At 47.6% G+C, this 144,179-nt stretch overlaps 1 protein-coding gene across 5 annotated transcripts; it reads left to right on the top strand.

The window, feature by feature from the left end:
* The first annotated feature begins 40,163 nt into the window (after positions 1–40,163).
* On the top strand, positions 40,164–133,146 carry TNFRSF14 (TNF receptor superfamily member 14). 5 transcript variants are annotated; one of them, XR_012234072.1, is made up of 8 exons: positions 46,499–46,723; positions 60,291–60,372; positions 103,793–103,921; positions 104,212–104,358; positions 115,931–116,021; positions 118,892–119,064; positions 130,869–130,949; positions 131,120–133,146. XR_012234072.1 is itself a non-coding variant. In XM_073585380.1 (7 exons), the coding sequence occupies exons 1-7, from the start codon at positions 40,343–40,345 to the stop codon at positions 119,556–119,558; spliced, it is 756 nt and encodes a 251-aa protein (XP_073441481.1). In that variant the 5' UTR covers positions 40,164–40,342; the 3' UTR covers positions 119,559–123,715. The 5 variants fall into 5 exon arrangements, 3 of the variants coding, with proteins under 3 accessions (XP_073441481.1, XP_073441479.1, XP_073441480.1); XR_012234073.1 differs by having other exon boundaries at positions 46,500–46,723; positions 130,875–130,949; XM_073585380.1 differs by lacking the exons at positions 46,499–46,723; positions 130,869–130,949; positions 131,120–133,146 and adding exons at positions 40,164–40,369; positions 119,452–123,715.
* Positions 133,147–144,179: the final 11,033 nt, after the last annotated feature.

Here is a 144,179-nt window from a genome sequence, read left to right as displayed (position 1 = left end):
CTGTACTGATCATCTTTCCCCCATCTCACAGACCTTCCTTACCTGACCTTTCTATAACAATTGACAACATCACGATTTCCCCCGTACCGGAGGTCCGCTGCCTCAGAGTAACCCTTGAGTCTGCCCTGTCCTTCAAACCGCACATTGTTATGAGTTCATTTTCCCCTTCACCATTGAGGTCTGATGAACTCCCTCTTCTGGTGAAGGAAGGTAGTGATGCTGATTACCAAGCACCTGAGCTGGGAGAGGATGACTGGGCGACGGGGATCTCTGACTGGATATAAGGCAGCCGACGCCCTTCTGCCTCGCTGGTGATTTCTCTATGGAATTCTAGGAGACCAGTCTGATTCCTGCTCCTCAAAAGCTAAGTTTTCTGCTTTGCCTTTTTGCATTTGTGCTTTGGTTTTAGTTTGCCTTGCTTTTCTGGATTCTTCCATTCCCTGCAGGGGTGAGCTGAATTCCTTTTTGTCGGTTTGCTCTGTCTTCAGAAAATACCTGAGTACTGACATAGTCTTTTTGAAGCCTAGCGTCTTCAGAGCCTTTTTCCCTGTCAGTCTGCTGGCACTTATTTTGATAGGGTTTTTCGCGGATTGCAGATAGCAGCCTTCCTATCCTGTCCTATCTAGTTAGCTTGGGCCCCATCATTTGCTCAGTCTATCTTTCTATCTGTGTTAGTGTTTTTTCTTCTTGCTTCACCGTCATTATATGTTGGGGGCTGCCTATTGCTTTGGGGTCTGCTCTGGGGCAGTTTAGATTTCCCTTTCTGTCTTTAGGCTAGGCAGTTCTCCGGCTGTGATCGAGGGGTCTAGTATTATGATGAGTCACCGCAGGAGGAAAAAACAAAATACCAGCTAAGTCCAGAAAAACCAGAGAGGTTGGCAGCTATCGAATTGCAGACCCCTGAACCTATCCACAACAACTAGCAGTAGCTGTGGGGGGTTCCTACGGTGCCCAAGACCCCTCGATCACAGCCGGAGAACTATATAGCCTAAAGACAGAAAGGGGAAAAACTAAACTGCACCAGAGCAGACCCCAAAGCAATAGGCAGCCCCCAACATATAATGACGGTGAAGCAAGATGAAAACACTAACACAGATAGAAAGATAGGTTGAGCAAATGATGGGGCCCAAGCTAACTACATAGGACAGGATAGGAAAGCTGCTGTCTGCCATCCGCAAAAACCCTATCAAAATGAGCCAACCGACTGATAGGAAAAAGAGGCCCTGAAGTCGCTAGGCTTCAAAAAGACTATATCAGCACTCAGGTATATTCTGAAGACAGAGCAAAATATCAACAGATTAGAGACAAAAATGGAATTCAGCTCACCCCCGGCCGGGGATGGCAGAACTCCCAAAAAACAAGGCAAAATAAGAACAAAACTGAAGAGTACAAAGCAGAGCAGAAAAACTTAGCTTGAGATGCAGGAATCAGACTGGTCTCCAAGAATCCAGCAGGAAAATCACCAGCCAGGAAGACGGGCGTCGGCAGCCTTATATCCAGTCCTCAATTCCAGCCACCCAGTCATCATCTAGCTGCCCAGGTGTTTAGTAATCAGTCTCACTACCTTCCTTCACTAGAGGAGGGAGTTCATCAGACCTCAATGGTGAAGGGAAAAATGAACTCACAACAGTCTAGGGCATCGTAGGAACCCCCCACGGCTACTGCTAGTTGTTGTTGATAGGTTCAGGGGTCTGCAATCCGATAGCTGCCAACTTCTCTGGTTTTCTGGATTTAGCTAGCATTTCTGTTTTTGCCTCCTACGGTGACTCATTCATAACAGAATCACCAGCCTTACGCAGATCCTAGGGTACTCAATAGCAGGAAAGAATTTAAAAAAAAAAAAAAAAGCGTGTATATTTTTTCCTCTATATCTCTGAGGCCGTAGGGGGAATTTTTTTTTCTCTCAATGGAGATAAAGCAATTGTCTGATCGTGTGGAGCAGCTCACTGCAGAAGTGTGGGGAATTTCCGCCTACCTTGCTCATTCACACGCTGCTGAACCAAAGATCCCTACTCCTGATGTGTTTTTTGGGGATCGGTCTAAATTTTTGAATTTCAAAAATAATTGAAAATTATTTTTTGCCTTGAAGCCTAACTCGTCAGGGAGCTCCGCGCAGCAGGTTAAAATTGTCATCTCTTTGCTGCGTGGCGATCCCCAGGATTGGGCGTTTTCTTTGAAACCTGATGATCCTAGTCTGACTAATGTGAACGCATTTTTTCAAGCCTTGGGGTTGTATGACGAACCTAATGCTATTGATCAGGCTGAAAAGACCCTGTTGGCATTGAGCCAGTGTCGAGATTCTGCAGAATTGTACTGTCAAAAATTTCGAAAGTGGGCGGTCCTTGCTGCCTGGAATGATAATGCCTTGGCAGCAATCTTTTGGAAGGGTTTGTCAGAAGCCGTAAAAGATACTATGGTGGGATTTCCTGTTCCCTCTGGTCTGGACGATTCTATGTCATTAGCCATTCAGGTTGATCGGCGTTTACGTTAACGCAGGACTGCACGAGAGGTGTGGCCACCTGTTGAACAAGTGTCTGAACCTATGCAATGTGATAGAGTTTTGTCCAGGGAGCAACGTCAGGAGTTCAGAAAGCGTAATAAGCTATGTTTTTTTTGTGGAGATGCCTCGCATATTATATCTGTCTGTCCTAAACGAGAGAAACGTTTTGCACACACGTTTTCTGTGGGTGGTGTTCAACCTAAGTTTCTTCTGGCAATTACTCTGATCTGCTCCCTGTCCACATTTTCCGCCAAGGCTTTTGTGGATTCGGGAGCAGCCCTGAACCTAATGGACTTGGATTTTGCTAAACGTTGTGGATTTCCTATGACACCTCTGCGGACACCTATCCCTTTGAGGGGGATTGATGCTACTCCTTTGGCGAAAAATAAACCTCAGTTTTGGACCCAGGTGGTAATGCGGGTCGCCCCAAACCATCAAGAAAATTGCAGATTTTTGGTGTTGCATAATTTGCATGATACCATTGTTCTGGGGTTTCCCTGGTTGCAAATTCATAATCCAGTTTTGGACTGGAAATCTGTGTCTGTGGTGAGTTGGGGTTGTCGGTGTGCCCTTAGTGAGGCTCCGTTTTTTTTCCACCTCTCCTCAGTCGCATTATGTTCCTGACTATTTGGCGGACTTTTATGATGTATTTAGTGAGAATGAGTCTGCGTCTTTGCCTCCTCATAGGAGTTATGACTGTGCAATTGAACTGAGCCCGGGGTGTAAATTTCCCAAGGGTCGGCTCTTCAATTTATCTGTACCCGAGCACGAGGCTATGCGATCCTATATTAAGGAGGCGTTGGAGAAGGGTCATATTAGACCATCCTCTTCACCATTAGGTGCTGGGTTTTTTTTCGTGGCCAAAAAGGATGGTTCATTAAGGCCTTGTATTGATTATCGTGCCCTCAACAAAATTACTATTAAATATCAGTATCCGTTACCCCTGATTTCAGATCTATTCTCCAGAGTTAAAGGTGCTTGCTGGTTTACCAAGCTTGACCTCAGGGGGGCGTATAATCTTATCCGCATTAAGCATGGGGATGAATGGAAGACGGCGTTTAATACTCCAGAGGGACATTTTGAGTACCTGGTGATGCCTTTTGGGCTCACTAATGCCCCTTCTGTCTTCCAGTGCTTCATGAACGACATTTTCCGAGACTTTGTGGATAAATTTTTGATTATCTATCTGGATGATATTTTGATCTTCTCCAAGGATTGGGATTCTCACGTGGAACATGTTCTGACGTTGTTCCGGATCTTGAGGGAGAATTCCCTGTATGTCAAAGGATCGAAATGCCTTTTTGGGGTACAGAGGATTTCATTTTTGGGATTTATTTTGTCTCCGTCAACTATTGAAATGGATCCGGCCAAGGTACAGGCCATTTATGATTGGGTTCAGCCCACTTCTTTGAAGGCCCTTCTGAAGTTTTTGGGTTTTGCTAATTTTTATCGGAAATTTATAGCAAAATTTTCTAGTATTGCCAAGCCATTAACTGATCTGACTAAGAAGGGTGCTGATGTGTTGAATTGGTCTCCGGAGGCTGTTTCTTCCTTTCAGGAGCTGAAGCGAAGATTCACTTCTGCCCCGGTTTTGCGGCAACCTGATGTCTCACTCCCGTTCCAGGTAGAGGTGGACGCTTCTGAGATTGGTGCAGGAGCTGTTTTGTCCCAAAAGGATCCTGTAACATCTAAAATTAATCCTTTGGCTTTCTTTTCCCGAAAGTTCTCCCCATCTGAACGTAACTATGATGTGGGGAATCGGGAACTGTTGGCCATGAAATGGGCATTTGAGGAGTGGAGACATTGATTGGAGGGAGCTAAACATCAAGTCGTGGTCCTCACTGACCACAAGAATTTGATTTACCTGGAGTCGGCCAAACGCTTGAACCCTAGACAGGCTAGATGGGCCTTGTTTTTTACACGTTTTGATTTTGTGGTCTCTTTTCTTCCTGGCACTAAGAATGTCAAGGCTGACGCTCTTTCTAGGAGCTTCTTTGCTGATTCTCCTGTGGTGACCAAGCCTGCTACCATCTTAGGCGAAGGGGTAGTTCTTTTTTTCACCCGATTTGAGACGTGCTCTGGATGAGTTCCAGGAGAACAAACCTGAGCGTTGTCCCAGTGGAAAGTTGTATTTTCCTGACCAGTGGAAGAAGAGAGTGATGTCTGAAGTTCATTGCTCTGCATTGGCTGGTCATCCAGGTATTTTTGGTACTAGAGATCTGGTGAGTCGGTCTTTTTGGTGGCCCGCCTTGTCTCGTGATGTCAGGAATTTTGTGCAGTACTGTGGGACTTGCTCCCGGTCTAAACCTTGTTCTCACTCTAGTGGGTTGTTGATGCCTTTGCCGGTCCCCAGGAGGCCATGGACCCATATTTCAATGGATTTCATCTCTAATATGCCTGTCTCTCAGAGAATGACTGTTATTTGGGTGATTTGTGATAGGTTCTCTAAGATGGTTCATCTTGTACCACTCCCTAAGTTGCCATCTTCTGAGTTGGTGCCTCTGTTTTTGCAACAGGTGGTTCGCTTGCACGGGATTCCTGAGAACATTGTATCTGACAGAGGAGTTCAGTTTGTGTCTAGATTTTGGAGGACGTTCTGTTCCAAGCTGGGAATTCAGTAGTCCTTCTCCTCTGCGTTTCACCCTCAGACCAATGGGCAGACGGAGAGAACAAACCAGACCTTGGAGTCGTATTTGAGATTTTTTATTTCCGCTGATCAGGATGATTGGGTTTCATTTTTGCCCTTGGCCGAATTTGCTTTAAATAATAGAGCTAGTTCTGCTACTTTGATGTCACCTTTTTTTTGTAACTTTGGGTTTCATCCTCGATTTACTTCAGGGCAGGTGGGCCTTCTGCCTGCCCAGGTGTTGACACTGTGGTGGAGAGAATGCACCAGATCTGGGACCAAGTGGTGGATAAGTTATCTCTCTCCCAGGAAAATGCCCAGTGGTTTTCCAACCGACATAAAACCGTTGGTCCCCAGTTTAAGGTGGGTGATATGGTTTGGTTATCATCAAAAAATATCGCTATGAAGGTAGCTTCTCCTAAGTTTAAGCCTAGACTTATTGGGCCTTACAAGATTTTGGAGATCATTAATCCGGTCTCTTTTCGGTTGGCTCTTCCTGTCATATTTAAAATCCATAATGTGTTTCATAAGTCCTTGTTGAAGAGGTTTGTTGAACCAGTAGTTCCTTGGGTGGCACCTCCGGACCCTGTATTGGTTGAAGGTAACATGGAATATGAGGTAGAGAAGATACTGGATTAAGTTAAGTGGAAGGGTTATGGTCAGGAGGATATTTCCTGGGTCTCTGCCTCTGATATTCATGCCAAAAGATTGGTGCGTGCCTTTCATCGGGCTCACCCTGATCGCCCTGGTGGCGTGGATGAGGGTTCGGTGACCCCTCCTCAAGGGGGAGGTACTGTTATGAGTTAATTTTCCCCTTCACCATTGAGGTCTGATGAACTCCCTCTTCTGGTGAAGGAAGGTAGTGAGGCTGATTACCAAGCACCTGAGCTGGGAGAGGATGACTGGGCGACGGGGATCTCTGACTGGATATAAGGCAGCCGACGCCCTTCTGCCTCGCTGGTGATTTCTCTGTGGAAGTTTTCTGCTTTGCCTTTTTGCATTTGTGTTTTGGTTTTGGTTTGCCTTGCTTTTCTGGATTCTGCCATTCCCTGCTGGGGTGAGCTGAATTCCTTTTTGTCGGTTTGCTCTGTCTTCAGAAAATACCTCAGTATTGACATAGTCTTTTTGAAGCCTAGCGTCTTCAGGGCTTTTTTCCCTGTCAGTCTGTTGGCTCTTATTTTGATAGGGTTTTTCACGGATTGCAGACAGCAGCCTTCCTATCCTGTCCTATCTAGTTAGCTTGGGCCCCATCATTTGCTCAGTCTATCTTTCTATCTGTGTTAGTGTTTTTTCTTCTTGCTTCACCATCATTATATGTTGGGGGCTGCCTATTGCTTTAGGGTCTGCTCTGGGGCAGTTTAGATTTCCCTTTCTGTCTTTAGGCTAGGCAGTTCTACGGCTGTGATCGAGGGGTCTAGGGCATCTTAGGAACCCCCCACAGTTACTGCTAGTTGTTGTTGATAGGTTCTGGGGTCTGCAATCCGATAGCTGCCAACTTCTCTGGTTTTCTGGACTTAGCTAGCATTTCTGTTTTTGCCTCCTACGGTGACTCATTCATAACAGCACATCCAAGCTCTTCCACCTCCTGCCATCTCCAGCTCAAAAATATTTCCAGAATTCGTCCCTTCCTCAACCCTCACTCTACTAAAATGCTTGTGCATGCCCTCATCATCTCCCGTCTCGACTACTGCAACATCCTTTTCTGTGGCCTCCCTGCTAACACCCTCGCACCTCTCCAGTCTTCCTTAACTGTGCTGCCCGACTAATTCATCTCTCTCCTCGCTACTTTTCCGCTTCTCCCCTCTGCAAATCTCTTCACTGGCTCCCACTCCCTCAGCGTATCCAATTCAAATTACTAATACTGACCTACAAGGCCATCTCTAACCTGTCTCCTCCATATATCTCTGAAGTAATCTCCTGATATCTTCCATCACGTAATCTCCGATCCTCCCAAGACCTCCTTCTCTCCTCCACACTTATTCGCACCTCACCCAACCGCCTCCAAGACTTCTCCTGAATAGCTCCCATCCTCTGTAATTCTTTGCCCCAACACGTCCGGCTATCATCCACACTCAGATCCTTCAGACGGAACTTGAAAACCCATCTCTTCAGGAAAGCCTACAGCCTGCAATGATCCCCGCTGTCTCCTCAACACTATTGGAGCTACCGCCTCACCACCACTGGAGCTGCTGCAACCCCCCAACCTACTGTCTCCTTCCCCACCATAATGTAGAATGTAAGCAGGTAAGGGCAGGGTCCTCTCTCCCCTCTATATCAGTGACTCATTCCCTTAAAGAAAAATACATGAATATTTATTTTTAATAGTTTAGAGTAGAGTAGGGCCCGGCCGAAAGAGTCTACCATGTCATGGTATCAGCTTAAAAATTATTTTGGCCAGAACAAAAGCTGCTGGTTATGACTGTGATCTGGTGTTTGATGGGAACTGTTAATATCTGATCGGTGAGGATGTGGTGGTGAAGTTGACTTTTTCCAAGAGTGGGCGGTGGGACAGAGGAGGCGAAGCTGGTGTGGAACCTGGGCGGAGTGTCAAGGGAACCCGAAAATTTTGCCAGTATGGGGCCCCGAAATTCCTAGTGGAAGCCCTGATCTGTCTCATAAGCTGCAGACCGCACCTTCCTGAGACTTCAGTGTGCTCACGCAGGTGGCGTGATGACATTATTGTCTCATGCCGCTCTTTGGACTGGAATAGAAAATGGAGGCTGCAGTGTCGGGAATCAGGATGAGGTGAGCATAAACTTCATTATTTTTAATATGGAGAACTGGGGCCATCCTACTATATATATATAGGAGAACTGGGGCTATTATACTATATATATGGGGATAACTGGGGCCGTCATACTATATATATGGGGAAAACTGGGGCCATCATACTATATATATGGGGAGAACTGGGGCCATCATACTATACATATGGGGAGAACTGGGGATGTCATACTATATATACACTCACTGGCCACTTTATTAGGTACACCATGCTAGTAACGGGTTGGACCCCCTTTTGCCTTCAGAACTGCCTCAATTCTTCGTGGCAGAGATTCAACAAGGTGCTGGAAGCATTCCTCAGAGATTTTGGACCATATTGACATGATGGCATCACACAGTTGGCGCAGATTTGTCGGCTGCACATCCCTGATGCGAATCTCCCGTTCCACCACATCCCAAAGATGCTCTATTGGATTGAGATCTGGTGACTGAGGAGGCCATTTGAGTACAGTGAACTCATTGTCATGTTCAAGAAACCAATCTGAGATGATTCGAGCTTTATGACATGGCGCATTATCCTGCTGAAAGTAGCCATCAGATGTTGGGTACATTGTGGTCATAAAGGGATGGACATGGTCAGCAACAATACTCAGGTAGGCTGTGGCGTTGCAACGATGCTCAATTGGTACCAAGGGGCCCAAAGAGTGCCAAGAAAAAATTCCCCACACCATGACACCACCACCACCAGCCTGAACCGTTGATACAAGGCAGGATGGATCAATGCTTTCATGTTGCTTACGCCAAATTTTGACCCTACCATCCGAATGTCGCAGCAGAAATCGAGACTCATCAGACCAGGCAACGTTTTTCCAATCTTCTACTGTCCAATTTCGATGAGCTTGTGCAAATTGTAGCCTCAGTTTCCTGTTCTTAGCTGAGAGGAGTGGTACCCAGTGTGGTCTTCTGCTGCTGTAGCCCATCTGCCTCAAAGTTCGACGCACTGTGCGTTCAGAGATGCTCTTCTGCCTACCTTGGTTGTAACGGGTGGCAATTTGAGTCACTGTTGCCTTTCTATCAGCTCGAACCAGTATGCCCATTCTCCTCTGACCTCTGGCATCAACAAGGCATTTCTGGCCACAGAACTGCCGCTCACTGGATTTTTTTTCTTTTTCGGACCATTCTCTGTAAACCCTAGAGATGGTTGTGCGTGAAAATCCCAGTAGATCAGCAGTTTCTGAAATACTCAGACCAGCCCTTCTGGCACCAACAATCATGCCACGTTCAAAGGCACTCAAATCACCTTTCTTCCCCATACTGATGCTCGGTTTGAACTGCAGGAGATTGTCTTGACCATGTCTACATGCCTAAATGCACTGAGTTGCCGCCATGTGATTGGCTGATTAGAAATTAAGTCTTAACACACAGTTGGACAGGTGTACCTAATAATGTGGCCAGTGAGTGTATGTGAGAGCTGGGGCAATCATACTATATATGTTAGGAGAACTGGGGCCATCATAACAGATATGTGGGGAGAACTGTGGCCATCATACTATATATATGGGCAACTGGAGACATCGCACTGTATTTATGGTGGAAACTGGGGCCATCGCACTATATATACTATATAAACTGCTCAAAAATATAAAGGGAACACTTAAACAAGGATGTGATATTTTAGTGTTCCCTTTATCTTTTTAGGTATATATGTCCCATATCTCTATAGTAAGCTCGGCTCTGCTCCCATATCTCTGTGGTAAGCTCAGTTCTGCTCCAAATCTCTGTAGTAAGCTCGGTTCTGCTCCCTTTTCTCAGTAGTAAGCTCGGTTCTGCTCCCTTATCTTTGTAGTAAGCTCGGTACTGCTCCCATACCGCTGTAGATGTCACGCCGTCTCTGCATACTCACCCGGCCATCGCTCCCACGCCGCAGCCCCTCGCCGCCCGACAGCCACGGCGGTCACCTCTGACAGGCGCGCAGCCGACGGCATCTTTGCATGCAATGCGCATGCGCCATAGGCCGCGGCCGCGCCTCCCTTCTGCTTCTTGTGCTCCGGCTATGCCCTGAACCGGAAGCACCCCCTGACCAATGGCAGACCAGACAGGGGCATATCAGGCCGCTTCCCCCTGAGGGAGGTGCCTGATCATTGTGTTTCCTAGCACACTGGGCCTCGTTTCTTTGTGTGCTCTCTGCAGTCTCACAGTCCCGTTCTTGTGTGCTCCCTGCAGCAGCCTCGCAGTCCGGCTATCCGTGTCCCATGCTGTACTCCAGTCCTGCCTCCGGTGTTCCTGTTCCATCCTGCTCCAGTCCTTCCGTCCTACTCCAGTCCTGCCTCCGGTGTTCCTGTTCCATCCTGCTCCAGTCCTGCCATCCTTCTCCAGTCCTGCCTCCGGTGTTCCTGTTCCATCCTGCTCCAGTCCTGCCGTCCTACTCCAGTCCTGCCTCCGGTGTTCCTGTTCCATCCTGCTCCAGTCCTGCCGTCCTACTCCAGTCCTGCCTCCGGAGTTCCTGTTCCATCCTGCTCCAGTCCTGCCGTCCTACTCCAGTCCTGCCTCCGGTGTTCCTGTTCCATCCTGCTCCAGTCCTGCCGTCCTACTCCAGTCCTGCCTCCGGTGTTCCTGTTCCATCCTGCTACAGTCCTGCCATCCTCCTCTAATCCTGTATCCTGTGTGCCTGCTCCAGCCATCCCTCCACGTTCCAGTCTACTGTCTTACTCCATTCCTGTCTCCTGTGTTCCAGCTCTGTCCTGTCATCTACACTTCAGTCCCTCCACGTTCCAGTCTACAGTCTTACTCCACTCCTGTCTCCTGTGTTCCAGCTGTTTTGTCATCTACACTTCAGTCCAACAGTCCTACTCCAGTCCATCCTGAGCCGCCCCTCTCGGTACCGGCTACCGTGGTACTCGAACCCCTGGGCCTGCTCCTAACGGTCCCTGTATAGGGGTTGGTTCCACCTGGCAGCTCGCCCGGGGCCCCTCGGTGCCACGGCCCAGAGAGTCCACTCCTGGAGATTCCGGCTCCAGACCAGCCATGCTAACAGTAGTAAGCTCGGTTCTGCTCCCATATCTCTGTAGTAAGCTCGGATCTGCACTCTTATCTCTGTAGTAAGCTCGGTTCTGTGCCCTTATCTCTGTAGTAAGCTTGGTTCTGCTCCCATATCTTTGAAGTAAGCTTGGTTCTGCTCCCATATCTCTGTAGTAAGCTTGGTTCTGCTCCCTTATCTTGGTAGTAAGCTTGGTCCTGCTCTCTTTTCTCTGTAATAAGCTCCGTTCTGCTCCCAAATCTCTTGAGTAAGTCTGTTCTGCTCCCACATCTCTGGAGTAAGCTCCGTTCTGCTCCCAAATCTTTGGAGTAAGCTCTGTACACACATACAGCAGCCCTGGCCTGCCCCAGGCTCTGTTTGATTGTGCACCTGTGTCTGGGCCTGTTTAACCCTTCATCTGTGGTTGCTGGTTCGGCAGTGTAGAGGTTGGACCTGAAATGTCTATGTCCGGACCTGGTCATCCTTTATCTGCACTCACCCTTTCTGGCACCATGGGAGTGATTCATAAACGCTTCAGGTACAGGTTGCATTTAATGTGTTCTTGCTTTTAATACATTTAGGAGGCCGTAATGGCACAGCGAATATAAAAAAGTAGAGTAGGACTGCCCCATACGAGAATGCCTTGGCATGGCGGGGTGGCTCAAAGAATTTATCATTTGTTTGCTAAATGTCTCATTTTGAAATACAGTTAGAAATCAATATGTGCATATGCACTTTATGTATTGCGTTCTGACCATAGGCAGCGCTGGCTTCTCTCTCTTTTTTATTTGAAGCTCTGTTCTGCTCCCATATCTATGGAGTAAGTTCTGTTCTGCTCCCATATTTCTGTAGTAAGCTCTGTTCTGCTCCCATATCTCTGGAGTAAGCTCGATTCTGCTCCCATCTCTGGAGTAAGCTCCGTTCTGCTCCCATATCTCGAGTAAGCTCGGCTCTGCTCCCATATCACTGGAGTAAGCTCCATTCTGCTCACAAATCTCTGAAGTAAGCTCCGTTCTGCTCCCAAATCTCTGGAGTAAGCTCCGTTCTGCTACCAAATCTCTGGAGTAAGCTCCGTTCTGCTCCCAAATCTTTGGAGTAAGTTCTGTTCTGCTCCCATATTGCTGGAGTAAGCTCTGTTCTTTCCCATATGTCTATAGTAAGCTCTGTTCTGCTCCCATATCTCTGGAGTAAGCTCTGTTCTGCTCCCATATCTCTGGAATAAGCTCTGTTCTGCTCCCATATTTCTGTAGTAAGCTCTGTTCTGCTCCCATTTCTCTGGAGTAAGCTCGGTTCTGTTCCCATATCTCTGGAGTAAGTTCAATTCTGCTCCCATCTCTGGAGTAAGCTCGGTTCTGCTCCCATATCTCTGGAGTAAGCTCGGTTCTGCTCCCGTATCTCTGGAGCAAGCTCCGTTCTCCTCCCAAATCTCTGGAGTAAGCTCTGTTGTGCTCCCAAATCTCTGGAGTAAGCTCCGTTGTACTCCCAAATCTCTGGAGTAAGCTCTGTTCTGCTCCCAAATCTCTGGAGTAACCTCCGTTGTGCTCCCAAATCTCTGGAGTAAGCTCGGTTCTGCTCCCAAATCTCTGGAGTAAGCTCTGTTCTGCTCCCAAATCTCTGGAGTAAGCTCCGTTCTGCTCCCATATCTCTGGAATAAGCTCTGTTCTGCTCCCATATTTCTGTAGTAAGCTCGGTTCTGCTCCCATACCTCTGGAGTAAGCTCGGTTCTGCTCCCATATCGTTGGAGTAAGCCTGATTCTGCTCCCATATCTATGCAGCAAGCTTACTGTTCCCATATCTATGTACCAGCCTATTTTTAAAGCCTGTTATCGCTGCTGCTTTAATGCAATGGCCAGAGATAAGCAGGGAAAAGGAGGGCCACCGCAACTCGAGGGCCACAGCCTTGTGATTGCCCCCCAGGCTGAAAAGTGCCAGCCAGCCACTGGCCCCTGTACTGGTAAAATTCATCCCTGTTTACTATCTATTCTGTCCCTAGTTGATTGGATGGCGTAGGGTTATCCCAACATAGTTGAAAGCCGGGATAGTGTAGTGCAATGTTTTATGAATAGCAACCAACATATCCACTGGCTTTACCATGGTTTCATTGATCCATGGTGTTATTGAGGGGTGAAGTCAAGTATCCCGTTCTGTTTCTCGCAGTGCTCCCTTCTGTGCACTTGGGTATACAGTCATACATACAAAAATCTAGGGGGCGGACATACCGCATGTGCGGCTGCATCAGGGTCCGGAGGTGGAGGGGGCCCCTGCAGGGTGGGTAATAATGAGGGCAATCTGGCCTGTTTATCCGGCTTCGGGGGGCCCCTGGCCAGATTGCCCTCCTGTGTGGCAGGCAGAGAGAGATCCCAGCAGCTCCGCTGCCTACAAGAGAAAATGTCAGCGGAGTGGAACTGCAGCTATCCATCCTGCTTCCTGCCCGTGCTTCATGTCTCATCGTCATTCAGTGCCACGGCTGAGCCAGTGAGAGGAAGCTGCCGGCCGACGGTGATGCTGCGGCTGCAGGAGAGCGTGCAGAGAGGTGAGAGAGTTGTGTGTACAGATGAGTGGTGGTGGTGTGGTGTGTGTGTAGGTGTAGGAGAGGGCAATGATGAGGTGATGGGGAGAAGGCAATGATGGGGTGACGGAGAGGGCAATGATGGGGGTGGGGAGAGGACAATAATGAGAGGCGGGGGGAGGAGGACAATGAGGGGTGTGGGGTTTGGGATGGGAGGAAGGGGGATTTATAATGGATTTAGGAACAGGGGGGTGGAGGAAGACGTTATTATCGCTTATTATGTCTAACACAGTCCCTTAGTATAAATGGTACTCACATATTATACATAGCACAGCCCCTTAGTATATAGTGTTCCCACTTATTATGTATAGCGCCATCCCTCAGTATATAGTGTATTCACTTTTTATGTATAGCACAGTCACTTAGTATATAGTGTACTCGCTTGTGTATAGCACAGTCCCTTTAGTATATAGTGTACTCACTTATTATGTGTTAGGGCTGGCAGAACGCACCAAATTATAAAATAGTAGTAGGTGCGTTCGCAGCCCGGGGTGCACCGTGCAGAGGTGGTACACTGCTGCTAGATAATGGCGGAAGAATTAAGTGGTGTGAAAACAGTCACACGTGGGTTACGTCACCCAATGTGAACAAGAGCGAACTCTGTTAATTTACAGAGCCACATGACCGCTGATCGCAGATGCCGGAGCCTGTTTAGCTCACAGAGCCCAGCCAAAAGAGCGCACAGTGTACGGCCACAGTACTCTACTCCAAGGACACGGGGTTAGAGTCCCTCTAGGCGGCTGGAGAGGAATGGGAGACCGACGGAAGCAAGGCTCGGGATTCCCGCTGTGCAGCGACAGGAACCCGATGCCTAACATTAACCCCCTCCTAGGGCCCCCTCCTCTCTGAGCCTCGCTCCACTCAAATTCCGCAATGAGAAGAGGAGCATGGATATTCTCCACCGGCTCCCAGGTCCGAGCCTCTGGACCATGACCCTTCCGATCCACAAAATAAAACTTTTTGCCCGGCATCATCTTGCATCCCATAATGGCATTGACCTCAAACTCGTCAGACGACAGGTCTGATGTCCCGGCAGATGGCTCAGAAAACTGGGACATGTGAACCGGCTTAAGGAGGGACACATGAAACGTGTCAGAAATGGCCAAGTGTGGTGGAAGGGCCAGGCTGTAGACCACAGGATTGATCTGCTCGAGGACCTTGAAAGGGCCAATATAGTGCGAACTTAGCGGATTCAACCCGCAGCCTGATGTTTCGGGCAGAAAGCCACACTAAGTCGCCAGGGGCAAAGGTCAGAGCAGGACACCTGTGTGCGTCAGCGGAGGCCCTCATTCTCTCCTTGGAGGCCCGGATAGCATCCTGTGTGTGATCCCAAATGTCACGTGCCTCCACCGCCCAGTCTGCCACCCTAGAGTCGGTGGATGACACGGGCATGGGCACGGGGACACGCGGATGCTGGCCGTAATTTAAGAGGAATGGGGTCTAACCGGTGGAGTCGGCCACAGCGTTGTTCAAAGCGAACTCCGCCCACGGCAGCAAGAATGCCCAGTCATCCTGCCTGGCCGAGACAAAATGTTGCAGATATGTCATCAGGGTCTGGTTGGCTCTCTCAACCAACCCGTTCGTCTCGGGATGATAGGCCGAGGAGAGAATTAGCGCGATGCTGAGCAGAGAACAGAGCTCTCTCCAGAACCGAGACGCAAACTGAGGACCCCGGTAGCTGACAATCTTTTCCGGCATGCCGTGCAGGCGGAAGACATGTTTATTAAACAACGCTGCCAGGCCCTGTGCAGAAGGTAGCCGCGAGAGTGGCACCAGATGCACCATCCTGGAGAAATGATCGGTGACCACCCAAATGACGGTGCTGCCACTGGACTTGGGCAGACCCACCACAAAGTCCATACCGACCATCTCCCAGGGCTTGTCCGCTACCGGCAGGGGATTGAGTAACCCAGCGGGCCGCTGCCGAGAGGACCGATTCTGGGCGCAAGAAACGCATGCCTGAATATAGTCCCTGACATCACGGGCCATATGCGGCCACCAGTACGTCCTTGCCAGGAGATCAGAGGTCCGCTTGGTCCCAAAATGTCCCCCCACCCTGGACGAATGAGCCCAAGAGAGGACCTCTGGTCGCAGATGGGCAGGGACAAAAGTCTTACCCGGAGGTACCGACTCGAGAGCAACCAGAGCCACGGTCCTCAGGCTCTCCGATGGGACTATCAGCCAATGCTCCTCCTCCGATGACACCACGGAGCGAGAAAGAGCGTCGGCCCGGACGTTCTTCTCCCCGGAGAGAAAATGCAGGGTGAAATGGAATCGGGAGAAGAACAAGGACCATCTGGCCTGGCGAGGATTCAGCCGCTGGGCTGTCTGTAGATAGACCAAATTTTTGTGGTCGTTGAACACCTGGAAAGGGTGGCGAGCCCTCTCCAGGAGGTGTCTCCACTCTGAGAAGGCCAGCTTCATTGCTAGCAACTCCCTGTCCCCGATGGAATAATTCCTCTCCGCCGGTGTGAAGAAGAAGCATGGGTGATTCCGACCTTGCGAGTCCTTCTGGAACAGGACCGCTCCAGCACCGACGGAAGAGGCATCCACCTCCAGAATGAAGGGCTTATCTACATCGGGGCAATGTAAAATGGGAGCGCTAGCGAAGTGGGATTTAATAGCGGCGAAGGCCTTGGAGACAGTTTCCGACCACAGTTTGGAGTTTGCACCCTTCTTGGTGAGGGCTACCAAGGGCGCTACCAAAGTTGAGAAATGGGGGATAAATTGGCGATAGTAATTTATGAACCCCATAAAGCGCTGCACCGCTTTGAGAGAATTGGGTTCCTGCCAATCCATCACCGCCTGTAGTTTGGCAGGATCCATGGCCAACCCCTGGGCCGAGATGATATAGCCCAGGAAAGGCAAGGACTCCTGCTCAAACACACATTTCTCCAACTTGGCGTAAAGGGAGTTTGCCCGCAGGAGATCGAAAACCTTGTGAACATCTCCCCGGTGGGAGTCAATATCTGGAGAGTAAATGAGAATATCGTCCAGATAGGCTACTACCGAGGTGGTAAGCATATGCCGGAAGATATCGTTCACAAAGTCTTGTGTGGCGCCCCTGAGGCTCAGTCGCCACTGCACCTCCTCCTGAGGTGTGGTGCCCCACCATCCAGGTAAGTTGGAGGCTCCTGACCACGCTCCAACACTCGCACCCCACACAACACAGTAGTTCAGCAAAGCCACATTGCGGCTCCCTGCTTGGAGTGTAGCAGAGCACCTTTGGTGGCTCCCTGCTTGGAACACGAAACGTGCTGGAAGGCGGGTGGAGTTGAGAATACATAAAAGAGCGGGAATGTTTAGGATTACAGGTCAGTCTGGGAGAGGAAGCCACTCAGAGAGGAGTGAGGAAAGAAGATCCCTGAGAGAGGGATGGAGGAAGGAGGTGCTGCAGCAGGCCTAAGTGACTTGGGTCTGCTGTCACGGGAAAGGAAAGGAGAAAGACATTGAACTGAAACCTGATCTTCCATAAGAGATTGAGATTAGTATGGAACGAAGGCGTAAAAGGGAACAGAGGACGTGGATTAGGAGAGAACCCTGCCTAGAAGTTCTAAACGCAAGGCTGGGGCCCGGTCCCCGAGGTTGTATGGATGCTAATGGTCCTGCAGCAGACACCGGTGGAGTAGTGGGCTGTAAATGCACTACTCCCATCTAAGACTTGGGGACACAACAGCAACTTGGATAGTGAGCCGGGACTCAGGAGTGAGGAGTCCCCGAAGCAGGCTACAGCTGTCTGCCGTACAAGTAGAGTTCTTGGGAACATCTGTCAGGAGGAACTCCAGTGTAACTCAGCACTAGGAGATCTTCACACTTAAAGGCGCTATAAGAGGAGACGTTCAGAAAGGTACATGTTGGCGGAGCGTTGGAAGGGAGCATTCCATCTGACCTGGAGGTTGATTGAGCCTCTGACCTGGAGGACACAGTACGGAGGCAGGCACCTGTGTGTGCTACAGACTGTGAGTAAAGCTTTGGAACTACAAGCCCTGGTGTCCTCCATTGATCCTTGTGTCAACACACCCAGCACTGCTACATCTGGGTACCAGCTTCTACACTGCTTGTGCCTCTCCTCTAACTCCACATCTACACTGCCCTGGGGCTACAGTTTCACCTGTGGGGAGCTTCACCATCTTGGCTGCAACACACCACCAGCCCCAGAGGATCTGCAAGCAGCGTCGGCTTAACATCTCACTTGCCGAACACCACAGGTGGTGTCACGAACTATTCCATTAACTACATTCCACCATTCAAACTCCCCCTATTAATTGGGCGCCCAGGGCCACGGACCGGGTCCCCGCTGCTGTGACACATCCTGCTGACACCGGCCCGGTACCGAGTACCCCACAGCCCTGGGAGGGCGACCCAAGCTTGGTGTCACGAACAGGATGATGAGACCCGATGCCATCGGGTTCTGTGTGCCTAAGATTTGTTGGACTTAAAACTTTTGAGAATGTGCAGAAGACCCAGTTTAATAGACTGTAAAATGAACATTAAAAATGGCCACTGGCGCGGAGAAGAAGGGCGTGACGATATGGGAGGTCCTAGGAAAAGACCGCGAACAGTCTTGGGCCTCCCCTGCCTGAATTACTATGTGACAGCAACATGGCCCACCCCCCGAGGGGTTCGTATACTGGCTTGGTATGGAGGCGCTGGAAGAAGACGCTGCCCCAAGAAGGAGTGGCAGAAGCCAGTGGTGGGAAAAGAGTCAAGACAGGAAGAACAACGCCAGAACACCATGATGGAAGAGGGAAGGAGGCCTGCGGAGCGCGGGGAGGTGGATCTCCCCGGCGCCATGGCTGAAGGCTCGGACCCTGCTTCTAGGCTGAATCGACGGCAGCTGGAGGAGGAGATTGCCCGGCTGACCCAATGTTTGCGACTGAGGCAGGAGGCCTTGTGGAGACTGAACTGGCAGCGTGCCCAGGAGGGGCCTACACCTGCGGTAACCGCCGCTGCTGCACCAGATCGTCTCCAGGCAGATTCCGTGGAGCCTGCCGCCGCCATTACACCACCGGCAGCATCCAGAACCCCTTCGCTGCCGTCACAGGAGGAATTTATGATGCCCCGGGAGCCGAAGTGGAGGAAGAGGAGCTCCCGCCCGGACCTGACGCGGCTGCGCAGGTCCCGCCAGAGACCCCTGCGGACCCGGAGCCGCCATTAGTTCCACCGCCGTCCCCGGTGTCCTACCGGGCAGTGCCCACCGCCACTACGCCTGAACCAGAGCAGAGACCACACCGCCAGGAGGCCCCAGGTACGTCTGATGCCCCTACACCTGGGAAGGCCCTGGGGTGTACCACGGTCGCAGCGGCTGGCCAGGTCGTGCTAGATCTGGTCTGGGACCGGGATACCTGTCCCCGGGGGGAAACACCAGAACCCCTGACGGTGGCGCCGCGGTACAAAACCAGCCTGGATCGGTCCTGGGAGGATGATGAGAACTGGGCTAGTTGTCAAGCTACCATCCGGCAACTGGCAGCTGAACATCAGGAGAGGGAGCGGCGCCGGCTAGAGGTACTAGGTCCAGATTTGGACCGGGAGGAACAGGTCAGAGCCGGTCACTACTGTCCCAGAGATGCGGCAGGTTGGGGCCACATCCTGAATGTGAATCATGAGAGGGGATTCGGCTTTATCCATGACCGTAGCCGAATCTCCGACCTGTTTTTCAATCGGAGAGACGTGGAACCTCATTTGAGAAAAGGGCACCCTGCCAGGAACCTGAGCCCGGGAGATCACGTAACCTTCACCAGACACGAAGGTCTGAGAGGCTGGTACGCTATGAACATTAGGCGAGTCCCGGAGGATCTCATCGAGACCTACAGGCAGAGACCGCCCACTGCCCCCATGTGCCAAGCTCGAGCCGTACCAGTCCCACAGCCAAAGGTACAGAACGCCGCACGTTTCACCCCACTGGGGGAAGAATACCTGAGGACTGCCAATGCATTTCTCACATCTGGTAGCGGTTCCAGTTCAGAAACACCAGGAGGAGACAACAATTAGTAAATCTCGTTACCCAGGAGGGTATTTGCACAGTTGTGTCATTGTTTTCCATTTTTTTGCACCAGTTTTCCTATTTTTGGTTTTCATGTCCTAGTTTATTTTCCCAGAGTTGCCCAGTTTTGTTGGCAGCCTTTATTATTATTATTATTATTATGCATTTATATAGCGCCATTTATTCCATGGCGCTTTACATGTGAAAAGGGGAAATATAGACAAGTATATAAGGAGAGGGGGCCCTGCCCGCGAGGGCTCACAGTCTACAGGGATGGGTGAGGATACAGTAGGAGAAGGTAGAGCAGGTCGTGCTGTGGTTCAGTAGACCCAGGATCATTGCAGGCTGTAGGCCTGTCGGAACAGGTGGGTCTTCAGGTTCTTCTTGAAGGTTTCCGTTGATGGTGAGAGTCTGATGTGTTGCGGCAGGGAGTTCCAGAGTATGGGGGAAGCACGGGAGAAGTCTTGCATGCGGTTGTGGGAAGAAGAGATAAGGGGGGAATAGAGAAGGAGATCTTGAGATGATCGAAGGTTGCGTGCGGGTAGGTACCTAGAGACCATGTCACAGATGTATGGATGGCTTTGTATGTCATGGTTAGGGTTTTGAATTGGAGCCTCTGGGCGATAGGAAGCCAGTGAAGGGCCTGGCAAAGGGGGGAGGCTGGGGAATAGCGGGGAGACAGGTGGATTAGTCGGGCAGCAGAGTGTAGGATGGACTGGAGTGGCGTCAGTGCTAGAGTGGAGACCAGAGAGTAATAGGTTGCAGTAGTCAAGGCGGGAGATGATAAGAGCATACACTAGTGTTTTTGTGGTTTCGTGGTTGAGGAATGAGCGGCTCCGGGAAATATTTTTGAGTTTGAGGCGGCAGGAGGAGGCGAGGGCTTGCATTTGTGGTTTGAAAGAGAGCGCAGAGTCGAGGATCACCCCAAGGCACCGAGCGTACGGGACTGGGGAAAGAGAGCAGCCGTTGACATTGATGGATAGGTCTTGTGAAGGGGTAGAGTGAGATGGGGGAAAGATGGTGAATTCTGTTTTGTCCATGTTCAGTTTGAGAAAGCGAGCAGAGAAGAAGGCTGAGATAGCAGACAGACATTGTGGGATTTCAGTCAGTAAGGAGGCGAGGTCGGGTCCAGATAGGTAGATCTGCGTGTCATCGGCATAGAGGTGATACTGCAAACCGTGGGATTCTATGAGCTGTCCCAAGCCGAAGGTATAGATGAGAATAGTAGGGGTCCTAGGACAGAGCCTTGAGGACCACCAACAGACAAGGGGCGAGGTGAGGAGGTGGTGTGTGAGAGGGAGACACTGAATGTTCGGTCTGTTAGGTATGATGAGATCCAGGATAGGGCCAGGTCTGTGATGCCAAGAGATGAGAGAGTCTGTAGCAGGAGGGAATGGTCTACGGTGTCGAAGGCAGAGGACAGGTCCAGGAGAAGGAGGACAGAGTAGTGTCGCTTGCTCTTGGCGGTTAGTAAGTCGTTAGTGACTTTAGTTACGGCAGTTTCAGTTGAGTAATGCGGTCGGAAGCCAGATTGTAACCGGTCAAAGAGAGAACAGGAGGAGAGGTGGGAGGACAGTTCAAGATATACATGCTGTTCCAGTAGTTTTGAGGCATAAGGGAGAAGAGATATTGGGCGATAGTTAGACACAGGATGGGTCAAGGGAAGGCTTTTTGAGGATGGGTGTGATTGAGGCTGTGAAAGAACGCACACAGACCCGTTCCTCCCACGTCACCACCGTGACGTAACTACACAGGCTCTCCGGCGCCCCCTTTGTCTCTCAGGTCAGTAAGGGAACTGCACCTAGAGCAAATGGTCGCCGGGGAGGAGGTCCTGTTACCCGCTGGGGGTTCTAAGATTCGTGATCAGAGTAAAAGCATCAGTCCAAGATTAAGTTTATAGTTTAATTGCCTTAAGGGCGCACTAGATAATTACAGAAATATACAGTAAATTTGCAGTCAGAGAAAAGATATAACAATAAGGGTACAAGACTTAAGATATTAAGCTGGAGGTCAATTTACCAGATTGTAGGGTCATGTGGGTGCTGGGGAGCTCTGCAGTCCACAGGTACAAGAATCTTAGTTGCCGGACAGACCCCCAAAGCATGGGCCGCTGCTCCCCTCGGCAGGTCTGTCCCCAGGTCCTTCTTAGATCGTCATCGTCTGGATCTTCTGTGTGAAGGAATGAATATCTGCCAGGGGCTGGTAGTCCTTAAACACGCTAGGTTCCTCCCACTGTGTCAGAGGGTGGGCTAATAATCCATGCTCCTAGGATGGAGCCAAAGTGTCTGGGACACAAAAAAGGACGTATATTCCTGCGTCTGTTAGCAGGTACATTCTAATTGAAGCCCTAGGCTTTTTTCCGGCCCCCTGCTGGCACGGCTCCATACCTGAGCTTTGAAGCTCTGTTTTGGGCCTATCCTCATTATCACACAAATGGCCCTGGCTATTTAGCATTGGAACACTAAATCCTGCTTGTATTTACTAAGTACACCGCACCTGGGGGTATAGAAGCCGTTAACTGCCTGTAATTCCTGAACTTAGACCAAAACGGATGCCAAGCTCAGACATGTGGCCCCATATTTAAGATGGCAGCTGCTCCTTCATCACACCTCCCTGCCTTAGAGGGCGCTAGGGGGTATCACACTCCTGTGATCCCCCATGCGCCCTTCCGCACCCTCTCCTTGCCGGGACAGCCCATCAGCGTTACCATGGTCCCTGCCTCTTTTGTGGCGAATGGTGAAGTGATACTGTTGGAGAGAGAGGCTCCAGCGTAGCAACCTCCCATTCGTCCCAGAGACCGTGTGTAACCAGCTGAGGGGGTTGTGGTCTGTTTCCACGGTGAATTGGCGTCCGTACAAGTATGGCTGCAGATGCTGCAGGGCCCACACAATTGCCAGACATTCCTTCTCCATCGTGGAATAGGCCACTTCCCTCGGCAGGAGCTTCCGGCTCAGGTACAGAACGGGGTGTTCATGGCCCGTAGTATCGACCTGGCTGAGCACAGCACCGAGGCCGAAGTCGCTGGCGTCGGTCTGCACTACGAACTGCAGCGTGAAGTCGGCTGCCTGTAGTACAGAACTAGAAAGGGCGGTTTTGAGCGCCTGGAAAGCTGTCTCGCAGGCGACTGTCCAGTCGACTGCGACGGGCAGCCTCTCCTTGGTGGGGTCCGTCAGGGGCTTGGTCAGGGCACTATAGTGTGGAGCAAACCTCCTATAATACCCGGCTGTCCCCAAGAAGGACATCACCTGCTTCTTGGTCCTGGGGGTGGGCCAGGATGCGATGGCATCCACCTTCCCGGGCTCTGGCTTCAGAGCTCCCCCACCTACCCGGTGCCCCAGGTAGTGGACCTCACTCATGCCTAGCTGGCACTTTTTGGGCTTAATGGTCAAGCCTGCTCGCTGGATCCGCTCGAGCACCTGCGCCAGGTGCTCTAGGTGATCTTCCCAGGTGGGACTGAAGATGGCGATGTCGTCTAGGTACGCGGTCGCATACCCTTCCAGTCCCTTGAGCAGCGTGTTGACCATCCTCTGAAAAGTGGCAGGGGCATTCTTCATGCCGAATGGCATCACCGTGGACTCGTACAGTCCGAATGGGGTGATAAAGGCAGAGCGTTCCCGTGCCCCAGGGGTCAGGGGAATCTGCCAATACCCCCTGCTCAGATCCATGATGGTCAGGTACTTGTCCCCGGCCAGCCGATCGACCAGGTCATCGATGCGCGGCATTGGGTACGCATCGGTGACCGTCACAGCGTTGAGCCCCCGGTAGTCCACGCAGAACTGCGTAGTTCGGTCCTTTTTAGGGACAAGGACTACAGGCGAAGCCCACGCACTATTGGACACTTGGATCACCCCCAGCTTCAGCATCTCGTCTATCTCTTGGCGCATGTGCTGCTGCACCTCAAGAGAGACCCGATATGCTGAACGCCGGATCGGGGGGTGATTGCCGGTGTCCACATCATGGATGGCTGTCTCAGTCCTTCCGGGCAGGCTGCTGAACAGCTCCCTAAAGGGGTGTAGGGTGACCCTCAGCTGGGAACGTTGTTCCTCCGAGAGCTGGTGGCCGACCCCCACATCCTCGATGGATCCACCCGCCTTGGCTTGGGTGAGCAGATCCAGGAGGGTTTCTACCTCTCCTTCCTTGGGAAGGTTGCACACTGGGTGGGCACAAGCCTCCCGCTCATGATGGGCCTTCATCATGTTCACGTGGAAGGCCTTCCTCCTTCCACGGGCGTGGTCCAGGGTGACCAGATAGGTGACAGTGTTGAGCCGCTGGTGCACGAGGTATGGACCCTCCCAGGCCGCCTGAAGCTTGTTTTGAGGTACGGGGACCAGGCCCCACACCTTTTGACCCACCTCGTAGGTCCGCTCACAAGCATTCTGGTCGTACCACCGCTTCTGGTCAGCCTGGGCCATATTGTCATGCACCAGCCGTGTTAAGGCCGTCATTCTGTCCTGGAAGCGCACGACATACTCAATGACCGACACTCCAGGGGTAGCCAAATCCCCTTCCCATGCTTCCTTCACCAGAGCAAGGGGCCCCCGTACACTTCGCCCGTACAGGAGCTCAAAGGGGGAGAACCCTGTTGAGGCCTGTGGGACCTCTCGGTAGGCAAACAGCAGGTGTGGGAGATACCGCTCCCAGTCTCTCCCGTGGGAGTCGACCAACATCTTCAACATCTGCTTTAAGGTGCCATTGAACCGCTCACACAGGCCATTGGTCTGTGGGTGGTACGGGCTGGCTACCAGATGTTACACCTGTACCTGCTTACAGAGAGACTCCATCAGCTGCGACATGAACTGGGTCCCTCGGTCGGTGAGCATTTCCTGGGGAAACCCCACTCTGGAGAAAATCTCCAGTAAGGCAGTGGCCACTTTGTCTGCCCGAATGGACGACAAAGCTACCGCCTCCGGGTACCGGGTGGCATAGTCCACTACCGTTAGTATGAAGCATTTCCCGGAGCGGCTGGGAGTGGACAGAGGTCCAATGAGATCCACAGCCACCCTTGAGAAAGGCTCTTCGATGATGGGCAGAGTTACCAGTGGGGCTTTGGGGCGCCGCCCCGCCTTCCCCACCCTCTGACAGGTGTCACACGAATGGCAGTAGGCAATCACCTCGGTCCACATTCCTGGCCAGTAGAAATGCTGAGCAAGCCTGGCCCTGGTTTTAGCGATCCCTTGGTGTCCGGCCATGGGAATCTCGTGTGCGATCCGCAACAATTCTGCCCTGAACGGATAGGGTACCACTGTCGGTCCCTGGGCCACGCCTCCGGTGAACCCTGCTGGACCGTTACCCGGTACAGCCGTCCCTGGTCCCAGACCACTCGCTCGCGGTCGGACTCCAGGGGAGGCTGTGCCGCCTGCTCCTTGAGAGCTTTCAGGCTAGCGTCAGCTTCCAACGCTGCCTGAAATCCCTAACTCGATGTGGCAAGAATTGACGAAACTGCCACCTCCTCTGTCAGCTCCCCGGGATCTGTCTCCTGGACTCTGTCTGACTCGGCAGCCACTTGGTCGGAGAGAGGGGAACCGTCGGACCTTCGCGAGGCTCCTTGGGCTCCGGCGCTCCTACTCCTGGTAACAGCGGCCACGACCGCTGAGACCACAGGTAGCGCCTGCTTCCCCTCGGCCCCCGACCAAGTCGCCGGGTCAGGCAGACTTCCCTGGCCTCCTGACATCCCAGATGTGGGGAACTCTTGCCCTGGGGTCTTACCTGGTGGCTCCTCTCCCGGGACGCCCCATCCCCCCATGGCCTGTTCCTCTTTCTGCAGAGGTCCTCGACTCAGCAGGCTGGATTCACTTAGGGGCCCTACACTGCCCATAGCAGCCCCTCCCTCCACCTCTGAGCTCTCCCCTGCAGGCTTCTCACCTGTCCTCACTGTGAGCCCTGTATGTGTATTGTCAGTGCATGGCTTACCATCAGGTTTCACTCCCTCCTCCACTGTTGGAGGCACATTCAAGACATTAACATTAGCATTCACAGTAGAGTCATGACATTCTTGGGGAGCCGGACTTGGGGGTTCAGTGGTCACCCACTGAGTCACTAGCCGCCCCAAATCGGTCCCAAGCAACACATTGGCAGGAAAATTTGGCATTACTCCCACCTCCATTGTTGGAGGCACATTCAATACATTAGCATTGGCAGTCACAGTAGGGTCATGATATTCTTGGGGAGCCGGACTTGGGGGTTCAGTGGCCACATACTGAGACACTAGCCGCCCCAAATCGGTCCCAAGCAACACATTGGCAGGAATATTTGGCGTTACTCCCACCTCCCGCATTCCCCTCCTGGCCCCCCAGTCCAAAAACACCATGGCGACGGGCAGCGCCGGTTCAACACCTCCAATTCCGGAGATGGAAAGGGTTTTCCCAGGCACCAAGTCTTGAGGGGACACCACCTCAGGACGTACCAAGGTTCGTTCAGCGCTTGTGTCCCTCAGTCCCATGACCGCTGAGCGGCCGGTGGTGACGGGTTGGTAATTGTCCAAGGACCTCCCACCACCCCCTCCCACAAACAAAACAGTGGACGGTTTCTGGGACAGGGATGGGGCCTTATGGCGCTGGGGACACGCAGCCTTAAAGTGTCCCAGCTGGTTGCAATGATGACAACGTCTGGATTCTGCTCCTGGCCTGGAGAGGGCAGCAGGGGGGTATACCCCTTGCACTCTGGGGGCTTGGGGGACAGGGGCAGGACTGGGCTTACCCCCTCTCCAGGTGCTTCTGGCAGGCTTCTTCGGCTCAGAGGCCCTGTTGTTGGCATACTCGTCTGCCAGGGCGGCTGTAGCAGAAGCCCCCTTTGGTTTCCGGTCACGGAGGAACTGCTGGAGGTCCTCTGGGCAGTTCCACAAGAACTGCTCCGTGACAAACAGTTCCTGGACCTCCTGGCGGGTGGTGAGCTCTAGACCGAGGTCCAGTGCTCCGCAGCTCTCAGCAGTGCCCGCATGTGTTCGGTCCAGGTGTCCTTTGAGCCCCGCTGCAGGCTCCGGAACTTCCTGCGGTACGACTCCGGGGTGAGGTTGTAGTGCTGGATTAGGGCCCACTTGATGCTGTTGTAGTCCTGCTCCTCCCCGGCAGGTAAGTCCCCCAAAACTTCCAGGGACTTACCCCTCAAACGGGGGGTCAGGTACCTTGCCCACTGATCCAGGGCCAGATGGTGTTGGAGGCAGGTTCTTTCAAAGGCCAGCAGAAAGGAATCCAGGTCTCCATCATTTTCAAGCAGGGGGAAGTCCTCCGCCCGGACCTTGGAAGCCTTGGTCCCTGGTGGGGCTGGAGCGTCCAGCGGGAACCCGTGCTGAGCCACCTCCAGTCGGTGCCGGCGCTCTGCAGCTTCACGGCGTTCAGTATGCTCACGCTCCGCTGCTCTCTCGGACACCGCTTGCTCACGCTCCGCTGCTTTCTCTGCTGCCGCTAGGAGTCTGTCATGGGCGGCATCGTTACCAGCCTCGAGCTGTGCCATAGCCGCTTGGAAAAGGGCCTCCGATCTGGACAGGCTGGGGTGGGCAGGTGGTGGGCAGTCCACTGCGGGACTGAGCACGGGGGTCTGGCTCCTTGGGGAGCCCTGTCTGAGCTCCCCCTCACCTTCATTGGTATTGTCCTCCACCACCTCCTCATAGACCATAGCATTGGCCTCCCCCTTTGTCCTACTCCTGGTGCCTTCCGCCATCTTGGGAACCTCTGGTTACTGACACAGCTGCAACCCTGGCCTCGCACACAACTTATTATATTTGCACTCTGACCGTCTAGTGCTTGGCTGTCCTTAAGACCCCAGCAGTGAAAGTTACCGCTGGTAGTCTCTAGTGTCTGGGAGTTGGGGTCCCACGCACACTATTACTCTGATCCCACCGCTTGCCACCAAGTGTGAAAGAACGCACACAGACCCGTTCCTCCCACGTCACCACCGTGACGTAACTACACAGGCACAGCTCTCCGGTGCCCCCTTTGTCTCTCAGGTCAGTAAGGGAACTGCACCTAGAGCAAATGGTCGCCGGGGAGGAGGTCCAGTTACCCGCTGGGGGTTCTAAGATTCGTGATCAGAGTAAAAGCATCAGCCCAAGATTAAGTTTATAGTTTAATTGCCTTAAGGGCGCACTAGATAATTACAGAAATATACAGTAAATTTGCAGTCAGAGGAAAGATATAACAATAAGGGTACAAGACTTAAGATATTAAGCTGGAGGTCAATTTACCAGATTGTAGGGTCATGTGGGTGCTGGGGAGCTCTGCAGTCCACAGGTACAAGAATCTTAGTTGCCGGACAGACCCCCAAAGCATGGGCCGCTGCTCCCCTCGGCAGGTCTGACCCCAGGTCCTTCTTAGATCGTCATCGTCTGGATCTTCTGTGTGAAGGAATGAATATCTGCCAGGGGCTGGTAGTCCTTAAACACGCTAGGTTCCTCCCCCTGTGTCAGAGGGTGGGCTAATAATCCATGCTCCTAGGATGAAGCCAAAGCGTCTGGGACTCACAAAGGACGTATATTCCTGCGTCTGCTAGTCTGGTACATTCTAATTGAAGCCCTAGGCTTTTTTCCGGCCCTCTGCTGGCACGGCTCCGTACCTGAGCTTTGAAGCTCTGTTTTTGGCCTATCCTCATTATCACACCAATGGCCCTGGCTATTTAGCATTGGAACACTAAATCCTGCTTGTATTTACTAAGTACACAGCACCTGGGGGTATAGAAGCCGTTAACTGCCTGTAATTCCTGAACTTAGACCAAAATGGATGCCAAGCTCAGACATGTGGCCCCATATCTAAGATGGCGGCTGCTCCTTCATCACAGAGGCATGTTTGAAGGATGAGGGAAAGACACCATTTGTAAGTGAAAGGTTGAAAAGGTGTGTTAGAGAAGGGATGATGACTGTGGCCAAGTTAGAGATGAGGTGAGACGGGAGTGGGTCGAGGGCACAAGTGGTGAGGTGTGATCTTGACAGAAGGGTGGAGAGCTGATCTTCTCTCATGGTGGAGAAGCTGGCTTTTGCAGAACAGGGTTGAGCAGCTAAGAGGGGCATTGGGGGCTGCGGGCCAAAGTTTTGTCTGATTGTGTCGATCTTCCGCTTCAAGAAGGAATACTTTATACTTGAACTATAGAGATCATGAACACTGAATGGTCCAGAACTGCCATTGTAAATAGTTGCACCTCTTTAGGTGCCCTCTCTTGGTTTTACATAGACACATTTCGAAGATAAGGTCTACCTCATCTGGAGTATGACTCCAATCAAAGGACACTGCACAAGAGATCCCGACTGGGAGCGGTGTCCAGCGTTTACAAGAATTGTTGAAAGTTTTAATGTGAAGTGTTTGATAATGATGTGTCTTATGAGAGTATTGGTAACTAGGAAATGGCTTTTATATAGAATTAGGAATGTTTTGACAGAGAGATGAGAGATTTGAATAAAGAATAAAAAATTGGAAATGTAGGTGATGAACCAGGCACCACGGTTGTCACTCAGAGTTAAAAGAAAGTAGAAAATGTGCACTAAAGATGGAAAGAAATGTGTTGACGAAGAATACTGAAGTGATAGTGAGTAACAGACAATAGCACTTTGAATTACGCATTGTATTAAAAAAAATTTGCACTTTTGACTTAAGATTTTAGATAGTTAACTAAGAATTGTTTGCAACGTTCAAGAATGAGTGCCTCCCATATTGGGAAGTTTAGTATAAGAAATGTTTGTTTAGCATTACAAAAAAATTTTGTATGTTCCTGTGCTGTCAACTTTGTTTGCCTTGCAGCCCGTGGACGTGCTGTGTTTAACGGGGGGGTATGTGGCGCCCCTGAGGCTCAGTCGCCACAGAGGTACTGCACCTCCTCCTGAGGTGTGGTGCCCCACCATCCAGGTAAGTTGGAGGCTCCTGACCACGCTCCAACACTCGCACCCCACACAACACAGTAGTTCAGCAAAGCCACATTGCGGCTCCCTGCTTGGAGTGTAGCAGAGCACCTTTGGTGGCTCCCTGCTTGGAACACGAAATGTGCTGGGAGGCGGGTGGAGTTGAGAATACATAAAAGAGCGGGAATGTTTAGGATTACAGGTCAGTCTGGGAGAGGAAGCCACTCAGAGAGGAGTGAGGAAAGAAGATCCCTGAGAGAGGGATGGAGGAAGGAGGTGCTGCAGCAGACCAGACCTCAGTGACCTGGGTCTGCTGGCACGGGAAAGGAAAGAAGGAAAAAAACATTGAACTGAAACCTGATCTTCCATAAGAGAGATTAGTACCGAACGAAGGAGTAAAAGGGAACAGAGGACATGGGTTAGGAGAGAACCCTGCCTAGAAGTTCTAAGCGCAAGGCCGAGGCCCGGTCCCCGAGGTTGTATGGATGCTAATGGTCCTGCAGCAGACACCGATGGAGTAATGGGCTGTAAATGCACTACTCCCATCTAAGACTTGGGGGGCACAACAGCAACTTGGATAGTGAGCCGGGACTCAGGAGTGAGGAGTCCCCGAAGCAGGCTACAGCTGTCTGCCTTACAAGTAGAGTTCTTGGGAACATCTGTCAGGAGGAACTCCAGTGTAACTCAGTTCTAGGAGATCTTCACACTTAAAGGCGCTATAAGAGGAGACGTTCAGAAAGGTACATGTTGGCGGAGTGTTGGAAGGGAGCATTCCATCTGACCTGGAGGTTGATTGAGCCTCTGACCTGGAGGACACTGTACGGAGGCAGGCACCTGTGTGTACTACAGACTGTGAGTAAAGCTTTGGAACTACAAGCCCTGGTGTCCTCCATTGATCCTTGCGTCAACACACCCAGCACTGCTACATCTGGGTACCAGCTTCTACACTGCTTGTGCCTCTCCTCTAACTCCACATCTACACTGCCCTGGGGCTATAGCTTCACCTGTGGGGAGCTTCACCATCTTGGCTGCAACACACCACCAGCCCCAGAGGATCTGCAAGCAGCGTCGGCTTAACATCTCACTTGCCGAACACCACAGGTGGCGTCACAAACTATTGCATTAACTACATTCCACCATTCAAACTCCCCCTATTAATTGGGCGCCCAGGGCCACGGACCGGGTCCCCGCTGCTGTGACACATCCTGCCGACACCGGCCCGGTACCAAGTACCCCACAGCCCTGGGAGGGCGACCCACTTGGAAGACGGCTGGAGCATTACATAGCCCGAAGGGCATCACCAGGTATTCATAGTGCCCATCTCTGGTGTTAAATGCCGTCTTCCATTCGTCCCCCTCACGGATACGAATCAGGTTATAGGCTCCTCGCAGATCAAGCTTAGTAAACACTCTTGCTCCCCATAACCTATCGAACAGTTCCCATATCAGGGGTAGAGGATACTTGTTCTTAACGGTTATGGGGTTAAGACCCCTGTAATCGATGCACGGACGTAATTCTCCATTCTTCTTTTGGACAAAGAAGAATCCCGCTCCCGCCGGAGACACCGACTTCCTAATGAATCCTCTTGCCAGATTCTGTCTGATATACTGAGACATGGCCTCTGTCTCTGGGAGAGATAGGGGGTAGACACGAACCCGAGGAGGCTCAGCACCGGGCAAGAGGTTAATAGGACAGTCGTAAGGGCGGTGCGGCGGAAGGGTCTCTGCTGCCTTCTTGGAGAAAACGTCTGCATACTGCTGATACGGCTTGGGAAGCGAGGAGAGATCTGCGGGAACCTCAGAGATAGCGACCTGTACGCAGTCCCTCAGACACCTACCCTCGCAGGACTTGCTCCAACCGAGGATTTTTCCCGAGGACCACTCTATGTGAGGAGAGTGAGCTCGTAACCACGGAACCCCTAGGAGGACCTGGTCGATACCTTCGGGCATGACAAGAAGAGACAGGATCTCCTGATGGGAAGGAGACAGTGAGAGTCTCAGTGGAGCCGTCTGGTGGGTGGTTTGGGACGGGAGTGTCGCACCATTCACCACTCTGATAATGGCGGGTTGAGATAGCAGGACCAGGGGGATTGCGTGTTGTTGGGCGAAAGCAGACGACATGAAATTGCCCTCCGCTCCAGAGTCCACACAAACCTCCACAACCAGAGTGGAAGAATCAAACTCTAATGCCCCTTTAAACAGGAGCTTGGAGGAGAAAGTCGCCGTGTCTAGTAGGCCCCCTCCGATAGCCACTAGACGAGAACGGGAACAGACTGAAGGTACCCACGCGGACCGGACCCTGGACCACATGCGGGACACCTCCATGGCCACTGGAGGCTCAGGCGGCTGACCGGGAGGTTCCAGCGGTCTAGCAAAATTAGGAGCCAATCTATATTGTTGGCGGGACTTGTTGTGCTCCAGCCCTCACTCAGTGAAGCGAGTGTTAATTCGGGTGGAGACCGTAATGAGCTCCCCCAAAGTGGTGGGCATCAGGGGATGGCCAGGGCGTCTTTAAAATGATCAGCCAGACCTCTCCAGAATATAGGTATGAGAACCTTATCTGGCCACTCAAGCTCTGAGGCCAGAGTTCTGAAGAAGATGGCATACTGACTGACCAGAGACGAACCCTGGGTTAGGGCCAGCAACTGAAGTGCGGTGTCGTGCGTGACCCAAGGCCCCAGGAACACCTGCTTCAGAGTGACCAGAAAATGGGTGGCACTCTGTACCAGGGGATCCCCACGCTCCCACAGCGGGGTGGCCCACTCCAAGGCCCTGCCCAACAGAAGGGAGATGATAAATCCAACCTTGGCCCGCTCAGAGGAAAATCATGTGGCCAGCAACTCCAGGTGAATGGAGCACTGACTCACGAAACCCCTGTATGAAGCACTATCACCCGAGAATTTCTCAGGCAGCGGGAGGCGAGACAAAGTTGGGGCAGGGCTGGCCGTGGAGACACGGGCGACAGCCTCTGTAGCTGCTTGAACAGCGACCGAGGTAACATCCGCAGCTGAGGTGGAACGCTCTAGCGCTGCCAACCTACCCTCCAGCTGCTGGATGTATCTATGCAGTCGTTGTTCGTACACCATTATTAGCCAGACCCTGGCGCTAGGATAATGTTAGGGCTGGCGGAACGCACCAAATTATAAAATAGTAGTAGGTGTGTTCGCAGCCCGGGGTCCACCGTGCAGAGGTGGTACACTGCTGCTAGATAATGGCGGAAGAATTAAGCAGTGTGAAAATAGTCACACATGATTTACGACACCCAATGTGAACAAGAGCGAACTCTGTTAATTCACAGAGCCGCACGACCGCTGAACGTAGATGCCGGAGCCTGTTTAGCTCACAGAGCCCGGCCAAAAGAGCACACAGTGTATGGCCACAGAACTCTACCCCAAGGACACGGGGTTAGAGTCCCTCTAGGCCCACTGAGCGCACAGCATCGCTGCCGCGAACGCCACTATAGACGCTGGCTAAGGAGTGTGGAGCACGTGCACTGAGGCGTGCCGAGTCACTGGTGAGGACTAATGCCTGACTCGAACTCTGACCTACCTAAGCCTGGGCGCTAGCAGGCTAGGCTGCACAACACATGCATACCAAGGGTAGGGGTTTCTTAATGAGTCATTCACCAGAGACATTCATACGTGCATACATCACTCACTCCTCATAGTCTGAAAATACAGTCTATCCTAGCGCATGGCCAAGTGGCCATGCGAGCCTTTTATAGCCGCGAGCGTAAGGGACCTTCCTGGCTTCTCGGATGGGCCAATCCGAACACAAGCAGGACCTGAGCACGTGACCTTCGATCTTCAATGGGAGATCACTCCACGGGCATGCTCAGTGGCCCGACATGGGGACTTAGTCCCTGGAGAATCTCGCTGCTGAGCAGCATGCATTGCCATAGCTGTGCCAGAGGTGGCAGCAGCAAGCAAAACCATGGAGCTGGTCTGGGCAGAGTGCTGGGACCAATGCGTTTGCTGAGCAACCTCCTCTGTGGCTGGAGAGGAATGAGAGACCGCCGGAAGCAAGGCTCGGGATTCCTGTGCAGTGACAGGAACCCGACGCCTAACATTATGTCTAATATAGTCCCTTAGTCTATAGTGTACTTACTTATTATGTATAACACCATCCTTAGTTACAGTTTCCTCTTTTGTTATGTATAACATCATCCCTTATTACGTACCATCCTCTCTAGTTATATATGATGCCGTCCCTTAATCCCTTCCCGACATTTGACGTACTATCCCATCCATGTGCCCTGGGCCTTAATGCCCATGTTCGGGATAATACGTCATAGCGATCAGCTGCGCTCACGGGGGAGCGCAGCTGATCGCGGCCGGATGTCAGCTGATTATCACAGGGGGCTCCCTGCGTGCTTCCCTGAGACCCTCGGAAAGCGATGTGCTCGCGTTGTTCCAAGGGCCTCCTTCCTGCAGACCCCCGAATCCAAGATGGTAGCGGGGGCCTTCTGGGTCCTGCAGGGAGGTGGCTTCTCAGTGCCTGCTGAGAGCAGGCGCTGAGAAGCCACCTGCACTGCCTATCAGATCGCTGATCTAACACAGTGCTGTGCAAAGTGTCAGATCAGTGATCTGACTTTACACTGTAATGTCCCACACTGGGACAATGTAAAAAAGTTTTAAAAAAAGCGTAAAAATATTTTTTTAAAAATACCTAAATAAATTTTTTTTAAAAATTCCCTAATAAATTATTTTTTTGTAAATAAAAACAGACAATAAAAGTACACATATTTAGTATTGCTGCGTCCGCAACGACCCACCCTATAAAACTGTCCCACTAGTTAACCCCTTTAGTGAACACCTTAAAAAAAAAAAAAACAAGGCAAAAAACAATGCTTTATCATCATATCGCCGAACAAAAAGTGCAATAACACGCGATCAAAAAGACAAATATAAATAAATATTGTACTGATGAAAACGTCATCTTGTCCCACAAAAAACGAGCCACCATACAGCATCATCAGCGAAAAAATAAAAAAGTTATAATTCGCAGAATAAAGCGATGCAAAAATAATTTTTCTTATATAAAATTGTTTTTATTGTATAAAAGTGCCAAAACATAAAAAAACTATATAAATGAGGTATCGCTGTCATCATACTATCCCGAAGAATAAAACTGCCTTATCAATTTTACCACACACAGAACGGTGTAAACGCCCCCCAAAAGAAATTCATGAATTGCTGGATTTTGTTCATTCTGCGTCCCAAAAATCAGAATAAAAAGCGATCAAAAAATGTCATGTGCCCGAAAATGGTACCAATAAAAACGGCAACTCGTTCCGCAAAAAACAAGACCTCAAATGACTCTATGGGTCAAAATATGCAAAAATTATAGCTCTCAAAATGTGGTGATGCAAAAACAATTTTTTGCAATAAAAGCGTCTTTTATTGTGTGACATCTGCCAAACATAAAAACCCACTATAAATAATAAATCAAACCCCCTTTATCACCCCCTTATTTAGGGAAAAATAATAAAATAAAAAAAATGCATTTATTTCCATTTTCCCATTAGGGTTAGGGCTAGGGTTAGGGTTGGGATTAGGGGTGTATTGGGGTTAGGGTTGGAGTTAGAATTGGGGAGTTTCCACTGTTCAGGCACATCAGGGGCTCTCCAAACATGGCGTCTGATCTCAATTCCAGCCAATTCTGCATTGAACAAGTCAAACGGTGCTCCTTCCCTTCCAAGCTCACCCAAGCGCCCCAACAATGGTTTACCCCCACATATGAGGTATCAGCCTACTCAGGACAAATTGCACAACAACTATTGGGGTTCAATTTCTCCTGTTACCCTTGGGAAAATAAAAAAATGGGGGCAAAGAGATCATTTTTGTGGAAAAAAATATGATTTTTTTTATTTGTATGGCTCTACGTTATAAACTTCTGTGAAGCGCTTGTGGGTTCAAAGTGCTCACCACACATCTAGATAAGTTCCTTGGGGGGTCTAGTTTCCAAACTGGGGTCATTTTTGGGGGTTTCCACTGTTCAGGCACATCAGAGGCTCTCTAAACGTGACATGGCGTCCGATCTCAATTCCAGCCAATTTTGTGTTGAAAAAGTCAAACAGCGCTCATTCCCTTGCGAGCTCTGCCATGCGCCCAAACAGTGGTTTACCCCCACATATGGAGTATCCGCGTACTCAGGACAAATTGCACAATAACTTTTGGGGTCCTGTTTCCCTTGGGAAAATAGTTCTCACAACACATCTAGATAAGTTCCTTGGGGATTTATTTTCCAAAATGTGGTCACTTGTCGGGGGTTTCCACTGTTTAGGCACATCAGGGGCTCTCCAAACGCGACATGGCGTCCAATCTCAATTCCAGCCAATTTTGCGTTGAAAAAGTCAAACGGCGCTCTGCCGAAGCAGTGGTTCCCCCCACATATCAGGTATCAGTGTACTCAGGACAAATTGCACAATAACTTTTACTGTCCAATTTCTCCTGTTACTCTTGGTGAAATAAAGAAAATTGTACCTGAAGTAATTTTTTTGTGAAAAAAAGTTAAATGTTCATTTTTTTTTAAACATTCAAAAAATTCCTGTGAAGCACCTGAAGGGTTAATAAGCTTCTTGAATGTAGTTTTGATCACCTTGAGGAGTGCAGTTTTTAGAATGGTGTCACTTTTGGGTATTTTCTATCATATAGACCCCTCAAAGTGACTTCAAATGTGATGTGGTCCCTAAAAAAAAATGGTGTTGTAAAAATGAGAAATCGCTTGCCAAATTTTAACCCTTATAACTTCCTAACAAAAAAAAATTTGGTCCCAAAGTTGAGCTGATGTAAAGTAGACATATGGGAAATGTTACTTATTAAGGATTTTTTGTGCCGTAACTCTGTGATTTAAGGGCATGAAAATTCAAAGTTGGAAAATTGTGAACTTTTCAAAATTTTTGCCAAATTTCCGTTTTTTTCACAAATAAACGCAAGTTATATCAAAGAAATTTTACCACTAAAATGAAGTACAATATGTCAGGATAAAAACAATGTCAGAATCACCAGGATCCATGACAAGGTCACAGGAGGCAAGGGTCACATGATCAGGGGCCTCAGTGTAAGCAGGAAGCTGCTGTGCTGGTGAGGGGAAGTTTATGTGTGGGGTCAGGAGGGGTTTATAGGGTCGATGTAGCAGAGCTGTGTGTGTGTACAAAGTGTATGGAGCAGAGATATGTGTGTGTACGAGGTGTACAGAGCAGAGCCACATGTGTACAAGGTGTTGGGTTCCTGTTGCTGCACAGCAGGAATCCTTAGCCTTGTATTTGGCAGTCTCCCATTCCTCTCTGGCCGCAAAGGAGGCTGCTCAACACAGTTGTCGATCCCAGTGCTCTCCTCAGACCAGCTCTGCAGGTTTGGTTGCTGCTGTCACCTCTGGTACAGCTATAGCAACGCATGCTGGTCAGCAGTGAGCTACTCCAGGGACTAAGAAATCCTTTCAGTCCACTGAACATGCCTGTGGGACGATCTCTCATTGGAGATTGGAGGTCACATGCTCACGTCCTTCTCCAGCTCGGATTGGACCATCAGGAAGGTCCCAGAAGGACGCTGCTATAAGAGTCGCATGGCCATGCGCTAATATAGATTCAAATCATTATGGAGTGTATGATGAAGGATGAATGTATCTGGTGACTGGCTCATTATGAAACCCCTACCCTTGGTTGTGTTTGCTGTTAGGGTTCAGCGGTTAGAGTCAGCGCCTGTTAGTGGCTACTGTATACGCCACAGTGCAGTGCAGCCTTCAGCACACTAGCGTCCGATGGTGTCACCCACTGCAGGGCACTATCATACCGCGGCAAGAGACAGCCACGCCTGTGCAATGCCTTGCGCAGCCTGCGCTTATCTGGCCCAATCCTGGGCGATTAGTGGCGTCCGCTTGAGCGGCACTGTGCACACTTGCACGTGTTATACTTAGCTGGCACCGCAGCTGTGTGGCCGAGCACTAGCGTGTCTAGAGGGACTCTAAAGGGGGCTTTACACATAGCGATATTTGCTAGCAATATCGCTAAAGCGTCACCGATTTTGTGACGCAGCTTCGATATTGCTAGCGATATCCCTATGTGTGATACTTACCTCTGACCGGCTCCCCCGCTGTCTGTCGCTGATTGCGCGAGATCGTGCAGCTCCATTTCTCGTCGGGCGCTTCCTGCTGGCGCCGATGAGCGAAGTGCAGCTATGTGAGGTAACAGAGTCCGCCTCTGTACACACTGGGTGAAGATAACCCCGTGTGTCCCTTTATTATACCGCCATATCACGTCCGCCATTATCGAGCAGCAGTTAGCACCTCTGCACGGTGGACCCCGGGCTGTGAACGCACCTAAATACCATCTTTATTATTTGGTGCGTTCCGCCAGCCTCTAACACAAGGCGTACAGAGCGGAGATGTGCACGGAGCGGAAATGTGTGTACGAGGTGTACGGAGCAGAACCGTGTGTGTACGAGGTGTACGGAGTGGAGCCATGTGTGTGTACGAAGAGATGTGTAAGGAGCGGAGCGTGTGTGTACGAGGTGTATGGAGTGGAGATGTGTACTAGGTGTATGGAGCGGAGCCGCGCGTGTATGAGGTGTACTGAGAAGAGCCGTGGGTGTACGAGGTGTACACACGGAGCTCTGAGTGTACGGAGCTGAGCCGTGTGTTTACGGAGCGGAGCAGAGCCGTGTGTGTATGGGGTGTACGGAGTGGAGTTGTATGGAGCAAAGCCGCATGTGTACAAGGTTTATGGAGCGGAGCCATGTGTGTACAAGGTGTACACAGCGTGGCTGCGTGTGTACAAGGTGTACGGCGCAGAGCCACATGTGTGCGAGGTCTACGGAGTGAGTGCAGCCATGTGTGTACTGAGTGGAGCCGTGTGTGTGCGAGGTGTACGGAGCGGAGGTGGGGAGCATTCATACCTCCCAGCCGTCCCCGATCCAGCAGGACTGTCCCGATTTTGAGAGTCTGCCCCACTGTCCCGGTCGGGAGCTTACTTTTCCCGCGGACACAGGAGTACACGGCGGAGCCCGAGGAGCACTTTAAAATTCGCACTTGACATTCCACCAGAAGTGACGTGCTGGAAGCTGACCGGAAATAAGGTAATTTCTGGAGATTATGACGAAACCATGGAGGCACTTCAAGGAATGCCTCAGATCCATCACTGTGCCCTCCAACAGCGCGGACAGCGGAATCGCCTTGGAATCGGGGATGCCGGCCATGTGAGCGGATCATGATATGTCCTGCACCCGGAGTCTCAGGTGGGCACTACAATGGGAGCCGAAGTGCTATAGTATCTTTATAGAATCTTTCTTTCTTTCTGTTTCTTTCTCTGTGTTCTTTCTTTCTCTCTCTGTTCGTTCTTTCTCTAATATTTCTTTTTTCTTTCTCTCTGTTCTTTCTTTCCTCTTTCTCTCTCTTCTTTCTTTCTCTGTTCTTTCTTTCTTTTTTTCCCCTCTTCCTTTCTCTCTCTCTGTTCTTTATTTTGCTGTTGTTTCTTTCCCCTCTTCCTTTTTCTCTGTTCTTTCTTTGTTTCTTTCTCTCTGCTCTTCCTCTCTCTGTTCTTTCTCTCTCTCTATGTACTTTCTTCCCCATCGTTCCTTCTGTGTTCTTTCTTTCTTTCCCTTTTTTTCTTTGTTTTTTATTTCTTTGCCCTCTTTTTCTCTCTCCCTCTCTGTTCTTTCTTTCCCCTCTTTCTTTTTTCTCTCTCTTCTTTTTTTTCTGTCCACTCTTTCTTTCTCTGTTCTTTCTTTCTCTCTGTTCTTTCTTTCCCCTCTTTTTTTTTTCTCTCTGTTCTTTTTTTCTGTCCACTCTTTCTTTCTGTTTTTTTTCTTTCTCTGTTTCTTTCTTTCCCCTCTTTCTTTCTCTCTGTTCTTTCTCTCTCTAATCTTTCTTTTTTTTTTTCTCTCTCTGTTCTTTCTTTCCTCTCTTTCGCTCCCTTCTTTCTTTCCCCTCCTCCTTTCTCTTTCTCTCTGTTCTTTTTCACTCTGTTCTTTCTTTCTCTCTGTTCTTTCCCCTCTCTTTCTCTGTTCTTTTTGTTTCTTTCTCTCTTTCTGTTTTCTTTGTTTCTTTCGCTCTTTTCTATCTCTCTCTGTTCTTTCTTTCTTTTTTTCTCTCTCTCTGTTCTTTATTTCTTTCCCCCTCTCTGTTCTTTCTTTCCCCTTTTTTTTCTCTCTGTTTTTTTTTCTGTCCACTCTTTTCCTCTCTCTGTTCTTTTTCTTCTTTCTTTCCCCTCTTTCTCTCTCTCTCTGTTCTTTCTCTGTTCTTTCTTTCTCGCTCTCTCTGGTCTTTCTTTACCCTCTTTCTTTCTCTGTTCTTTCTTTCTCTCTCTGTTTTCTTTTTTCTCTCTCTCTGTTCTTTCTTTTCCTCAGTACCAGTCAGTGTGCCCATAATGCCAGGCACTGTGCCCTCAGTACCAGTCAGTGTGATGAGCAGTGCTAAATGGGTGTGGTTGAGGCGTGGACATGGGTGTGACTAGTTGTGAAATGGGTGTAGTCGGGGCGTGGCCTAAAATTAGCCGCGGTGTGCTGCGCGCCCGCAACCTTTTGTCCCTCTTTCCCTTCTTCAGAAGTTGGGAAGTATGTAATAGTGCTCTATGGGGCAGGCTCAGTCTGTGACCTCGCCCCACACAGTGGCGGATTATAATGAGGTCAATTTGGGCAGTTGCCCCGGGCCCAGTGGGGTTAAGGGGCCCACAGCCCAGGCCAGTAAATTGCCCCATTATAATCCGCCACCGCGCAGGGCCGGATTATAGGCAGGCGGGGCTTCAGCCCCGAGGCCCCCACCACAAGAGCTTCTAAGGGGGCCCCCACCACATTCCTGCTGGCTGCTGCAATGGCACTCCATCTTCTCCCCACCTAAAAGTGAGTGACCGTGGGGGCGGCATTATGTGCTCTGCTACCAGCAGCATCTACAAGTAGCGTGAACGCTGGTGCTGCTGGTAGCGTGCAAAGGCTTGTGATGAGATCACAGGAGGGAAGGTGTCAGGGCCCCGATCATGTGACCCCTGTCTCCTCCCCTCCTGTGACCTCATCACAGGTCCTGTGCGCACAGCACAGAGCACTGAGAGCAGCCATGTATGTGGAGTGCGGCTCTGCGGGTGGAGGTCGGTGCTGGATGCCCCATTATCCTCTATGTGGAGTGCGGCTCTGCGGGTGGAGGTCAGTGCTGGAGGCTCCATTATTCTCTATGTGGAGTGCGGGTGGAGGTCGGTGCTGGAGGCTCCATTATTCTCTATGTGGAGTGCGGCTCTGCGGGTGGAGGTCGGTGCTGGAGGCTCCATTATTCTCTGTGTGGAGTGCGGCTCTGCGGGTGGAGGTCGGTGCTGGAGGCTCCATTATTCTCTATGTGGAGTGCGGCTCTGCGGGTGGAGTTCGGTGCTGGAGGCTCCATTCTCTATGTGGAGTGTGGCTCTGCGGGTGGAGGTCGGTGCTGGAGGCCCCATTCTCTATGTGGAGTGCGGCTCTGCGGGTGGAGGTCGATGCTGGAGGCCCCATTATTCTCTATGTGGAGTGCGGCTCTGCGGGTGGAGGTCGGTGCTGGAGGCTCCATTATTCTCTGTGTGGAGTGCGGCTCTGCGGGTGGAGGTCAGTGCTGGAGGCTCCATTATTCTCTATGTGGAGTGCGGCTCTGCGGGTGGAGGTCGGTGCTGGAGGCTCCATTATTCTCTATGTGGAGTGCGGCTCTGCGGGTGGAGGTCAGTGCTGGAGGCTCCATTCTCTATGTGGAGTGCGGCTCTGCGGGTGGAGGTCGGTGCTGGAGGCCCCATTATTCTCTATGTGGAGTGCGGCTCTGCGGGTGGAGGTCGGTGCTGGAGGCTCCATTATTCTCTATGTGGAGTGTGGCTCTGCGGGTGGAGGTCAGTGCTGGAGGCCCCATTATTCTCTATGTGGAGTGCGGCTCTGCGGGTGGAGGTCGGTGCTGGAGGCCCCATTATTCTCTATGTGGAGTGCGGGTGGAGGTCGGTGCTGGAGGCTCCATTATTCTCTATGTGGAGTGCGGCTCTGCGGGTGGAGGTCGGTGCTGGAGGCTCCAATATTCTCTATCTGGAGTGTGGCTCTGCGGGTGGAGGTCGGTGCTGGAGGCCACATTATTCTCTATGTGGAGTGCGGCTCTGCGGGTGGAGGTCGGTGCTGGAGGCCCCATTATTCTCTATGTGGAGTGCGGCTCTGCGGGTGGTCGGTGCTGGAGGCCCCATTATTCTCTATGTGGAGTGCGGCTCTGCGGGTGGAGGTAGGTGCTGGAGGCCCCATTATTCTCTATGTGGAGTGCGGCTCTGCGGGTGGAGGTCGGTGCTGGAGGCTCCATTATACTCTATGTGGAGTGCGGCTCTGCGGGTGGAGGTAGGTGCTGGAGGCTCCATTCTCTATGTGGAGTGCGGCTCTGCGGGTGGAGGTCGGTGCTGGAGGCTCCATTATTCTCTATGTGGAGTGGGGCTCTGCGGGTGGAGGTCGGTGCTGGAGGCTCCATTATTCTCTATGTGGAGTGCGGCTCTGCGGGTGGAGGTCAGTGCTGGAGGCCCCATTCTCTATGTGGAGTGCGGGTGGAGGTCGGTGCTGGAGGCTCCATTAGTCTCTGTGGAGTGGGGCTCTGCGGGTGGAGGTCGGTGCTGGAGGCTCCATTATTCTCTATGTGGAGTGGGGCTCTGCAGGTGGAGGTCGGTGCTGGAGGCTCCATTATTCTCTATGTGGAGTGCGGCTCTGCGGGTGGAGGTCGGTGCTGGAGGCTCCATTATTCTCTATGTGGAGTGCGGCTCTGCAGGTGGAGGTCGGTGCTGGAGGCTCCATTATTCTCTATGTGGAGTGCGGCTCTGCGGGTGGAGGTCGGTGCTGGAGGCCCCTTTATTCTCTATGTGGAGTGCTGCTCTGCGGGTGGAGGTCGGTGCAGGAGGCTCCATTATTCTCTATGTGGAGTGCGGCTCTGCTGGTGGAGGTCGGTGCAGGAGGCTCCATTATCCTCTATGTGGAGTGCGGCTCTGCAGGTGGAGGTCGGTGCTGGAGGCTCCATTATTCTCTATGTGGAGTGCGGCTCTGCGGGTGGAGGTCGGTGCTGGAGGCCCCATTATTCTCTATGTGGAGTGCGGCTCTGCGGGTGGAGGTCGGTGCTGGAGGCCCCATTATTCTCTATGTGGAGTGCGGGTGGAGGTCGGTGCTGGAGGCTCCATTATTCTCTATGTGGAGTGCGGCTCTGCGGGTGGAGGTCGGTGCTGGAGGCTCCATTATACTCTATGTGGAGTGCGGCTCTGCGGGTGGAGGTCGGTGCTGGAGGCTCCATTATTCTCTATGTGGAGTGTGGCTCTGCGGGTGGAGGTCGGTGCAGGAGGCTCCATTATTCTCTATGTGGAGTGCGGCTCTGCTGGTGGAGGTCGGTGCAGGAGGCTCCATTATCCTCTATGTGGAGTGCGGCTCTGCAGGTGGAGGTCGGTGCTGGAGGCTCCATTATTCTCTATGTGGAGTGCGGCTCTGCGGGTGGAGGTCGGTGCTGGAGGCCCCATTATTCTCTATGTGGAGTGCGGCTCTGCGGGTGGAGGTCGGTGCTGGAGGCCCCATTATTCTCTATGTGGAGTGCGGGTGGAGGTCGGTGCTGGAGGCTCCATTATTCTCTATGTGGAGTGCGGCTCTGCGGGTGGAGGTCGGTGCTGGAGGCTCCATTATACTCTATGTGGAGTGCGGCTCTGCGGGTGGAGGTCGGTGCTGGAGGCTCCATTATTCTCTTTGTAGAGTGTGGCTCTGCGGGTGGAGGTCGGTGCTGGAGGCCCCATTATTCTCTATGTAGAGTGTGGCTCTGCGGGTGGAGGTCAGTGCTGGAGGCTCCATTATTCTCTATGTGGAGTGCGGCTCTGCGGGTGGAGGTCGGTGCTGGAGGCTCCATTATTCTCTATGTAGAGTGCGGCTCTGCGGGTGGAGGTCGGTGCTGGAGGCTCCATTATTCTCTATGTGGAGTGCGGCTCTGCGGGTGGAGGTCGGTGCTGGAGGCCCCATTATTCTCTATGTGGAGTGCGGCTCTGCGGGTGGAGGTAGGTGCTGGAGGCTCCATTATTCTCTATGTGGAGTGCGGGTGGAGGTCGGTGCTGGAGGCTCCATTATTCTCTATGTAGAGTGTGGCTCTGCGGGTGGAGGTCGGTGCTGGAGGCCCCATTATTCTCTATGTAGAGTGTGGCTCTGCGGGTGGAGGTCAGTGCTGGAGGCTCCATTATTCTCTATGTGGAGTGCGGCTCTGCGGGTGGAGGTCGGTGCTGGAGGCTCCATTATTCTCTATGTAGAGTGCGGCTCTGCGGGTGGAGGTCGGTGCTGGAGGCTCCATTATTCTCTATGTGGAGTGCGGCTCTGCGGGTGGAGGTCGGTGCTGGAGGCCCCATTATTCTCTATGTGGAGTGCGGCTCTGCGGGTGGAGGTAGGTGCTGGAGGCTCCATTATTCTCTATGTGGAGTGCGGGTGGAGGTCGGTGCTGGAGGCTCCATTATTCTCTATGTGGAGTGCGGCTCTGCGGGTGGAGGTCGGTGCTGGAGGCTCCATTATAATCTATGTGGAGTGCGGCTCTGCGGGTGGAGGTCGGTGCTGGAGGCTCCATTATTCTCTATGTGGAGTGCGGCTCTGCGGGTGGAGGTCGGTGCTGGAGGCCCCATTATTCTCTATGTAGAGTGTGGCTCTGCGGGTGGAGGTCGGTGCTGGAGGCCCCATTATTCTCTATGTAGAGTGTGGCTCTGCGGGTGGAGGTCAGTGCTGGAGGCTCCATTATTCTCTATGTGGAGTGCGGCTCTGCGGGTGGAGGTCGGTGCTGGAGGCTCCATTATTCTCTATGTAGAGTGCGGCTCTGCGGGTGGAGGTCGGTGCTGGAGGCCCCATTATTCTCTATGTGGAGTGCGGCTCTGCGGGTGGAGGTCGGTGCTGGAGGCCCCATTATTCTCTATGTGGAGTGTGGCTCTGCGGGTGGAGGTCGGTGCTGGAGGCTCCATTATTCTCTATGTGGAGTGCGGCTCTGCGGGTGGAGGTCGGTGCTGGAGGCTCCATTATTCTCTATGTGGAGTGCGGCTCTGCGGGTGGAGGTCGGTGCTGGAGGCTCCATTATTCTCTATGTGGAGTGCGGCTCTGCGGGTGGAGGTCGGTGCTGGAGGCTCCATTATTCTCTATGTGGAGTGGGGCTCTGCGGGTGGAGGTCGGTGCTGGAGGCCCCATTATTCTCTATGTGGAGTGCGGCTCTGCAGGTGGAGGTCGGTGCTGGAGGCTCCATTATTCTCTATGTGGAGTGCGGCTCTGCGGGTGGAGGTCAGTGCTGGAGGCTCCATTATTCTCTATGTGGAGTGCGGCTCTGCGGGTGGAGGTAGGTGCTGGAGGCCCCATTATTCTCTATGTGGAGTGCGGCTCTGCAGGTGGAGGTCGGTGCTGGAGGCTCCATTATTCTCTATGTGGAGTGTGGCTCTGCGGGTGGAGGTAGGTGCTGGAGGCCCCATTATTCTCTATGTGGAGTGCGGCTCTGCGGGTGGAGGTCGGTGCTGGAGGCTCCATTATTCTCTATGTGGAGTGTGGCTCTGCGGGTGGAGGTAGGTGCTGGAGGCCCCATTATTCTCTATGTGGAGTGCGGCTCTGCAGGTGGAGGTCGGTGCTGGAGGCTCCATTATTCTCTATGTGGAGTGCGGCTCTGCGGGTGGAGGTCAGTGCTGGAGGCTCCATTATTCTCTATGTGGAGTGCGGGTGGAGGTAGGTGCTGGAGGCCCCATTATTCTCTATGTGGAGTGCGGCTCTGCGGGTGGAGGTCGGTGCTGGAGGCTCCATTATTCTCTATGTGGAGTGCGGCTCTGCGGGTGGAGGTCGGTGCTGGAGGCCCCATTATTCTCTATGTAGAGTGCGGCTCTGCGGGTGGAGGTCGGTGCTGGAGGCCCCATTATTCTCTATGTGGAGTGCGGCTCTGCGGGTGGAGGTCGGTGCTGGAGGCCCCATTATTCTCTATGTAGAGTGTGGCTCTGCGGGTGGAGGTCAGTGCTGGAGGCTCCATTATTCTCTATGTGGAGTGCGGCTCTGCGGGTGGAGGTAGGTGCTGGAGGCCCCATTATTCTCTATGTGGAGTGCGGCTCTGCAGGTGGAGGTCGGTGCTGGAGGCTCCATTATTCTCTATGTGGAGTGTGGCTCTGCGGGTGGAGGTAGGTGCTGGAGGCCCCATTATTCTCTATGTGGAGTGCGGCTCTGCGGGTGGAGGTCGGTGCTGGAGGCTCCATTATTCTCTATGTGGAGTGTGGCTCTGCGGGTGGAGGTAGGTGCTGGAGGCCCCATTATTCTCTATGTGGAGTGCGGCTCTGCAGGTGGAGGTCGGTGCTGGAGGCTCCATTATTCTCTATGTGGAGTGCGGCTCTGCGGGTGGAGGTCAGTGCTGGAGGCTCCATTATTCTCTATGTGGAGTGCGGGTGGAGGTAGGTGCTGGAGGCCCCATTATTCTCTATGTGGAGTGCGGCTCTGCGGGTGGAGGTCGGTGCTGGAGGCTCCATTATTCTCTATGTGGAGTGCGGCTCTGCGGGTGGAGGTCGGTGCTGGAGGCCCCATTATTCTCTATGTAGAGTGCGGCTCTGCGGGTGGAGGTCGGTGCTGGAGGCCCCATTATTCTCTATGTGGAGTGCGGCTCTGCGGGTGGAGGTCGGTGCTGGAGGCCCCATTATTCTCTATGTAGAGTGTGGCTCTGCGGGTGGAGGTCGGTGCTGGAGGCTCCATTATTCTCTATGTGGAGTGCGGCTCTGCGGGTGGAGGTCGGTGCTGGAGGCCCCATTATTCTCTATGTGGAGTGCGGCTCTGCGGGTGGAGGTCGGTGCTGGAGGCCCCATTATTCTCTATGTAGAGTGCGGGTGGAGGTCGGTGCTGGAGGCCCCATTATTCTCTATGTAGAGTGTGGCTCTACGATTCGTGACCCCCGTCACGTGACGAGGGGGGCCCACAGAGTCTGAACTGCCCCGGGCCCTGGCTACCCTTAATCCACCCCTGGCCCCACACACCCACTCCTGATCATCTGTACAGTGGACTATTTTTCAGACATTTGTCTGAACTTGGTCCTAGGGTAACGCCAGGTGGAGTGGACGAAAACTGTTTTTTTCTCTCAAAACCACACAGGGCGACTTCTGATTGCCGCTGCGGTTTCCACACTTGCTCTGTCTGGCCTCAGTAAAGGAGGAGATTGGTGTAGGTGTCTGAGGGAAGACATGATATAGCAGAGCTGAGTACATTACATGTGCAGACATGATGGGGTTACGGGTGGGCACTGGAAAGCAATCACGAGTGTAAACATGCACGTGCCTCACCCCTACAACCCCCTCCTCTTATGACGTACATGACAGTCCTCCTGTGACTCCTCCCTATTGAAACGTGGTGGCAGCCGCGAGCCTGGTCGGACCTTTGGACCTTTTTGTTTCTCCTGTAATGGATTGTCGGGGACGATGGAAGATTCCAAAACCGCAATGACCAACATCGTGACATCCCGAATACGGTCAGAGCACGGACGACATGGGCGGAGGCTTCCTGGTGCCACTGTGGCTGGTGAGCTGCGGGCAGCCGCTCCTGAATCCCGCACATTCCTGCTTCGGGTGGTGTAGGGCACACAGCACTTTTCATGCAATGTGTATCTGTCCCTCCCGAGTAATCGCCATTGCTGGCGTCGCAGCTGCTTTCACTTTCATTTTCATGACGGTTTTCTACACGCACTTTTTTTGTAGTATTTTCTGGAGGTTTTTTTTTTTTTTTGTTGCATTTTTAAGAACTGTTTCTATCATTGCCTGAATTGATTGTTTTTTTTTTTTTTCTTTTAAACTAGAATCGTCTTTTTTTTTTCTTTTTTTTTTTTTTTTTTTTTTTACAAATGACATATGATATTCTACGAGTCAGTACATAGGAATTAGACCAAATGAATATTTTTTAGCTACTAAAAAGAAAACTTAAAAAAAAAATTGGCAAAATGGCATAATAAGAAAGCTATATATATATAAATTATTTATTTTTAACATACCTGTAGAGAAAGACTTGGACTGGACATCCAAAACGTATACATTAATCCATTGCTGTTAAGCAAAAATGTGATAACTAGTGATTAGCGATGAGCGATACCGTTCGATACCCCAAAATATCGTATCGGATGTATCGCCCGATACGAAAAAAATATCGGGTATCGCCGATTCCGATACCGGAAGTCCCATTCAAGTCAATGGGACTTCCGGGATCGGAATTTAAAAAAGGCCTTTATTTCCTTGTTTTCTAATTCTACATAATGGAAAACAAATAAGAATCATGTAGAATGTATTGTGGGAGGTGGAGGAGACATTAAAGGCATAGTGGTTTATTCAAATCACATGGCATAGCATTAATTCCAATTTTTTTTTTTTTCAAGACGTTCGGAGTTAGAAAGATATTGACTATGTTAACTTTTTTATATTTTGTCAGATATGTGTGTTTCACAACTTCCATGCTCTTCACCTTCTTTTGTACTTCTCCCACACTTTCTCCTTCATGATCCGCAGCAGTAGCATTTTTTTCATCAACTTTTTCTTCACCTTATTCATCTTCTTCTTCTTCATCTTCTTCCCATTAATTTTTTTTTTCCATTCTTCATATTCTTCTTATTCAGCTATTATTAATTTTCATATGCTATTTCTTCATCTTCTTCCTATTCTTTTTCTTCATTTTCTTATGGTGACAGGCATTCCTGTAGTACTTATCTATAAAAGTTATAAGATTACACCTTACGTTCTGCCTGTCACTAAAGATTTACAACAGGATTTGTCAGTGTTCAGTTTGGCCTGCAGCAGCAGGCATTTTCCCGGGGCACCACGAGGAGGAACGGACTCACCCCCATTTACTGCTTAGTCTTCTTCTGCTTATAATTTTGATTTCTTCTATGCTGATTTTTAGTATTATGCTTAATGTTCTTCTGCTTTTGCTTATTCTGCTTCTTGTTCTTCTGTCTTTTCTTCTGTATCTTGGTGGTTGTCTTCATGTTCTTTGTCCTCTTGGTCATATTATTTAGGGTCATATTTCTGGTCTTCTTTGGTGTGGTCTTCAGGGTCGTCGTCATCAGGGTCGTCGTCATGGAGATTAATACGGATTACCAAAGACAATTTCAAAAAACTTGATCTTGGAAATGTAACAGAAGGTACAAGAAGGCTGAGAAACTGGCGAGAACCAGCTGACAGTACTGGAACCCGTAGTAGCAGCAGAAGGAACAAGAGCCAATGGCACTACTGAGGAAAAGCTGACGGTGCTGGAACCCAGATGGGTAGCAAAAGCTACAAGAGCCAATGGCACTACCGAGGACCAACTGACTGTGCTGGACCACGGTTACAAAGCAGAAGGTACCTGTGCTAAAAAGCACTACCAAGGACCAGCTGACGTTGCTGGACCTCGGATACCGAGATGGAGGCACCTAGGCCAAAGGCTCTGGCGAGAACCAGCAGACAGTGCTGGAACCCGGATGGGTAGCAGAAGGAACAAGAGCCAATGGCACTACCGAGGACCAACTGACTGTGCTGGACCACGGTTACTAAGCAGAAGGTACCTGTGCTAAAAAGCACTACCAAGGACAAGCTGACGATGCTGGACCTCAGATACCGAGATGGAGGCACCTAGGCCAAAGGCTCTGGCGAGAACCAGCAGACAGTGCTGGAACCGGGATGGGTAGCAGAAGGAACAAGAGCCAATGGCACTACCGAGGACCAACTGACGGTGCTGGACCATGGTTACAAAGCAGAAGGTACCTGTGCTAAAAAGCACTACCAAGGACCAGCTGACGGTGCTGGACTTCTGATACCAAGATGGAGGCACCTAGGCCAAAGGCTCTGGCGAGAACCAGCAGACAGTGCTGGAACCCGGATGGGTAGCAGAAGGAACAAGAGCCAATGGCACTACCGAGGACCAACTGACGGTGCTGGACCACGGTTACAAAGCAGAAGGTACCTGTGCTAAAAAGCACTACCAAGGACCAGCTGACGGTGCTGGACTTCGGATACCGAGATGGAGGCACCTAGGCCAAAGGCTCTGGCGAGAACCAACTGACAGTGCCGGAACCCGGGTGGGTAGCAGAAGGTACCCATCCAAAGCAAAGTAGCCAGGCCGCAAGCCGGCCGCAGTTACCGAAAACCACAATCCTACAGGGGGTCCATGTCCCATTGGCACTACGGATCCAGCCTTCAGTGCCAGTTCCCGCAGCCCACATAGGAGTCACCTAAACTGCAGGCACCGTAGAGTCGGCTAACCCGGCCGCAAGACGACAGGACAACGGATTGGTGGCATAGTGACCTTGACACTACCCGGAAACAGCAGGCGCGCTGAAAACAGGCTGGGCAACAGGGAGTACCCGTGCCAAAGACACTGCCGAGAACCAGCTGACAGTGCTGGAACCCAGATGGGTAGCAGAAGCTACAAGAGCCAATGGCACTACCAAGGAACAGCTGACGGTGCTGGACCACGGTTACTAAGCAGAAGGTACCTGTGCTAAAAAGCACTACCAAGGACCAGCTGACGGTGCTGGACTTCGGATACCGAGATGGAGGCACCTAGGCCAAAGGCTCTGGCGAGAACCAGCTGACAGTGCCGGAACCCGGGTGGGTAGCAGAAGGTACCCATCCAAAGCAAAGTAGCCAGGCCGCAAGCCGGCCGCAATTACCGAAACCCACAGTCCTACAGGGGGTCCATGTCCCATTGGCACTACGGATCCAGCCTTCAGTGCCAGTTCCCGCAGCCCACATAGGAGTCACCTAAACTGCAGGCACCGTAGAGTCGGCTAACCCGGCCGCAAGACAACAGGACAACGGATTGGTGGCATAGTGACCTTGACACTACCCGGAAACAGCTGGCGTGCTGGAACCAGGCTGGGCAACAGGGAGTACCCTTGCCAAAGACACTGCCGAGCACCAACTGGCGTTGTTGGAGCCCAGGGACAATCATGGTGCAGGCCGAGGCCTACTTGGTGGCAGTTTTAGATTGTTTGTAGGCTACAACAGACTGTCAACATGCTCCAATTAGGCATCTGTCTCCACTCTGTTTCCAGGATTTCACGTGACCACCAACACCGCCAGTTTATGCATACAGCAGCCGTCTGCCCAATCCACACTTGTTCCTGGGTTACTGGGGTTCTGTAATGTCAGCAGATCCCCTGATGTGTGTCTGCCAATGTCTCCTGCTCTGTCCACATTCCCACCACTTGTAGTGGGAAGGTGGACAGCGCTGGAGACAGTGCCGGACACACATTGGGGGATCTGCTCACGTAACAGAACACCAGGAACACGTGTGGAATGCGTGGACGGCAACTGTGAGCAGGAACTGGCGGTGTTGGAGGTCAGGGGAAATATTAGAGACAGAGTGGAGACAGAGGCCAAATCACAGAATGTTTAAATCTGAAGTAGTTACAATTTGGAGGCAGCAGCAGTTTGCCCTCCACACAGCCGGGGATCAGCTGACGTTACCGAACCCCACTTTCACATGAACAAGTGTGTTTTTCTGTGTGGACAGCACTTCCGAGCACCAACTAGCGTTGTTGGAGCCCAGGGACAATCAGGGTGCAGGCCGAGGCCTACTAGGAGCCAGGTGTAAAGCTGAGGTATTTTGACTTTGGAGAGAGCAGGACACTTTGCCCTCCACACAGCAGGGGATCAGCTGACGTTACTGACCCCCACTTTCACATGAACAAGTGTGTTTTTCTGTGTGGACAGCACTTCCGAGCACCAACTAGCGTTGTTGGAGCCCAGGGATAGTCATTTTGTAGGCTGAGGCCTACTTGGAGGCAGTTTAAGATAAGACGTTGTTTGAATTTTGAGGCAGCAGGAGAGTTTGCCGTACACACAGCAGGGGATCAGCTGACGTTACCGAACCCCACTTACACATGAGCGAGTGTTTTGTCTGTGCGGACAGCACTTTTGAGCACCAACTGGCGGTGTCGGAGCCCAGGGAAAATCAGGTAGTAGGCCGAGGCCTACTTGGAGCCAGGTGTAAATCTGAGGTTGTTTGACTGTGGAGGGAGCAGGACACTTTGCCATACACACAGCAGGGGATCAGCTGACGTTACCGAACCCCACTTACACATGAGCGAGTGTTTTGTCTGTGTGGACAGCACTTCTCAGCAACAACGGGCGTTGCTGTAGCCCAGGAAATAAAGTTCAGGTCATAGAAACATGAACATAACAGGAGACCTGGATCCTGTTGCCAGCCAATTATTTATTCTGGAAGAGGACTGGCAAATTGAGGTGAGATCCAGGCCTTGTTCATTTTCAGAAAAGTAAGCCGGTCAACATTATCGGCGGATAGTCGCGTGCGGCGATCTGTTACCACACCACCTGCAGCACTACAGACACGTTCCGGTAATACACTGGCAGCAGGGCAAGCCAGCACCTCCAATGCATACTGGCTAAGCTCTGGCCATGTATCCAGCTTAGAGACCCAATACTTGAACGGGGAAGAGTCTGTCACCATCTGACGGAAACGTTGCCTTCTGCTGACTGGAGCCATCTGTGATGGTGTAGCCGTTTGTGGCGGTCCCACAAAACTTTTCCACATTTGGGCCATACTGGCCTTGCCTTGTCCTGCGGCACTGCCTCTGCTACCTCTTTGTGCAGAGCTTCCTCCACTGCCTCTACCCACATGGCTGCTTTGAAAAGCACTACCAGCAACACTTGCGGGGGGAATGGAGAACATGATGGCCTGCACAAGTGTTTTTGGTACTCCCGCATTTTTCGCTCCCGGTTCAACTGTGGTATGAGGCTTTGTAAGTTGTCCCGGTAGCGAGGATCTAGGAGGGTGTACACCCAATAATCAGCCGTGTGGAGAATGTTGGCGATGCGGCGGTCATTTAACAAGCACTGCAGCATGAAATCAACCATGTGCTGCAGACTACCAACTGGACCGGAAATGCTGTCCCCAGCTTGAGGCAGCATCTCTGCCTGCTCAGCATCACCCCACCCTCGCTGTACACACTGACTACTAGAGCCTTGTGTACCTCCCTCCTCTGGAGAGATGTGTTCCTCCTCCTCCATTGACTCCTCGTCATCCTCCTCACTAAGTGTCCCCTGCCTGGGCCTTTGTGTGGAAGCACGTTGCGCAGACTTGCCAGAAGTAGATGGCATTTCTGACTGCTCATCCTCGACCTCTTCAAAAACCTCCTCACTTAGTGCTTGTAAGGTTTTTTGAAGCAGACAGATGAGGGGGACAGTCATGCTGATTAGTGCATCATCTGCACTGGCCATCCGCGTGGAGTCATCGAAGGCACGCAAAACTTGGCAGATGTCCCTCATAGTGGCCCACTCAGTGGTGGTGAAGTGTGTCCGGCGCACAGTGCGACTTGTTTGCGCCTGATGCAGCTGGAACTCCATTACTGCTGCCTGCTGCTCACACAACCACTACAACATATGTAACGTTGAATTCCACCTGGTGGGGAGGTCACATATGCGATGTTCTGGCAGGCGGAATCGGCGTTGCAGAGATGCAATGCGCGATCTTGCCATGCTGGAACGCCGCAAGTGAGCACACTCTAGGCGAACCTTGTGCAGCAGTGCATCAAGATCCGGATAGTCCCTCAGAAAGCTCTGCACGACCAAATTGAGCACGTGTGCCAGACATGGTATGTGAGTGAGTTTGCCTAGGCCCAGAGCTGCCACTAGATTTTGGCCATTGTCACTCACTACCAAACCTGGCTGGAGATTCGCTGGCACAAACCACACATCGCTCTCCTGCTTGATGGCATTCCAGAGCTCCTATGCTGTGTGGCTCCGATTCCCCAAAGAAATTAATTTAAGGACTGCCTGTTGACGTTTGGCCACACCTGTGGTCATATCTGGCCTAACAGGCTCATGCAGTGCTGATTCCGAGGAACTAGAGTAGGAGGAGGACTCAATATGTACAGACTGCATTCCTGCAATCCTTGGAGTTGGCAGAATACGTACAGAGCCACTCTCCAGATCTGTACCCGGCTCCACAACATTGACCCAATGGGCAGTGAGGGAAAGGTATCGTCCCTGTCCATGGCTACTGGTCCACGCATCGGTGGTCAGGTGACCTTGCTACTGACGGCGTTTAGTAGCGCATTTTTAATTTTTCCCTCCACATGCTTTTGCAGGGCAGGGACGGCTTGCCTGCTGAAATAAAAGCGGCTGGGCACGTTGTATTGTGGAACTGCCAATGACATCAAGTTCCGGAAGGTGTCAGTCTCCACCAGCCTGAATGACAGCATCTCAAGGGCCAGTAGTTTGGCAATGCCGGCATTCAGAGCCAGTGCTCGGGGATGGTTTGCCGAGTATGGCCGCTTTTTCTCACATGCCTGTGCTACCGATTGCTGGTGAGTGGCCTGGGAGTGTGCTGATGACTGCGAACGTGGTTCAGTGGGTGGAATTTCACTGGGTCTCTGGACAACAGTGGCAGTGGTTCTTCCATGGCGTTCCAGTGAGGAAGCCGAACCAGCTGTGTGTGAGCTGGAGGAAGAGGCCCGAGAGAGCACGAGCTGAAGAGGTGGTAGGTGCTGCTGAAGGTTGGCCTACATCTTCAGTGTGTCTGTGTAACTCCACTCCGTGCTTGGTACGCACATGTTTCCACATATTTGTGGTATTGAGGTTGCTCACATTTTTCCCTTGTTTCACTTTCTGATGACACAGCTTGCATTTGACAAAGCAAATGTCATCTGCAACTGTGTCAAAAAAAGACCACGCACTGCAAGTCCTGGGAGCGCCCGTTTTGTGTTTTGGAAGAGGATTGCTCCTCACGGGTGCCAAAGTGGAGGCTACAGGCAACCAAGTCTGCCCCCGCCCTCTCCCTCCTTTTGGCCGTTCGGGGAATCTCTTCCTCAGAGCTGCTCCCACCACCTTCCTGTGGCTGATGCCATGATGGATCAAGGACCTCATCATCTCCACTCCCCTCTTCAAGCATCGGCTGGTCCTGGGTTGTCTCGCCAGCACCGTACGTACCAGAAATTGGCAACTGAGTCTCATCATCATCAGATGAGCACTGAGGTGTGCTGACAATAGGCTCTGGCCCACCCACCTCTTCAGATTCAGAGGGACAAAGCAGTTGCGCATCACTGCATACTCCCTCTTCTTCACGCTCTAGAATGCTGCTTGGCTGGCCACCTCTTTCCAAGCCAACAGATTCTGAGAACAGAAGTAAAGATTGAGATGGCTCCTGTCCAGGGCTCTCAGACTGCCTGGGCAATTTGGCAGGTGGTGAAGAGACAGATGGTTGCTCTTCAGTGCTCTGGCCTTGGGAGGATGCGGAAGTCATTGAAGTGGATGCGTTAGCTGCCATCCATCCGACAACGGCTTCAATTTGTTCGTCACGCAGCAGTGGGGTACGGCGAGGTCCTACAAAGCTGCACATGAAGGACTGTTGCCTGGTAAAAGTGGGGGATGCCGGGTCACTGGTGGCCGCAGCAGACACCGAATCCCCACGTCCTCTCCCTGCTGAATCCCCCCGTCCTCTCCCTGCTGAAACTCCACGGCCACGACCATGTGCCTTACTCCCTCCCTTCTTCATCTTGGTAGACTGATAAAGATAGGCAGAAAAGTAAAAAAGGGGTGGCTTAGTGTTCTTATTCCTGAACACCTGCTAACCAGTATAAGAAACACTAATTTGGCTAAGAGTATGTGGACTACACTTTAATATGATCTAATGTGGCCTACACAACTGTAAAGTGGAGTGTTTGGTGAACTTTATTTCCTTTTTTTTTTTGGGGGGGGGAAAAAGAAAAGGATGTGACCAAAGTTTGAAAGCTATAGTATCACAAACTTTTTGGAGCGATTACAATGCAGGAAGCTAACCTACAATGCAATTAATGAGGCTCCAAAAAAATAGGGTGATACTAGTCTGGCTGGTCCTGAAGGGCACAAGCCAGCAAAAAGGCTCCTCTATCTAATCCTATATAGTGTTTGCAACCAACCAATGACAATGGATGCGGATGGAAACACACTAATATAGGAACAAAAATCTGGATAAATTAGCTGCAAAAAAAGGACTATGTATGAGGCAGTGACGCATGCTGAGCGGACTACAACCAGCGGTGGCTGTAGAACACACTGCAACATGAGCTGCACTCACACACAGAGAGACCTATCAGACAGCCAAAAACAGTGCAGAGAAATGGGCTATAGCACTGAAAGGCTGCTGAAAGGCTCCGCTGTCCACTCCTTTAGTGTTTGCAATCAACGTATATGGATACGTATGGAAGCACACTATAGAGGAGAAAAAAAGAAAAATGTGTATGAGGCAGAGACACACGCTGGGCGGCCTACAAGCAGACGTGCCTGCAGGACACACTACACAGCGTGGGTCTGCACTCACACAGCCCTTGCAGACAGCTATTAAAACAGCGCTGCTGGGCTACAAAAATGCTACAGTGGTGGATTATGTAGCCTGGGTAGAGCAATAGATATGTTTGATCGTTATTTCTAACTGTCCCTCACAGTCTTCAACAGCAGCCTGTCCCTAACTGAATTCACAGCAGAGTGACCAGAAATGGCGGCTGCAGCGGTTTTTATAGTGCATCATGACATCATTTCAGCAGCTAATCACAGCCATGCCAGTAGTTAACATGCCTACATGCCTAACAGGATGTGCCCACACTTCTGAGGATCCCCATTGGCTGAATCAAATCGAGCGGGCTCCTAACATTATGGGAACTTCCGATTCCGGTATTCGATATGAAAAAAGTATCGGAACTAAGTATCGGAATTCCGATACAGCGAATATCGGCCGATACTCGATACTTGCGGTATCGGAATGCTCAACACTACTAGTGATGAGCAAACCTGTTGGGATAAGGTGTTATCTGAGCATGCTCGGGTGCTAACTGATTGACTTTGGCGTGCTCGAATAATATGCTTGACTCCTCGCGCCTGCGTGTCTCACGGCTGTTCCGCAGCAGCAACACATGCAGGGATTGTTTGTTAGGCAATCCCTGTATGTGTTGCCTCCGTCAAGGAACGTTATATGTACATTATACCAGATAAAATTATAGCTTTGTTAAACCTATAAAGTACAAGACAATACCACACAGAAAACCAACCAACCGTGCTGCCTACCATGGCCCTGAGATGAGCCCTGATTGCAAACTACCTGACAGCAGAGGTTGGCACCCTAAACACAGACGAGATTGGCGCCCCCGCTCCACATTGGCTGAACCCTATAACTCCTATATATCCCTGGACTGGTGCAGCATGTGGTCACTCAATTAACCAGAAAAGAAGCAAATAGAGGTTGCCAATAAAAAGGTAGTTGGGCAGCCAACAAAGAAACAGTGCAAAAACGTGCTGATAACCCAGACAATAAATTGACATGTGCATAACAAATGAGTACCTGACTGTACTGTTTTCTGTGACTGTACGCGGAGGTTGGCACCCTACTGGTCAGCGGAATGGCGCCCCCGTTCCACGACGGCTGTCCCTTGGTATCCCTGATATATCTTGATAACCATCAGCAAGGGTAGCAGAACAAGACAATAAACATGGAAGACATGAATCATGCCAGCAAAGAATTGCTAATACATCATATTTATAACAGTAAGTAAAGGGTACTCAAGGCTGGTAGTTGATAAGGAAAACCTCAACGCGTTTCTCCAAATCGGATCATCTGGAGGTGGATAGTCAGATGAGCATTCATGTCTTCCATGTTTATTGTCTTGTTCTGCTACCCTTGCTGATGTTTACCTAGATTATATATCAGGGATACCAAGAGATAGCCGTTGTGGAGCGGGGGCCCAATTTCCGCTGACCAGTAGGGTGCCAACCTCCGCTGTCAGGTAGTTTGCAATCAGGGCTCATCGCAGGGCCATGGTAGGCAGCACAGTTGGTGGTTTTCTGTGTGGTATTGTCTTGTACTTTAATAGGTTTAATAAAGCAATATTTTTATCTGGTATAATGTACATATAAGGTTCCTTGATAGCACAATTGATTTTTTTACCTTATTTTTTAATATTGATAAAATATTTTTCAGTGTTGCCTCCGTCAAACAGCCGCGAGACATGCAGGCGCAGGGACTGGAATATATTATTCCAACACGCCGAGGTCACTCTGTTAGCACCTGAGCATGCTCAGATAACACCTTATCCCAGCACGTTCGCTCATCACTAGTACTAACCTGAATACAAGTTTATTGCTAAACATTCTGCTCAGACTGTATGGAGCCCGCTGTCACATCCCATCATGTGGAAGGTGAGGTTTTTTTTTGTTTTTTTTTTAATCCCTTCACTTGGTTATGTGACCTGGAGCCTAGGGGCTTTATCTTGCTGCATGGGTGCTGTTGGGTGTCCGGGTCGCTCACCTTGTGGATGTGCAGGTGCCACATCCGTCACGTGGCAGTGGGTGTCATACAGTCTGATCAGAATGTTAGTTAGGCCGGGATCACACATTGGAGAAACATGACCGAGTCTCGCATATTAATACCCGGCAATGCCGCCGAGACTCGGAACGGAGCGTGCAGCTGCATAGAAATACATGCAGCTGAACACTCTGCTCCTGAGTGCCAGGTATTAAGATGCGGGACTTGTCTGAGTTTCTCGCATGTGTGATCCCGGCCTCAGGCATTTTAGATTAGCCGCAACAGATTAATTTATGACTTTTGGATGTGTGGTCTGTGCCTTTTTTTTTTTTTTTTCTACAAATACAGTGTGTGTTAACTTTTTTTGTCAATACTGTTTGTAGGCTTCTGTTTTTGTGGGACTAAGGGTGTGTGCACACGCTGCGGATTCTGCTGCGTTTCCGCAGCGGTTTTGGCCGCTGCGGTGTACAGTACCATGATTCCCTATGGGAATCAAAAACCGCAGTGCTGACGGTGCGGATTTTTCCACGCGGTTTTTCTGCGGTTTTGAAACCGCAGAAAGAATTGCATGTCAATTCTTTCTGCGGATTCCGCTGCGGTTTTCTATCTCCACCATTGTGGAGATGGTGAAACCGCAGGGCAAAACTGCAGGTAAAACCGCAGATAAACCGCAGGTCTCTTGACCTGCGGATTATCTGCGGTTTTTGCAAAATCCGCGCGGATGAATCCGCAGCGGAATCCGCAGCGTGTGCACGTACCCTAAGTGTTTTGTTTAATTGCCAGTTTCTTGCGAAGTTTAGCAATTGCCGGGAAGCGGCAGCTAAGGTGAAGTTCCCATGATGAGTATTTGGTGCCTTTTTAATGCTGCATATTTTCAGCATTAAAGAAAAGCATCTTATTACATTTTGCATCATGGGACTTATCAAAATCTACCACCCACGTGTTTTTTATATTACACAGCAGACACTGAGCTGCGGTGCATAATGAATATCTGCCACATGTCAACTCTTCTTGCCGAAAATATACGTTTTATTATTTAACTTTCCCAATGGTCGTGAATGAAATGAAGAAATCAAATACTCATTGTGGGAACATAGCCTAAAATGATAACCTTTGTGATCGCAGCAGTTAATCTCCGGTGTTAGGCTGGTTTCACATTAGCGTTTTTTTTGCACAGCGCATCATGCGCGTCCATGCACATGCGTCATGCGCACCTATCTTTAACATGGCATGCGCATGGTCTAGCGTTTGCACGCGTTCATATGCGTTTTCGTGCGCATGCGTTTTTAAGGTGTGCACCTAGGCACGCCAGACGCAACCTGTTTCATTTTTGGGTCCGTTGGCGTCCAAAAACACATGCGCACGCTTTGCGCACGGAATGCGTCAAAATAACGCATTACAGTCTATGGGAACACTGGCTTGCGCATGGACATGCGTACGCCTGCGTTTGCAAACGCATGCATTTTAAGAGTTAACATAGCTAGAAACTGGTTAAAACGCATGCGCCTTAAAAAAGCAAACACATGCAAAACGCATGATGTGTTTTTTGCATGCGTTTCTATTGCGCACGAAGCACTGCGCTAAAAAACGCTAATGTGAAAGTAGCCTTAGGCTAGTTTCACGTTAGCGTTTACGGCCGCAGCGTCGGGCTGCGCACGGCCGCCGCTAAGCCCCGCCCCCTGCCGCGCCTCCACCTACGGATGCATGACGCTGCATGCGTCCTGCGTCCCCTATCTTTAGCACTGGGAACGCAGGCCGTGCGCAGTATGCGTTTGGCGGCGCATGCGTCCTTTTGACGCTGCGCCAACCAGCGCCAAACGCAACAGGTTGCAATTTAGTGCGCTCGACGCAGTGTCAAAAGGACGCATGCGCCGCCAAGCGCATACTGCGCACGGCCTGCGTCCCCAGTGCTAGAGATAGGGGACGCGTGCAGCGTCATGCATCCGTAGGCGGAGCTGCCGGTGGAGGCGCGGCAAGGGGCGGGGCTTAGCGGCAGCCGTGCGCAGCCAGACGCTGCGGCCGTAAACGCTAATGTGAAACTAGCCTTAGCCGTATGTTACCAAAAGGATTTATTGGCTTTGTTAAGGGGAATCTGTCACCTATTTTTTTGGACTATAAGCTGCCGCCACCGCAATCGGGCTTATCTACAGCATTCTGTAATGCTGTAGATAAGCACCCGATGTAAGAGAAGAAAAGCGAGTTATATTATACTCACCAAGGGGCGGTCCGGGTCTGGTTTTGGTCCGATGGGTGTCGCGGTCTGGTCCGGCGCCTCCCGTCTTGTAGCGATGACGTCCTCTTCTTTGCTTCCCGTCGCGGCTCCGACGAATACTCAACATTTCTTGAAGAATTCTGTTTGCTCATAGCCTAACACAGGAGAAGTTTCCTATGTTGGTATTAGTGGTCTGCATGAAGGGGGGCTGGCTGGACTCCTATCAACAGCTGTTAGCCAGATCCCTCATTCACAGCATTGATGAAGTTCCATCACAGGAAGCTTTTTGCTATGTCCATCACAGGGCTAAAGTGGAACTCCTGTCCAAGGCCGATCATAAGCGATTGTGACGGGAATATCCCTTTGTAACCTACACTATGTACAAACGGTGTCAGGATGAGGTTGGCAGCGATCAGAACCCTCCCTGCATGTTGACGGTGCGATTTTAGGAAGGAAAGAGAGCAGCGTAATATACCAGCGGATCGGACCACATGGTGGAACTCAGCTGTGATGTGTCCTGAACGAGATGCAGTCCCTTCCTGGAAATATAATCATAGTTTACCGTCTTCTAATTACATAATTTACCTTTTCTCTTTTGTTTTTATATCTTGACAGATATTCATGGTGAATATTATTTCTGCTTGCCTTCCGAGAGAATACAAGATCAATAATATCTGCTGCCCGATGTGTGATAAAGGTGGGTGGTTCTGCGATTTCCAGCAATTTTCTTCTATTCTGAATTTTTACGTGATGTTTAGTTTACAAAATGTCTGTAAATATTCTATGTTGTGTAGCCTTAAAGAGGTTGTCCACTACTTTTACATTGATGCCCTATTCTTAGGATAGGGCATCAATGTCTGATTGGCCGGAGTCCGGCATTCTGCACCCCTTCCAATCAGCTGTTATTGTTGGTGCCAGCGGCGGCGGCCGGAGGTAGTTAGTTGCGTAGCTCAGCTGTCTACTTGTAGTAACCGGGGATTGTTACTGCACATCCACATCCAATTGAATAGATGGCGGAAGTGTAGTACCCTGCAGAGGCTGCTACAGTTAGACAGACAAGTACCACAAGGAAATACTTTCTTGGAAGTACAGTCACCGACGGACAAGTACTGCAAGAACATAAGGCCCACAGCAAGGAGCCGGCAGAGGACAGAACTCACAGCGTGGCCCGGAGTGGTGAGTAAGATGGGAGATGCCATGCAGTGATGTCGGCAGAGTTGTTACACCAGCAGTATTATAAGGCAGCTCTGGACTATAAGGCTGTGTTCACGCACAGCGGGTTTTTTTCGCGTTTTTCCCGCGGATTTACCAAAAATCCGCACGAAAAATGCTTAAAAGAAGCTTCCCATTCATTTTAATGCATTTTACACTTTTTGTGCCTATTGATGCCTTTTTACTGTGAAAAAAACGCTTTGCGGTAAAAAACGCAGCATGCTCATTAATTTCGCGGTTATTTCCGCATTTCTGGCTATTTGCTATGTGTCTGGGGACGCGCGGAAAAAATTGCGGCAAAAACGCGCGTTTTCTGGGAAGGAGTCCTGTTTTATGCATAAATTTTCTGCATACGTGTGCACATAGCCTACGGGTACATTTCCATAATCAATATTTGTTGAGTTTTTGATGCCACAGAATTTTTGCAACCATTCCGCACCTTAGTTTACTTCAGTTTCTTCCTTGCATGTTTGTCGCATGCGCTTTTGTCTCAAAGTTCGTTGAAATACAGGCAATACACACATGGGGTTCTATCGTATAAAAAAGTATAAAACTTCCATGGCTGAGATAGGTCATTGTAATAGGTGGGCTATATGTGGTCATTAACTTTACATCACTATGCTTTGGAGCTTCACTTTAACTTTAATTCACCCCATGATTATATTGAAGAGGTTTATCTCTATTGTTACTTGGAGTTACAATTGAATTTTTATGGTGTCATCAACCCCCCCAGTGTCGCACTGGTTGTAGTCTTTTGCTCCTTTTTATATTTCCCCTTTTTTCCCTTCCCCATGACAGCACTGTACATGAGAGATGGCATCCACCCCCAGGAACAGGAAACCTGTAGCAGAGATAAAAGAAGGGGGCGGCGCCTCTCTCCTCAGTTTGGTTTCCTGTTTCTGCAGGTGGATGCCTGTGGCAGGTCGCAACACCTGCAGGGGGATCCCCCTCTGACAAAGTCCGGTCTGGTGGCCGAGGTCTGGTGTGGGGGGAGGCAGCTGGGCGCGATGACGCGCGCCTGTAATCCCGGCCGGGGGGGCTGTCATGTGCCGCGCTCATCCCCCCCCCCCCTGCTGGACACCCCGCAGCCGCTCCTGTCGGGAGGCTGGGCCGGGAGGAGGCGTGCCCATTGTGCAGGAAAACGCTCCCTAGAACATATGACAAGCGATTCTGTCGCTCATGTATTAATAAAACAGTGGCCACGGAGTCACCGTCCCTGCTCCAGAGCATAAAAACCATTATCCGAGATGAAGTAAAGATGATAGTAAAGGAGCAGTTAAAGCAGCATATGGCATCCAGCTCCAGAAAAGCCACCCCTCCCCCTCCGCCTTCACAAAGTACTGATGTAGATTCAGAGGAAGAGCTGGGAGAATTAGCCCCCTCTAATGACTCAGACCTGGACTCCTCAGACGAGTTATATGGCCACCCTTATTTTTTATCCTAGGATATCGGAAAATTACTCAAGCTGGTCAGGTCTACAATGGGGGCCGAAACTCCCAGGGAGCAATGCACGGTTCAGGATTCTATGTTAAGTAACCTGGAGGGGAAAAAGCGCAGAGTTTTTCCTTTTCATGACAATCTGCTGAATTTAATTAAAAGGGAGTGGAAGAAGCCTAACAAAAAGATGTCCGTCCCACAGGCACTAAAACGTAAATATCCGTTTGATGAGGTTTGTGAGAAATGGGGAAAAAGCTCCAAAACTAGATGCTGCTATCGCCAGTATGTCTAGGGGGATAGCCCTACCATTTGAGGACATGGGTGCCTTAAACGATCCCATCGACAAAAAAGGCCGATGCCTTTCTAAAATCCGCTTGGGAGGCATCAGCATGGTCATTTAAACCTGGGGTAGCCGCCACTTGTACAGCTCGTGCTATGGTCAAATGGTTGGAGGAATTGAGTGAACAGATAAAAAACAAATGCCCAAGAGAGAGGCTACTGGAGGCAATACCTTCCTTACAAAAAGCGGCGGGATTCCTAGCGGATGCCGCAGTTGACTCCGTTCGATGTGCCTCCCGTGCATGCGCCCTATCCAATTCAGGTCGCAGAGCACTATGGCTAAAAAACTGGGCTGCAGACTTTAAATCACAAGTGAAGCTCTGTGCAGTTCCTTGTGAGGGACAGTACCTCTTTGGGAAGGCGTTAGATGAAATCTTAGAGAAAGCATCAGACAAGAAGAAACGGTTCCCACCATCCCCCTTCTCTAGGCGCCGTTGGGGTGACGCTCGCTTGTCCTTTCAAGGATCAGGGAATAGAGGGGGCCGAGGTCGCTCAGACGACAGGTCCATGCGGTGTAAACCCTGGAAAAGAGAGAAGGGATTCCTCTTCAATAAGCCTCCCCCTAAATCAGACCCCAAACATCAGTGACGCCAAAATTCCGGTGGGGGGGAAGACTTCGATTTTATTTTTTTTTTGTCCACCAATGGTCAGCATTACCCGCCTCACAGTGGATAACCAACTTGTTATCCGAAGGCCTGCGACTAAATTTCCTCAGCCCCCTGCCGCGGCAGATAATGATGACTCAGGTGGCCAAGAAAAATCAAGCCACACTAGAAAAAGAAGTTCAACTCCTCCTACAGAAGGAAGTGCTGATAAAAGTACCACATCACCAAATAGGGGAGGGATTCTACAGCACCCTTTTCCTCACGCCAAAACCAGACGACTCACTAAGGACAATATTTAATTTAAAAGCACTGAACCAATATATCCGAGTGGAGAGGTTCAAGATTGAAACTCTAAAGTCAGCAGTAAAGCTACTCGATCCAGGCTACTACATGGCAGTAATAGATCTGACAGATGCTTACTACCTTGTACCAATCTGCGAGGAACATCAGCAGTACCTCATCTACAATACCAGTGTCTTTCCTTTGGGGTGTCAGTCGCCCCTCATATATTCCCAAAGATAATCTCCGAAATAGCGTCCTTTGTGAGGAAAGAAAATATACTACTGGTACCCTATTTGGATGATTTTCTTGTTGTGGCAGACAACAAGGAAAACTGCACAAAGGCAGTCACAAGAGTACTAAAGGTGCTGACCAGACTGGGCTGGATAATACATTTAAAGAAATCAAGGTTAATTCCAGCTCGGGTACAAGAATTCCTCGGAATCCGATTGAATTCAGTCACACAAGAATGTGTCCTCCCAGAAAGAAAGACTCGGACCATTCAACAAAAGGTACAGCAGGTACAACCTGGTCAGCCCCATCTCCGTAAGAGGAGCAGTGTCACTCTTGGGTGTCCTAACAGCGACAATTCCAGCAGTCCAGTGGGCGCAAGCCCATACAAGGGAATTGCAATGGCAGATACTGTCCGAGCAGGCGATGGATCCGTACAACTTGAATCGAAAGATTCTCCTATCGCCACGGGTGCAGGGTTCATTAAAGTGGTGGCTGAGCACCGGAAACTTAAACAACGCTGTACCTTGGTCAGTTCAGAACCCGGTGGTACTAACCACAGATGCAAGTCCGTTAGGTTGGGGGGCACACCTGGCAGACCAGATTCTTCAGGGCCAATGGGAACCCTCAATGAGGGCAGCATCCTCCAACCTAAAAGAGTTGACAGCCGTAAGGCAGGCAATTCTTCATGCAGGAGAAGAAATCCAAGGAAAACATGTCACAATATTATCCAACAACAGCACGACTATAGCTTACATAAAACGGCAAGGGGGTACAAGTTCAGCATCCCTGATGGAGGAAGCCAGAGAGCTGTTCAGATGGTCAGAAAGCAACCTTTTGTCCCTGTCAGGTACGCTCTTGAAAGGGGCGGACAATCTTGTGGCAGATTTTTTAAGCCGTCACGTATTACACTAGGGAGAGTGGTCCCTGAATCAAGAAGTATTTGGGAAAATCTGTGCCATATGGGGCACGCCAGAAGTGAATGTTTGCCACAAGAGGGAACCGGAAGGTAAACAGGTTCTACTCCCTAAATCCAAGAGAACACCCGGAAGGAGTGGATGCAGTACTGCACCGCTGGAAGTTTCACCTAGCTTATGCGTTTCCCCCGATTCCATTGATCCTGACAGTCCTAAAGAAAATTCGGGAAGACAAGACACGGATAATCCTCCTCGCGCCCTTTTGGCCGAGAAGGGCATGGTTCACATGGCTCAGATACATGTCTATCTTGGACCCATGGATCCTCCCGGATATCCCGAATCTCCTGCATCAGGGCCCAGTACTACATCCTCAAGTGCACAGGCTCCATCTCACTGCCTGGAACTTGAGAGGGGACTTCTACTAGCAGAAGGATTCTCAAACCCTTTAGTAACCACCTTGCTAGTTAGCAGGAAGAAGGTCACATCAGACAAGTACCAAAAAATATGTGAAAAATTCCTGGACTTTTTGGGACGACAGTTGTCCGATACAAGTCAAGAAGTCCCTGTAAAGGAAATTCTAGAATTTATTCAAAAAGGGCTGCAAAGAGGGTTGTCTACTAGCATCCTAAAAGTGCAAGCATCTGCCTTGGGTGCGTTGTTTGACCAAAAACTTGCTGACCACCCTTGGGTCTATAGGTTCATCCGAGCCTCCTTTATGTCCAGACCCTCAAAATCATTACCTAAGGTAGCTCCCTTGGATATAAATTTAGTTTTGAATGCCCTAACTTCTACTCTTTTCGAGCCTCTTACTTCTGTTTCGGTAAAGGTCTTAAAGGGAATCTGTCACCCCATTTTAGCCCTATCAGCTGCCGGCACCGCTATCAGGGGCTTATCTACAGCATTCTGTAGGTAAAATATACAGCAAATGGTGAAATTTAAAACGTAACTTTTATTTTGATCAATAAAAGATTTGAAAAATGTGTGTCACCAAAAGTCATTTAAAATTGTCGATCTGATAGAGGTCCCTAATAATACAACAAAAATCAGGCCCTAAATCGACCCATTTAAGGATAATTGTCACATAAATACAATTAGACAACAGAATAAGTAATTGGATACGGCGACTTAGGTTCATTATATACACACGCCATAACTCAAATGCATATACATATTAATTACAAATATTGAAAGCCCATAATGCTGGCTATACATATGTATGAAAAAATGAGATCATGTCAATGACAAGAAAAATTGGAACAATCTCACCAAAGAGTTGAAAAGAAGGACGGGAGTCTTCAGGTATCATATAATAACGGAATTCCCTGGAACAGGAGGTTGGGAAGACAATACCCTGTCAATTCCTATGGGGCTAGCAATCATCTGTTCCAAAACTCCCGCCCTAACAAGGGCAGTTCACATCTAACCCTATATTGCATGCCCTGCACTTTCCCTAAATGGGTGTCCCAACGCGTTTCGTCCAAGCGAACTCCTCAGGGGACTAGCTTGTCATAAAGTGCCATAGTGCTAAAGCTGGAGAGACAATTATAACCTTCTACTCTCAATGCTGTCCGCAGAGACTGAAGGAAAAGAGGGCATATTTATAAGATACACTTATCAAGATGGTTAACAGATGTCACCAGAATCATCTCAAATGTAGTTCCTGATTGTGCTCAAAAAGCGCGCTCCCAAGATCCTACCTGTTTGCTGTCAGTTTCAAAGTTGTGCGCCATTAACATGACGGTCTTTGAGGCATATCATAGCGTGTATGCGCCGCTCACCACGGTGCACATAATTTCCGGTGGCGCGCGTAGTTCTTCCCGATAGATATTCATCGGATTATTCCCCAAGATCTCATAAGTTTGCCATCTGCCAAAATTGTGTCACATATGAGATGATGATGGTGACAGTGGTTGCCTATCTTTAATATCTCAAATTATGGGTATATTTCAAAGTATGTGCAGAGGTGACGCTAGCGGTGTCTGAGTACGGAACTTGTTCGGCTGTTGATTGTTTGCCATACCGGAAGTGGGACACTTTTACTGACGCGCACCACGGGCAAATATGTGGTTGCGCAGGAAATGACATATGCGTTCCAGGGAGCGGGACGCACCCGCTGGCGTGCACCTCACGGCCCAGAAGTGTGGGCGGCGGGGACGCGCGGTTCAGCGTCCCATGGCTTGAAGTTGGGTTGCTGTGGGCGCGCGCCACCGGAAATGATGTGCACCGTTATAATTGTCTCTCCAGCTTTAGCACTATGGCACTTTATGACAAGCTAGTCCCCTGAGGAGTTTGCTTGGACGAAACGCGTTGGGACACCAATTTAGGGAAAGTGCAGGGCATGTGCAATATAGGGTTAGATGTGGACTGCCCTTGTTAGGGTGGGAGTTTTGGGGAATAGATGATTGCTAGCCCCATAGGAATTGACTTCCAAATTGTCTTCCCAACCTCCTGTTCTAGGGAATTCCGTTATTATATGATACCTGAAGACTCCCGTCCTTCTTTCCAACTCTTTGGTGAGATTGTTCCAATTTTTCTTATCATTGACATGATCTCATTTCTTCATACATATGTATAGCCAGCATAATGGGCTTTCAATATTTGTATTTAATATGTATATGCATTTGAGTTATGGCGTGTATATATAATGAACCTAAGTCGCCGTATCCAATTACTTATTCTGTTGTCTAATTGTATTTATGTGACAATTATCCTTAAATGGGTCGATTTAGGGCCTGATTTTTGTTGTATTATTAGGTACCGCTATCAGATCGACAATTTTAAATGATTTTTGGTGACACACATTTTTCAAATCTTTTATTGAACAAAGTAAAAGTTACGTCTTAAATTTCACCATTTGCTGTATATTCTATTTTTCTTTGGTGAATCCTGCATATGTCAATTTTGACAAATTGTTTTTTGCTTTATAATTCTGTAGATAAGCCTCCCATGTAACCTGAAAGATAAAAAAGAGTTAGATTATACTCACCCGGTCGTTCGGTCCGGTCCGATGGGTGTCGCTGTCCATTCTAGCGCCTCCCATCTTCATACGATGGCGTCCTCCTCCTTCTCCCTCGGCTCCTGCGGAGGCGTACTTTATCTGCCCTGTTGAGGGCAGAGTAAAGTACTGCAGTGCACACGCGCCGGATCTCTGGCCTTTCCCGGCGCCTGCGCACTGCAGTACTTTACTCTGCCCTCAATAGGGCAGATAAAGTACGCCTGCGCAGGAGCCAAGGAAGAAGGAGGACATCATCGTATGAAGATGGGAGGCGGAGGACCGGACCGCAACCAAACAGCCCCCCCCCCCCAAACCCCCACCCCCCCGGTGAGTATAATCTAACTTGTTTTTTTAATCTTTGAGGTTACGTCGGGGGGGGGGGGGGCGCTTATCTACAGCTTTACAGAATGCTGTAGATAAGCCCCTGATGGCGGTGCCGGCAGCTGATAGGGCTAAAATGGGGTGACAGATTCCCTTTAACCCCTTAGGCTACTTTCACACATCAGGTTTTCGGTGTCAGGCGCGATCCGGCGTCGTGCCGGAGCGCCGGATCCGGCAAATATTTCGTAAAACCGGATGTGACGGATCCGTTTTTCTGCCGGATCCGTCTTGTTCTTCACAGACAAAACCGGATCCGTCTCATCCGGTTCATCCGGTTTTTGTTCCGTTTTTCGACGGATTACGCCGGATCCGGTTTTTAAAATCGCCCCTTGTGGCCTTCCGAACGGGATTGGCTACTGAAAAACTATATGTAGCATGTTCCTACAGCCCTTCTTTGACAGGTTGGAGAGGAGAAAGTGCAGGTTGGAGAGAAGAGCAAGTTACTGGCGAAGATGGATGTTGTGATTGGAAATATTTTGAAGAATTTGGCGGATTTTACAGCGGAGGCGAATCGTTTGAGGGTGATTGTTCTGGAGAAGGAGAGAGCGAGACAGCAGCGCATCAGGCATCGTAGACGACGTTTGTGGATCCACCCCATCACAGCCAAGAGAATGACGCGTGGGGTCTATTCTACACTCTGCATGGACCTTAGACGAAACCCGGAGAAATTTTTTGGATATGTTAGGATGAAAATGGAGAATTTTGATTACTTGGTGGAGCGCATTGCACACCTCATAAGAAAAGCGGACACCTATTGCCGCTTCTCCGTTTCACCCGCAGAGCGTCTGATGGTGACTTTAAGGTAAGCCACATTTATTGGATGTGCTCGCATCAGAGCACACTTTCACTGCAATCTTGTTGGTGGTAGTTTGTATCTCCAGGTGAGTTTTGGTATGTAATGCTGTGATTTTAAACTAATTGTTTTTTAATTCCCCACAGATTTCTTGCAACTGGAGAATCCCTTTCGACACTGCATTTCCAGTACAGACTCGGGATTTCCACCATATCTGGAATAGTGAAGTACACATGCTGTGCACTGTGGGACTCCTTAGCTGAAGAGTTTTTACCAGAGCCCACAACAGAGAGGTGGATTGAAATTTCAGAAAAGTTTCAACAGATATGTCAGTTTCCCAACTGCTTGGGTGCTGTGGACGGGAAACATATCCGCATTGTAAAGCCAGCCGGATCGGGATCGGAATATTTCAATTGTCCTCATGGCCATCGCTGACGCGGAATACAAATTTATTGCTGTTGATATTGGGGCCTATGGCCGCTCCAATGACTCTCAAGTTTTCAAACTGTCTGCCATGGGGCGTAAACTGTATGGAAACACCTTCCAGTTCCCACCACCTAGACCGCTGCCGCAAACATCTGGTCCACCTATGCCATTTGTCTGTGTAGGGGATGAAGCCTTCCAGCTGTCAGAACACCTTTTGAAACCGTACTCTAGCAGAGGATTGTCAAGACCAAAACGCATTTTTAATTACCGCCTCACAAGAGCAAGAAGAATGGTTGAATGTACCTTTGGTATTCTGACAGCCAAATGGCGGGTCCTATTGACTGCGATCAACCTCAAGACAGAAACTGTGGACGAGGTGATCAAAGCGTGCGTGGTACTCCACAATTTTGTTATCTGCAAGGAACCCATTTCCATTGAGGACACCTCTGAAGAAACCACCTTGCAAGATTACCATGACATTATCACTAGAAGTTCTGTGACTGTTTCAGTAATGAGGGACAATTTTGCACTATACTTTGTCACCTCAAGGCAGAGTACACTGGCAGGATGACAGAGTGTGAAAGATTTGTGCCCTTAACCAAACTTGTGTACCAACAGTATATACCTTTGCCAACCAAAGTTGGCTATCTTGTCATGGTCTTACTATTTTTACCTTTAGGCCACAGGTGTGTACCTGGTTGTGTTTTATGCAAAGTATTTCACCTTTTAACAAAAGTTGTGTACATTGTTAGGAAATCACCAACAATAAACACAACTTTTTAGGTGAAATACTTTGCTTCAAACACAACCAGGAACACAACTGTGGCAAAAAGCTAAAATTTACCCACAGTTATATACCTGGTTTTGAATACCTTTTGACCTTTGAAATTATTTAACCTTTTTTTGTAAACATATTTTGCCGCAGAAAGAAATGACAGACAACCAGTGTAAACAATAATTTAACTTTTATTTAATTTTTTTTTTTTTTTGTAAAATGTTTTTAAAGTTAAAAAAAACTTTTTGAATAAATGTTTGAAAACAAACAAATGGCCATTTTTATTAAAAAAAAACATTACAACTCTGTGTAGTGTGGGGTGGAAATACTGCTGGAGGGGCTGCGGGACACTTCGACACTGGGAGTGTGGAGAGAGGACTGGGATCGTGGTGGGGAAGGAACAGTTAGAGGTGAAGGTGTGGAAAAAGCTACAGAATGGGTGGACATGTGGGAGGCAGAAGAGGTGGTGGGCGGCGGAGTGGAGGGTTGGGCAGGGACTGTAGGAGCAGATGATGTTGATGGCAAGTTGTATGGGGAAGGAGTTTGGTACGGGGCAGGTTGCTGGAAGTGGGGAGTTTGCTGGTACTGTGGAGTTTGCTGGTACTGTGGAGTTTGCTGGTACTGTGGAGTTTGCTGGTACTGTGGAGTTTGCAGGTACTGGGGAGGTTGCTGGTACTGGGGAGGTTGCTGGTGCTGGGGAGATGGATGGTATGTAATAGGAGGGGGAGGATGGAAAGTGGCTGGAGGGGGTGCAGGTGGAGGAACCACTGTGGTGGGAGGAGGAGGTTGGGAGGTAACTTGCTGGAGAGCACCGTGGCATGAATGCATTACATGCATCTGCTGGGTAGGAGAGAGCGTTTCCATGCGCTCCACAACAGACCTGAAAAAGGTGTGGTTTGGCGAAGATCTTGCTTCTGAATGCATGGTTTGCAGAAGTGTCTTCACCTCCAGAATGCTGGAGTTGATCTGCTGAAAGCCTGCGGAGATTTGCTCTGACAAGACTTTGAGACAGTTCTGGAAAGATGCATTCAGATGCAAGAACTCTGGCGCATAAGTCTTTTCCTGACCCCTCTGCCACTGCCGCCCAGTACCCGCAGGTGTACTAGAGGTGGCAGGGGCAGAAGGGTGGGGTAAAGGGAAAGCGATCTCCTCACCAGCAGCTTCATGTAATGTAGGCGGCCACGATGCTCCTGGGCTGATGGATGGGACAGATGGGTCGAATGTGTGGGAAGGCTGGGAAGGAAGGTGCAGATGTACCGGGGCGGTCGAAGTGTCCCTCGGTGCCGGTCTCCTCAGGGATCGCCTCAGAAGGGTTCATTCGTGCAGGCTCCCGAGTGCTGCTCACCGTGCTGTGGAATAAAGAGAAAAAAAAACAATTAAAATAGTGACATGGTATGGCCCTGGCTGAAAAAAAAAAGTTACATCTAAACATTTTTTTGTCACATGTGGTGAGTAATATTTACCTTCTGGTGACCATTGCATCCCGGAGGAACGACAGGGCTCGTGCGTACTTGTACTTGCTCCTGCGTCCTCCAGATCCACTCGGGGCCCGCATCTCTTTATTGAACTCCTTGAAACGATCCCTCACAGACCGCCACCGCTCCACAATTCTCTCCCCTGAAACGAGAAAGGACAAAGTGGTTAGTATACAACATCAGTGTTTCCCAAACTCCAGTCCTCATGGTCCCCAGGGGTCATGTTTTCAGGATTTCCAAAGTAAATAGAAATCCTGAACACATGATCCGTGGGGACCACGAGGACTGGAGTTCGGGAAACACTGGTTTAAATCAAGCAACCGGTACTGTATATACTTACGCTCTTTAATCTGGGCCCGAGCATCGAGGTCCTCCCAGCGGTCCACAAGGAGCGAACAGATTTCCTCCCAGAGTCGTCGGGTAACGATAAGGTCAGCATGGCGGCGGTCAGCCATATTCCATAGCGGCTCCCTTTCTCTGACGAGATCGATGAGGTGGTCCACATCGATTCCTCCTTCCTCACCGTCAGAGTCGGGAGCACGCTGTGAAGGCTGTTAAAGAAAAAGACAAAAATAACATAATTAGCCTCCACAAATGAAATGAAATAGTGCAAAAAAAAACAAAGCAAAAATATTTATACTTACACGCTGGTGACCGCCGCGTTGCTGTCGCCGACGACCCTGGGAGGCACTGCGAGGACCTCTTGGCCGAGCACCAGATTGGGAAGACTAGAGAAGAAAACAAAAAATGTTATGTCTTTGGATGTAGGCATTTGTTTGCTGTGTGTGGTCTGCAGAACATTGTTTTCTATGTGTTGTGTGTAGTGTGATGTTGTGTTTCTGCGTTTGATGCAAAAATCTTACCAATTGTGAGCCCACTCCAGGTGTCTGTCCACCCCTTCCTTCTTCTTCTGGGAGCTCCTCTTCATCTTGTGATTCCTGTTTTGAAATAAAAGGCAATGAATAGACATATATTACAGAGATGATGGATTTTGGAAATAAAAACTTACCGTCAAATGCTGACGATGCGAGGGAGGGCTCCCAGAAGAAGATGTGCTGTCTTCCTGCTGGCCAGACTCCATGCCTGTGGGTGGTGTTGCTGCTGCCATTGCTGCTGCTGCTGCTGCATCTCTTGGGCGGCTGTTGAATAAAGAGAAACAAAAGGCCAATGAATATCTTGATATTCCATGGCCTTAGTTTGGAGGAATGGGGGATTTGATAATTACCGTCTCTCATCTGCTGCTGGACTCCCCTCCCGTTGTTCAGCATGCTGCTCCAATTGGGGTGGTGGTGGTGCTGATGGTGCTGCTGCAAATGTCTCCTGCCTTCTCCTGCTCCTGGTTCTTGGCTTGTGTGGCTGAGGGTCCCACTGTCTTGCTTTTATATATGTCTTGTGGGCAGAGCTACTGAGCATGCTGAGACCAAAAAAAACGGATCCGGCTGTCGCCGGATCAGGCGCGTTGCGGCGCTCATAGGCTTTCATTGTGTGAAAAAGCCGGACACGCCGGATCCGGCGTGTCCGGCTTTTTCGCCAGAGACAAAAAAACGTTACAGTAGCCGTTTTTTCCAGACGCCGGATTGCAACACATTGCCGGATCCGGCGAAAACCGGATGAAACGCATGGCCATCCGGCTCGATCCGGCTCTAATGCAAGTCAATGGGGGGGGAACCGGATCCGGCATTGCATTTCGCCGGATCCGGTTTTTGTCAAAAGCGCCGGATCGCGCCTGACGGCGAAAACCTGATGTGTGAAAGAGGCCTTAATGTCTATGGACGTGCAGAGTCCGTCATGGCAGGAGGTAACTTCCCGCACCATGACGGACTCTGCACGTCCTGACTTTGAACTGTCACTGCGTGTAAACGCAGTTTCAGTTCAGTGCCGACTAGAGATGAGCGACTTTGCCTTTTTTCGGGTCGAGTCGGGTTTGATGAAACCCGACTTTCCCAAAAGTCGGGTCGAACGCAATCGGCCGATTATCGTGAAAAGTCGAAGGCCGACTGAAACACGAAACCCAAAGCATGGCTAAAGTTGGGGGGGGTAGGGCTGGCTCCAGATTTTCGTGGGCCCAGGGCCAAAGAGTGTCACTGGGCTCCTTTAACACATGCCACAATTCATGATCCTCTGATACGGCAGAGAAATAGCGGTATAGTACAATGAAAAATACTTCACTTCTTACATCACATGACGGATATCCATTTTAAATTCTCCAATAGCTTAAAAAACGGACAGTATATTACTCCATACAGTATTATAGCCACCGCATAGTGCGCCATACAGAGTAATGAGTTCCATATATTTCTCCATACAGAATCATTGGTCCCATATGTTCGATACAGTATATGATGAGCTCCACATAATGCTACAGTATATGTTGGTCCCCATGGATGAAGCTCCACTGTCTTATGGGCCCAAATAATGCTCCATATACACTCACTGGCCACTTTATTAGGTACACCATGCTAGTAACGGGTTGGACCCCCTTTTGCCTTCAGAACTGCCTCAATTCTTCGTGGCAGAGATTCAACAAGGTGCTGGAAGCATTCCTCAGAGATTTTGGACCATATTGACATGATGGCATCACACAGTTGGCGCAGATTTGTCGGCTGCACATCCCTGATGCGAATCTCCCGTTCCACCACATCCCAAAGATGCTCTATTGGATTGAGATCTGGTGACTGAGGAGGCCATTTGAGTACAGTGAACTCATTGTCATGTTCAAGAAACCAATCTGAGATGATTCGAGCTTTATGACATGGCGCATTATCCTGCTGAAAGTAGCCATCAGATGTTGGGTACATTGTGGTCATAAAGGGATGGACATGGTCAGCAACAATACTCAGGTAGGCTGTGGCGTTGCAACGATGCTCAATTGGTACCAAGGGGCCCAAAGAGTGCCAAGAAAAAATTCCCCACACCATGACACCACCACCACCAGCCTGAACCGTTGATACAAGGCAGGATGGATCCATGCTTTCATGTTGTTTACGCCAAATTCTGACCCTACCATCCGAATGTCGCAGCAGAAATCGAGACTCATCAGACCAGGCAACGTTTTTCCAATCTTCTACTGTCCAATTTCGATGAGCTTGTGCAAATTGTAGCCTCAGTTTCCTGTTCTTAGCTGAGAGGAGTGGTACCCGGTGTGGTCTTCTGCTGCTGTAGCCCATCTGCCTCAAAGTTCGACGCACTGTGCGTTCAGAGATGCTCTTCTGCCTACCTTGGTTGTAACGGGTGGCAATTTGAGTCACTGTTGCCTTTCTATCAGCTCGAACCAGTCTGCCCATTCTCCTCTGACCTCTGGCATCAACAAGGCATTTCCGGTCACAGAACTGCCGCTCACTGGATTTTTTTTCTTTTTCGGACCATTCTCTGTAAACCCTAGAGATGGTTGTGCGTGAAAATCCCAGTAGATCAGCAGTTTCTGAAATACTCAGACCAGCCCTTCTGGCACCAACAATCATGCCACGTTCAAAGGCACTCAAATCACCTTTCTTCCCCATACTGATGCTCGGTTTGAACTGCAGGAGATTGTCTTGACCATGTCTACATGCTTAAATGCACTGAGTTGCCGCCATGTGATTGGCTGATTAGAAATTAAGTCTTAACACACAGTTGGACAGGTGTACCTAATAAAGTGGCCAGTGAGTGTATAATGGGCCCCATTTCTAATGCTCCAGTGTATAATGGGCCCTGTAAATGCTGCTCCAGTGTCTGATGTCCACCTTTGGAATTATCCAGTGTATGGTGGGCCCCATATATCGTTCTCCAGAGTATAGTGCTCCCCAAAAATTGCTCCCAACCTTTAAAACAATTAAATAAGTCTCCTCGCTAGGGAATCCCTGTACTCTGGACTCCTCGTCGTCCCCATCTTCCATCTCTCTGCGCTTGGACTGTTTAGGCAGAGGGCGTACAGACGTGATGTCATCGCGCTCTCTGACCAGAATGTCACTGTCGGGAAACGCGGAAGACGTCATGGCAGTGGAGCAGGGAGAGGTAAGTATTTCAAATTTGCAAGTGCTGTGATCCTGAGCAAGCAGGGGGGGCCCACTCATTGGCGACGGCACTGGCACAGGGCCCCTCATAGTACGGCGGTGTGTCTGACGGCGGGGGGCCCTCCCACCGGCAGAGACACTTTTGCGTACTATGAGGGGCCCTGTGCCAGTGCCGTCGCCCATGAGTATGCCCCCCCCCCACCTGCTCAAGGAACCTGCACTTTCATCTGCACCTTCCTCTTTGTCACCGTGTAAGGTGGTATAGTATGCGGGAAGGGGAACCCGAGTTTCATCAGGGTCAGATTCTGGCTGTGTAGAGTATGAGGGGAATGTAGTGGTCTGGGTCAGTGTACCAGCAGAATCATCTGGCAGTGGCTCGGCATCAGTGCACTTGTAGCGCTCCCAGGAGTACGGTCGCCACAGTGGCATTACCTTCCTCCTAGGGAGTGTGATGTCATACTTGGGAGCAACGAAGGATCTCTCTAGCTGTTAAACCAACACACAACACAGTTCCCACTCCAGGCCAGCAGGGAGACCTCTGAACCTGACTGCTGAGGAGCTGCTCTCTGTGGTCGGGAGGAGGGATGTTAGGGCAGTCTGTGAAGGGAAGGGGAAGTGTGTGGACGTGAGAAAGGGAGCTGGAGGATGAGCAGAGTTAAGGCTCACTCCTAGTTGGGTCGCATGGTCCGGATTCCGGTCTCCGAGTTTGTAGGGACACTGACGGTCTTGCAGCAGAAACCGGAGGAAGTAGCAGCTGTAAATGCTCTGTTCCCAACTAAGGCTCGGAGGCCCCAGCAGCAACGTGTGTGAGCCAGAAGGAAAAGGGTACGGCTACCTGCCAGACGAGAAAGTTCCAAAAGAGAGTCAACAGGGGAAACTTCAGTGAACTCAGTACTGTGAGTACCTCAGATAAGCGCTAGAACGGAGGCCACACTACCTATCTGCAGAGAGAGAATTCCTAATTTGCTTCCAGGCTGACCAACTCCTTCTCCATCTGTACTCTGGGTCCTGGAAGGCACTTACCAAGTACAGGTAAAGGAACTGCACGACTGTGTCTGTCATCTTTCTCCTGCGCCTGGCGCACGGCTCTGCTACATCCTGCACTGCACACCATCTACCAACTCTTTCATCTGCCCTGCGACTACGGCCCTACCTGTGTAGGGCTTCTACATCTTGGCTGCACTACAAAATCTGTCCCAGAGAAGCGACTGCAGCGCGGGTCAATCTGATCAGAAACCACAGGTGGCGTCACGTATCATTCACCTATAAACGTTATTCACCCCTTTGCATGGACGCCCAGGGCCACAGACCGGGTCTCCACCACCGTGACACATCCCTCTGAGACACCGGCCCGGTACAGATTAACCCCACTGCCCTGGCTGGCGACCCACACTCCATGTCAGATTCATCTTGGACTGGGGAATTCACGATTTGACTTGATAACCCAGGCATGGTATGTGAGAAAGAGTTACATGGACTAATGTGAAGTGTGGCCTGCTGCATCATTCACTTTTGGTGGGGGTGAAGGACACAAGGAAAGGGGTTCTTCCTGACCAGGAGCCAGCACATGACAACTCAGTGCTTGCATTTTTTGAAACTTCAGAAGAGGAGGGCATATTAGCTGGAGTCTGTTTCGGCAATGTAAGCCAAAACCAGTTCCTGATGCCCCGGCTTTAAAAGCGGTTAACCTACTCCCAGAAAAGGAAGCCTTCCCCTTCTTCCGGAGCCAGACCATGATGCATGCTCAAAACCTCCTGCCTTAGCTGCTATTGTGCTTTTGCCACTACCAGCAGATGCACCACCACCATCAGTACTAGCTAGCCCCCCCACGCCCATGTCCATGGCCTCTTCCACCATACTTCCAAATTTTGGAGAAAATGTACCCAAAATAACATCAGATATATGGTACTGAATCAGAAGCGTACAGCTGTATACAGTCAAAGGATAAATGTAAATCTCCGCATATATTTCATGAGTCACACAGACGCTCACAGGCTCAGTATGGATTAGACAAGAATATAAAAAGTAGAAAAAGGGTATAGTATCATCAGATAGCAGGTATATGTAGTATAGTTTAAACATTGTAAATCTCCGTATATATTTCAGGAGGCAGACACAGACTCTCTCAGGCTCAGTATGGATTACAACACAATATAAAAAGCCGTAAAACGGTAATGGATCTGAAGCGTACAGCTGTATACATTGTAGGAGTCATTGTCAATCTCAGTATTTATTTCCAGAGTCAGAAACAGACTCTCACTTGGTCAGTTTGGATTAGACCAGAATATAAAAAGCAGTAAATGGGTAATGTATCACAAGCGTAGAGCTGTATACAGTGTTGGGGTAATTTTTAAATCTACATAAAAATTGCAGGAGTAACCCACAGACTCTCACATGCTCAGGATGGATCACACCACAATATGAAAAGAAGATCCGCAAGAAATAATCACACATGTGGGCCAATGTTCCAGGTGTCAATGATGCACTTAGAGTGGTGGGTGGAGGAGGACTTTCTGGCAGAAAGGGTACAGTATCACCAGATGCCAGGTATATATAGCATAATTTAAACTTTAAAAATGTATGTCTATATATCAGGAGTAGTGTTGAGCTACCCCGCTAGTGTTGGAGTTCGGTTCGTTGAAGCCCATTGAAAACAATGGCAGGCAAACACATAGAAAACACTTTAAAAGGTGTCCCAAAGCAGACAAAATGCTCAGAAGACAAAATAACATATGGAAAAGGGCAACTACATATAGAAAAGAGGTGGACGAGTAAAAGGAGGAGGAGGAGACACAGATATAGGCATGTCATGCCCTTATAAAGTCAAGAAAGGCTGGAATAAAAATCTACAATACCAAAAAAATTCTAAAATCGAAGACGATCCTATACCGTCGGACTTCCTACCATAAGTTATGCCAACTGCCGATCGGGCGGCGTTATTCCTATGACCCTCCGAACAGTATCCATGAAGGCAAAGTGTTTGGTTTACGGGGGCAGTATGGTTGCAAAGCTAAACCTTAAAGGAATGTCCAGAAGGGCACCACCACAAGGAGTGGAGCCTGTGGCTTAATTGGACTCCACAAGGGCAACCTCAACCATGCCAGCTACGGAAAAGATGGACAGATTGCAAGCTTTCTCGATTCTGTGGGTGGTGGTGCATGGCCGTTTTTAGTTGTGCTAGCGATTTGTCAGCTTAATTCCGTTAACGAACGAGACTCCGGCATGCCCCCGTGGTCCGCGTCCAGCTTACTAGAGGGACACGCGAGGCTCTGGCACGCGAGTTCGAGCAATAACATGTCTGTCATGCCCTTACATGTCTAGGGCTGCACACGCACTACACTGAAAGGACCAGCATGTGTTGCTTACAGGTGCGGATAACCCGCTGAACCCGGAATTAGGCCTAACTAGCATTCCAGAAAATTTTTGCACATTCTAAGTGTCCAAACCACAGGTGCTGTAGCTTGCTTAACAGCTGGGCTCCTCTGCTGAGTAGCACACAGTTCTTCCATAAACAGGTGGCATAGCTTGGTTCACGGGTGGGCAACTCTGCTGAGTAGCAGACAGTGCTTACATAAACAGGCGGCATAGCTAGGTTCACGGGTGGGCTCCTCTGCTGAGCAGTAGACAGGTACTAGTCACAAAGTATTGAATGGGCTAAATGGAGTAAAAAAATGGTTCTTACATAAACAGGCGGCACAGCTTGGTTCACGGGTGGGCTCCTCTGCTGAGTAGCAGACAGTGCTACAAGGCCCAAAAGGATTTTCTGGACAAGATGCGGTAAAAAATTATTAGAAACACACACGGTGTAGCTTCTTGACAGGTGTTCTACACCGCTGGCTACCAGACACGGCTACTATGCCATGAAACTGTCTATTAACATTGAAAACCATTATTAATGTGAAAATAAAGTTACGCTTTTGGTGAACGAACTGTTCATGAACAGCCGAATTTTAAGCAAAGTGTTCGAGTTCGACGAACTGCTCGAACACCGCCCAAAATAGCTTGAATTTGAACTTGGCGAACAGTTACACTCGAACACCGTTCATCTCTAATCAGGAGGCAGACTCAGACGGTCTCAGGCCCAGTATGGATTTGACAAGATTGTAGAAAGTTGAGAAAGGGTACAATATCACCGGATAACAGGTGTGTATATATAGCATAGTTTAAACATTAAAAATCTCTGTGTATATTTCCGGAGTCCGACAAAGACACTCACAGCCTCAGTATGGATTAGACAAGAATCTAAAAAGTTGAAAAAGGGTAATGTATTCGAAGTGTACACCAGTATATACTATTTTTAAATCTTCATATATATTTCAGTCTTAGTAAGACAGTCCTGACTCTCCGCAAGAGGAAACGAGATGGATACAAGTACAGACGGAAAGTCGAGTGATTGCAGAAATTTTGGAATTACTAATCATGGGAAAAACTCCTGGGAGAATTCTCAAAGGCGATGCTGACCCTCAATTACTTTGTCTGTGGAGACAGCAAAAACAGTTCTTTGTGAAGAAAGGGTTGCTGTATCGCAGTACCGTGGATCCCATCACCGTTACTCATCTCCATCAAATTGTGGTCACAGGGAGAGATGTAGACGTGGTCCTCACTGCCTATCATGATCTGTCAGGTAACTTTGGAGTGCAAAAGACAGAAGCCACAGGCTGTAGGCGATTCTATTGGATTGGCATGAGAGGACACATTTAAAAATGTGGGCAGGAATGTCACACGTCTGTGAGTCGGAAAACCTTGCAAGCTGATGATAAACCACCACTGCATCTCATTGTGAGTCGACGTCCATAACAAATGGAAGCCATTGATCATCTGAAGATAGAGGCCAGCAGGACAGTGCATAGCTACATCTTAACCATCATCTATCAGTTCACCAAATTTGTAGTGGCAGTCCCAGTGAAGGATTTAACAGCCCAGACTACACAGCGGTGGAGCAGGGAGAGGTAAGTATTGCAAGTGCTGGGGCCCTGAGCAAGCAGGGTGGGCCCACTCGTGGGTGGCGGTACTGGCACAGGGAACCTCATAGTATGCCGTGTGTCTGACGGCGGGTGTGCACCCCCACCGTCAGAGAAGAAAAAAAAATTCCAGCGCCAGAAATGGAAAATTAAAAATCCATTTTATTGTGCCAATACATATTAAAATTCCAGCAGGTACAGCATATCAGTCGGATGACTGCAGAACAACGCGTTTCGACGCCTCAGGTCTTAATCATGTTCTGACATTACATGCAACCAACTTCCTTTTATTGAATTCTCCCACCTGCACAAATCAGAAACACATGTGTGGACTGCTCCAAAGCAGCTCCCGATATGGTAATGGTGGGAGAGGCAAACAAGGAAAGAAAACAGTCAATGTAGACAACATAACATAAATGACATATACAATTTAAAAGGGAGATATATATATACTCCTAATGTATGATGAAAAAGATGAATATATAAAGATATGAAAAAAAAATATATATATAATTGTAATAACATATTTCAAAGTGCATATCACATATTCATATCCCATACATAATATACTAAAAATTAGATCGATATATTACATTACAACCTCTGAATAAAAATATGGGACGAACATATTCAATAATGCAATATAAGATCTTGTCGGCTATTCATACCATCCGGATATCTAGTGCCCAGGGTGAAGATCCAGAAGGACTCTCTGTTCAATAATTTTCTTCTGTGATCTCCACCTCGAATCGGTCTGTGCACCTGTTGTATTCCCATGAAATGGAAGCCGCTAACATCCCCTTTGTGAACTGTGGCAAAATGCTTTGATACTGCAGAAACCGCAACAGCATTGTGATTGGACACATCTGAAAGATGCCTCCTAATTCTAACCTTCAAGGGTCCCGTGGTGCAACCCGTGTATTGAATATTACAAATATTGCATGTTATTAAATATACAATATAAGAATTACAATTTATTAAATTTTTAATGGTAAATGTTTTTTTGTTTACCATAGAAAAAAATGTTTTTCCTTTTTGTACAAAATTACAAGTTTTACATCTAGTTGCACCACATTTGTAAAAACCCTTTAATGTGATCCAGGAGGATCCCTCCGTCTGGCCACTATCACTTATAAACAGACTAGGGGAAAGAATAGTACTAAGTGTAGGTGCCCGTTTAGCAACACACCTAATGTTATTCTGAATCACCTGTTTTAAAATAGGATCCTCATTGAGAATTGGTAAGTATTTTTTCAAGATACCAGTAATAGTATTAAACTGATTAATTAGTTGAAAAGACAATATTGTTACTAGATTTATTTTTCATATAAGATGATTTATGTTTAAACAATAAGTCTTCCCTGTTGATTTCACTTACGATTGATTTAGCTCTATTGAGAATCCAGGGGCGATACCCCCTCTTGGAAAGCCTGTTGCAAACCTGACTTTCTTCCCTATTGTAATCACTAGATTGGGAACAGTTTTGTTTTGTTCGAATCACTTCTCCTACCGGAATATTATTCTTGGTCTGTGCTGCATGGCAGGAATCTGCCGTTAAAACAGAATTAGTGGCAGTAGGTTTGTGGTAAGGGGTAACTATGACAACATCCAAATCACTAATAGATAGGGTGACGTCCAGAAAATTCATTGTAGTCAAATGATGGTAAAAGGTAAATTTTAAATTAAATTCATTGATGTTCAAATATGATACAAACTCTTGTATACTATCTTCTGGACCATACCAAATCATCAGCAGATCATCCAAGTATCTGCCATACCATAGCAGACATTTGGAAAATGGATTCTCATCCGAATATAGGAAATCCTCCTCCCACCTCGCCATGACAATATTTGCAAGGGAGGGGGAGAAGCGAGCTCCCATACTAACTCCTCTGCACTGCAAATAAAAATTTTTATCAAAAGAAAAATAATTATGTTTTAGGAGAAAATCAATAGATGAGACTATAAAATCTTTTAAACAGGTGTCATACTCACTAAATCTGTCTAGATGTTGGGATAAACAGCGTAATGCAACGTTATGAGGTATAGATGAATATAAAGAAATTACATCGCAAGAGAGCCAAGAGTAATGAGATTTCCAACAAAAATTGACCAGAGCCTTAACAACCTCTTTAGTATCCCTGATATAACCTGGTATATCAAGAATCAAAGGTTGAAGAAAGTGATCTATCCAACCTCCCAAATTCTCCCCCAGTGAGCCAATGCCTGAAACTATTGGTCTCAGTGGGGGAGGAAATACATTTTTATGAACTTTTGGGAGACAATGGTATATCGGAACCACAGAGTTTTTATTAAATAAAAAATCCTTAGTTATCTCATTAATGGCACCCACAAAGACCCCCTCCTCCAGACATTTCAACAATAAATTATTATAGTGTCTAGTGGGGTCCTGATCTAACTCTATATAGGTGTCTAAATCCTGTAGGTCCCGGAGTATCAGTTTTTTATATAGACCTGAATTCAATAGTACAATGGCTCGCTTCTCCCCCTCCCTTGCAAATATTGTCATGGCGAGGTGGGAGGAGGATTTCCTATATTCGGATGAGAATCCATTTTCCAAATGTCTGCTATGGTATGGCAGATACTTGGATGATCTGCTGATGATTTGGTATGGTCCAGAAGATGGTATACAAGAGTTTGTATCATATTTGAACATCAATGAATTTAATTTAAAATTTACCTTTTACCATCATTTGACTACAATGAATTTTCTGGACGTCACCTTATCTATTAGTGATTTGGATGTTGTCATAGTTACCCCTTACCACAAACCTACTGCCACTAATTCTGTTTTAACGGCAGATTCCTGCCATGCAGCACAGACCAAGAATAATATTCCAGTAGGAGAATTGATTCGAACAAAACGAAACTGTTCCCAATCTAGTGATTACAATAGGGAAGAAAGTCAGGTTTGCAACAGGCTTTCCAAGAGGGGGTATCGCCCCTGGATTCTCAATAGAGCTAAGTCAATCGTAAGTGAAATCAACAGGGAAGACTTATTGTTTAAACATAAATCATCTTATATGAAAAATAAATCTAATAACAATATTGTCTTTTCAACTAATTATAGTAATCAGTTTAATACTATTACTGGTATCGTGAAAAAATACTTACCAATTCTCAATGAGGATCCTATTTTAAAACAGGTGATTCAGAATAACATTAGGTGTGTTGCTAAACGGGCACCTACACTTAGTACTATTCTTTCCCCTAGTCTGTTTATAAGTGATAGTGGCCAGACGGAGGGATCCTCCTGGATCACATTAAAGGGTTTTTACAAATGTGGTGCAACTAGATGTAAAACTTGTAATTTTGTACAAAAAGGAAAAACATTTTTTTCTATGGTAAACAAAAAAACATTTACCATTAAAAATTTAATAAATTGTAATTCTTCTTATATTGTATATTTAATAACATGCAATATTTGTAATATTCAATACACGGGTTGCACCACGGGACCCTTGAAGGTTAGAATTAGGAGGCATCTTTCAGATGTGTCCAATCACAATGCTGTTGCGGTTTCTGCAGTATCAAAGCATTTTGCCACAGTTCACAAAGGGGATGTTAGCGGCTTCCATTTCATGGGAATACAACAGGTGCACAGACCGATTCGAGGTGGAGATCACAGAAGAAAATTATTGAACAGAGAGTCCTTCTGGATCTTCACCCTGGGCACTAGATATCCGGATGGTATGAATAGCCGACAAGATCTTATATTGCATTATTGAATATGTTTGTCCCATATTTTTATTCAGAGGTTGTAATGTAATATATCGATCTAATTTTTAGTATATTATGTATGGGATATGAATATGTGATATGCACTTTGAAATATGTTATTACAATTATTATATATATATTTTTTTTCATATCTTTATATATTCATCTTTTTCATCATACATTAGGAGTATATATATATCTCCCTTTTAAATTGTATATGTCATTTATGTTATGTTGTCTACATTGACTGTTTTCTTTCCTTGTTTGCCTCTCCCACCATTACCATATCGGGAGCTGCTTTGGAGCAGTCCACACATGTGTTTCTGATTTGTGCAGGTGGGAGAATTCAATAAAAGGAAGTTGGTTGCATGTAATGCCAGAACATGATTAAGACCTGAGGCGTCGAAACGCGTTGTTCTGCAGTCATCCGACTGATATGCTGTACCTGCTGGAATTTTAATATGTATTGGCACAATAAAATGGATTTTTAATTTTCCATTTCTGGCGCTGGAATTTTTTCTTTTTTTTTTTTTTTCTTTTCTACTATTGATTGACTGCCTAGTCAAATCCGTGCGCAGGATCTGGATTTTTCCAGCAAGGCAGTACGGTGAGCTGGATTATTTTCTTCCTTTTTTTTTCTCACCCTCCATCAGAGACACTTGATTGTACTGTGAGGGACCCTGTGCCAGTGCCGTCGCCCAAGAGTGGGCCCACCCACCTGTCCAGGGCAACGGCACTCGCACGGGTGCGTGTGCCAGGTGGTGACCCCGGCCCTGGGGGAGGAGACAGCCCAGTTAGGAAGGTTGAAAAAATGGCATATGTTGATGTTGGACATTCAGCAGCTGCAAATGGAGGAATTGGAGAAGTCCGAGGAAGAGGACAAAAGCGAGCCATTTTTCTGGCAACCTATGTGTCAGCAGGGGAAGGTGGGACAAAATCCTTAGAAACCCATGCATGGTTCATTTTAATGAAGGTTAGATCATCAACATTTTAAGTCGACAGACGGGTCCTTTTTTCTGTCAGGATTGATCCAGCAGCACTGAAAACTCTTTCGGATAGCACACTAGCAGCAGGGCAAGCGAGCTCCTGTAAGGCATATTGTGCCAATTCAGGCCAGGTGTCCAGTTTACAGGCCCAATAGTCAAAGGGGACTGACCTGTGAGGGAGAACATCGATATGGGAGAAGTAGTTTGTAACCATACCCTGTCACTTTCAATCGATGCAGTATTACCAGTCGTGTGAGTGGTACTTGAAAAATCAGTTCACAACATGGTCATGAAACCCCTGTCTCCAACGCCACTTCGGATGTGTGCACCATGAACACCTCTTCCATGTTGCCCCCTACGGCTTGTGTGAGAACCATCACCGCTGCTGTGTGCTGGGAAAGCCTCAAACAAATGGTTTACCAGAGTTGCTTGTTAGTCAATATTAGCTCTAGGTTCTCCTGTGGCATGATGTTTTGGAATTTGCCTTTATAGCGTGGATCCAGGATGCTGGCCAACAGTAGTCGTCATCGTTCATCATTTTGGCAATGCGGGGGTCCCTTTTAGGATCTCCAAGGCATAATCACACATGTGGGCCAATGTTCCAGGTGTCAATGATGCACTGCGAGTGCTGGTGGAGGAGCACTTTCTGGCAAATCAACATCCCTCCAGTCACGCACAAACCCTGTACCTGACCTTGCCACGCCAACATTTTCTGTTGCCCCCTGAGAAGCATCCTCCCCCCTAAATAATCATCCCCATCATCCTCCTCCTCCTCTTCCTCTTCTTCCTCCACCTCGTCCAGGACATTTACCTGACCAGACAATGGCTGACTGTCATCAAGGCTTCCCTCCTCCTCGGCTGCAGACGCCTGCTCCTTAATGTGCGTCAAAGCATGAGCAGACGCATAAGTGGGATGCTTATGATGGCGTCGTCTGCGCTTACCAGTCGTGTGCATTCCTCAAAACACTGAAGGACTTTACAGAGGTCTTTCAGCTTCGGCCACTGCACACCAGACAACTCCATGTCTGCCCTCAAACTGCCTGCCCGTGTATTCTCCCACAAATGCATTACAGCCTGCCTCTGTTCGCACTGCCTCTCAACCATATGCAGGGTGGAGTTCAACCTTGTTGCAACATCGATAATTAGGCGGTGCTTGGGAAGGTGGAGCAATCGCTGCAGCTTCTGCATACGACTGGAGTGTACGGGCGACCGGCGGATGTGCGAGCACAGACTTCGCACCTTCTGGAGCAGGGCTGTTAACTCTGGATAATTATTGAGGAAGCACTGCACCACCAGGTTCAAGGTGTGTGCCAGTCAAGGTATGTGTCTGAGTTTTGAAATGGCTATGGCTGCCACAAAATTACGGCCGTTATCACTAACTACCTTGCCTGCCTCAAGATGTAGACTGCCCAGCCATGTTTCAGTTTGTCGCTGCAAGTAGTCGGCCAGTACCTCCGCGGTGTGTCTGTTGTCGCCCAAACACATCATCTTCAACACAGCGTGCTGATGCTTACCACCAGCTGTTCGATAGTGGGACACCTCGTGTGCAACACTGGCAGCTGCGGATGGAGTGCTCGTGCAACTGCGCTCTGTGGACGAGCTTTCGCTTCTGGAGGAGGAGGAGGGCTCCAACGCCTACAGCCAACTGTTTCCTATTCCGTGGGCTAGGCAGCACTGTCCCACCGCCGCTGTCCCCTGTGGACCTTGCATCCACCACATTAACCCAGTGCGCAGAGATGGACACGTAACGGCTCTGGCCATGCCTACTGGACCATGCATCTGTTGTGAGGTGCACCTTTCCACTCACTGATTGCTTGAGTGCATGGACAATGCGGTCTTTCACTTGAAGGTGGAGGGCTGGGATGGCATTGCGAGAAAAGAAGTGCCGACTGGGTAGGTCATAGCGTGGTACTGCGTAGGCCATGAGCTCGCGGAAAGCTTCGCTTTCAACCAACCAGTAGGGCATCATCTCTAACGAGATTAGTTTGGCAATGTGGGTGTTCAAACACAGTGTACGCGGATGAGAGGATGAGTACTTTCTTGTCCTACTCGGAGTCTCTGGTAGGGTGAGCTGGACTTGAGAGCTGCATATGGTGGAACTAGCCGTGGACATGGCGGACTGAGAGAGGGTTGGTGATGGTGTTGGTGGTCTTGCTGATGGCCTAAATTCTGTCTTTCGTATCAATAACATTGTGATTCCCTGACTGCTTTGGCCTTGCGACGACACCTCAACATTTGCTGCTGGTGGTGTGCTAACCGGTGGGCTTACAGTGGGGGAAGCGATGTAGTGTTGCTGACTACCTTCATTCGGAGCAGGTTTACATGTGGTACGTGAGGTTTGGTAGTCCGTCCACGCTTGCAAGTGCATGGTGGTTAAATGTCTGAGCATGCAACTGGTATTCAAATTTCTCAGATTTTTCCTTCGGCTAAAGTTCTTTGCGCACTTCTTACAGATAACCTTTGCCTGATCATTAGGATTTTGTTCAAAAAAGTGCCACACTGCACTCTTCCTACTATGGAAGACATTTTGAGGCCTTGCACGCTGTGCTAATTTGACCGTCGGGCCAAGCTGTCCTGCAAGTGTTTTGGTTTTTGTAACCCGTTTTTGGACTGCTACGGGCTTGCCAGCTAACAGCTGTTGCGATGTCGATGCCTGCTGCGGATCCTCCTCCTCCTCTTCTGAGCTATTGGCAGCGGCACCCTCTTCCCCCAATGGATGCCAATCTGGGTCAACAACTGGGTCATCCATCACCTCCTCTTCAATTTCATGTGCACCTTCCTCTGTCACCGTGTAAGGTGGTATAGTATGCGGGAAGGGGCACCTGAGTTTCATCAGGGTCAGATTCTGGCTCAGTACACTGCGAGGACAATGTAGTGCTATGAGTGAAGGTACCAGCAGAAAAATCTAGCAGTGGCTGTGCATCAATGCACTCCATGTCAGATTCATCTTGGACTGGGGAATTCACGATTTGACTTGATAACCCAGGCATGGTATGTGAAAAGAGCTCCATGGAGTAATCTGTAGTGTGGCCTGCCGCATCCTTCACTTTTGTTAGGGGTGAAGGACACAAGGAAAGGTGTTGTTCCTGACCAGGAGCCTCCACTGACGACTCAGTGCTTTTTATTTTTTGAAACTTCAGAAGAGGAGGAGATAGAGCTGGAGGCTGTGTCAGCAATGTAAGCCAAAACTTGTTCCTGAAGCTCCGGCTTTAAAAGCAGTTTACCTACTCCCAGAAAAGGGAGCCTTCGAGGCCTTGTGGAGCCAGACGATGACGCAGGCTCAACACCTCCTGCCCTACATGCTATTGTGCTTTTTCCACTACCAGCAGATGCACCACCATCATCAGTACCAGCTGGCAACCCCCGCCCACATTCACGGCCTCTTCCACCATACTTCCTCATTTTTGGGAAAATGTACCCAAAATACCACCAGCTATATGGTACTGTAAAACAAGGTACAAGGTGTATATAGTATTGGGGAGAATTTGAATCTCCCTACAGATTTTAGGAGGCTGAATTATCTCAGGACCACTATAGATTACACCTCAATTTAACAGGCTGAAATAGGCAGGTGTATGACCAGGCACAAGGTGTGTATATAGTATTGGGGAGAATTGGAAGCTCCCTAGAGATTTTAGGAGGCTGAACTATTATCTTAGGCCCACTATAGATTACACCTCAATTTAACAGGCTGAAATAGGCAGGTGTATGACCAGGCACAAGGTGTGTATATAGTATTGGGGAGAATTGGAAGCTCCCTAGAGATTTTAGGAGGCTGAACTATTATCTCAGGGCCACTATAGATTACACCTCAATTTAACAGGCTGAAATAAGCAGGTGTATGACTAGGCACAAGGTGTGTGTATATAGTATTGGGGAGAATTGGAAGCTCCCTAGAGATTTTAGGAGGTTGACAATGATGCTCTCAGTCCAAGTATGGCAGCAGGCAGCCTAATAAGCAGGACTGCTGCACACAAAAGGGTGGAAAAATGAACACTTGGTAACTGTGCAGAAAAGAGGAAGAAAAGTATTTTTGCTTTTAAACAAGCAGTTTGCACAGCAGTGTGCAAACAGCAATGCAGCTATCAGGGAGCCTTATAAGGCAGCCTAATAACCAACAGAGCTGATGCACAAAAATATATCCTCCCCTGTCACTACACACAAACTGTTGTGTTGTACAGTAGAAATCGCTACCAGCAGAAGCAGTTTTTTTGTTCTTCTTCCCTGCCTAACGCTCTCCCTTATTCAGAATCAGCAGCTGCAATCTCTCCCTAATGGTAAGATCAGCAGAAGTAAGATGGCGGTTGGCGTGCACGCGCTTTTAAAGCCCCTGTGACGCCACACAAAGCAAGCCAATCACTTGCATGCCCTTCTCAAAGATGGTGGTGACCGATGCCCATGTCATCGCGTTGCCCACAGTGTGCGTCCTCCATCATTGGCTGAAAAAGGGCGCTGGAAGCATCATTTGAAACGCGACTTTGGCGCTCTGGTCGGGTTTCATTTCATGAAACCCGACTTCAGCGAAAGTCGTCGACTTATGAATTTTACCGACCCGTTTCGCTCAACTCTAGTGCCGACAGCTGTCTATGACAGCTGAGAGGCACAGCAAGGGGGGCAGGGACCCTTGCATTCGGTCCCTGCACCCACAGCGCTGTGATTGGTCAGTCAATCTGACAGACCAAACACAGCAATGATGAGCAGGAGAGGCTGAAATTTGAGCCTCTCCTGCCCTATATCAGTGTAGGAGCTCAGCGCTGCAGTGGCTGAGCATCCTGCACTGACAGCTAGGAGTGAAGCCCCCACCGCCCCTGGCTGTTAACCCCCTCACTGCTGCGATCGAGCGTGTAATGTAATCGCGGGGCCCGACCTGTGCCATGATGACCCGGAGGTGATTTTTTAATTTTCACAGCTCTGCATTATAAACTTCTGTGAAGCACTTGGGGGTTCAAAGTGCTCACCACACATCTAGATAAGCTCCATGGGGGGTCTAGTTTCCAAAATGGGGTCACTTGTGGGGGCTTTCTACTGTTTTGGCACATCAGGGGCTCTGCAAACGCAACATGACGCCCGTAGAACATTCCATCAAAGTCTGCATTCCAAAACGGCGCTCCTTCCCTTCTGAGCTCAGCCATGCGCCCAAACAGTGGATCCACCCCACATATGGGGTATCAGCGTACTCAGGACAAATTGCACCACAACTGTTGGGGTTCTATTTCTCCTGTTACCCTTGGCAAAATAAAAATTTGGGGGCAAAAAGATTATTTTTGTGGTGGAAAAAAAAGATTTTTATTTTCACGGCTCTACATTATAAACTTCTGTGACGCACTTGGGGGTTCAAAGTGCTCAACACACATCTAGATAAGCTCCTTGGGGGGTCTAGTTTCCAAAATGGGGTAACTTGTGGGGGGTTTCCACTGTTGAGGCACATCAGGGGCTCTCCAAATGTGACATGGCGTCCAATCTCCATTCCAGCCAAAAAAGTCAAATGGCACTCGTTCCCTTCCGAGCTCTGCCATGTACCCAAATAGTAATTTACCCCCACATATGGGGTATCGGCGTACTCGGGACAAATTGCACAATAACTTTTGGGGTCCTGTTACCCTTGAGAAAATAAAAATTGGGGGTGAAAAGATCATTTTTGTAGAAAAAATGATTTTTTATTTTCACGGCTCTATGTTATAACCTTCTGTGAAGCCCTTGGGGGTTCAAAGTGCTCAACACACATTTAGATAAGTTCCTTGGGGGGGTCTAGTTTCCAAAATGGGGTCACTTATGGGGGTTTCCATTGTTTAGGTACATCAGGGGCTCTCCAAACGCGACATGGCGTCCGCTCTCGATTCCAGCCAATTTGACATTCAAAATCTCAAGTGATGCTCATTCCCTTCTGAGCACTGCTGTGCGCCTAAAGATTGGTCTTCCTCCACACATGGGGTATCGGTGTACAAATATTGTGATTCATTTTCTCCTGATACCCTTGACAAAATAAAAAAAATTGTGTCCAAATAAACATTTTTGGGAAAAAAAGTTAAATGTTTATTTTTTAACTTCCACATTGCTTCAATTCTTGTGAATTACCTAAACGGTTAATAAACTTCAATGTGGTTTTGTACACCTTGAGGGGTGCAGTTTTTATAATGCTGTAACTTTTGGGTATTTTCTGTTATATTGACCACCCAAACTCCCTTCAAATGTGAGGTGGTCCCTAAACAAAATGGTTTTGTAAATTTTGTTGGAAAAATGAGAAATTGCTGGTCAACTACTAACCCTTATAACTTCCTAAGAAAAAAAAATTTTGGTTCCAAAATTGTGCTGATGTAAAGTAGACATGTGGGAAATGTTATTTATTAACTATTTTTTGTGGGGGGCGTGGCCTAGCAGCATGTGAGGAGGACGTGGGTCTGCTGAGCTCCCACACACAGCTACTGATTACTGCCATTATATCCCCACAGCACAGTCAGTAACTAATCTGTGTGCATTCCTGAGACCTGCGGGTGCCGCTGGACAGAGACATTCAGCCTCTAGCCCTAAATAATGCCAAGAAAAGGACAGAGAAGAGTGACTAATGAGCTGGGGCTTGGGTCCCAAGATGGCACTGCTACCACAGTGTGTGCTCTGGAGGAAGCAGCTGCAGACAGTGAGGCCAGGAACAGGGAGGTGGCAGCCCGGCTGAGACGCTTTGCCAGAGTGGAGGAGGCAGAGCGCGAGTCCCTCCAGGAGACAGATGAAGAGCTAGAGTCTGCAGATGGAGGTATGGATCCGGAGGTGGGAGAGAAGGAGGCCACAGGCTCTGGAGGTCGGGAGAAGCAGGACGCTGCAGCCAGCTGGGGAGAACTAGTGGAGCAAAACAAAAGCCAGCTCCAAGCACTGCAGCTGCAAATGCCAACTGAACCTACTATCAAAGATGTGCTGATGGCAGTTATGCAGTGTGGGTCTGCTATTTCTTCTGTGCTCACTCAGCTGGGTTATTTACAAGAATCATAGAATCGTAGAGTTGGAAGGGACCTCCTGGGCCATCTGGTCCAACCCCCTGCTCAAAGCAGGATTCGCCAAATCATCCCAGTCAGATGTCTGTCCAGCCTCTGTTTGAAGACTTCCATTGAAGGAGAACTCACCACTTCTCGTGGCAGCCTGTTCCACTCACTGATCACTCTAACTGTCAAAAAGTTTTTTCTAATATCTAATCTGTGTCTCCTCCCATTCAGTTTCATCCCATTGCTTCTAGTCTTTCCTTGTGCAAATGAGAATAAAGTTGATCCTTCTACAATGTGACAGCCCTTTAGATATTTGTAGACAGCTATTAAGTCTCCTCTCAGTCTTCTCTTTTGCAAACTAAACATTCCCAAATCCTGCAACCTTTCCTCATAAGACAGGGTTTGCAGACCGGCCACCATTCTGGTCGCTCTTTTCTGAACTTGCTCCAGTTTGTTGATGTCTTTTTTAAAATGTGGTGCCCAAAACTGGACACAATATTCCAGATGAGGTCTGACCAAAGAGGAGTAGAGGGAAATAATGACTTCACGTGATCTAGACTGTATGCTTCTGTTAATACATCCTAGAATTGCATTTGCCTTTTTTGCTGCTGCATCACACTGTTGACTCATATTCAGTCTGTGATCTATTAGTATACCCAAGTCTTTTTCACATGTGCTGTCACTTAGCCCTATTCCTCCCATTCTATATATGCTTTTTTCATTTTTATTGCCCAGATGTAGTACTTTGCATTTCTCCCTGTTAAAAACCATTCTGTTAGTTGCTGCCCACTTCTCCAGTTTATTTATCTTTTTGAATCCTCTCTCTCTCTTCTCTAGTATTAGCTATTCCTCCTAGCTTTGTGTCATCAGCAAATTTAATCAGTTTACCCTCAATTCCTTCATCTAAATCGTTGATAAAGATGTTGAACAATACAGGGCCCAGGACAGGGCCCATGCAAAATGTGAGGCATGAACTCCACACCGTTAAAGACAGAGCCGGGCAACTTGAGAAACGAGTCGGAGATGTGGAGGGTACTGTGTCTAAGACAGCGCAGCATCATAAAGAACTTAAAAGAGATATGGTTGCTGTGTGGGCCAAAACTGATGACCTAGAGAACAGGTCTAGACGGAACAACGTCCGCATTGTTGGCATGCCTGAACATTATGAAGGCAAAAATCCTACTGTTTTTTATCAAAGCCTGGATTAAGGAGAAAATAGGAACTGATAATCTAACTCATCTATATGCTGTGGAACGTGCTCACAGGGTTCCTACCCGCCCTCCTCCTCCTGGTTACCAACCGAGGCCTATTTTGGCTAAAATTCTCCACTACAGGGACAGGGATAATATCCTTAGATACTCAAGGGAACATCCTGACCTTTCTATTGATGGCTCCAGAGTTTCTTTTTACCCTGACTTCTCGCCAGAAGTTCAAAGAATGAGAGCTAAATTTATGGACATCAAAAAACGTCTAAGGGCCATAGGTATCCGATATTCTATGATATTCCCGGCCAAGCTGCGGGTAGAGGCCCGGACCAAAATTCACTTTTTTCTGGATGCTAAAGATGCTATGGACTGGCTGGATCTGAATGAACAGCAGCTGAGGAAGACCGGGAATGCGGCTGATGATGTATTTGCTACTTTGGACACTTCTGCGCTGTCTGGTGTCTTGACTTTCGGTTCTGTTGCAGGAAACTGCTCGACATGTTGTCGTTTTGCTATAGATGGCTGCCATGTGCTGTGGGGGCTCATCCTGTTATGTGTGGGCAGCAGTTAGGAAGTGAAACGACCGTTGACTGATGTGGAAGGGAATAACATCGCCCTTGTTTGAAATACCCTTGGCACTGCCAGGGGACATGTTGGGGAGAGTTCTGGGGAGGGAAGGGGGGTTTCTAGGGGTTTGTCTGGTCCTATGTAACTTTTGTGCACAACAATGTAAGCTCTACTATGACACGGTGGATATTGGCACCGACTGCATATCGACTTGAGAATGGGTGACGTTAAAATACTTAGCTGGAATATTAGAGGACTAAAGTCCCCAGTAAAAAGACAGGCCATATTTTCCTTTATAATGGATCAGAAGCCAACTGTTGTATGCTTACAAGAGACGCATCTTACTCCTGAGACACTTGGTATATTAAATAAGAGGTGGATACAACATGGGTATCATTCTACGTACTCTCAATACTCCCGGGGAGTTAGCATACTGGTCTGTACAGGTGCCCAGTTTACATGCAATCAGGTGGTGGTGGACACGGAGGGGCAATTCGTCTTTCTATTCTGCAAACTTTGCTGAGATAATGATACTCATTTCTATATACATCCCCCCGCCATATAGTAGCAAAGTTATATATAAAATTCATACCATGTTGAGGGACTTTCCGGGGGTCCCTTATATGGTGGTGGGGGACTTTAATAATGTTTTGGACTCCCACTGGGATAGAGGTAATCATGCACCCCTGAAACCGGGAGGTAATCGTACGCCTTTCGGAGTTTTGTTGCATGAGCTAGCCCTGACTGACTTATGGAGAAGTCGTAATCCTGATGTCTACCAATATTCATGCTTCTCCTCTACCTTTGTCTCAATGTCACGCATTGATTTGGCTATGGGTGATGATTTGATGCTGAGAAAAATTTTGGACGTTAATTATTTGCCGAGAACAGTGTCGGATCACTCGCCCATGTCCATTACAATCAAGGGGGTGGTTAATAGATTGAAAACTAAACCGTTATGGCGACTTAATCCGTTTTGGCTGCAGCTAGTGGATAAGAATGATAGCTTTAGCTTTGAGATACAGGAACATCTCAGGTTTAATTTGGGTTCAGCATCTAGTTTGACTGTTTGGGAGACTCTGAAGGCATACCTGCGCGGCATGTATATACGTGAGATTTCAAAGCTTAAATCCAATTCCAGAGCAGAATCTCAGATTATACTTCATGAGCTGGAGGATGCGGAAAAGGCTCTCGCCATGCGATTCACTCTCGCCACTCAGAAAAGGCTAAAAGAGGTACAGTTGAAGGTGACTAAAATGACGCTAGAAACTGCAAAACGAAAACGTATGTTTCAGTCAGTTCAATATTTTGAAAATGCAGAGAGTGTTGGTCATTTGCTCTCGGTTATAACTTCAGCACAGCGGGGGTCCTCGTTTATAGCCGGCCTTCGGGATGTGGGTGGGCAACTTTTCAATGACACACCGGGTATTTTGAGAATTTTGGAGACTTTTTATACCGAGTTATACTCCTCACACACCAGGGCCTCGACTGAAGACCTTGACAACTTTTTGGGGCCCGCTAAACTCCCATGTCTAACTGACGAGGCGAGACGTATGCTTGATGAGCCGCTGGACTTGGGGGAGCTTGAAGAGGCTTTGGGATCTATGTCCAATGGTAAGGCGCCGGGGGTGGATGGCTTACCGGTTGAGGTGTACAAAAAGTATAAATCTGTACTACTCCCTACCTTGCTGGCTGTATTCAATGATAGTCTCAGTTCTGGAGCTCTCCCATCTTCTATGCGGGAAGCTATTATTACTGTGCTGCCAAAAAAGGACAAAGACCTGACTCTCCCGGCGTCATATAGACCCATTTCCCTCCTGACGGTGGACATTAAGCTCCTGGCGAAGGTTTTGGCCACTCGACTTTCAAGCTGGTGGAATCGTTAGTACATTCGGATCAGACGGGTTTCATGCCTCGTAAGTCTACGGCCATAAATATTAGGCGACTGTACTTGAACATGCAGGTGAGGGCGGATAATGCGGGGGGGAGGGTGGTCCTGTCTCTGGATGCCGCCAAGGCATTTGACAGTGTAGAGTGGACCTACCTCTGGGCTACACTTCGCTGTATGGGGTTTGGTCCGGGTTTTATTAGCTGGATCAGGCTCCTATATTCCGATCCGAAAGCACGAATACGAGCAAATGGATCACTGTCTGACCCTTTTCCTCTTTATAGAGGTACGAGGCAGGGCTGCCCTCTGTCCCCGCTACTCTTTGCTTTAGCGATAGAGCCTCTGGCCTCCAGAATAAGATATGATAAGGGCATCGAGGGGTTCAGATATGGAGGACAGGAGGAGAAGGTAGCACTGTATGCTGATGACTTGCTTATGTTCTTGGCTGACCCTGATAGATCATTACATAATGTGATGCTGCTCCTTAATTCTTTTGGCGCTGTCTCGGGACTAGTTATTAACTGGGAAAAATCTGCGGTTCTCCCTTTAGATCCGATCCCAATCAACGTCACACAGGTGCCGGTTGTAACGACTTTCAAATATCTGGGTATTATGATATCTAATAAACTAATGGATTTTGAATATTTGAATCTCTCGCCACTGATGGCCAGGATTAAGGGGAAGGTTAAGGCCTGGGCTAAGTTGCATCTTTCTGTGGTGGGGAGAGTGAACTTACTGAAAATGGTGATCATGCCGCAGCTTCTGTATGTTCTTCACAACTCCCCAGTCTGGCTCCCTCAAAATTGGTTTTACAAAATTAATGCGATATTTAGAGAACTTATTTGGTTAAAAAAGGGTGCAAGGATCAAATTGGAACATTTACAAAAATCTAAAGAGGAGGGGGGGCTGGCGCTGCCACATCCGTGGCTCTACTTTCTCTCCTCTCAATGTCAGCACATGGCGGGGGGAATGGAGGGCTTCCCAGCGGAGACAGTGGGGGGCCAGTTGATTTTCCGGTCTCTTGTGGGTCAGGGGTCGCTGTTATCCAATTTAGAAGCGGGCAGATTTAGACCTTGGGCGTCTAGATATCCTACGGTCCTTCTCATGATTAAAGTGTGGGATAAAATTAAACAGTTAAGAGGAATCACGGGTTTCACAAAATACTCCCCTATTTGGGATAACCTGTATTTACCGCAAATGAGGTCGCTTAAAGGTTTTGCGCAATGGAGGCGAATAGGTATCTGGTGGCTGTCGCAATTAGTGGAGGATGGGGTTTTTAAGTCCTTTGACACACTGAGACGGGATTTTCCGCTCCAACACTCTATGTTCTTCCAGTATCTGCTGTTGCGGCATGCCTACACAGTGCAGGACCAAATGAATAGTATATCTATACACCAGGATGCTATTGTCAGCAGGCTCGGGCTGCAGGCATCCACTAGGGCAGGGGTCCTCAAACTTTTTAAACAGGGGGCCAGATTACGGTCCCTCGGACCGTTGGAGGGCCGGAATATAGTTTAAAAAAAATTATGAATAAATTCCTGTGCACACTGCACATATCTTGTTTAGAAGTAATAAAACAAAAATAGGAACAAATACAATATTAAAAATGAAGTTAAATCATCAAACTTACCGATTTTTTGGGTTCTTCGAATATCCTACACTTCGAGTCAATTTTTTCTCTTTCTTGATATCATTGTTTCCTAGGGATTCAAAATTGCTATTAGTAAAATACGAACATATACACTCACTGGCCACTTTATTAGGTACACCTGTCCAACTGTGTGTTAAGACTTAATTTCTAATCAGCCAATCACATGGCGGCAACTCAGTGCATTTAAGCATGTAGACATGGTCAAGACAATCTCCTGCAGTTCAAACCGAGCATCAGTATGGGGAAGAAAGGTGATTTGAGTGCCTTTGAACGTGGCATGATTGTTGGTGCCAGAAGGGCTGGTCTGAGTATTTCAGAAACTGCTGATCTACTGGGATTTTCACGCACAACCATCTCTAGGGTTTACAGAGAATGGTCCGAAAAAGAAAAAAAATCCAGTGAGCGGCAGTTCTGTGGCCGGAAATGCCTTGTTGATGCCAGAGGTCAGAGGAGAATGGGCAGACTGGTTCGAGCTGATAGAAAGGCAACAGTGACTCAAATTGCCACCCGTTACAACCAAGGTAGGCAGAAGAGCATCTCTGAACGCACAGTGCGTCGAACTTTGAGGCAGATGGGCTACAGCAGCAGAAGACCACACCGGGTACCACTCCTCTCAGCTAAGAACAGGAAACTGAGGCTACAATTTGCACAAGCTCATCGAAATTGGACAGTAGAAGATTGGAAAAACGTTGCCTGGTCTGATGAGTCTCGATTTCTGCTGCGACATTCGGATGGTAGGGTCAGAATTTGGCGTAAACAACATGAAAGCATGGATCCATCCTGCCTTGTATCAACGGTTCAGGCTGGTGGTGGTGGTGTCATGGTGTGGGGAATTTTTTCTTGGCACTCTTTGGGCCCCTTGGTACCAATTGAGCATCGTTGCAACGCCACAGCCTACCTGAGTATTGTTGCTGACCATGTCCATCCCTTTATGACCACAATGTACCCAACATCTGATGGCTACTTTCAGCAGGATAATGCGCCATGTCATAAAGCTCGAATCATCTCAGATTGGTTTCTTGAACATGACAATGAGTTCACTGTACTCAAATGGCCTACTCAGTCACCAGATCTCAATCCAATAGAGCATCTTTGGGATGTGGTGGAACGGGAGATTCGCATCAGGGATGTGCAGCCGACAAATCTGCGCCAACTGTGTGATGCCATCATGTCAATATGGTCCAAAATCTCTGAGGAATGCTTCCAGCACCTTGTTGAATCTCTGCCACGAAGAATTGAGGCAGTTCTGAAGGCAAAAGGGGGTCCAACCCGTTACTAGCATGGTGTACCTAATAAAGTGGCCAGTGAGTGTATACAGCGCTACAAAAACAATATATACCAGCAATAAAACTGCCCACACAGAGACATACAGACTGCACTGCCCATCAATGCAGCCTGATCAGTGCCCATCAATGCAACCTGATCAGTGCCCATCAGCGCAGCCTGATCAGTGCCCATCAGCGCAGCCTGATCAGTGCCCATCAATGCAGCCTGATCAGTACCCAACAATGCAGCCTGATTAGTGCCCATCAATGCAGCCTGATCAGTGCCCATCAGCGCAACCTGATCAGTGCCCATCAATGCAGCCTCACCAGTGCCCATATTGGTGGAACTCCACTTTTACCTCAGGCTCAGACTGGTGTGGTGCAAGAATCCCCAATAGGCAGCATAGGTCCCTAAAAGGCAGGTAAATGTCCCCAATAGGCAGCATAGGTCCCCAATAGGCAGGTAAATGTCCCCAATAGGCAGCACAGGTCCCCAAAAGGCAGGTAAATATCCCCAATAGGCAGCACAGTTCCCCAAAAGGCAGGTAAATGTCCCCAAAAGGCAGGTAAATGTCCCCAATAGGCAGCACAGGTCCCCAAAAGGCAGCACAGGTCCCCAATAGGCAGCACAGGTCCCCAATAGGCAGGTAAATGTCCCCAATAGGTAGCACAGGTCCCCAATAGGCAGGTAAATGTCCCCAATAGGTAGCACAGGTCCCCATTAGGAAGGTAAATGTCTTCAATAGGCAGGTAAATGTCCCCAATAGGTAGCACAGGTCCCCACTAGGCAGAAAAATGTCCCCAATAGGTAGCACAGGTCCCCACTAGGCAGAACAATGTCCCCACTAGGAAGAAAAATGTCCCCAATAGGTAGCACAGGTCCCCACTAGGCAGAAAAATGTCCCCAATAGGTAGCACAGGTCCCCATTAGGCAGGAAAATGTCCCCAATAGGTAGCACAGGTCCCCATTAGGCAGGAAAATGTCCCCATTAGGCAGGAAAATGTCCCCAATAGGTAGCACAGGTCCCCATTAGGCAGAACAATGTCCCCACTAGGCATGAAAATATCCCCAATAGGACCCGGCATTATAAAAAAAAAAAAAAAGTACTCGCCTATGTCCCCGCGCTGCTCTGAAGAGGCGCCCGCTCGTCTCCGTCTTCTTCCGGCACAGGCCCAGGCGGCGTGACATCATCAGACCGCGCAGGCGGCGTGATGACAATCACGTCGTCTCTGTGCACTGTGCTCTGCTGCATGGGGAGGGCTGCGCAACGCCTTTCCTCGGCGCCTCGTCCCGCCCGCAATTACACGGCCCGCCGGCACTGAACTGCAGTGCAGTTCATGAGCTCAAAGTCGGCCTGGCGGGGGGCCGGATAAAAGTCTTTGGAGGGCCGCATGCGGCCCGCGGGCCGTAGTTTGAGGACCCCTGCACTAGGGGTTTAATCTCGTTTGTGTACGGTGGACTTCTTTCAGTGGTTTTGGTGAAGCATCCGATAGGAGCGCTGGCGAAGTGGGAGCAACAGTTGGGCGCCATTTCAACGGATCGATGGGAATCTATTCTGCAGATGGTCCCCAGGCTGTCTCTTAGCGAACCCAATCGTTTGTCCCAATTGTATATTCTTTATAGAGTTTATAGAACCCCTAAATGGTTATTTGATATGGGGATGAGGAGGGATTCGCAGTGCCCTAAATGTACGCTCGAGAATGCTGATATCTTGCATATGTTGTGGACGTGCCCCTGCCTGCAGGTATTTTGGATTCTGGTCCTTAATTTGATCCATGTGACTACAGGACAGGATATCCCGCGAGATCCCGTTGTCTGTGTCTTGGGTTATGTGGAGGATGTGGGGGGAGATGAATACCTTCAAACCGCTGTTGCCAGAATGCTTTATGCTGCTAGGAAGCTGATAGCATACCATTGGATTTCAGATAAGGTGCCATCTCGGACAGAATATATCAATAAATTAAACTATATACTCTATAGAGAAAAAGCCATATACCTTAAGAGGGGACGACCGAATACTTTTGAGCAAATTTGGGCTGGTTGGCTGGACACCCCGGGTCTGCCGGCAGCAAACCTATTCGTCTAATAGCTGATGTTGGTCGACATTGTTATCCACTGTGTCTATGTGCATGTATTTTATATTTTCATAAGATTTGTGCTTTTTGTGTATAATTTTCTTATTTCTTTTGTGGACCGGGCTGGGGGTGTGGGGTGTTGGGGGGGAGGGTGGGATGGATGGAGATACAGTTGTTTTTCACTTGTTAGTTTTTATTCACATTTTCGTTATAACAATCTGATTAAAAAAAAAAACTATTTTTTGTGACATATCGCTCTGATTTAAGGGCATAAAAATTAAAAGTTTGAAAATTGCAAAACTTTAAAAATTTTCGCCATACTTCCATTTTTTTCATAAATAAACGCAAGTCATATCGAAGAAATTTTACCTCTAACATGAAGTACAGTATGTCACGAAAAAGCAGTGTCAGAATCAGCAGGATCCGTTGAAGCGTTCCAGAGTTATAACCACATAAAGTGACAGTGGTCCGATTTCAAAATTAAGGCCTGGTCTTTAACCTACAAAATGGCTTGGTCGTTAAGGGGTTAACATTGAAAACAGTACTCCTGGTTGCACTGACATCAGCTCGGCGTGTCTGCGAGCTGCAAGCTATCTCTGTAAATCCCCCATATACTACCTTTCTGGATGACAGAGTAATTATAAAGACTGACCCGGCCTTCCTTATGAAGGTCAATTCAAAACTTCACAGGGACCATTTTGCCCTCGTTTTGTGCCAACACAAAATCCCAGGGAGAGCAATCCTTCCATTGTCTAGCTGTCAGACGTTGCCTGCTCCAATATATAGAAGTTTCAAAATCATAGCAACAGTCATCAGCCCTTTTTGTCTCCTTCCAGGGGACAAACAGGGGAAAAAAGGCTTCAAAATCAACTATCGCACGATGGCTTCGTATGGCTATTTCACTATCTTCTTCTTCCTCGGGTCAGACTCCCCCACTGGGTATAATGGCTCACTCTACAAGGGCCATAGCCACATCCTGGGCTGAAAGGGCGAATGCATCTGTGGAACAGATTTGCAGAGCAGCAGTATGGTCTTCACCCTCCACCTTCTTCTGTCACTATACGCTAGATCTAGGGCTCTCAAATCTTGCCTTTGGGAGAAAGGTGTTATCTGCTGTTGTCCCACCCTAGGAGTCTCTTCTATTTCTTCCTCTCATTTGCTGTCATGGGGAAGGGAAAAAATGATAATTACTTAATGGTAATTTGATTTTCCAGAGCCATGACAGCACCGCATTGATTCCCGCCCTATCTTGATGATGGTTGTGTGATGCACAAAATATAAAAAGAAGGTGGATAAGAGTGACTTTATCAAAGTAAATATACATGTGAACTAATAAGGCGGTTACCTTGCATACCTCTGAAACAAACTGAGGAGAGAGGTGCCGCCTCCATCTCTCATGTGCAGTGCTGTCACGGCTCTGGAAAATCAAATTACCAGTAAGTAATTAATATATATATATGCATATATATCTATTTGGCTATTTTTAGACAATTCAATTTTCTAATAAAGGTATTTTTGAATTATTTATCAGCTCTTGGCAACTGGTGTTTTTTATACTCCGATAGAATCCCATGTGTGTATTGTGTTTTGGAGTATTACACATTTCTATATGAATTTTTCTACATACTCTAGAGGGGAGAAAGGCTTTTGCCTCGTTTGACGCTGGCTGTGTGATTATCTTTCTGTGTTTGGGATAGTGTGTTTTGAAATACAGGCAGCAGAGAAAGCAGGAAGTTGGCCAAAGCAAAGATTTCAACACTTAAACACATACATAGACATGAAAAAAAGATATAGCTAAATAGATAATAGAAATATATTAGATAAAATATCTTGCAGATATCTAATTTCCCAAACCCCTACATATTATAAACTTGAACCCTTTAGTGCTTTTCATGTGACACTAAAGGGTGTTTAGCTTTGTTTAACCTAATAAAAAATTTAAAAAAACGTGTGGTCCCCCCCCCCCCTTATTTTTGACATCTGCGGGCTGGTATTATCAGGTTGGAAAAGTTCCTCGTTATTGGGCCCCTTCCAGCCTAAAAATACCATCACGCAGTCACTCCAGAAGTGGCGCACCACATTAGGTGCACCAATTCTGGCGCTTTGCCTCTTCCTGATTGCCACCGCACCAGGACAATCGGGTTAATGGTTTTTGGGGTTGATGTCAGCTGTGTAATGTCTCCGCTGGCATCAAGCCCTGGTGTTAGTAATGGAGAGGCGTCTATCAGACACCCCTGTTACTAACCCAGTAAGTATAAAGATTAAAAAAAAAATTATTTAAAAAAGAAAAACACCAACTTTTTCCCTGGTTCACCAATTTATTATTTTTTAAATCCATGCAGATCCTTTGTAATCTAAGGATTCTGATGTAGTCCACAAATGGAAAACTGAAAGACATAAAAAGAGATAAATAATGAAATACAAACAAGAGACAGTCCCTTGTGCACTAGTTTTAAGAAAGCAAAATTCCCAGCTGTGGCGTAGTCCACCGGTCCCTCAGTGTTCCTCGATTACTTAGATCAAAGGCCATAGATACTCAGAACGAGGCTCCATAGACTCTCAGCATCCTCTCCCAGCTCACGCGAGACCCGGTGACTGATGAGCGGTGACGTCAGGAATCTGCACAGAAGACTTCAGCGTACCTGCAAGAGACATTAATATGCTGCGTCTTGGAAACACGCACTATAAAAAAGCACAATGGGCATGAGATGTCTATTAATCCCATCCACTTTGCTTTTACTGTAAAATGCAACAATTTGGATGCAGCAAGAATACGATGCTTCCAAAAAGCTAGTAATCATGGGAACGTACCCTTAAACAAGCTGGATTTGAGCTACATTCTAACGCATTACATTCACAGTTACTCATCACTTTCTCCAGATTGCTTTGTATATAAATTGTCCTGTGGTGTTTGCAGGTTGTTACTTTCTGATTCTTTTTTTCTTGCAGGATCCTTTGTGAAAGCTCATTGTACTAAAGAGTTGAGCAGCAGCGTCTGCGTAATTTGTGCGGATACCACGTATATGGATCATCCGAACGGTCTCACGGAGTGTTTCCGATGTAAAGAATGTGACAGTGGTGAGTGCAATAAAAGTATCTGCAATTATAGAAAAGTTTCTTACCTCTGCGATGGTGCCCCGTAGTTTAGCCATAGCGGGCCAGACATAAAACCTTGAAGTGACGCTGCCATTGCTCTTTTTAAAAGGGGTCACTTCAGAGCTCCATACTTGGGATAAGTGGGGGTCTAAGTGGTGGGACCCCCATGCGATCAGCCAGTTTATCACCTACCCTGGTATTGTGAGCTCTATTTGTGAGTTATATACGTCTTCCTCCCACTGCCGTCCTGATCGTCCTGTTTTATTTTTCAGGGGTCAATCTCATAGAAACGCAGAAGTGTACAGAATCTTCTAACACAGTTTGCGAATGCTCAGCCGGTCACTTTTGTGTGAGCCCAGAATGCGACATATGTCAAGAGCATACACAGTGTCAGCCCGGTCAATATGTAAAGAAGCCTGGTAAGGACATTACTATGTGTGACTGTCTGGTTACAGGGCAGGGAAACCGCACACATGGCTATATGGACATCAGTGATGGAGAAGTCCTAGTCGCATACACTGCAAAAAACTATACGACATGCTTTGCTTTTTTGTTTGATAAACAGTATAATGAAAACTAAATCGGCCCCATTGAAGTTAATGTGGTCCATCAGACGTCCATGATGAGATGGATCCAGCAGTCACCATGTTCTGTTGTTGGGACTCTCACAACAAGAGGAGCACGGAAACGAAAAATGCAGATGTGGGCAGAGCCCAGGATAGCACGAGGATCCACCAGCGATCATTGTGCTCCACATCTTATGGCTGCACAGCATGGGTTATAAGCGTGAGGCCTATGTGTTACGCTAGTCACTACTCATGGACAAGCTGTCAGGCTGGGTAGTCAAGAGGTTTAAGGTCAAAAGGCAGGAGAGTACACCATAGACAAATCGGGTAAAGCAAAGGTGTAGTCAGGAAACAGTCCAAAGTCTAAATTCTAAGACTAATGGATCACAATAAAAGAGCTAGTCAAGTGAACGGTAAAGGCAAATACAAGGTCAAGCAGCAAAGATCAGAATGCCAGACTAGGAACACAGAGCAAACACACAACTCAAGATCAAAGCTACAATTTATCAATGACTTAACATTGCAAGCCAGTTAAATAGTCTGACAACTTTCCAGAAAGGAAACCACCTGGAGGAAACCCAATCGCTACACTAACAGCCCGACACACCCCTGCTATCCACAGGGCGGCTGAGCTGTCGCTCACCGTCACTAGGACACAGTGAGTGATGGTATTGTGACGGTTTGTAATGTAAATTGGTACCAGTTCAGGAAATATCCAATTTCTCTGCTCGGAAAGTCCCAGGCCGGATTCATTTTCATCTAATTCTTATGTTCTTTTGCTTTCACTTTCAAACTTCCATGTTAAATGTTCCCTTTTCTTGAAAAGTGTAAAAGTACCTGCCAATCCACAATTTTCTTCCATACTAAACAACTAATTTGTGATACCTTTGATATATTACTTGGGATTATGAGGGGAGGCACAAACATTTTTCAACTTTCTGCTAATCATCCAGTTGAAGCCCATTACAATCAGCTTCTTTCTAATATAAAATGGCAGATAAATGAGAACAATAGATTGCACTCTGTTCTTATAGTAATGACTAGTGATGAGCGAGCATGCTCGCCACTACTCGGTACTTGCCCAAGCATCTCGCTGCTCGAGATGCTTGGAGTTCGCCGAGTATTTCCGAGGTTGCTCGGCGGAAGCTCTGATGCCCTCCCTGCATTTTTGGCGCTCTTTAGAGAGACAATGAACATGCAGGGATTGTGTGCCACACATTATAATGCCGCAACCTTGTTGGTTGTGGCATTACAGTGATTGGCTGGCCGCACAGCGTCATCAGGTCTTTATCAGACCTGGTACCACAGCCTACTCCTCAATCAGGCAGTGTAGGGAGAGTTGCTGCTGAGCTAGGGAGATATTTGCTTGTTTCTTAGTTAGTGTAGGTATACCACAATATATTCTACACATATTCATCTCAACAGTCCTTCTGAGGACTAATACAGCTGCATAGATATCAGTGCTAGACAGGCAGTGTATGTGGCAGACTGCAGTGCATATATCAAGAGATATATCAGTGCATATATCAAGAGATATATCAGAGTTCTGTCCCTGCTGCTTTTACAGATATTTCTAGACATAGCCCCAGGTATCAGGGACCAGGAATAATTTTTTTTGGATCTTAATCTTGATTATTTGCTTAAAAAGCAGTCCAGAGAACACCGTTTTTCTGCTCCATTTCCTTTTTGGCACTGCAGAATACAGCCAGATACTTTCCATATTACAGCGCTAAAAATCCATCTATTTAAAACTGTGGTTTGTCTGTGAAACGGATCACATATACAGTAAGTGCGCTCAAAATTCTGCCATTTCTGTCCTCCATTGAAATTTTGTTGTAGTGTGTTAGCGAAGTTATTGACACCAGTTTGCTGTTAAAAATAGTTACCTACAGGCCAGCTATTTAAAACTGTGGTTTGTCCGTCACATGGATCACGTATATGTTTGCTCCAAATTCATCCATTTGTAGTGAACGTGGAAAATATTGTCCTCCATTTAAAATGGGCAAGGCGCCTGGCAAGGGACGGAGAACTGTATGTGATGGTGCATACTGAGGTCGAAGCCGTGGGCAAGCTGAAATTGTACCACAACAAACACCCACATCTTCTCGCCCGACATTCCTGTCCCAATTACTAGGGGACCGCAGCACACCACTATTGAACCCAGAGCAGTGTCTAAAGGTTGGATAGTTGATAATGCTTCCAGTCACTTTGCCATCACCACCCTGTCTTCCACACGGTCAAGTCTCAGTAGCCATACATAATCATCAACCTGATTACTTTTCCATTTATAGATTCGGGCCTCTCGCCTGGTCCACTTAGAGCGGGGCAAGAGGAGATTGCATGTAGCGATGCCCGAGTATTTGAGCAGCCACGGTCACACGAAGGCGACAGTGGGAAAGTGTCACAAGAGGTGGTCAATGATGGCGGTGTGATGGCGCGGGCATGTATGGCTTCCAACAGAATCTGGTCACTGGGAAAATGACCCAAAACATAGAGGGAAAGTAACCCAGGAGTATTTTAAAACAAAGAGGTGAAATATTCTGCAATGGCTGAGTCATCAGCAGATCTCAGCCCCGTTGAGCTGAATTTCACATTCTTTAGACAAATCAAAAGGCAGAAAGACCCAGAAACAAGCAACAACTGAAGTCACTGCAGTAAAGGCAGCAAAGCATCACAAAGGAGGAAACCCAGCGATGGTGACATCCATGGCTTCCAGACTTCAGGCAGTCATTGCCTGTAAAGGATTCCCTGCAAAGTATGCAAAATTAACATTTTATTTATGGTAAAGTTAATTTTTCCAATTACTTTTGAGCCCCTGATAATGAGTAGTCTTTGTAGAAAAATGGTCATTTGCATCTCAGTTGATTTAGTAGTGGCCTCCAGAGCTGAAATCGCAAAGATTCAGTCACTATCCAAATATTTCTGGACCTAGTTGTAGATCTTATCAGAGTTATCTGCTTCATTCTCCTCCTGGATTGATCTTTCATTTTCAAAATTTATAATTTACGGGAAAATCTGTCTTCAGTGAATGCAGAGGAATCATTACTGAGATAGAAGACAGTTGGTGCTCATAATCATCCTACTGCAAGTTCTGCGTCTAGCCCCTCCTCTCTCTATAGAACTTTGTCTCTGCCTCTAACGCCTCCTCTCTCCATAGAACTTTTAAAGCACCAGCTGCCACTTCCCATCTCAGATCAAAGTTCCCCATCATACCTAAGAAAATTACGTCACTGACCTCACCCACACTGTCTGTTTAACTCTTGTTCCTGTACAGTAGAGAATAAGAACTGCGCAGGTTGTCGATGACATCAGCATCTCAATCAAGGCTGGAAAAACGGTGATTGCACAGAGACAAGGCACCAAGCTGTGTCCAGAGATGCCCATCAGACATACATACAGTGCAGGAGAAAAGGGCATTTTCCTAGTTATGCCGAGGAGTTGGGCTCTTGTGAAGGGGATGCAGGAACGCTGATAAAGAAAACGGAAAGTTGATAAATTATAGTTTATATAAAAAAAACCTGGTGACCGGTTCCCTCTAAGCAACATCCATGGAATTTGTCATAAATATCTGATAGGTGCTCAATATATTCGATTTGTATTTGACCAAGGAAGTGCACTTAGTAACATAGTAACATAGTTATTAAGGTTGAAGCAAGACTTTAAGTCCATCTAGTTCAACCCATATCCTATCCTAACCTGTCCTAGCATGTTGATCCAGAGAAAGGCAAAAAAACCCATGTGGCAAACAGTAAGCTTCACATTGGGGAAAAAAATTCCTTCCCGACTCCACATACGGCAATCAGACTAGTTCCCTGGATCAATGCAATATCAAGGACTAGTGTATATACCCTGTAATATTATACTTTTCAAGAAAGGCATCCAGACCCTTCTTAAATTTTAGTAGTGAATCACTCATTACAACATCATATGGCAGAGAGTTCCATAGTCTCACTGCTCTTACAGTAAAGAATCCGCGTCTGTGAGTATGCTTAAACCTTGTTTCCTCCAGACGTAGAGGATGCCCCCTTGTCCCCGTCACAGGTCTTAGTGTAAAAAGATCATTAGAAAGGTCTTTGTAGTGTCCTCACATATATTTATACATTGTAATAAGATCACCCCTAAGTCTTCGATTCTCCAAACTAAATAACCCCAAGTGTAATAACCAATCTTGGTATTGCAAACCCCCCAGTTCCCTAATAGCCTTGGTCGCTCTTCTCTGCACCCGCTCCAGTTCAGCTATGTCTTTCTTACACACCGGAGACCAGAACTGTACACAGTATTCTAAGTATGGTCGCACTAGTGACTTATATAGAGGTAAAATTATGTTCTCCTCATGAGCATCTATGCCTCTTTTAATGCATCCCATTATTTTATTTGCCTTTGCAGCAGCTGCCTGACACTGGTCACTAAATGTGAGTTTGTCATCCACCCATACACCCAGGTCTTTTTCAGTGAAAGTTTTTCCCAGTTTTCTACAATTAAGCACATAATTATACATCTTGTTTGTTCTACCCAAGTGCATGACCTTACATTTATCCCCATTAACCCCTTCCCGACATCCGACGGTATATCCCGTCCATGGGACCTGGGCCCCTATGCCCATGGACGGGATAGTACGTCGGGCGCGATCAGCGGCGCCCACGTGGTGAGCGCCGCTGATCGCGGCCGGGTGTCAGCTAATTATCATAGCTGACACCCGACACAATGTGTCAGGGGCGGTCACGGACCGCCCCCAACACGTTAACCCCTTGCACACCGCGATCAAACATGATCGCGGTGTACCGGGAGTTAAAGGGAAGCATCGGCAGGGAGGGGGCTCCCTCCGTGCTTCCCTGAGCCCCCCACGGCAGCGCAATGTGCAGCGCTGCTACCGGGGGCTCCTTTCCTCCAGGTCCCCGAATCCAAGATGGCGACGGAGGCCTTCGGGGGCCTGAGGAAGCTGGCTTCCTCAGTGCCTGCAAAGCGCAGGCATGAGGAAGCCTTCTGCAGTGCCTGTGTCAGATCGCTGATCTGTCACAGTGATCTGTGATGTGACAGATCAGCGATCTGTCACAGGACAGTGATGTCCCACCTGGTACTATGTAATAAAGTAAAAAAAAAATTAAAAAAAGTGTAAAAATAATTAGAAAAAAATCGCCAAATAAATTAGGAAAAAAAAAAAAATATTCCCCCAATAAATCCATATTTTGGAAATAATAAAAAAAAAAACAATAAAAGTACACATATTAGGTATCGCCGCGTCCGTAACGACCCGCCCTATAAAACTGTCCCATTAGTTAACCCCTTTAGCGAACCCCTTAAAAAATAAAAAACGAAGCAAAAAATAATGATTTATTATCATACTGCCAAACAAAAAGTGTAATAACGCGCGATCAAAAAGACGCATATAAATATCCATGGTACCGCTGAAAACGTCATCTTGTCCCGCAAAAAACGAGCCGCCATACAGCGTCATCCTCAAAAAAATAAAAAAGTTATAGCTCGCAGAATAAAGCGATGCAAAAATAATTATTTTTTATATAAAATAGTTTTCATTGCATAAAACCGACAAAAACATAAAAAAAGACCTAAATGAGGTATCGCTGTAACCGTACTGACCCGAAGAATAAAACGCTTTATCAATTTTACCGCACGCGGAACGGTGTAAACGCACCCCCCCAAAAGAAATTCATGAAACGCTGGTTTTTCTTCATTCTGCGTCCCAAAAATCGGAATAAAAAGCGATCAAAAAATTTCATGTGCTCGAAAATGGTACCAATAAAAACGTCAACTCGTCCCGCAAAAAATAAGACCTCACATGACCCGGTGGGTCAAAATACGGAAAAATTATAGCTCTCAATATGTGGTGATGCAAAAACTATTTTTACAATAAAAAGCGTCTTTTAGCGTGCGACAGCTGCCAAAAATAAAAACCGCCATAAATAGTAAATCAAACCCCCCGTTATCACCCCCTTAGTTAGGGAAAAATAATAAAATTAAAAAAATGTATTTATTTCCATTTTTCCATTAGGGTTAGGGCTAGGGTTAGGGCTAGGGGTGTGTTGGGGTGGGTTAGGGCTAGGGTTAGGGCTAGGGGCATGTTGGGGTTCGGGTTGGAGTTAGAATTGGGGGTTTCCACTGTTTGGGCACATCAGGGGCTCTCCAAATGCAACATGGCGTCTGATCTCAATTCCAGCCAATTCTGAGTTGAAAAAGTCAAATGGTGCTCCTTCCCTTCCAAGCTCTGCCATGCGCCCAAACAGTGTTTTACCCCCACATGTAGGGTATCAGCCTACTCAGGACAAATTGCAAAACAATTTTTGGGGTCCAATTTCTCCTGTTACCCTTAGGAAAATAAAAAATTGGGGGCAAAAATATCATTTTTGTGGAAAAAAATGATTTTTTTATTTTCACGTCCGAGTGTTATAAACTTCTGTGAAGCACTTGGGGGTTCAAAGTGCTCACCACACATCTAGATAAGTTCCGTGGGGGGTCTACTGTCCAAAATGGGGTCACTTGTGGGGAGTTTCAATAGTTTAGGTACATCAGGGGCTCTCCAAACGCACATGACACCCACAGACCATTCCATCAAAGTCTGCATTCCAAAACGTCTCTACTTCCCTTCCGAGCCCCGACGTGTGTCCATACAGTAGTTTTCTCCCACATATGGGGTATCAGCATACTCAGGACAAATTGGACAACAACTTTTAAGGTCCAATTTCTCCTGGTACCCTTGGGAAAATAAAAAAATGGTGACTAAAAGATCATGTTTGTGGAAAAAATACGAATTTTTTATTTTCACGCCCGGGCGTTATAAACTTCTGTGAAGCACTGGGGGGTTCAAAGTGCTCACCACACATCTAGATAAGTTCCTTGGGGGGTCTAGTTTACAAAATGGTGTCATTTGTGGGGGGTTTCCACTGTTTTGGTACATTAGGGGCTCTCCAAAGGCAACATGACACCCGCAGACCATTCCATCAAAGTCTGCATTCCAAAACGTCACTACTTCCCTTCCGAGCCCCGACGTGTGCCCATACAGTAGTTTTCTCCCACATATGGGGTATCAGCATACTCAGGACAAATTGGACAACAACTTTTAAGGTCCAATTTCTCCTGGTACCCTTGGGAAAATAAAAAAATGGTGACTAAAAGATCATGTTTGTGGAAAAAATACGAATTTTTTATTTTCACGCCCGGGCGTTATAGACTTCTGTGAAGCACTGGGGGGTTCAAAGTGCTCACCACACATCTAGATAAGTTCCTTGGGGGGTCTAGTTTACAAAATGGTGTCATTTGTGGGGGGTTTCCACTGTTTTGGTAGATCAGGAGTTTTCCAAACGCGACATGGTGTCCGATCTCAATTCCAGCCAAAAACGTCAAATGGCGCTGCTTCCCTTCCGAGCTCTGACATGCGCCCAAATAGTGGTTTACCCCCACATGTGGGGTATCAGCGTACTCAGGACAAATTGCACAATAATTTTTAGGGTCCTGTTACCCTTGGAAAAATAAGAATTGAGGGTGAAAAGATCATTTTTGTGGAAAAAATATGATTTTTTAATTGTATGGCTTTATGTTATAAACTTCTGTGAAGCCCATGGGGGTTCAAAGTTCTCACCACACATCTAGATAAGTTCCTTAGGGGGTCTAGTTTCCAAAATGGTGTCATTTGTGGGGGGTTTCCACTGTTTTGGTACATCAGGGGTTTTCCAAACGCGACATGGTGTCCGATCTCAATTCCAGCCAAAAACGTCAAATGGCGCTGCTTCCCTTCCGAGCTCTGCCATGCGCCCAAATAGTGGTTTACCCCCACATGTGGGGTATCAGCGTACTCAGGACAAATTGCACAATAACTTTTAGGGTCCTGTTACCCTTGGGAAAATAAAAATTGGGGTGAAAAGATCATTTTTGTGGAAAAAATATGATTTTTTAATTGTACCGCTGTACGTTATAAACTTTTGTAAAGCCCTTGTGGGTTCAAAGTTCTCACCACATATCTAGATAAGTTCCTTGGGGGGTCTAGTTTCCAAAATGGGGTCACTTGTAGGGGGTTTCCACTGTTTAGGTACATCAGGGACTCTCCAAACGTGACATGGCGTCCAATCTGAATTCCATCCAATTTTGCATTGAAAAAGTCAAACGGCGCTCTTCCATTCTGAGCTCTGCCATGCGCCGAAACAGTCGTTCCCCCCCCACATATCAGGTATCTGCATACTCAGGACAAATTGCACAATAACTTTTGCAGTCCAATTTCTCCTGTTACCCTTGGTAAAATAAAAAAAAAATTGAACCTGAATTATTTTTTTTATGAAAAAAAAGTTAGATGTTCATTTTTTTTTTAAATATTCAAAAAAATTCCTGTGACGCACCTAAAGGGTTAATAAACTTCTTGAATGTGGTTTTGAGCACCTTAAGGGGTGCAGTTTTTAGAATGGTGTCACTTTTGGGTATTTTCTATCATATAGACCCCTCAAAGTGGCTTCAAATGTGATGTGGTCCTAAAAATAAAATGGTGTTGTAAAAATGAGAAATCGCTGGTCAACTTTTAACCCTTATAACTTCCTAACAAAAAAAAATTTTGGTTCCAAAATTGTGCTGATGTAAAGTAAACATGTGGGAAATGTTAGTTATCAAGTTTTTTGTGTGCCGTATCTCTGTGATTTAAGGGCATAAAAATTCAAAGTTGGAAAATTGCGAAATTTTCAAAATTTTCGCCAAATTTCCGTTTTTCTCACAAATAAACGCAAGTTATTTGAATGAAATTTTACCACTAACATGAAGTACAATATGTCACGAGAAAACAATGTCAGAATCACCGGGATCCATGGAAGCGTTCCAGAGTTATGACCTCATAAAGGTACAGTGGTCAGAATTGTAAAAATTGGCCCGGTCATGAACGTGCAAACCACCCTTGGGGGTGAAGGGGTTAATGCTCATTTGCCATTTATCAGCCCAAGCTTCTAGTTTCCATAAATCCTCCTGTAATATAAAATTGTCTTCCTCTGTATTGATTACCCTGCAGAGTTTAGTGTCATCTGCAGATATTGAAATTCTACTCTCTATGCCCCCTACAAGGTCATTAATAAATGTTAAAATGAAGCGGGCCCAATACTGACCCCTGTGGTACCCCACTGCTGACGGTGACCCAGTCCAAGTGTTCTCCATTAATAACCACCCTTTGTTTCCTATCCCTGAGCCAGCTCTTAACCCATTTACACATAATTTCCCCTATCCCCATTGTTCTCATTTTATGTATCAAGTTTTTGTGTGGCCCTGTATCAAAAGCTTTTGAAAAGTTCATGTACACCACGTCCACTACATTTCCTTGGTCCAGTCCGGAACTTACCTCTTCATTAAAGCTTATTAGATTAGTCTGACAGGAACAGGGATTGTCCATTTTTGAAGTGGTGTGATGGGGATCACTTTCTTCAAATAGATGCTGGTGGATCCCTCTTCTCTTGTACATCCTTGGTATAAGCAATACATATTAAAGGGACTCTGTCAGGAGGTTTTTTGCTATGTAATCTGAGAGCAGCTGTCACACAATGTGAGGGAAAGGCTAAGTGCAACAAGAAGTGATAAGGGAAAGGGAACCAAACACTAGGGAAGGGGGGATTGGAGACCCCTAGACACATCTAACGTCGCCCTGTCTGCCCTATCATCCCTATATAGGTTCCGCACCCATCGCTGAGCAGGATACCTATTCTCTGCCTGACCCTGGCGATAAGCCCAGCATCAGGAAGGACAGGATGAGTGCTAGACCATCCCCACTAACTAAAGACAACTGGGATAGAAAAACGAAAAAGGGGAACACTTTGTTTGAGTAGTCTCAGAGAGAAACACCAACGTGCTTCAAACTCCAAAAATGACAATGACCGACTGCTACAGCTCCAAGCCTCAACAGGGAAATGCAAATTGAAACCTCACCCCCAACTCCCAATAGCAAGTTGGGAGTTATAAACACCCAGATCCAGGTGTGACCATTATAGCCGGGGGAAGTGGCCATTGCGTCCAAGCATCAGAAGGACAAGGCAGAAGTCTGCAAAGCAAACTACTTAGACCTTCTGCAGACGGATGCAGTGCAGCGGTCTTCAGCCTCTGACACATCCGTGACAGCAGCGTGATGTAAAGGCAGAGACCCTGATTCCAATGATGTGTCACTTACTGTTGCTTTGTTGTTGTAAAAAAATCAGTGTTTTATCAGCAAGAGGTTATCACTACAGGACTAGGTGTTTTGTGCCTCCTGGTCCAACCATGCCCCCACCACTGATTGGCCGCTTTCTGATTACACTATGCATAAGCAGAAAGCTGCCAATCAGTGCTGGGGGATGGGTTATACAGTGCTCAGCCCAGAAGTGAACACTACTTGGTTCGGCTGCCATGGAGGACCGACCTGGATTTTGGACCATAGTAGCTTAATTCTCTGACAAGGACGTAGGAATATTTGATGCAAGTCAGGTAGTGGAGAAATAAACCTGACGAAATTGCAAGCAGCGGTGAAACACGTGTCGAGGTGCGTTTCAGCAGTCCTCATACCCCTACATTATAGACACGGGTAATTAATTCCAATATTCTACTGTGTCTATTTTGATATGGGCGACTGCCCTATATGTATTTAGTATTGAACATCTACATATTGTTCATCTTTTTTGGATGATCCATTATTATTACTCTTTTCTGGGGCAGTTCAAGGCAAGACTCTATGGTGCTCAATAACTGATTACTTATGTCATATATTTATTGATTTAGTGTGCTACTTATGGCCCTTTATGCACTATAGCAACTTTATATTGTGTTGTGATACAGTCCACTGTAATGGGTGATTCCATAGACATATCTAATGTGACCTCATATATTTAATATCTATTTGATATGTTCTGTGGGGATTCTGCTGTATTTGGTCTTATGTGCGCTGTCCCTAGTACAATTTTTCAGTCCTATTTTATGTTTCGTTTATTTCTGTGGTAAATTGTTTAATAAAATCTTCTGAATTTTTTTTTTTTATATAATTTGTATTGGCTGATCCTTCAGGCGGTCTCTTTTGGTGTTAGTGGAGAAATAAAACCTGAAGTTTCATTCATATGTCAGACGTAATATGGCTGCACTTTACAGGAGAATATCTCCGATTACAAATGCAAAACCCCATAGATGTGATCATTTTAATAGAATAATGACAGCAAAGGTTTTTGCTTTTTTTTAATTTGAAAGCAAAACAAAAAGTTGTTTGAATTAATCTCTAGTAATACTTCCAAAAGTTGCAAGTTACATTTCCCCTTTAATGACAGAAGAAAAAAAGGGAAACTACTGTTTGACCATTTTATTTTTCGTTAATTGCGCAAATCTAAGATTATATTAGAGAATTGAAACTATGAGAATGTAACAACCTGCAGAGAATGGTATTCAGAAGGTAAAGTCCTTAACAACGCAATATTTTATTTTTCTTAAATAGGGGATCCGGTAAAAGACACAGAGTGTGACATATGTACGGAGGGTCATTACAGCGATACAAACAACGCACCTGAATGTTCTCTGTGGACAAAGTATGTTGTTGTGTATTGTTTTTTTTCTTAATAACATAATAATTGGCCACACAATAACTTGTGGCCAGGCGACTATAGGATTGTAAGCGTGACAATATCAGTTGTCTCTGCAGAGATCCAGCAGAGTTTTATCTCTGCAGATTCAGCCTGAGCATGCAGAGAGGTGACTAATTTGCATGGGCCGATGTCGGCCAAGTAGTGACCTCTGATTTGCCATGTTAAGGTCATTTGGAGCTCAGTTACCGGCAATATTGGGGGCAGAATAATTGGTTACTCTGTCCCCCGTATACAGTGCATGCTATCTCCAGATGATCCCTTGATCACTCCGGGCTAAGGCTGCTGGAAATGATGACTCACGCATGCTCAAAAAATCATATTGCTCAGTGAATGAGCATTGCACCGGTTTGTCTTGTGATTGTTACTGGTTTGTTGCTGGTTTGTCTTGTGACACCATTCTTTACAGTGGCAGATAATCAACTTGTGTAAAAGGACCTAAAACTGGGCCAAGATAAAATTAAGGCTGGGTTCACACGTAGCGGAACTCTCGCGGAAATTATCATGAGATTTCCGGAATTCCATTCCGAGGGAAAATAGCATTTTAAATTCCCGCGATTTTCCCGCGGAAAAACTAGCATTTTGCCAAGCGTAATTAGCTTGCAGAATTGCTAATAGTAAAAGATAGAAGGTAAAAAATAATAATAAAATAAAAAATATTGTTATTCTCACCTTCCGACGTCCCACGCAGCCTTCCCGCCTCTCTCCACACTCCCGGTCCCAGTAATCCTTTGCGACAATTACCGCGATGATGTCTGTCGCGGGATCACGACATCTCGCGAATGACCGCGAGACTTCGCGAGAACGGACGTCATCGCTCGCAAAGGCTTACTGGGCCCGGGAGCGTGGAGAGAGGCGGGAAGGCTGCGTGGGACGTCGGAAGGTGAGAATAACTATATTTTTTATTTTAAATTCTATTTTTTACAGGGATATGGTACCCAAAGCCCGGAGGACAGTCTCCTCTCCTCCGGACCGTGGGTACCATCCGCAAATGTTCTGCTTACTTTTCGCATGGTGTGCACAGCCACATGCAGAAAGTAAGCAGAACAATGCATTCCTATGGGTGCGGGATCACCGCGATTCCGCAAAACTAATGAGCATGCTGCGTTTTTTACCGCAAAGCGATTCCGCCACGGTAAAAACCGCAGCATTAGCACAGCATTGCGGAATCCCATAGGAATGCATGGGATGTTTATTTTTCGCGACAAAATCGCGCTATTAAAACCGGCCCGGAAACGCGAAAAAAAAACGCCACATGTGAACTCAGCCTAAAATGTCCAATTTTTTTTCCTCGATTTTCCCCCATACACATTAAATATAATTTGAATGTCCAAACTTAAAATGGTATTGTAATTTATCTTAAAAAAAAATGTAATAGGGACATGATTTTGTTGCACTTTCTAATGTATAATCCACTTTCCAAAAAATTGAGATGCTGTGTGAGACCGGTTTCAGATTTGCGTTCAGGAGGGCTGTGGATAGCAGCCTCCTTCCTCCTTTCTTCCTCCATGAAGCTCCGCCTACTTCTGTTTGCGTCCTGCGTTTTCCTTTGTACCTATCTTTAACATTGGGTACGCAGGGACATGCGTTGCATGTGGATGCGTCCACATGCGGCGATTTGACATGTGCAGCGAGCGCACGAAAATGCAAAATTGTGCACTTCCTTGCGGTTGCCGCACACGTCAAATCGCCACATATGGACGCATCCACATGCAACGCATGTCCCTGTGTACCCAATGTTAAAGATAGTTATGCAGGATGCAAACAGAAGTAGGCGGAGCTTCACGGAGGAAGAAAGGAGGAAGTAAGCTGACATCCGCAGCCCTCCTGAACGCAAATCTGAACCTAGCCTGAGGCCTCATTCACACGTCTGTATAAAACTGGTACTGGGAAAAAAATATATACTGGTGTCATCAGTGTTTTTCCGGTATGAATAAAGAAATAAATGAATTACAAAGCTTCTCCTATACTTTACAATGTTAAACAGACAGCATACAGATGCCATCCCTGTGCTGTACTTGTTTTTCATGGAGCCATAGACTTGTTTTGGTCCTTGTCATCCGTGCAGCCGGAAAACAAAATGGACATGTCTCCATGTGAAGACCGTCATAGCTTATAATGGGTACGTGTGGTATTCGTGAGAACTAAGGATGACATGTGTACCAGAAACATGTACATGTTAGGGGGACCTAAGATATAAAGAAAGCCAGAATGCAATGATTTTGAAACCACTTATCGCAATATTTTCTTCACAACAGAACGTAGAGCACAGATCAGCAGGTGAACGTTGGACATTTTGAAAAAAATTAACTCCTTTAGAAATTGTAGGCAGCACAACATCACAAATGTTGGGACAAGGTTAACAAAATGCTGAAAAAGTAAGTGGTACTAATGAAAAATAGACGGAGGGTCAGTTTTCTCCATTGTGTCACATGTCAGTAAAAAAAAAAAGTATGCCAGAGAGGCAGAGTCTCTCAGAAGCAAAGATGGTCAGAGGTCACCAATCATTGCATAACTATGTCTACAAATTGCAGAACGACTTCACAAAAATGTTCCTCAACGTAAAAATGTAAAGAACTTTTAATATCGCAAAATTTATGGGACATAATATCACAAGATTCACAAATTCTGGAGAAATCCATATGGACCCGTGCGTGGCGCTGCATTGAAAACAGGCAAAATTTGATGAGGCTGGAGGGCAGGTCTGGGTCTCATGCTTCTCTATCAGCAGTCGTTGCAGTCTGAGGAAGGATAATAACCTCTAATACATGTATTACTAAGTGCCAAGAATTGTGTACATTTTGTGTTTTCTACAGGTGCATGGAGTTGGGTCAGATTCTATATAAAGAAGGAAGTGCGACCGCTGATTCCATATGTAAAGAAAAAAGAAGTCACATTGTAGCTGTATCAGCATTTGTATTCGTTGTATTCGTTCCACTGCTTGCAGCGATAACATATGTAGTCAAATATTTTTGTATTAGTAAACAAGGTAAGTCAAGTCTCAATGTCAGCGGCGCATCAGGGCCAGTTTCACATGTTGGTGGATTTGTTATGGATTAACGATGCGGATTCTGCATCCAGAATCTGCAAGAACCTGCAATGCCTGAGATCAGGGGTTAGGAAGTGCGCACTTCTGAGCCTAGTGCTCTAGTATAGATTTCCCTTACATTTGTAGAAGAGTTGTCTGAATGTGACTATATGCAAATTAAATGAGAATTTTTCACTAGGGTTAACCCAGCCTCATCCTATATGTGCAGTGCTTGGCATAAATGAATACACCGCATTGAAAGTCTTTGGAGCAAAGATAAAGTTTAGACTACAAAATTTTAATTAAGAAAAATTCCACCTCACATATGTCTAATTATTCATTACTCAGGTGTCCAGCAGACAGTTAAGTGTTGCATAACAGCATTTTGTGCAGTCAGCAATTGCAACAAATGGACGAGAAATGTCACAATATCTAATATAAATGAAGAAAAATAATATCTTTACACAAGAAAGGTGAAGACTACAAGAAGATCAGCAGATCTTTACTTACATTTCAGAATACTGTAGCAAAAGTGATACATTTTTTTTCAAAGATGGAATGGCAGTCATCTCATAGAGACGTCCAGGTGACCACAGAAGTTGCCACCTAAACGGGAGTGACTTCTGATGAAAAAGGGTTGGGGAAAATTTGACATGCAAGTTCACGGCATACATTGCAGAGGAACATTATGCATGGGTGCCGTCCACGAAGGAAGCCTCTTCTAAAGCCCATGCAGAAAAAAGCCACCTACAATTTGTTAGAGAACATAAGGAGAAATATGAAGACTACTGCGACTCTGTACTCTGGAGTGATGAGACAAAGATAAATGTTTTTGGAACTAATGGCTTCAAAACAATGCTTTCACAAAGGTGAGGAGTAAAAAGAAAATTGCATGGTACCTACAGTGACTCATGGTGGTGGCAGTGTAATTATGTGGGGCTGCATGAGGGCTACTGGTTTCAGGGAACTACATTTCATTGATTTAATGAATTCACAGATGTACTGCTCTATGTTGAAAGAGAATATGCTACCATCACTGTGTGCCTTTCATAGTCTTGCACTTTTACAACATGACAATGATCCAAAACACGCATCTAAGACAACTGTTGCATTTCTAAAGAAGAACAGGGTGAAAGTGATTCAGTGGCCAAATGTCTCCTGACCCAACTGAACACTCATGGGGAATTCTGAAGAGACAAGTTGTCATCAATCTCCATCCAGCATCCAGGCTCTAGAAGTGCTCATTCTTGTAAAATGGAAAAAGATACATGTAGCAATATATCGCCAACTTGTTCATTCCACACCTAGTAGACTTGGTGCTGTACTTAAAAGTCTTGGAGATCATATAAAATACTAGGCGGAGTAGTTTTTGATGTGTGGTGCACTCATTTTTGTATCAAATAATTTGTGTACCGTAAATGTTAAGATTTTGTAATGAAAGTTATATTATTAGTCTGACTTTCATGTTATGGGTTAGAAAATGTTCTATGAAATGCAATCTTGCCAAAATGTTGGAAATTCTTCTTGCATTCAGGGAGGTATTGATTAAAATCTTACTTTTCAAACGAAGTGTACTCATTTATGCTGAGCACTGAATATACCTTACTTGATAATTTTCTATCCTTTTACACAACCTAGATCAAGAAAATTAAGCTAACAAAATCCCTAGTATTTTGTAATGGCAGAAAGGGCCACGACTAGGAAAAATCAAAATCCCAAGCATTTATTTTTTCTAAGCAGATTTCCATATGAAAGTGTACGAGTATTCAGCCCACCACAAGGGGGAAAACGTTTCATCATTGTGCATAGGTTGGAGACTTTGGACACCTTTTAGCAGTTACTTCTTGAAAGTATACCAGAAAAATGTTGTTTTCCCTGTAATTAAAATATTTTAGCCATTTTTCTTTTGCAGCTTGCATGTAGATCAAGATATTGCAAGCTGCCCAAAGAATTGAGTTTCAAATCCAAAAATCGGGCTGCCTCTTGGCGTAGTTTACAGCATCTCCTGCCCACCTGATTGAAAATGTAAACTCAATTCTGGTTTTGATTTGCTATAATGAATATTAAGATTACTAGGAATGCATTTAGTAGAAGGCAGCGGACACTGAAGACTAAGCCAATGGGGAGCCTGGCTTTGAGGATTGAGGCTGAACTGCATCATTCAGCTTGCAATGTATTGTTTTGTATGCAAGCTGCAGATGCAAAGCAGTTGTAAAACTTTTTAATGAGAGACAGTTACATAATACCGGCTTTAAAATAAAAAATACATAATGTCCATAGCCTTTCACTTATGACCTCTAATGACACTTGTCATCAGAACATCTTGTCCCTTTATCGGTTTTCCTATTGTTTGTAAAATTAATGTTTGCAAACAATGAAAGTTATCACTATTTTTGTTATATTCACATGCACTATGCCATGTAGAAAAAGGCCGTTGACCCATCAGTCATCCAAAGATTAATATTTTCTACTTTTCCCTAAGATATAAGGACAATGCCTAGTTCTTCACCCCCTTGGGGCATAGAGAAGTAATTTGAAGAAGGGTCATTTTTAGTACGGAAGATATCTAATGTGGTTGCCCTTTGACTTTAGACTTTACTCTTGTAGTGGAATCCCACTAGTGAGACATCCGGAAGTGGGAAAATCCGACCTCATTCTAATTGGGTGTTTTGGAGCACTATTTTCTGGATCGTGGGAGTCCCAGCATTTGATTCCCAGCAATTGGCAAGTTATCACCTATCCTTTAGGAAGTCAATAACTTGCCAAGTTGTTACAAATCCTTGACGCACCTTTGATGTGGCCGAATAGTTTGGTTCAGCTTCCTATTTGCTTGTTTTCCATCTTTTGTCACCCTCCTCTTCATTGATTACAATAAATGAGGAATATGGCGGTTCAGAGTCTGCGCTGCCCAAGGTTCAAAGATACGATAATGAAAGTGAAGCATGAATGCGTTTTATTGTCAACACGTTTCAAGGTTCACAAACCTCTTCATCAGGATCAAACCACAATGATCGCTGTTAGGTTGAGGGCTTGTATGATGCTGCTAAGGTTCTTTATAACAATGTGCCACATTATGCCTGGTTGGCATCCACTTTAGTGCATCTTGGGGAGTATCGGGCAGCTGTGGATAGTGCACAGAAGGCCAATCGCGCCCGCACATGGAAAGAAGTTTGTTTTACATGCGTGGATGGCCCAGAGTTTCTCCTTGCACAAATGTGTGGTCTGCATATTGTTGTTAGGACTGGCGGAACGCACCAAATTATAAAATAGTAGTAGGTGCGTTCGCAGCCCGGGGTCCACCGTGCAGAGGTAAACTGCTGCTAGGTAATGGCGGAAGAATAGAGTGGCGTAAAAACAGTCACATGTGGGTTAAGTCACCCAATGTGAACAGGAGCCGACTCTGTTAATTCACAGAGCCGCAAAGCCGCTGAACGTGGATGTTTAACTCACAGAGCCTGGCCAAAGAGCGCACAGCAAGCGGCCACAGAACTCTACCCCAAGGACACGGGGTTAGAGTCCTACTAGGCCCACTGAGCGTGCGGCGTCGCTGCCATGAGCGCCGCTATAGACGCTGACTGTGGAGTGTGGAGCACGGGGCACTGAGGCGTGCCGAGTCACTGATGATGGCTAATGCCTGACTCAAACTCTGACCGACCTAAGCTTGGGCGCTAGCAGGCTAGGCTGCACAACACATGCGTACCAAGGGTAGGGGTTTCATAATGAGTCAGTCACCAGAGACATTCATACGTGCATACACCACTCTTTATAGTCAGAAAATACAGGCTATCCTAGCGCATGGCCGAGCAGCCATGCGAACCTTTTATAGCCGCGAGCGTCCGGGACCTTCCTGGCTTCCCGGATGAGCCAATCCGAACACGAGCAGGACCTGAGCACATGACCCTTGATCTCCAATGGGAGATCACTCCACGAGCAAGCTCAGTGGCCCGACATGGGGACAGTCCATGGAGAATCTCGCTGCTGAGCAGCATGCATTGCCATAGCTGTGCCAGAGGTGGCAGCAGCAAGAAAACCCACGGAGCTGGTCTGGGCAGAGCGCCGGGACCTCCTCTGCGGCTGGAGAGGAATGGGAGAACGCCGGAAGTAAGGCTCGGGATTCCCGCTGTGCAGCGACAGGAACCCGACGCCTAACACCCCCCCCCCTCCTAGGGCCCCCTCCTCTCTGAACCTCGCTCCGCTCAAATTTCGCAGTGAGAAGAGGAGCGTGGATGTTTTCCACCGGCTCCCAGGTCCGCGCCTCTGGACCATGACCCTTCCAATCCACCAAGTAAAATTTTTTGCCCCGCATCATCTTGCATCCCACGATGGCATTGACCTCAAACTCGTCTGGCGACAGGTCTGATGTCCCGGCAGATGGCTCAGAAAACCGGGACATGTGCACCGGCTTAAGGAGAGACACATGAAACGTGTCCGAGATAGCCAAGTGTGGTGGAAGAGCCAGGCGGTAGACCACAGGGTTAATCTGCTCGAGGACCTTGAAAGGGCCAATATAGCGCGGTGCGAACTTAGCGGATTCCACCCGCAGCCTGTTGTTTCGAGCGGAGAGCCACACTAAGTCGCTAGGGGCGAAGGCCAGAGCCGGGCGCCGGCGAGTGTCAGCAGAGGACCTCATTCTCTCCTTGGAGGCCCGGATAGCATCCTGCGTGCGATCCCAAATGTCACGTGCTTCCACCACCCAGTCTGCCACCCTAGAGTCTGGGGACGACATGGGCATGGGGACGTGCGGATGCTGGCCGTAATTTAAGAGGAATGGGGTCTGACCGGTGGAGTCGGCCACAGCGTTGTTCAAGACGAACTCCGCCAACGGCAGCAAGGGTGCCCAATCATCCTGCCTGGCCGACCGAGACAAAATGTCGCAGATATGTCACCAGGGTCTGGTTGGCTCTCTCAACCAACCCGTGCATCTCGGGATGATAGGCCAAGGAGAGATTTAGCTCTATGCTGAGCAGAGAACAGCTCTCTCCAGAACCAAGAAGCAATCTGAGGACCCCGGTCGCTGACAATCTTATCCGGCATGCCGTGCAGGCGAAAAACATGTTTAATAAACATCGCTGCCAGGCCCCGTGCCGAAGGTAGCCGAGAGAGTGGTACCAGATGCACCATCCTGGAGAAATGATCGGTGACCACCCAAATGACGGTGCTGCCACTGGACTTGGGCAGACCCACCACAAAGTCCATACCGACCATCTCCCAGGGCCTGTCAGCAACCGGCAGAGGATAGAGTAACCCAGCAAGCCGCTGCTGAGAGGGCCGATTCTGGGCGCAAGAGACGCACGCCCGTATATAGTCCCTGATGTCACGGGCCATATGCGGCCACCAGTACCTCCTCGCCAGAAGCTCAGAGGTCCGTTTGGTCCCAAAATGTCCATCCAACCTGGACGAATGAGCCCAAGAGAGGACCTCCGGTCGCAGATGGGCAGGGACAAAAGTCTTGCCCGGAGGTACAGACTCGAGGGCGACCGGAGCCATGGTCCTCAGGCTCTCAGACGGGACTATCAGCCGGGGCTCCTCCTCCTCCGATGACACCACAGAGCGGGAGAGCCCATCGGCCCGGACATTCTTCTCCCCGGAGAGAAAATGCAGGGTGAAGTGGAATCGGGAGAAGAACAAGGACCGTCTGGCCTGGCGAGAATTCAGCCGCTGGGCTGTTTGTAAATAGACCAAACTTTTGTGGTCGGTGAACACCTGGAAAGGGGGGTGAGCCCCCTCCAGGAGGTGTCTCCACTCTGAAAAGGCCAACTTCATTCCTAGCAACTCCCTGTCTCCAATGGAATAATTCCTCTCCGCCGGTGTGAAGGTCTTGGAGAAGAAGAAGCATGGGTGCTTCCGACCTTGCGAGTCCTTCTGGAACGGGACCGCTCCAGCACCGACGGAAGAGGCATCCACCTCCAGAATGAAGGGTTTGTCCACATCAGGGCGATGTAGAATGGGAGCGCTAGTGAAATGGGATTTAATAGAGGAGAAGGCCTTGGAGACAGGTTCTGACCACAACTTGGGGTTTGCACCCTTCTTGGTGAGGGCTACCAAGGGCGCTACCAAAGTTGAGAAGTGAGGAATGAATTGGCGATAGTAATTTATGAACCCCATAAAGCGCTACACCGTTTTGAGAGAATGGGGTTCCTGCCAATCCATCACAGCCTGTAGCTTGGCAGGATCCATGGCCAAACCCTGGGCAGAGATGATATAGCCCAAGAAAGGCAAGGACTCCTGCTCAAACACACACTTCTCCAACTTGGCATAGAGGGAGTTTGCCCGCAGGAGGTCGAAAACTTTGCAAACATCTCTCCAGTGGGAGTCAATATCTGGAGAGTAGATGATAATATCATCCAGATAGACTACTACCAAGGTGATAAGCATATCCCTGAAGATATCGTTCACAAAGTCTTGGAAGACGGCTGGGGCATTACAGAGCCAGAAGGGCATCACCAGATATTCATAGTGCCCGTCTCTGGTGTTAAATGCTGTCTTCCATTCATCCCCATCACGGATGCGAATCAGGTTGTAAGCCCCCCGCAGATCAAGTTTGGTAAACACTCTCGCTCCCCGTAGCCTATCAGACAGCTCTGATATCAGGGGTAGAGGATACTTATTCTTAACAGTGATGGCGTTAAGACCCCTGTAATCGATGCAAGGACGTAGTTCCCCACTCTTCTGGATGAAGAAGAATCCCGCCCCCGCTGGTGACACCGACTTCCTAATGAATCCTCTTGCCAGATTCTCCCTGATGTATTGAGACATGGCCTCTGTCTCCGGGAGAGATAGGGGATAGACTCGACCCCGGGGAGGCTCAGCACCAGGCAAGAGGTCAATAGGACAGTCATAGGGGCGATGCGGTGGAAGTGTCTCCGCCACCTTTTTGGAGAACACGTCCGCATACTGTCGATAGTGTTTGAGAAGCGAGGAAAGATCTGCGGGGACCTCGGTGGAGGCAACCTGGACGCATTCCCTCTGACATCTACCCTCACATGACTTACTCCAACCAAGAATTCTCCCCGAGGACCACTCTATATGGGGAGAGTGATACCGCAACTAGGGGTCCCCTAGAAGCACCTGGTCGATACCCTCGGGCATGACCTCGCGCCATTCACTACTCTGACGTTGACTGGCTTGGACATCATAAGCAGTGGTATCGCGTGCCGTTGAGCGAAGGCAGATGACATAAAATTGCCCTCGGCTCCGGAATCAACGCAAACCTCCTCCGCCAGAGTGGAAGAACCAAACCCAAGTGTCCCCTTAAAGGACAACTTGGAGGAAACCGCCGCGGAGTCTAGTGAGCCACCTCCTACGGCCACTAGGCGCGAGCGTCCTCCCAGCCGCTGTGGGCACTGGTTGGCGGATTGCCGGCAACCATGACAGATCACAGGGGCTCGAGCGGGCCGGGGCCTGGATCCCTCGCGGGAAGCCCCCTGACGCTCGGACCCCCGATCGGGAGATTCCAGAGGTTTAGCAAAACTGGGTGCCAACCTGAACCTCTGCCTACACTGGGACCGCTCCAACCTTCGCTCGGCAAAGCGAAGGTCTATACGGGTGGAGACAGTGATAAGCTCCAGTGTAGCAGGAATCTCCCTGGTGGCCAGAGCGTCTTTCACATGGCCAGCCAAACCTCTCCAGAATGCCGGAATGAGGACCTTATCTGGCCACTCTAACTCCGAGGCCAGCGTCCGGAACTGGATGGCAAAGTGGCTGACCATGGACGAACCCTGTGACAATGCCTGCAGCCGGAGCGCGGTGTCATGGGTGACTCGCGGTCCCAGGAAGACATGCTTCAGAGTGTCTAAGAACTGAGAGGCACTCTGCACCACATGATCACCACGCTCCCACAGCGGTGTGGCCCACTCCAAAGCCCTGCTCGACAAGAGGGAAATAATAAATCCCACTTTGGCCCGCTCAGAGGGGAATCGTGCTGCCAGCAGCTCCAGCTGTATCGAGCACTGGCTCCCGAAACCCCTACAAGAGGCACTATCCTCCGAGAACTTCTCGGGCAGTGGGAGGCGGGACAAAGTCGGGGCAGGGATGGCAGTGGTCACACGGGAGACGGCCTCTGTGGCTGCCTGAACAGTGACCGCAGTAACCCGCAGCTGAGGCTGGACGCTCAAGAGCCGCCAACCTGCCCTGCAGCTGCCGGATGTACTGCAGCAGTCGCTGTTTGTCCGCCATTACTAGCCAGACCCTGGCGCTAGGATAATGTTAGGACTGGCGGAACGCACCAAATTATAAAATAGGTGCGTTCGCAGCCCGGGGTCCACCGTGCAGAGGTGGTACACTGCTGCTAGGTAATGGCGGAAGAATAGAGCGGCGTAAAAACAGTCACACGTGGGTTAAGTCACCCAATGTGAACAGGAGCCGACTGTTAATTCACAGAGCCGCACAGCCGCTGAACGAGGATGCCGGAGCCTGTTTAACTCACAGAGCCTGGCCAAAGAGCGCACAGTAAGCGGCCACAGAACTCTACCCCAAGGACACGGGGCTAGAGTCCTACTAGGCCCACTAAGCCCGCGGCGTCACTGCCACGAGCGCCGCTATGGAGTGTGCAGGACCTGAGCACGTGACCCTTGATCTCCAATGGGAAATCACTCCACGAGCATGCTCAGTGGCCCGACATGGGGACTTAGTCCCTGGAGAATCTCGCTGCTGAGCAGCATGCATTGCCATAGCTGTGCCAGAGGTGGCAGCAGCAAGCAAACCCACGGAGCTGGTCTGGGCAGAGCGCCGGGACCGACGAGTTTGCTGAGCAACCTCCTCTGCGGCTGGAGAGGAATGGGAGACCGCTGGAAGTAAGGCTCGGGATTCCCGCTGTGCAGCGATAGGAACCCGACGCCTAATATTGTGATCCATGCCGATGAACTGCATCTCTTGCTACCGGGATCGGGGATGTTTTTGAAGAGCTAATTGCCCTCCTTGAAGCTGTCCTGGGTTTGGAGTGTGCTCATATGGGCATGTTCACATAGCTTGCTATCATTAATTCCAAGTTTAAACCTCAGAGAAGATGCGTGAACATTTAGAATTATTCTGGTCCAGAGTTAACATCTAATGAATGACTTTGTCCTCACTAAGATCACACTAGAACAGTCAGCTTTGTTTCTAAGTGAACCAGTTGCCTCTTGTTAAACCATAGTCTGTCAATAAGGTGCTCAACAACTTGCTGTCAGAAAGGAGGAGTACCAGGCTCTAGGGGCATCCATTGATGCGTATGATAACTTTGATAATATAAGCCTAGCACAAGGCTTGGAGAAGCATGAGTTTCGCAGGATTGTTGCATGTCTGTAAAAGGGGAATAACCGTTGGAAACAGAGTGTGGAGCTGTGTAAGAAGGACTGCTTGTGGAAGGATGCAATGCTATATGCTGCAGAGTAGAAAGATTCAGAATTGGCGGAAAAACTTCAGTGGTTTCTAGTGGAGGGGAAACATGAGTGCCTTTCAGCTATGCTCTTCAGATGTTGGATTAAAGTTGGTATGGAGACAAAATATCATGAACTTTGTCCATGCCTTTGATATCATGGACTTTGCCATGCCTTATTTCATCCAACTTATGAGAAAGCACTTAACCAAAGTGGACAAGCTTCACACTGCAGAAAGTTTGAGGAAGGAAGAGGCACAAGTAACACCAATAGTATTTGGTCAACAGTTGATGCTATCTAATGGTGTGGTGCCACCTCAGCCCTGCTTCACCTATAGATATACGGATATGCTCGGCCTCCCTCTTCTGTTTCGCCTGGCTATGGGTTCAACATGTAACAAAGCAGCATTCTTCCTTTCCACAAGGGGATACACCTGTAGGGACAGTTAAGCTCACATTTCGGGAGATGACCGTGGTTCATCTTGGACACCTTTATTTATTACATTTGCTCTGCAGACATTACTTGAGCCGGTGGCTTTTTCTCCATTCAATATCATAGTTAACTAAATTGTTTCATTTTTCTTTGTACGAAGGGAATGACCTGAAGCTGATGTCCCTCCTGATTTCATGACCATTACACGCGCTAACAGAGCCACCATTGCGTACACCTTATACCGCTCAAAACAAAACATGGCCGCTCGTATTCATGCATGTCATGATCCCGCCGCTGACACCGGTATGTCATGGATGGAGGGAGGCACACTGCCGACACACGGCTATCACATGCACAGGGGGCTTATCTTAGGTATCCCACCGCTGCCACAATGTGATAAAAACAGCAACTTAATCTTGCCCTAACAATTTATCGCAGGGGGGTTATTTTGGGTGTCCCACCACTGCTAACAATATTTCACAAATCCCGGGGATTTATGTGTATCCCACTTTTCATCTCCACTTTAGAAATCGCAGCTCTCCGGCGCCCCCCTTACCCTCAGGTCAGTCAGGGAACTACACCTGGGATAATGGGTCGCCGGCCGGCTGTTTCAATGAGGACTGGCCACCCGGCATGCTGCAGTGAGGGAATTATAAAATGCTCTGGCCGCAGCCACCCAATTAGCTTATAAAATCCCTTTCCGTCACAGCCAGCAGTACCTGGAACCCAGACCACACTTCGCCGCCACCAGCTCCAGATTTCTGCTATTAATTTATAAACATAATAGAGGGGATCGAAGCCAACTCAATTCAGTAACGTAATTATCTTAAAGGCACGTAAATTCGTTTCTAGAGCCTGGAGACAGCTAATAAGTTTTATAGTTTATTCCCAAAGACGGGCAGTGTTACAAAGATAAAACTGTTTTACAAAGTTGAGACATTAGATATGTACAATGCAAATATAAAATAAACGGGTTTTAAAAAAAGAGGTTAACACTTACATGTGCTTAGATTGACTTGGGCTAACCATGTGGGGAGGCGGGGCCAGGCATCTCCCTTCATCTGGGATCCTAGCAGCACGGGATCTCCAGGAAGAATGACCAATTTTAGGGAGGGAATACCTTATCCCTTTGGGTTTGTGACATCACTAGAGGGGCAGTCTGGTGAGGGTCCTCCCCCCTGCTCTTGGAGTTAGAATATGACTATTAAACTTATCATAACTATATCTCGCAGAGGGTACCTCGTATAAACACACACATAGTATAATTTTCTTTAGTCGGTCGAAGGGCATAATTCAAAACCAAACATGCAGTAATTGTCACACCATTTAGGAGAAATCCAATTCTCGGATTCCGTCGGGGCTCAACCTTAGCAAGAACCACCGTAGTGAAGCCGGATTGGCGCACGTTGCAGAATTGTCCGTTTCGTTTTTCTGTCGCGAACGGGGTCTGAGCTATGGCTTCGCTAATATCTCCCATACTTGAATTCGCCGCATGGTGAGGACAAGAGAGATTCTTTCCACTTAACTAATTAACATTCCTTAGCTGGGGAGAGGGGAATATTGGCACAGGAAGTGCCTGGTGTCCTGTTACAGATGCAGGCACAGAGCTGCAATATGTGTGAGCTGTGGGTGAGGAAGGGGGGGTCGCAGCTCCTGACAGGCAAAAATCTCATCTGCAGTGTAATACTCAGGGAACCTTATGTCATATCGTATCGTATCATTACATTGCACAAGCCCTTACTAACCACTGCAACATTAGTACACCATGCGTGATCATACGGACGGTCACGTCAGATGCATCGCCCTTTTTTTTTTTTTTCATCCATTCCTCTCTTTAAATAGGAGTTGAAGTCACATCTAGCATATCGTACCCAATGTTTTTGTGCTTTTATTTAAAGGGATGTGGGGGCGCTTAGAGTTATCAGATAAGACCCATTTGTGCTTTTTGTCTCTCCAGTTTTACCATTTGATTTACAGTTCTAGCTTAAGAGCCCTGAAAGCCGTGGAGAGAGATGGAAAACAAGTCGCTCCAGAAGGTGGACTGCTCCGCCACCAAAGGTGCACCAAGCACCTGTGCTTTGTTTGGACTGTCATTCTGTGCTCATCCTGAATAATTACTTTATTTCCATTAATTATGGGGTATCGGTGGTCGCAACAATCTTTATCTATCTGATCTCCATTCTGTTTGTACTGTACATAACACATCTACGCCTTGTGCTTTTATTTAGGGATGACCATACCAGACGTGCAGGACGACGGCGGCTATAGAGATCCTAAACAAGAAGAAGGAGAAAAACAATCAGTCAATGAAACCTCTCCTAGTTAAAATGATATTTCACACTGATCACTAAGCCTATACAATTGGCGAACACTTCCTGGAATTATCAGCTTGTCCTGTGTACACAGAGGATGTTGTCAGCCGTCATTCATTATTTTCAGAGCAGGATTTCAATGGGAAGTAATGCATCAAAGCTGGAGTCAGAGTCACACCATTTACCATAGGAGACAGCTGGAGTCCTCCAACCCCTCCATGCACAGCACAGTGGAGTGCATGTGTCACAGAGCATGACCACAATACTCCCTTATAAGGCCAGTTTCACATGTCCTTATATTTCCGGTACCGGTAAAAACGGTATCGGCGATATCCGTGTCAGTTTGTGTAATACTTTCGGTACATGTGTGGCAATGCCACATCAGTACCACACGGACAGTCGGCAGGGAAGAAGCGCTACAGTAAGCGCTGTTCCCCGGCAGCAGGTGCTGAAGACTGTTCTCATCATTCTCCCCTGCTCTGCCGGTGATCTGTGTGAGCAGGAGAGAATGATGAGAGTTAGATTAAAGTCAGAACGATAACAGTAGGTGGTGGCTTTTGGGACTATTACTCCCATCAACCTACACCTGCTGCCGCTAAGAACAGTGACAGCAGGAGCGGATGATCGGGGTATTCCTCCCCAGCCTCCTGTGCTATAACTAAATGAATGAAAAGCTCAGCGTGGGTTCCCCCTATTTTCTATAACCAGCCTGGAAAAGCTCACAGCTGGGGACTGCAACCCTCAGCTGTCCGCTACAGAAAGGTTGGTTATCAAAAATAAAGGGGTCCCCACGGTGGCTTTTTTAATTATTTAAATAAATCATTAGAAAAAACAGCGTGGGGTCCCCCCCTTTTTTGACAACCAACCTTGCTAAAGCTCACAGCTGGGGGCCAGTATTCTCAGGTTGGTAAGGGGCCATTGATATAGGCCCCTCCAGCCTGAAAATAGCAGCCTGCAGCTGCCCAGAAAAGGCACATCTATTAGATGCGCCAATTCTGGCACTTTTCCTGGCTCTTCCCACTTGCCCTGTAGCAACAGCAAGTGGGGTTCATTTTTGTGGGGTTGACGTCACCTTTGTATTGTCAGGTGACATCAATCCCACAGCTTAGTCCGGTTTCACATTTGCGTATGGAGGGCTGCAGACTTCCTCCGTGAAGCTCTGCCCACGGCCGCGCCTCCTCCAGTCAGCTCCACCTCTGTCGGCATGAGGTCTGCGTACCCTGCGCCAAACGCTACGTGTTGCATTTTGGTGCAGTTGACACACCGTCAAAACGACACATGCAGAGGCATCCGCATACATCGGCATGGCCTGCGTACCTAATGCTAAAGGTACGCATGCCGACGGAGGTAGAGCTGACTGGAAGAGGCAAGGCCGTGGGCGGAGCGTCACGGAGGAAGTCCACAGCCCTATGCAGCTCCTCCATACGCAAATATGAAACGGGCCTTACTAATGGAGAGGCATCTATGGACACTTATCCTTTACTAATCCTATAGTTATATGGTAAATAAACAGACAGCAAGAATAAAGTCTTTTATAAGAAATAAAACAAAACTCAGTTTTACTTTTTTATTTAAAAATAACAAATAGTTCTACCCACTGAAGCCCTTGTTCTCCTGTAATAAAAATAAAATAGAAAAACAGCATTATACTATACTTGTCCGTCGTTGTGTCCCACGCCGTAATCCACGTCTAGGGGCTAAATAGTTTTCAACCTGGACGGTGCCAAGATGCGACTGTCCAGGTTGAGAACCACCTTTTGAATGAGCTGCTTCGAGCGCAGCATCATTGACCAGCAGTGACATCATCGAGGTTTCCAGCCGGGCTGAACTGCAGTGACCTCAGGACTGTGGGAAAAAGTTAGTGATGAGGTCCCACAGTTTAAGCTCAGTGTCTTCACAGCAGATCACCGTGAGAATCTGCATCATCCAGGTTGAAAACTATTTAGCCCCCAGACATGGTTTACGGCGTGAGACAGAACAACTGACAGGTATGGTATATTGTTTTTTTATTAAAGGAAAATGAGGGCTTCGGTGGAAATAGGCGTTAGGTGAGTAACTGTGTTTTGTTATTCTTAAGTAAAAAAGGAAAAGTGTGTTTTGTTTTATTTCTAATAAAAAACTTTATTCTGGCTTTGTCTCTATTTACCATATAACTATAGGATTAGTAATGGATAGGTGTCTTATAGACATCTCTCCTTTACTAAAGGGGGTTTTACACATAACAATATCGCTAAAGCATCACCGATTTGGTGTCGCAGCAGCGATATTGCTAGCGATATCCGGCTCCCCCGCTGTCCATCGCTGATCACGCAGCTCCATTTCTCGTTGGGCGCTTCCTGCTGGGATTCCTGCTGGCGCCGACGAGCGACGCGTGGACGCGGACGGAGGACATCAGGATCGCCGCGTCAGAAAGGTAAGTATCGTCCGCTGTATCGCTGCTGCATCGCTGTGAGATCTTCCTGTGTGGAAGCTCACTAGCGATCATTTAGCGATGCACCAGCGATCCTGACCGGGTCGTATCGCTGGTCGGGATCGCTGGTGCATCACTAAATGTAAAGGGGCCTTAAGCCATGGGCTTACAATGCAGCAAGATAAGTATAAATACATCAAGGACTACTAGTGGTGAACTAAGTGATTACAATTCATGTGATGAAGTAGATAAACAACTAGTACAGTACAGAGAGTATAACTTAGATCAAAAATTGGTCACATGAACAAGTGTATCAAATAAATTAGGCAGAGGTGATAAAAAAAACAGCCCACCATGCAAAATGTAAATACACATCTGTACTTTGTATCTTTGTAGATTGTAAGCTATCGTGAGCCGGGTTGTCTAATTTTGCTTAATTATTGTTAATGTTGTTACTTATGACTTGTGTTTTGAAACTGTTAAACTGTAAAGCAAGGGCGATGTTGTTCTGTTACATTTCCATTTTACTTGTGGCTGTAGTTCCCCCACCACCAACATATTCACAAATTGCCACTGTACACTTTATAATTAGTACTTATTTCTTATTCATTAATTATTATGAGGTTGTGGATTATTTAATATAAATATTGACATGATAATTATGATGTTTTATCAATTATGTTATATATTTATATACCGTATTTTTCGGACTATAAGACGCACCGGACCATAAGACGCACCTCAATTTTCAGAAGGAAAATAGGGAAAAAAATAATGTGTCAAATGGGGGTCCGTCTTACAGTCTGAATTCAGCTTACCTGGGAAGGGATCCGGCATGGGTGGAGGAATGGTCACAGGGGTCATTCAGTGGTCCAGGTTCGTGCGGTGGCGGCTCTGTGCTGGGGCAGGTTGGTTGTGCTGGAGCAGCTGGGCTGTACTGGGGCAGCTGGGCTGGGCTGTGCTGGGGCAGCTGGGCTGTGCTGGGGCAGCTGTGCTTGGGCTGGGGCAGCTGGGCTAGCTGTGCTGGGGCTGGAGCAGGTGGGCTCTGTGGGGGGGAGGGTGGCGGCTCTCTGTGCTCCGGCATTTCTTCCAAGCCCAGAGGCCCCCGCACATCCCATGCTGGCCGCCGCCATGTTGCGGTGGCCTCCGGGAACATGGACGCCGGGAAGATGGCCGCCGGTCCGGGGACGGCGCAGGATTCAGATCTCGTCACGAGATCTCGGGGGATGAGATTCAAATCTCGGCAACGAGATCTCGTCCCCCGAGATGTCGGGGCGAGATCTGAACCTGAGCATGCGCCGGACCGGCGGCCATCTTCCCGGCGGCCATGCTCCCGGAGGCCACCACAACATGGCGGCCAGCAAGGGATGTGCGGGGGCCTCCGGGCTTGGAGGAAATGCCGGCAGAGCCGCCGCCCCTGCACCGGAGCACAGAGAGCCGCTGCCACCACCGCACTACAGGGCCCCGCGCTGCACCAGCCTCCGGAGGTTAGTATATTTCGACCATAAGACGCACTCCCCACTTTCCCCCCCAAAAAAATACGGTGTGTGTATGTATGTATGTGTGTATGTGTGATAGAGAGATATATATATATATATATATATATATATATATATATATTATATATATTTATTATAGTCCTCAAGATGAAAGCAGCTTGAGAAAGGTCCACAACTCCCAGGCCTGAAACGTCGATGTATGGGCAACTAGCCAGGTGGGCTAATAAATGGCACTTTGACTGGAACTCTTTTGGTGTGCTGCTTTCATCTTGAAAGTATTGACACCCCTGCAATTCTGTCACATAATACTCAGTTTCTTCCTGAAAGTGATTGCAAACACAAATTCTTTGGTATTATTATCTTCATTGAGTTTGTCTTAAATGAAAAAAAAACACAAAAAGAATTGTCCTAAAGCCAAATTGGATATAATTCCACACCAAACATAAAAAAGAGGGTGGACAAAAGTATTGGCACTGTTTGAAAAATCATGTGATGCTTCTCTAATTTGTGTAATTAACAGCACCTGTAACTTACCTGTGGCACCTAACAGGTGTTGGCAATAACTAAATCTCACGTGCAGCCAGTTGACATGGATTAAAGTTGACTCAACCTCTGTCCTGTGTCCTTGTGTGTACCACATTGAGCATGGAGAAAAGAAAGAAGACCAAAGAACTGTCTGAGGACTAGAGAAACCAAATTGTGAGGAAGCATGAGCAATCTCAAGGCTACAAGTCCATCTCCAAAGACCTGAATGTTCCTGTGTCTACCGTGCGCAGTGTCATCAAGAAGTTTAAAGCCCATGGCACTGTGGCTAACCTCCCTAGATGTGGACGGAAAAGAAAAATTGACAAGAGATTTCAACGCAAGATTGTGCGGATGTTGGATAAAGAACCTCGACTAACATCCAAACAAGTTCAAGCTGCCCTGCAGTCCGAGGGTACAACAGTGTCAACCCGTACTATCCATCGGCATCTGAATGAAAAAGGACTGTATGGTAGGAGACCCAGGAAGACCCCACTTCTTACCCCGAGACATAAAAAAGCGAGGCTGGAGTTTGCCAAAACTTACCTGAAAAAGCCTAAAACGTTTTGGAAGAATGTTCTCTGGTCAGGTGAGACAAAAGTAGAGCTTTTTGGCCAAAGGCATCAACATATAGTTTACAGGAGAAAAAAAGAGGCATTCAAAGAAAAGAACACGTGCCTACAGTCAAACATGGTGGAGGTTCCCTGATGTTTTGGGGTTGCTTTGCTGCCTCTGGCACTGGACTGCTTGACTGTGTGCATGGCATTATGAAGTCTGAAGACTACCAACAAATTTTGCAGCATAATGTAGGGCCGAGTGTGAGAAAGCTGGGTCTCCCTCAGAGGTCAATGACCCAAAACACACTTCAAAATGCACTAGAAAATGGTTTGAGAGAAAGCACTGGAGACTTCTAAGGTGGCCAGCAATGAGTCCAGACCTGAATCCCATAGAACACCTGTGGAGAGATCTAAAAATGGCAGTTTGGAGAAGGCACCCTTCAAATATCAGGGACCTGGAGCAGTTTGCCAAAGAAGAATGGTCTAAAAATCCAGCAGAGCATTGTAAGAAACTCATTGATGGTTACCGGAAGCGGTTGGTCGCAGTTATTTTGGCTAAAGGTTGTGGAACCAAGTATTAGGCTGAGGGTGCCAATACTTTTGTCTGGCCCATTTTTGGAGTTGTGTGAAATGATCAATGTTTTGCTTTTTGCTTCATTCTCTTGTGTTTTTTCATATAAGACAAATTAAATGAAGATAATACCAAAGAATTTGTGTTTGCAATCATTTTCAGGAAGAAACTGAGTATTATCTGACAATTGCAGGGTGTCAATACTTTTGGCCACAACTGTGTGTGTATATGTGTGTGTGTATGTGTATATATATAATATATATATATATATTTATCCTCCATCTCATAGTCCAGTGCCCATATACCCATCACACATCCTCCATCCCATAGTCAACCATTATGACATCATAATGAGCGGCGGGGCTTGCAACCTATGATGACATCAGCGTCGCCATGGCAACCATTATGACATAATGAGGGGCGGGGCTTGATACACACTTTTTCCCCATTATGTAGATAGGGGCAAAATTGTTTGGTGAATTGGAACGCACGGGGTTAAAATTTCGCCTCACAACATAGGACACTCTCGGGGTCCAGACGTGTGACTGTGCCAAATTTTGTGGCTGTAGCTGCGACGGTGCGGATGCCAATCCCGGACACATATACATACATACACACACTTGAGCTTTATATATTAGAGTGTATATATATATATATATATATATATATATATATATATATATATATATATATAGTGTGATTTTTTTTTTTTTACTTGTCTTATGTTCTATGGGAAAAAGGAGAGGTGATCTCAGCATCATTTTTTTTTTCTTCATATTTTTAAAATCGGTTTGTTTTTTTTTCACTTTTTTTCGATCTTTAACCTCTTTGTGACCGCCCACGATACATATACGTCGGCGCTAGCTGAGCTTTGTGCAGTGCCGACGTTTGTCTACAGTGGGTGGTCTTGCAGCACTCAGGACCCCCAAGGTCCTGCAAGCGCTGCGATTCATGTGTAGAGCCGTTGCTCTGACCGGTGACCTCATTGGGACCTGATTAGATCAGGTCCCAATGATGTAAATCCTTTGCTATCTTCTAGATGCCGCGATCACGGCATTTAGAAGATAGGAGGAGACCCCTGCTATACTCACCTCTCCGAAGCCCCCCGTGATGAGATGAGCGTTGTCCTGGCAGCCGGAGGTCACATGATGTCCTCCGAGTCAGCTACGGTGGCTTGTTAGGCTCAGCCTGCAGCTGAGTCAAACAAGCGATCTGCCTGTGCAACACTGACCAGTGACAAGACACCAGTGATCAGACAAAAATTGAAGTCCCATACAGGGACTAAGTAAAAAAGTTAAAAAAAAAAAAGTTTTAAAACTATTTTAAAAAAATCACAAAATAAAAAAAAAAGAAGAAAATTAAACCAATAAATACACATATATATTTTTAAAAACAAAAAAAGTACACATATTTGGTTTCGCCGTGTCCAGAACGAGCCAACCTATAAAACGGTAACACTTGTTCACGCCTTCGGTGCACATCGTAAAAAAAAAAAGGAGGAAAAACCTTTGCTTTTTCATCATGTTGCCACACAAAAAGTAGAATACAACGCGATGAAAAAGTCATATCAAAATAAAAATGGTAGTGATGAAAACGTCATCTTGTCCCGCAAAAAACAAGCTGTCATACAGCTCCAACAGCGGAAAAATAAAGTTATAGCTTTTAGAATAAAGCGATGCAAAAACAATTATTTTTTCTATAAAAGTTTTTATTGTGAAACAGTGGCAAAATGTAAAAAAAAAAAAACTATAAATGTGGTATAGCTGTAATCGTACTGACCCGAAGAATAAAGCTGCCTTATTAATTTTACTACACACAGAACGTCATTAAAAAAAAAAATTCCTGACTTCCTGGTGTCTGATCATTCTGTCTCCCAAAAATTGGAATAGAAAGCGATCAAAAATTTTCATGTGCCCGAAAATGGTACCAATAAAAACGTCAGCTCGTCCCGCAAAAAACAACTGTCGGCTGAAATATGGAAAAATTATAGCACTCAAAATATAGTGATACAAAAACGTGTTGTTGCAATAAAAAGCGTCTTTTAGTGTGTGACAGCAGCCAAACATGAAAACCCGGTATAAATCTGGTATCGCTGTAATCGCACCGACCCGAAGAATAAAGTCACCTAATCACTTATACAGCACGAGGAACGGTGTAAAAAAATAAATAAACCAATTCTACACATGCTGTTGTTTTTTTCATTCTGCCTCCCAAAGATCGCAGTAAGGATCGGCGTGCATTTATCCTGCTCTGAGCGCTTACATCAGGGTTTCTGTTTAAATCTCTGAAATAGGTGATTCAGACGGAACCCCCGGCGGAAGATTCCCTATAATGAGGCAAATGGAGACACTGTGGACGCCATAAGACCTGTGGTCCGGCGGGTCCGTCTTTTTAGTCATACAAAAAAGCGCAGTCAGCCAGTTTTGTGCACCTCTGAAAAGAAGGACACCGCTGAACAGAGGCCAGACTGAGTCCAGAGTAACTCTGCTGCCTCATTATAGTGACTGGATCGGGGGTTTCATCTGTCACGTCACTCAGAGATTTAGGTAGAAGCCCCAAAGTAAGTGCTCAGCGTAGAGCGCTGGATAAATGTGATCCAAAACGTTATGTAAAATGTTCCCAATAAAGGCTTCAACTCATTCCACAAAAAAAGCAAGTCCTCACTCAGGTCCATTTATCTGTTAACAGAAATATAGGAGGCTTCCACGTTACTGGTAGCACAAAGGCTCTGGAAAAGCGAAATGGCTTCTCACCTGCCAAAAGAAATTCTGCCCTCCCAAATTCAAATGCCCCCCTCCCTTCTGAGCCCCACAGTGTACCTAAACCACATATATGATCCACGTTTGGCATTTCTGTAGTGATGAGATCCCGCCTAATTTATGGGTGCATTTATCCAGAAGCACGGGCTGGGCATAATGTACTGCAACGTACTGGTCACTACAACGGCAGTTTGCATTTTTCACTCCGCAACATCCACTGCTGCTTGTTTCTGGAAACATTTATGGAGTCAAATTCATCACTACACTTGTAGATAAATTCCTAAAGAGGTGTAATTTCCAAACTGGGGTCACTTGAGGGGGGGGGAGTCTTCTTTTCTGGCATTTAGGGGCACTTAATATAGTCTGGAAACTAATTTGTTCTCCAAGAGTCAAATAGCGCTCTGTCCCTCCAGAGTCTTGCTGTGTGGCTAAGCAGTACTGTACAGCCACATATGGGGTATTGCGAAGTTCAGAAGAAATTGTGTAACACATTTTGGCTCCATTATTTTTTCTTCACTGCACAATGTTATCAAATTCTGTGACACACTTGTGGTGTCAATATGATCACTGCACCCCTAGATGAATTCACTGAGAGGTGTAGTTTGTAAAATGGGGTCACTTATGGTGGTTTCTGCTGTTCTGGCACCTCAGGGGCTCTGCCAATGTGACAAGGCCCCCTCAAACCAGTGCAGCAAAACCTGCACTGTAATATGGTGCTCCTTCTCTTTCATGGCCTTGCTTCCAGACAGTAGTTTTTCACCACATACTTTGTATTGGCATACTCAGGAGAAATTCCACAACAAGTTTTGGGGCCCATTATTTCTTGCTACCCTTATGAAAATAAAAAGTGGGGGCTAAAATAGCATTTTTGTGGTAAAAATGTGTTTGTTTGTTTTTTGACGGCTCAATATTATAAAATTCTTTGAAGTCCCTGGAGGATAAAGGTGCTCAGTACACCTAGATAATTTCCTTGAGGGGTCTAGTTTCCAAAATGGTGTCACTTGTTGGGGGTTTCCACTGTTTAGGCACTTCAGGGGCTCTCCAAACGCAACATGGGGTATCGGCGTGCTCAGGAGAAACTGCTCAACAAATTGTATGGAGCAATTTCTCCTGTTTCCCTTATTTAAATGCAAAATATGGAGCTAAAACGATTTATTTGTGAAAAATGTTTTTTTTTTTATTTCCACGGCACTACGTTATAAACTTCTGAGAAGCACCTGTGGGTTCAAGGTGCTCAATACTCATCTAGATAAGTTCCTTAAGGGGTCTAGTTTCCAAAATGGGGTCACTTGTTGGGGGTTTCTACTGTTTAGGCACTTCAGGGGCTCTCCAAACGCAACATGACGTCCGCTATCGATTCCAGCCAATTTTGCATTCCAAAAGTCAAATGGCGCTCCTTCCCGTTCAAGCCCTGCCGTGCGCCCAAACAGTAGTATTCTCCCACATATGGGGTATGCTCAGGAGAAAATGGACTAGGCATTTTGTTTTGCAATTTCTCCTGTTATCCTTGCGAAAGTAAAAAAATAGGTATAAAGGAAAATTTTTGTGAAAGAAAAGTAAATGTTTATTTTTTTTCTTCCACATTCCATTAATTCAGAGGAAGCGACTGAAGGGTTAGTAAACTTCTTAAATGTGGTTTTGAGTACCTTGAGGGGTGCAGTTTTTAGAATGGTGTCACTTTTGGGTATTTTCTGTCATATTGACACTTCCAAACTCACTTCAAATGTGAGGTGGTCCCAAAAAAAATGGTTTTGTAAATTTTGTTGTAAAAATGACAAATCGCTGGTCAACTTTTAACCCTTATAACTTTCTAAGAAAAAAAAAAATTGTTTCCAGACTTATATTGATGTCAAGTAGACATGTGGGAAATGTTATTTATTAACTATTTTGTGCGATATCACTCTCTGATTTAAGGGCATAAAAATGAAAAGTTTGAAAATTGCGAAATTTTTAAATCTTTTCCAAATTTCAATTTTTTTAACAAATAAACGCAAGTTATAGCAAAGAAGTTTTACCCCTATCATGAAGTACAATATGTCTTGAGAAAACAGTGTCAGAATCAAGAGGATCCGTTGAAGTGTTCTAGAGTTATGACCTCATAAAGTGACACTGGTCAGAATTGAAAAAATTGGCCGGGTCACAAAGGCAAAAACAGGCTCTGGGGCGAAAGGGTTAATAGTCCCCTTAGGAGACTTGAAGCTGCGATCATCCGATCTTCTGTGATGTACAGATGTATTGCAGAATTTACGATCTCATGAACGCTGGTGTTCACAGGAGATTCACAGTAACAAGAACTGGGGTCGTCCGCAAACCCACGACTGGCTTGACAGCCCATTAACGCCACCTGATTACTTGACAGTAGCGCCTATGGGCGGGATTAGTGACACGCTTCCAGCTGGTGTGTGTTAAATCCCACTGTCAGTGTGTGACTGACAGGTAGCCCATTAGAGCCCACCTCTGGCAGTGTCTGATGGGCTGTAGTGTGTAGCAGACCTGTACGCCATTGTCAGGATTACAGCTGAATAGCAGCCTATTGTTACGCCACAATCGCACTGCAGAGGTGCCCATGGGCTGACAGAGGGAGTGCTCTGCTTCTGTCAAACTCCTGTGCCGCGGTCATAATTATCAGAGAATTTAAACTGCAGGGATCGGTGATCATACTGATCCCAGCACTTACTGCAGGAGCTCTGCTGTGTAGATCGGTTGTGCTCCTGCGACTGATCGTAGCAGTACAATAGCAGTATCCCATACTATCGGCATGATTTATTTATATAGTGCCATTAATTCCACAGCACTTTACAGACATTATTGATATATACATCATATCGCACAAAGGCCTAAAGACAAATCTGTTTTTAATTTCTAACTAGAATATATTCTGCTTTATCTCCACCAGCAGCTGAAGAATTTGTTTTAAAACCGGCACCTAACATAACAAGAAAAGACTACTGACTGTGATAGAGTATTGTGGGTATGCTCTGTGACCATGCTCTGTGACCTGTGATCATGCTTCTTCACTCTCTGGCAGCCAGTGGTAGAGTTCCTTTCTAATAATGACTAACATAATCAAAATGTCTCAAAAAAGAACTCTATAGTGCCACCTGTTGGAAGCAGCGGTCCTACAAGTCACTGTCAACCCTTTAACAAGCCTTGCAATATGACTTAGGATAAAAGCCAAATCAGAATCTCAGTTTGCAGACAGTGTTTTGGGCGTTGCGCCTTATCAGTTCAAATTATGAGATCTCGTTTGGCTAGGTGAGAGGCTTAAAACTGTGATTTAAGGGGTAACGTTTCTCCTTGTGGAGAATGACAAGCCAAACCAGGCATTTCAGAGTGAGGAGACTTATAGGCCATGCATTCTCCTTTGGGAAATTAGATATGTAAATTGCTTTGAGTCATAAAAAATGTGTCTTCTCAGTTATACTCCACATCCATTCCCTGACAAATGGGGCAGAAAACAATATATATTGGTACTCTGCAAAAAAAGGATCACTGTGCAGAGACCTGACTGTGGAGAGAGCACTACGCTCACTAGGTGGACGTACACATTTGCTACATAATTCTGAACACCAGGTGGCGCCATAATATGTAAATCCCATTTAACAGCATGTATATGGTATCATTCATTTTTATGTTTCTTGTAAAGAGCATAATTAATGATGTAATTATATAACTAGTTAAACAGTTTTTTATGATTTTTTGTTTCCTGTATGCATCATCTAATTAAACGTCATTCCATTTTTTAACGTATTGTGTATCAGTTAACTGTTTCCATGGTCTCTGCGCCTGTAGTCATGGAATAGGAATCTACGTCGTTTGTTTATAAAGGCTGTAAATCTGTCCTATTCATGTGATGACCGTGTCCTGTGTGGGTGGGGGTCTCTGGATACAGGCAGATGGGTAAAACTCTCTAGGAAAGATAAATAGGGGTCCAGCAGTAATGACTGCTAAGATTGTGGCCGGTCGTAAGGTACGAGAGAAAAGAGAACCTGCGGTGCTGTGATGCGATGTTGAGCACAAGGAAAGGTGAGAAAGCTTTCCATTAGAATTATGAAGCCATAATGGATTTTCAAAGTAAGTACACTAGCTTCATCTGATCTGAGATATTTATTATTTGATGCAGTTTGTATTTTGCTCATTACTCGCTCACCCCAGACTTCACAACAGCTTTTCAGCATCCACTGCTGGCCATTTTCTCTAGTTGGTGTCTGCACAGCTTTAGAACACTATTAATCTACAAATTATTAATGTTTTTTTTACATAACTAGTTCTCTTACGCTATGTGCACACGTTGCGGATTTGCCTTGACAGAAAAATGCATTTGTAAATCCGTGCATTATTTATGCCGATTTTCATGTTTTTTTTTCATGCGGATTTGTATGTGATTTTGTAAGCTAAGTAAAGATCTATTATTTAACAAAAAAAATGTGATGACATTTCCTTGTCCAACCTCTTCTTTTACATTCTCCATTGAAGACCATAACATCATCACATTGCATGTTCACACATGTTCACACACAAAACAAATGTAAGTGAATATCTATCTATCTATAGCAGGGGTGGGGAGCCTCGGGTCCCAGGGCCATTTACGGCCCTCGATGACCTTTTATCAGGCCCCCGAGCAGATTCTCAGGGACTCCATTCTTGGGCAGGGAGCT

Source organism: Dendrobates tinctorius, unplaced genomic scaffold, assembly GCF_039654945.1.
Source record: "Dendrobates tinctorius isolate UK_male_01 unplaced genomic scaffold, ASM3965494v1 ptg000086l, whole genome shotgun sequence".
Classification (NCBI taxonomy): Eukaryota; Metazoa; Chordata; class Amphibia; order Anura; family Dendrobatidae; genus Dendrobates; species Dendrobates tinctorius.
Note: the sequence above shows the minus strand (reverse complement) of the source record. Positions and strands in the feature narration are given on the sequence as shown.

Coding starts and splice junctions, on each gene's coding strand:
- TNFRSF14 (XM_073585378.1), top strand. CDS start 46,691: ATGGGCGGAGGCTTCCTGGTGCCACTGTGGCTG. Junction 60,373..103,792: donor CTGCCCGATGTGTGATAAAG/GTGGGTGGTTCT, acceptor TTTTTCTTGCAG/GATCCTTTGTGAAAGCTCAT. Junction 119,065..119,451: donor TTTTTGTATTAGTAAACAAG/GTAAGTCAAGTC, acceptor TTCATTACTCAG/GTGTCCAGCAGACAGTTAAG.